At 42.7% G+C, this 121896-nt stretch overlaps 12 protein-coding genes and 1 pseudogene across 17 annotated transcripts in view; 7 read left to right on the top strand and 6 right to left on the bottom strand.

The window, feature by feature from the left end:
- On the top strand, positions 319-2703 carry LOC8060567 (putative magnesium transporter MRS2-D). Of its 3 annotated transcripts, none has more exons than XM_021464249.1 (6): positions 319-887; positions 1003-1131; positions 1423-1551; positions 1636-1778; positions 1917-2053; positions 2165-2703. In XM_021464249.1, exons 1-6 carry the CDS (start codon positions 522-524, stop codon positions 2527-2529), a joined length of 1269 nt encoding a protein of 422 aa, XP_021319924.1. In that variant the 5' UTR covers positions 319-521; the 3' UTR covers positions 2530-2703. The 3 variants fall into 3 exon arrangements, with proteins under 3 accessions (XP_021319924.1, XP_021319926.1, XP_021319925.1); XM_021464251.1 differs by having other exon boundaries at positions 320-785; XM_021464250.1 differs by having other exon boundaries at positions 321-887; positions 1917-2049.
- Positions 5644-8120, top strand: LOC8060566 (peptidyl-prolyl cis-trans isomerase FKBP16-3, chloroplastic). Its single transcript, XM_002445724.2, has 7 exons — positions 5644-5799; positions 5867-6174; positions 6388-6471; positions 6568-6617; positions 6859-6907; positions 7177-7251; positions 7640-8120. Exons 1-7 carry the CDS (start codon positions 5751-5753, stop codon positions 7751-7753), a joined length of 729 nt encoding a protein of 242 aa, XP_002445769.1. The 5' UTR covers positions 5644-5750; the 3' UTR covers positions 7754-8120.
- Positions 9937-13603, top strand: LOC8060909 (annotated as a pseudogene).
- Positions 20374-24620, bottom strand: LOC8060908 (transcription factor RF2a). Its single transcript, XM_002444611.2, has 5 exons — positions 24505-24620; positions 23693-24320; positions 21918-22050; positions 21088-21172; positions 20374-20969 (listed from the first exon to the last, which is right to left on the bottom strand). Exons 2-5 carry the CDS (start codon positions 24283-24285, stop codon positions 20632-20634), a joined length of 1149 nt encoding a protein of 382 aa, XP_002444656.1. The 5' UTR covers positions 24286-24320; positions 24505-24620; the 3' UTR covers positions 20374-20631.
- On the bottom strand, positions 28639-34412 carry LOC8060907 (mucin-19). Of its 2 annotated transcripts, XM_021465049.1 has the most exons (6): positions 33786-34412; positions 33306-33392; positions 31677-32668; positions 31126-31398; positions 30846-30937; positions 28639-29800 (listed from the first exon to the last, which is right to left on the bottom strand). In XM_021465049.1, the coding sequence occupies exons 3-6, from the start codon at positions 32637-32639 to the stop codon at positions 28897-28899; spliced, it is 2232 nt and encodes a 743-aa protein (XP_021320724.1). In that variant the 5' UTR covers positions 32640-32668; positions 33306-33392; positions 33786-34412; the 3' UTR covers positions 28639-28896. The 2 variants fall into 2 exon arrangements, with proteins under 2 accessions (XP_021320724.1, XP_002444655.1); XM_002444610.2 differs by lacking the exon at positions 33306-33392 and having other exon boundaries at positions 33786-34411.
- On the bottom strand, positions 55533-57603 carry LOC8060905 (60S ribosomal protein L38). Its single transcript, XM_002444608.2, has 3 exons — positions 57450-57603; positions 56548-56731; positions 55533-55781 (listed from the first exon to the last, which is right to left on the bottom strand). The coding sequence occupies exons 1-3, from the start codon at positions 57450-57452 to the stop codon at positions 55759-55761; spliced, it is 210 nt and encodes a 69-aa protein (XP_002444653.1). The 5' UTR covers positions 57453-57603; the 3' UTR covers positions 55533-55758.
- LOC8060565 (methionine aminopeptidase 2B) lies at positions 58891-63924 on the bottom strand. Its single transcript, XM_002444607.2, has 13 exons — positions 63725-63924; positions 62660-62763; positions 62094-62217; positions 61933-61969; positions 61739-61846; positions 61427-61526; positions 61186-61331; positions 60889-60980; positions 60706-60800; positions 60267-60363; positions 60035-60178; positions 59340-59557; positions 58891-59248 (listed from the first exon to the last, which is right to left on the bottom strand). The coding sequence occupies exons 2-13, from the start codon at positions 62726-62728 to the stop codon at positions 59138-59140; spliced, it is 1341 nt and encodes a 446-aa protein (XP_002444652.1). The 5' UTR covers positions 62729-62763; positions 63725-63924; the 3' UTR covers positions 58891-59137.
- On the top strand, positions 64139-66147 carry LOC8060904 (60S ribosomal protein L7-2). Its single transcript, XM_002445722.2, has 4 exons — positions 64139-64586; positions 64690-64827; positions 64935-65037; positions 65657-66147. Exons 1-4 carry the CDS (start codon positions 64255-64257, stop codon positions 65870-65872), a joined length of 789 nt encoding a protein of 262 aa, XP_002445767.1. The 5' UTR covers positions 64139-64254; the 3' UTR covers positions 65873-66147.
- Positions 68686-75017, bottom strand: LOC8060564 (aspartic proteinase-like protein 2). The gene is made up of 10 exons (XM_002444606.2): positions 74616-75017; positions 74375-74504; positions 74011-74258; positions 73281-73505; positions 71790-71952; positions 71630-71700; positions 70995-71085; positions 69651-69726; positions 69507-69578; positions 68686-69048 (listed from the first exon to the last, which is right to left on the bottom strand). The coding sequence occupies exons 1-10, from the start codon at positions 74870-74872 to the stop codon at positions 68900-68902; spliced, it is 1482 nt and encodes a 493-aa protein (XP_002444651.1). The 5' UTR covers positions 74873-75017; the 3' UTR covers positions 68686-68899.
- Positions 75038-78289, top strand: LOC110437002 (glycerol-3-phosphate phosphatase). Its single transcript, XM_021464927.1, has 7 exons — positions 75038-75376; positions 75668-75737; positions 75848-76007; positions 76315-76396; positions 76473-76689; positions 77317-77381; positions 77792-78289. The coding sequence occupies exons 1-7, from the start codon at positions 75173-75175 to the stop codon at positions 78044-78046; spliced, it is 1053 nt and encodes a 350-aa protein (XP_021320602.1). The 5' UTR covers positions 75038-75172; the 3' UTR covers positions 78047-78289.
- Positions 80513-85443, top strand: LOC8060903. Of its 2 annotated transcripts, none has more exons than XM_002445721.2 (9): positions 80513-80805; positions 82053-82290; positions 82396-82462; positions 82595-82652; positions 82762-82820; positions 84007-84230; positions 84331-84364; positions 84445-84573; positions 84842-85443. In XM_002445721.2, exons 2-9 carry the CDS (start codon positions 82243-82245, stop codon positions 85015-85017), a joined length of 795 nt encoding a protein of 264 aa, XP_002445766.1. In that variant the 5' UTR covers positions 80513-80805; positions 82053-82242; the 3' UTR covers positions 85018-85443. The 2 variants fall into 2 exon arrangements, with proteins under 2 accessions (XP_002445766.1, XP_021320149.1); XM_021464474.1 differs by lacking the exon at positions 80513-80805 and adding an exon at positions 80828-80977.
- On the bottom strand, positions 85830-87264 carry LOC8060563 (ubiquitin-conjugating enzyme E2 20). The gene is made up of 3 exons (XM_002444605.2): positions 86505-87264; positions 86359-86418; positions 85830-86246 (listed from the first exon to the last, which is right to left on the bottom strand). The coding sequence occupies exons 1-3, from the start codon at positions 87193-87195 to the stop codon at positions 86203-86205; spliced, it is 795 nt and encodes a 264-aa protein (XP_002444650.2). The 5' UTR covers positions 87196-87264; the 3' UTR covers positions 85830-86202.
- LOC8060562 (large proline-rich protein BAG6) overlaps positions 117458-121896 on the top strand; it is an 8489-nt gene continuing 4050 nt past the window's right edge. For both annotated transcript variants that reach the window (XM_021464831.1, XM_021464830.1), the window contains exons 1-9: positions 117458-117786; positions 118108-118237; positions 118448-118565; positions 119778-119873; positions 120198-120241; positions 120853-120921; positions 121001-121147; positions 121229-121298; positions 121381-121532. In XM_021464831.1, the coding sequence (XP_021320506.1) occupies positions 118109-118237; positions 118448-118565; positions 119778-119873; positions 120198-120241; positions 120853-120921; positions 121001-121147; positions 121229-121298; positions 121381-121532 (825 nt within the window). In that variant the 5' untranslated portion in view covers positions 117458-117786; position 118108. The remainder of the gene's footprint in view (positions 117787-118107; positions 118238-118447; positions 118566-119777; positions 119874-120197; positions 120242-120852; positions 120922-121000; positions 121148-121228; positions 121299-121380; positions 121533-121896) is intronic.

Here is a 121896-nt window from a genome sequence, read left to right as displayed (position 1 = left end):
TGTACCAATCACAGGATCACAGCTGGTTAATCTCTACAGGCGCCCAACGAGTCCCACGCATCTCCAAGCCGGGGTCCACGGTACGCTGACCAGCAATCGACCGCGCGAGACGACGGAGAACCGGCCTGATCGATGATGAGCTCCTCCACCGGCGACGGCAAGACCGAGCTCTCCCCGCCTAAGTCTAGACTCGCACGATAAATCAGTTAACAGTATTTTTTTTAAGTTTATCAGTCCGAATCTGCAAGTATTTTTCTCACGTAATAAATCAGTATTTTCTACCGTACTTAGCCAAACAATGGCCGTAAGCCCGTAACAGGGCATAATGATCCGATGACCCTAACCGTAGTTCCACCGTCGTCCTTGACTTCTTGCTCCCTCGCGGCCTCGCCCGTATGGCCACTCCCCCGCATGCTACCGCCTCCGGCAAGCCGCGCCACGGGGCAGCGCACAAGTAATTCTTGGGCCACGGGCACACCGTCCCGGATGCCACCCGCGCCAGGAAGATCTAGCCGCCCTCCATGGCCACGGCCACGGCCACGCCACCGCGGCGGAGGCACGCGGCGACGGGCGCCGCGGCGGGGGAGTGGGCGGCGCTGTCGGCCTCGGGCGAGTGGCGGGCGGAGGCCATCGGGAAGCACCAGCTGGTGCGGCGGACGGGGCTGTCGGCGCGCGACCTCCGCGCGCTGGACCCGGCGCTGTCGCACCCGTCCAGCGTCATGGCCCGGGACCGCGCCGTCGTCGTCAACCTGGACCGCGTCCGCGCCGTCATCACCGCGACCGAGGTGCTTGTCCCCGGGCCGCGTGACCCCTCCGTCGCGCCGCTCGTCGCCGAGCTCCGCACGCGTCTCGCCGCCGCCTCGCCTGCGCCGCCGCGTGCGGTCTCGGTTTGTCTCTGTCTCTTGTCTCTCTTGCTGGTGTCCGTACATCCGAATCCGATCCGTTTGGCTTTGTTAGACTGCTTTTGCTTACGCAAGATCTCATCTTTTGGTTGGGTTGAAGGACGGAGAGGTAGGGAAGGACGGGGGCGTCTCGCCGCCGAGCGGCGGCGGCGGTGGCAAGGCGCTGCCGTTCGAGTTCAGGGCGCTGGAGGTGTGCCTCGAGTACGCGTGCAAGTCACTCGAACATGAGGTCCCAATATATCTATGATCCCTGCTGGCTTTAATTTTCGATGCTCTGGTCATCGCAGCAGTGCTGCATCATGCTTAGGCCCCGTTCGTTTCACCGGGAATCACTTCCCAGGAAGAATTCTGTCCGGAATCGTTACTCAATTCATATGTGTTTTCATTAGCCGGAATAATTCTTGGTGTTGTTTTGCCCAAAACGAAAGAGCCCTTAGTAAGTAGAATATTTGACATATGGACCTTAATTTAATCTGTTCACTGTTTTTTTTTTTTGGCTTCCTACTCTGCATATCATCAGACATCGATGCTGGAGAAAGAGGCGTACCCAGCGTTAGATGCACTCACCTCAAGAATCAGCACTCTCAATCTTGAGCACGTACGGCAAATAAAATGCCGATTAGTTGCCATTGCTGGGGGAGTTCATAAGGTAACGATGTGCTATAAATTTGAGAGCATTTAGGAGTTCATAACGAAGGACGTACTGCACTTATGATTTGATTACCACCACCAGGTCAGGGATGAACTCGAACATCTGCTAGACGACGATGCTGACATGGCAGCGATGCATCTGTCGGAGAAGGCCGCATTCCAAGCAGCTAGTCAGTCGTCTAGATTCGACATCGGGACAGAACTCGTCGAAATCGATGGAGAGGGGTACTGAATTCTCAATTCCAGAAGATCAGTGAACACCTGGCTTCAGCAGAAACTACCATTTCCTAGCTTCCATCCACAAAAAACTCGATAGTGTTTTTGATATCCAAGCGACGACATTGTTTTCCATGATACGTGCAGGGATGAGGATGAAGCAGGAACAGAGCAAGAAGAGCAAGGATCCATGACCTTCATGCCGAAGATTGACGAGCTGGAGAGCTTGCTGGAGGTCTACTTCGTGCAGATCGATGGCACCCTGAACAAGCTCTCAACTGTTTGTACATTCTCCTGCCCCTCGTCTCAGATGAATCTCAATCCATGCCGTGCGCTGAAGAAACGTTTAATTTCTTGGTTCATTCATGGATTGGTTTGGATTGAAATACTTGAAGCTGCGGGAGTACGTGGACGACACGGAGGACTACATCAACATCATGCTGGACGACAAGCAGAACCAGCTGCTGCAGATGGGGGTGGTGCTGTCCACGGTCACGCTGCTGGTCACCAGCGCCGTTGTCGTCACCGCCATCTTCGGCATGAACATCCACATCGCGCTCTACAGGATCACCGACCTCAACGTCTTCTGGGAGGCCGTCGGCGGCACGCTCGCCGGCGTAGCCATGCTGTTCCTCGGTGCCATGCTCTACTACTGGAAGAACGGGATACTGCGGTGAGCTTCTTCAGCGTGAGCTGCCCGGCGTGCTGTGTTCTTGCTCCTGGCTTCGCTGCGTGCGAGGTGTTAAATTTGTGCAGATAAGTTGAGTTCTGGAGATGAGTATATTGTAAGAATGTGCGCCTTAATCGGCGGTGGCAGAATAATGTCCGATAGACCTCTCTCTTGCTTACCACTGTAAATGTTTCTATGAAATCTCAACATGTCAATGAGAAAACTTGGGCAAGCGTATCATATATGAATGAGTTCTTACTTTTTGTTTCGTTTGCGGAATAAAATGAATTAATTACACCAAATTTATGAGATATAAACTCATGCTGCACTGCCTCATATAGCATGAGGTGGTTACTCAAACCAAACACATTAATTTTTGCAATTATTTTGTTACATTTCAGGCATTCATATTTTTCTTTGAGGATTCTTTGTGCTTCAAATTTCAAATTTGCCACTAAATTTTGTGGGTGTTATTCAATCAACCCATGTGCTGCGGCACAAGAGCTAGTGATTTTAGGAGAAATGGGTGTTCAAATCTATGATATATTTATGACCACATCTAATCAAAATTGGTTGTCATTACTTTCTCATATTTACACATACTCTACCATAACACTCATGTAGAGATATACTTTCTTATTTTTTTATCCGAAGATGATAGATTTTAGTTGATAATTACACAGTATATTTCTCCATCCAAGCACATAGTTTTACTCCTTTGCATCGCATCTCCATGTGTCTTTGACATTGTTTAGTCGGAACTCTTGTGTTCATATTATAACACAACACTTACATAGCTCTAGCTATGTGTTTGACACGTAAATCAACATTCTCATGATATTCTACATACATATATACATGATTTGCATGGCAAAATACATCAACATGTAAATGGCTGCCTAGGTTTTTATATGCAAATTTAGGAGTTAATTTATGCTATTTTCAATAGAAAAATTCCAAATACTCCCTAGTTGGCCTATGTTCGGATAACTTAATAAACTAACGTTTTATTCGACTTACTCAATTCAATTATTCTAATCAATCCAATTACCTCTTAATAAGATTTATTTTTTAAAATTTCTTCATGTACAAATTTTAAATTTGTGAGGCGATAGCGGACATCATACTATGTAAAGTACATTGCAATTTTTTCATCATTATATTTCATAAATTATTGTGTTTTCTAGTTTTAATTTATCATTAGATGTTGTAACCTATTATTAAATGATAAAGAAGGTTATGAATTTATTATGCATTTTTAAAATAAATTATTATATCATCTATCATGCACAGATTTTTTTTTTGAAAATTAAATAATTTTAAATTAAAACTCAACTTGTACATAGAGACAATAAAAGAAAGCTTGTTAAGAGGCAAATGAACCAACTGAAATAATTGGAAGGTAAACCGATCCATACGTTAGTTTAGGGGGTTTGGATATATAGGCTAAACTTGGGTGAGTAATTTAGACAATTTTCCTTTTTAGTAGTAGTAGATGTACGTAATTCAAATAAGGCCTTGTTCAGTTCACCTAAAAACCCAAAATTTTTCAAGATTCCCTATCGCATCGAATCTTGCGACACATGTATAGAGCATTAAATATAAATGAAAATAAAAACTAATTACACAGTTTGCCTGTAAACCGCAAGATGAATCTTTTGAGTCTAGTTACTGTATGATTGGACAATGTTTGTCAAATAAAAACGAAAGTGCTACAGTACCCAAACCAAAAGTTTTTGCGAACTAAACAAGGCGTAACTTTAGGTAAGTTCCTCATTTCGTAATGGCATACGTGAATTATATAGAATATAGATGTAGGCTGTTACTTTAATGTTTTAATATAATTGTATAGATTCTGTTCACTTGTTTTATAAGCCATAATTTTTCTGTCAGCTAGCAGTGTTTTTCTTTCATAATAAATCAGCAAACAGTATTTTCAGCCGTGACTTTTCATATCAGCGAACAGGTATATAGGTAATTATTTAGAAACATAATATATTTAATCTGAGTCTAACGAATTAATAATAGTAGAATATTTCTGATTTATATGTAAACCGATAGAGTGTATATTTTTTCCATAGTGCATATCACGAGACTTTAGGCCCTGTTTGCATTGGTAGAGCTCCATGCGGCTCTAGGAGTTGTTTTTATTTTTTCTATCAAAATAAATTAAGAGCCAATGAAGTCACTATTTTTTTGTTTCACTAGCTTTGGCTCCTTCACGCACTATAGTAAGAAGAAGTCGGAGTTATACCAAACAGGACTTTAGTAAAAAAAAAGTTTTCAATTTTTTTAAGAAATAAGAGGGTAGAGCCCCTGCTAAATAAATTAATTAAAAGGTAAAGTGATACAAATAAATACAGAAAATAGGAAGAGCAAGAGGAGGAAAAAAGATGCAAAACAGATAGAAGAAGAGTTACAAGAAACTTTCTATCCATGAGAATAAAGACGGTTAATTTTCTCTTGACCCTATGCAACAACAGAGCCAATTTCTTGAAAAAGTTTGACTTGCACTTTGCGACGCTAGGTTGAATACATTTAAAAGATAAGATCATTTCTACTCATTTAAAGATAAAATCATTTCTTTTGGTCCAAATGCACCAGCAGAGGAGGATGAATATGTCCATGGAAAATGGTCGGTTAAGTTGTGTCTTGAGGGATTGTGGCAGCTAGAAATCTATGGCATTGCAGCAAATAGGCAGTGAACGAGGTGTTCCAGGATTTGCTCAGGGCAACAGCTGCATATGTTTTTTCTTCTAAATATATTTCTTGTGCTTAGGCTGATAAAAGGATTTCCAGAGCAAAGTAAAAACTGGGTGAACCTCAGGCCTTGATTGTTGAGAAGGGCACTAATGTATCTCCGTCTTAATTCTTGTTGTCAAACTTTCTTAAATTTACCCCTTTGTAATCTAAAAACCGTTGTTGTTTTAATAAATTTACTGCAGGGGCTACGGCCCTTCCAGTTTCGTCAAAAAAAATTATATTGAAATGTTAGCAATATTTTAAATAAAATTATTATGAAAAATATTTAGCTATTAAAAAAAATTATGTATTATAAATATTAAAAAAAATTATGTATTTAGTCAAAGTTAAAAAAATATTTTTCAGAAAGTGAAAATGAAACTTGCTGGCACTGGGACGGGCATGGACGGAGACCAACGCGAGATTCTGGTCGCCACGGTTGGCAGTTGGCAGGCAGCGAGTGGTGGAGTGGAGACCGCCAACTCTCTATCCACTTTTGAGACCTCCCCTTCCTTCCACTCTCGCCCCACCGCTTTCCTCTGTCCTCTCCTCTCCTCTCCCCGCTGTCCATGGCTGCAGCAGCGTCCTCCTCTGCCTCGCCGCTCCTCCTCCCCTCAGGTATCTTCTTTCGTTGCAATCTGAGCCCACTCCGTCCGTTGCTGATGAATGCGCTGCCTGTCCACAGGGCCGAGGCATGCGTCGGCCTCGGCGACGGCGTGGCTTCGCGGCGCCAGCGCGTTCAGGAGCAGGGCGCTGACCTCAGAGGCGCCGTGCTGCTGCAAGGCCGCCGGTGTCGGTGGAAGCGCGGCGCAATGCGGGGCGGCTGACGAGTTCTTGATCGGTGGTGGCAGCAGTACCCGGAGGGGGATGGTAGGAGTGGCCCTGGGAGCCTCTGCCTTGGGGCTGGCAGCGTTTGACGCGGTCGCCGCCGGGTTGCCGCCGGAGGAGAAGCCCAAGCTCTGCGACGCCGCCTGCGAAACCGAGCTCGAAAATGTAGGTTGACTGGTTGAGTTACAGCGTGTGTAAATTCTTGGATTTCAGTTGACTGGTTAGAAAACACAATAGCATTAATAAGGTGCTGGTTTCAGAAAATTGGATTGGATTGGATTGGATTGGATACCTGCCTTCCTGAATTAGTTAGTAATTCCTTTCATTTTGTGCAGTTTGAACGCTAAATCTGAATCCGAATTACCTAATGTTATCTAGGTGCCTATGGTAACTACAGAATCCGGTCTGCAATACAAGGATATCAAAGTGGGCGAAGGGCCAAGTCCACCCATTGGTTTCCAGGTTGCTCAAGTGATCACTTTGTTGTCACATGTCAAATGTACTCTGCTGTTTTTACTAGCCATATACTCACAGATTGTTTCACTTCTTGCCATGTAGGTTGCTGCAAATTATGTTGCTATGGTGCCAAATGGGCAGATTTTCGACAGGTGAGATTTGAAGAACTGATATGTGACCTTCAGCTAAAGGGCGGCCACAATTTTATTAGGAGAAAAAATAAAAATAAAAACAAATACTACTCAAGTTTACAAGCAATTTATTTACAAAAGACACATAAATGTACCTGGTGTCCTATTCACAGATCAGGACTTGCAAACTTAGAAATTGTTCTTTGAGCATTTTGTTTATGAAGCCATTCCAGTTTTTATTGTGCTTTGCTGCTTTGTGCAGTTCACTGGAGAAAGGTCAGCCCTACATATTCCGTGTTGGATCAGGACAGGTATTAATGTCTGCATGTTCGGTTTGATGTCCATGTTCTGAAATATATCATCATAAATTGGATCTAGTGATTCAAGAATAAATTGATTTGAATATGAAATCGATGTTGCTTGCACTTCTCAGCTTCATGTCTATCAATGCATCAGTTGACTAAGATACATTGGCAAAAACAAGAAACAAACTGGAAAGACAATTTTCAGTTCAAGTAGAAGTTTTAGTATGTGCTTTATTTTTGTTTATTACTAACTCACATCTATTTGTCAACATCAGGTGATTAAGGGGCTTGATGAAGGGATTTTGTCAATGAAGGTTGGAGGACTACGTCGGTTGTACATACCTGGTCCAGTAAGTAGTACTCCCTCCATCCCGAAAAAAGATGCAATTCCAAAATAATGCTCAGTCTGAAAATTTGACTAAATTTATGTAAAAAATATTAATGCTTATCATACTAAATAAAAACAATTAGATTTTTCATGGAATATATTTTTATCATATACCTGTTTGGAGCCTTAAATGATTATACTAGTTTCGATAAACTTAGTCAGACTTAAGTTAGTTTGACTCTGACTAAACCTAGAATTGCATCATTTCAAGGTTGTAGGTAGTAAAAAAAAGATCTCAACTATATATAGTTGAAAACGAAAGTAGACAAGGCAGCAATCTGATAAATAGTTTCTTGTTCTGAAGATTTGAACAGAACAGTGATGATTTTCCTTTTCTTGATCATGAACAGTTAGCGTTTCCTAAGGGTCTTACTTCAGCACCTGGAAGGCCAAGAGTACCTCCGAGCAGCCCTGTTGTTTTCGATGTCAATTTACTGTACATACCAGGTCTCGATGATGAGTGAAGCATTCGTGGCGACAGTCTTTTTTTTTTTGGTATACTCCAAGAGCAACATACTGTACATGTAGAGCAACAATTCTTTCCGGCTATAAAGTGTATGAAGTATCCATGTTAAGGACATAGTGAACTCTCGAAAATTGGAGTATTTTTTAGATCTAGATTTTTCTGTTCAAAATGGTTAAAAAAATACATCATCTGATTGCCCATCTCCCCTGTCGCCACCTTCAGCCGCTGCAGCTCTGGTTTCAGGGTCTTGTTCAGAGCTGCAACAGGGTAGTGTTGTTCATTCACTTGTGTCCCCAGAACAAAATCTAAGCATTGCTGCGATTTGGCAGAATGAAAGAGAACGTGTGGCAAAGCAGTTAGTGTGATGTTGAGCATTATTTTCCATCTTTTAGGTGGACTTGTTGCACTGTGTTCTGCAGACATATCTTCAGTTCGCTGTTCTCAGCTGTGAGACCAGCTGTGTCTCTCTGTTTGTATTAGCATATAGGAAGGAGCAACGATTAGCTGTATTAATGAGAAATTAACATGAACTCAAAAGAATACATGAAGGGAAAAAAATCTTATACATCGCATCCGATTCAGGCTAGGGAAAAGATTATTTGATTCTGCTATGCTGTACTTATACATCGCATCCGATTCAGGCTAGGGAAAAGATTATTTGACTCTGCTATGCTGTATGCATATGCATGAACTTCAATCTAGTGCAACTGACCTGTTTTGCTATCTCTTCATGGGTTGCAGGAACCTAAGAGCAATGTATGGTATATTCTTTCAATTGTTTTTTAGATAATATGAGATATTTGTTCATACTAGTATACTACCACTAAAATATTGATTTGGCTCGCAGTGAGGGCCAATGTTTCAGATATCTCAAACACTGGAAAAATCTACCAATCCAAATAATTCTTGTGGCTAAGATGGCCATAGGCTGGTTTGGATCACAACATAGACTAGGAGCTAGAGTGCAATTATCGCTTTCCGAATAGTTAGACAATTTAAAGTTTGATCAAATCTATACAAAAATATACTAACATTCATGATACCAAATAAGTACCACTAGATTAATTATAAAAATATAATTTCATAGTAGACCTATTTGGAGACATAAATGCTGGTATTATTTTTGATAAATTTAATTAAACTTAAAAATTGACTTGGTTCAAACATGTAATTGCACTCTTTTTATGATGGATGGAGTAAGAAAGATGGATCATGATTATAAGATCTCATCTAGTTCGTTTAGCCATCAAATCGAGCTTCCTCCTAGAAATAGAGGATTCATGTACCATTTTAAATCAATTAAGTTAGTATTAGAGATATGTATAGTCTAACACACATGTATATCATGTAACTTGTACGTCGACGACATCGTCCTCACAGGATCTTCTGTGGCGCGTCATTGACCGTCTTAGCTCCAAGTTCACCATGACGGACCTTGGGGTTCTACACCACTTCCTCAACATCTCCGTCACTTGATCCTCCAATGGTCTCCACTTGTCTTAGAGACAGTATGCCATCGACCGGCATGGCTAAGTGTCATCCCACAACAACACCGGTTGACTCCAAGTCCAAGCTGTCTACAACGATGGGCTCCACTTGCTAGCCCTTCATAGTATTGGAGTCTTGCTGGCACCTGTAGTATCTCACGCTGACTCGGTTGGACATTGCCTACGTCGTTTAGCAAGTCAAACCGCGAGAGCCGCTTCTTGCTCTGATCAAGCACATTCTGCGTTATGTGAAGGGCACCCTCGACGCCGGTCTACACCTCGGCATTGGCAGCGTGTCATCTATCATCCATCACGGTGTTTCGGTCCAGTGCGGAGACAGAGTACCGAGCTATTGCTCACGCAGTTGATTGCGCCAGTTGCTTGAGGAGCTTCATATCTCGATCCCTTCGGCGACCATTGCCTATTGTGACAATGTCAATGTAGTCTACATGACTACCAATCTAGTTCATCATCGGCGCACAAAGCATATTGACATTGACAGTCACTTTGTTCGTGAGAAGGTGGCTTTGGGGTAACTTTAGGTCCAGTCTCTACGTCCAGTTCCCTTCTGTTGTGACTGCGGGCGGGTACTAGAGATATATATAGTCTAACACATGTATATTATGTAACTTGTACCCCAAGTTGTATCTTGATTATATATATGAAATCCACCCTCCCTAATGGGTGTGAGGTGTTCCCCTAATTCTCTACAGTTAGAAGGGAAATCCTTGTATCCTAGCAGTTGCTCTCACACTTACCTGCAATTCATGTTACTGTTCATACCACCGCTCCTCTCCAACAAATCTAGTCCAACAGAAATAATACATCATAGCCCCAGTGCAATGTTTCGAAACATACTGAATGACTGTCTTAACTAACATCATAATAATTAAAAATATAGTAACAAACAACAGAAAATTCGCTTAGAACATAGTAACAAACAATTGATAATTAATTAAGAAAATAGAATAGTAACGAACAATTAAAAAATAGTAGAAACAGAAAATAAAATTTACATGACATCACCTGGACAGAATAAGAGTTCACACCTGTAGCAATGCCAGCTGGGTTGCCAATGCTATGGCTTCTCTCTGCATGAACTGCACCATCCTCTCTAGTTCAACAATACCAGCTGGGTTGCCATCTGCCGACGATGTGGCCAATTTTTATTTAAACAAAAGGGCAGTAGCTCTAAGAAAAATTGTTCACATCTAACGCCATCATTCAGATCGCATGGGTCTCAGTCATGTCATTTAACAAAAAAGTGCCTAAAAGGATCAGGCAATCCAAAGTGTCACTACGCCTAACATCAACGCGGAAAGACGTTGGAAGACTGGGACCAAGACTAGAGGTCCAAGTCTTCACCTGCACTAGCTCCATTTCCTAATCCTAACAAATAAGAGCAAGCAACAGCGAAGAAGTAGCTCCCCTATTCTAGACACTTTTTTTTCCAACAATCATGGGGCCTCTAATGGAGAGAGTGCTCACAGCACTGGCACTCTGGTGCCTGGTACTCAACACCAGGGAGACAGAAGCATGCATTGTAGCAGAGAGGGATGCTCTGGTTCTCTTCAACGTCAGCATCAAGGACCCTCATGAGCGGTTAAGTTCATGGAAAGGTGAAAATTGTTGCAACTGGAGCGGTGTCAGATGCAGTAAGAAGACTGGCCATGTCGTCCAGCTGGACCTTGGCAAATACAATCTTGAAGGTGAGATCGATCCATCTTTGGCCGGTTTGACCAACTTGGTATACCTTAACCTCAGCCGAAGTAACTTCAGCGGGGTGAATATCCCTGAATTCATGGGCTCTTTCAAGATGTTGAGGTATCTTGATCTTTCTCATGCCGGTTTCAGCGGTGCAGTCCCTCCTCAGCTTGGTAACTTATCAAGACTCACATATCTTGACCTAAGCTCATCCAGTTTTCCAGTGATAACTGTAGACAGCTTCCATTGGGTTTCAAAGCTTACTTCCCTTAGGTATCTTGATCTCAGTTGGTTATATCTTACTGCTTCCATGGATTGGCTGCAGGCTGTGAATATGCTTCCTTTGCTCGAGGTGATTCTCTTGAACGATGCATACCTTCCTGTCACCAATCTCAATTATCTTCCTCAGGTCAACTTCACGACCCTTAAAATACTTGATCTCAAGAGTAATAATCTTAGTTCTTCCTTTCCAAATTGGATTTGGAACCTATCTTCTGTTTCAGAGTTGGACCTGTCTAGTTGTGGGCTTTATGGTAGGATTCCTGATGAGCTAGGAAAACTGACATCACTTAAGTTTCTTGCACTAGCCGACAACAAGTTGACAGCTGCAATACCACAACCAGCAAGCAGTCCGTGCAACTTAGTACACATTGATTTGTCTCGAAACCTTCTATCAGGAGATATCACAAAAACAGCAAAGAAATTTTTACCTTGCATGAAGTGTTTGCAAATCCTGAACCTTTCTGACAACAAATTAAAAGGAAATATATCTGGTTGGCTTGAGCAAATGACAAGTTTAAGAGTTCTTGATCTCAGTAAGAACTCAATATCTGGAGATGTGCCAGCCAGCATGGGCAAGCTATCAAACCTAACACACTTGGATATTTCGTTTAATTCATTTGAAGGCACGTTATCAGAACTCCACTTTGTCAATTTGTCAAGATTGGATACTTTAGTTTTGTCATCAAATTCCTTCAAGATTGTAATAAAGCACGCCTGGGTGCCACCCTTTCGGCTCACAGAGCTAGGCATGCATGCTTGCTTGGTAGGGTCACAATTTCCAACCTGGCTGCAATCACAAACTAGAATCGAGATGATTGATCTAGGCAGTGCAGGCATCAGTGATGTGTTACCTGACTGGATTTGGACCTTCTCTTCATCAATTACTAGCTTAGATGTATCAACAAATAACATAAGTGGAAAGCTGCCTGCAAGCTTGGAGCAAGTGAAAATGCTGAAAACTCTGAACATGAGGTATAATCAACTTGAGGGAAGCATTCCTGATTTACCGACTGGTCTTCAAGTGTTGGATTTATCCCACAACTACTTGTCTGGATCATTGCCACAGAGCTTCAGGGACAATTTATTGTATTACTTGCTTCTCTCAAACAATTTTCTTAGTGGAGTAATCCCAACAGATCTATGCGACATGGTATGGATGTTAGTTATTGATCTCTCCAGCAACAATCTTTCAGGGGTGCTTCCTGATTGTTGGAATAAGAATTCCGACCTGTATATCATAGACTTTTCAAGCAATAAATTCTGGGGAGAAATACCATCGACATTGGGTTCTCTAAATTCTCTCAAAACATTGCACCTCGGCAAGAATGACTTATCTGGGACTTTGCCCAGCTCATTGCAGTCATTAAATAGTCTGGTGCTGCTTGATCTTGGAGAGAACAATTTGTCAGGAAACATACCAAAATGGATCGGTGTCGGCCTACAAACTCTGCAGTTTCTGAATTTAAGGTCCAATCAATTCTCTGGTGAAATACCTGAAGAACTGTCACAGCTTCATGCTCTTCAGTATTTGGATTTTGGCAACAACAAACTATCTGGCCCTGTACCATATTTCATTGGAAATTTAACAGGTTACTTGGGCGATCCAAACTTGGGGTGGGATGCATCGCCTTGAATTCATGGTTTATGGCGTTGGGGGTGCTTATTTTTCTGTCTACATGGATGCACTACCAGTAACATGGAAGGGTGCAACATACCGTTTTAGCAGAAGTTTATTCTTGCTAAACATCATTGATCTTTCACAGAATCAATTAACTGGTGAGATTCCCAGTGAACTAGGATTTTTAACTAAATTGTGTATGTTGAATCTTTCAAGAAACTGCATTGAAGGAAGTATTCCTGGCGAATTGGGAAGACTGACAAGCTTAGAGTCACTTGATCTCTCATGGAACAATCTATCAGGCCCAATTCCTCAGAGCTTGATGTCACTGATATATTTGTCCGATCTGAACTTATCCTACAACGACCTATCAGGAAAGATACCTTCCGAACGTCAATTTAAGACTTTTTCAGAGGATTCATATTTGGGAAACGTGAACCTTTGTGGGGCTCCACTATCAAGAATCTGTTTACCCAACAACAACAACAAGAAGCATTTTGATAAGCTGACATACATGTGTACATTGCTGGGTTTTGCAACTGGATTCTCCACTGTTTGCTTGACCCTTATATCTAGCGCAACTACAAGAAAGGCATATTTTCAGTTCGCCGATGCCATACTCGGTAAGTTGCACGCTGCAACTGACATGAAGGTCCATATCAACAGGATGTTAGCAGGACGAGACCTGTCCATGCCGACAGGAAGTCAGAACTCCATTACTCGGTACAACATCGGAGGGCCTTCCACTGCAATTTAGAGCATTTTGCAAAGTAAGAATATTTTTGGATAAGCCCGATGCTAATTATACAGTATAAGAAATAATTGGCTACCGTTTTTCTGTATGAAACAACTTCATGTATCCAGTTTGGGATAAAGTGTTTTGCAAGCTTCACTTACCGGTGGTAATTTACCACAGCGGCCGATCTGACTTTTACATGAAGGTTTAGCAAATTATCAGCGCTACTGCTTCACTTACCAGTGGTAAATTACGCTGGTAATTTTTCAGCGCTACTGCCTCACTTGCCAGGTAAGTTACCACAGCGGCCGATCTGACTTGTAAAATTGGGCGAAAAATCCGTCAGCGCTACTGCTGATGCTAGGGGTGACTTGCCTGCGACGGGAATACGCCGGCGGTTGTTTCGGTGGGAAGACGCGCCGAAGAGGCGAAGTCATCGCCATCCGTTTCCCGTCGCCCGCAGTGGCCGGCGACGCTCCGCCGTCTGCGCGCTGCGCGGCGGTGCGGGCAGCCGGACGCACATCGACTGCACTCGCCTGCTCAGAACGCTCCAGCGCCCATAGGGTCCTGCCGAGCGCCTTTCCTCGGCGCCCACCGCAAAGCACGCACCGACACCATCCCGACCGCCGGCCATGGCGGTGGACGGTATTCCATTCCATTTGCCGCCGTCCGAGGGGGTGGACGGCGCCCGTGAATGTCGGATGGGCCCAATTCCGGCCCAATAAGCTCAGCCCACACGTTATTGAGGCCCGATATACGAACGAAGCCTGTACATAGCCCGCGATTGCAACCTCGACGAGGACACTAGGGGTGCGTTTGCGGGGGCGGCCCAGCGGCTCGGCTGCGCCTTTGGGCTGCAACTTGCCGTGTTTGTTTCCCTGGCCCATTCTGAAGCCTGGCTTCCGGCAGCCAAAATCGCCGTCTCCGCCTGGCCCTGGGGAAACGCCGCTAGGGTTCGTTTTTTCCCAGCCTGGTCGCTCGCGGCGCGCGGCGGACGATTTCGGGGCGCAGCGTGGGCGTGGAGGGTGGCTGGCGGGAGCTCGCGCGGGAAGGTGAAACTTCCGCGCGCGCGTTCTCACCTGGTGAAATCTCCCGGCTATAAGTAGTACCCGCCCTGGCGCTTCTCCTCCTCCCCTTCCGAGCTCAAATCCCTTAACCCTACCTCGTGAGAGACCGGCGGCGGTGACCACTGCGCGGCTGCGGAGGCGGCAAGCGTCGGCTTTGTCTCCGTTCCCGGCGTTGGAACCTCTGCGCCGCCTTGGTGCTGCTTGTGCCGGGACTCCTAGTTGGTGGCTTCTTCTTCCTCCTCTCCGACTCGTCTTCGTCCACTCCCATCGGATCCGCTTCCCCTACTTCCAGATCTGCTTCCTCTCCGTTTCGCCTACCCCGAGCCCAAGGTGAAATCGAGCTGCTGCTGTTGTTTTTTCTAGGGTCATGAATGATTTAGGGTTTGGGGGGATACATGCTTCGTTTGAGATTATACTTTTCTTTTTGCTGTTGTTTGCACTGTTGTTTATGTTGTTGTTTTTATGTTGTTGTTTATCAAGGGTTTCAGATTATATTGTTGTTTATACTGTTGTTTATACTCCCATCGTATTTTTGTTTGTATGGTCAATGATGTTGTCCAATCTGTGCACCCGGAGGCCTCATTTCGATGTTGCAGCCGTGCATTTTTCTTTGAATTATTTCATCAGCAAGCTTGTTGATGCCTGGCAGGCCTTGTTTAGCTGAACAGTAATTTTTATTTCATCTGGATGTAGATGGATCCCTCTGTGAGCCATGACATGATGCGTAGACAAGCTGCTGCCTTGACAGTAGTGATGGTGTCTTTTGTGACCACCAGGCTCAAAAGAAAGATGCCTGACTCTGAAACACAGCCTGACCCTGTAGCACCTATTATTAGGGAACAAAATGAGCAACATAGACAGCGGACTTTGAGCCTCATTTACCATTCCACTGATGTAGAGTGCATTTCCATGCTTAGGATGAGTAGAGCACCTTTTTTTGCATTATGCAGTACTTTTAGAGTTAGGCAGCTGGTGACTGACAGGGAGGGTGTCTCAGTGGAGGAGCAAGTTGCCATGTTTCTCCATGTTGTTGGGCACAACCAGAGGTTTAGAGTTGTACACCATCCTTTTAGGAGATCTATTCAAACTGTCCACAAGCACTTTCATCAAGTGTTGTATGCTGTTGGTGAGCTTAGGGATGAAATCATCAAAGCACCTAGCAGTGGCACCAACCCTAAGATTCTTGGAAGTCATAGGTGGAATCCATACTTGAAGGTAAATGTTTGCCTAGGTTTCATGAATTGTTGCTAGTTACTATTATCTTTCACTCACCAATGGTTTTTAGGATTGTATTGGTGCCATTGATGGCACTCATGTGCTGGCAAGGGTGCCTAGGCACATGCAGCAAGCTTTCAGGGGTCGAAAAAAGGATCCAACACAAAATGTTATGGTTGCTGTGGACTTTGATATGAAGTTCACATATGTGTTAGCTGGTTGGGAGGGTTCTGCACATGATGCACACATTCTTTCTGATGCCATTGAAAGGGAGGATGGGTTCACTGTCCCACAAGGTAATTGCACTAGCACATCACGAAAATGAGGACATATGTCATTACCACACTAGCTCACAGTAGATATCACATTGTAGGTAAATTTTATTTGGTGGATGCCGGATACGCATGTCGCAATGGTTTCCTCCCCCCCTATAGGGGGGTCAGGTACCATTTGACCGAGTTTGGGGGCACAAACAGACCTACCAATGCCAGGGAGCTATTCAACCTCAGACATTCATCACTTAGAGTCACTGTCGAAAGGGCTATAGGTGCATTGAAGAATAGATTTCGTATCCTGTACAATAAACCCTTTCATAGGTACAAGACTCAAGTCAGGCTTGTGCTGGCATGTGCCATCCTCCACAACTGGATCATTAGCTTTGGTACTGATGAGCATGTCCCCGCAGAGGAAGGATTCACTGGCACTTTACCTGATCCTCTTGATAGTGTTAGCTTGGAACAAGATTCACTTGTCATGGCTCAGAAGAGGGATGAAATATGCAATGCTATGTGGGAAGGAAGGGGAACTTCTAGGGTGTGATGGTGCATGATGGTAAGCTTGTTGAAAGGCCATTCTGTTATGCTTCTTTGCCCTGCCATGGAACTCTTGCTTGTGTGATGAAAATGTTATCATTTCTTGGACTTGGCTGAGACCAAATGTAATTTCATGTAATTCTGGTATTCTGTTGAATTGTTTTTTTGCAATCTACGTTCTCCATTATGCCTTTGGGTGTCTAATTGCATTTTATGTTCGTACCAAATGTTAGGATGCCTGAACTCGGTGTTGATTTGGTTGGTGTGGATGGTGGTGTTGATGTTTTAGAAGAGATGATCAGGGTTGGGTCGACTGCTGCCCACCCTATTCCTGTAGGTGCTGTAGCTGCCCCAGAAGGAGCAGATCCTGCTCCTGCTCCTGCAAATGCTGGAGGTGGTAGGGTTATGAGGTGGAACAACAACACTTCAGGTTTTGTGCTTAGGAGGATGGCTCAGCTTGTTAGTGATGGTAGCAGGCCTGACAAGGTCTTCAAGGACAAGGATGTCAACTACGTGGCCAAATGCCTTAAGGAGTTTTGTGGTGAGATAGTGAGCCCAACTCAGGTCTACAACCACCTGAGGAAGTGGAGGCAGAAGTGGGCTAGGGTTGCTAAGTTGAAGGACCTTAGTGGGGCTTTATGGGATAGTGACACCAATGCTATCATGCTTGAGCAGGAGCACTACCTTGGTCACTGCAAGGTAGATGAGTTCACCTCTTTCCTATGTGTACTTACCCTCTTTTTTGTAGTGAATCAACTATAACTATATCTTTCCAACCCCTTCTTCAGGACCATCCAAAAGATTCTGAGTTCCTAAACACTCCCATTAGGTTCTACACAGAGATGGAAGCCATTTTTGGGGGTAATCTTGCCACAGGTAGGTATGCACTAGGTTCAGGTGAACCACTTGGTCAGTCTCAAGCTGACAGTGTTCCTACCAAGGTTGAGCCCCCTCCCATGACCAACAGCAGTAAGCAAACTGAGATACTCCCTGAGGGCAGCAAAACCACTTTTGTGCCTGCTTCTACTGTTTGTGGAAAGAGGAAGAGGAATTTCAGTGAGGATGAGATGCTTATGCTGACCAACATGTCTGACGCAGTGAATAATGTGGCCAATGCTCTCAGGGAGACTGGTGCTGCTTATGTGGAGGATAACTTGTACCAGGCAGTGATGGAGATGGAGGGGTACAGTGAGGACGCACTGCTGGTTGCCTATGGCCACCTCCTGGACAACAAGGCACAAGCTAGGGGCTTTGTGCTAATGAGTGGTGCACATAGGACCTTATGGCTTAGGAATTACCTAGCCAAGCACTACTTCTTGTAGTTGGACATCAATGGGTGCATGTCCATGTGGGGGTTGACTGTTGAGATGTATAGTTCTTCCACCCCCCCCCCCCCCACTCTCCCTTTCTTTTGGAGTACAGGGTACTTGTTAGGCTTTTGTGCAGGGTGGTTCTACTAACACCTAACCTTTTGGTGGTTCAGTTTAGTTGGGAGTGTGGGCAGCATTTGAGCCCTTAGTTAATTGGCCAGAACTAGTATTTGTAACATACTTTAAGCAGCCTCTGTTGGCTGTTGTTTATTTCATGCTTGAATTCTGTCTACACTGTTATTTGTCTACACTGGTTTTGTCTTTCATGTTTCCTGTGTACTATGAAGCTTTTTGGTTTCTTCTTGGCCGATGATGACAAAAATTTATGATATGGGTTTCCTGTTTTTGTTGTGTCATTCATCACATCTGAAGGAACCATAAACTTTACTCAGCAACAATTGGGTCTATGACTCAAGGTGATGGCTAGAAGTTTATGGTCCTCCAGATGCCATGGGTGCCACAAATGTTTGGATTTTCCATTACAGCTACCAATGATTACTGAGGTGGCTTTACATTTGGCCTATGATGACATACATAACAATCTGAGGTGGCTTTACACCTGTAAGGCTAGCATTCACTCATGGTTATCATCAGGACATGGGATACATCCATCCCCAATGCAACAGGTCTTGGTCTTACCACCTGATGGCTGAGGATGGATGTATCTCATGGCCCCATGGTACTCATGAAACAGTTCTTTGGGATCCACAAAGTTGCCACCAGTGAAGATTGTCTTAAGAATAAATTGTGCAAAGTCAATAAGGTCTGAGGCCCCCCCTTTATGTGCTTATGTCCTAGCCTATGATGTCACATGATGTAGTAATGAAGCAACAAATGGTTGCGGCATGGAAGAACTTCCATTTGGTTCAAACCAAACTGAAGTTCTTCAATGCCGCAGTCATAGTTGTTTCAATTTGGTTCTTTATGACTGAGGCTTATTCAGTTCCATTTCAAAGACTAGCAGAATTGAAATCTAAATTGATGTTCGGGTTTTTTTGAAGGAACATGACTTGGTATGTTGTGTACAAGGGATACAAGCCTGGAGTGTATGCAGACTGGGCTGACTGCAATGCACAGGTTGCTGGTTTTAAGAAGAACTGCTACCAGGGGTTTCCAACAAAGGAAGAGGCAGTAGCCTCTTTCTTAGAGTACCTGGGCTGTGATGAAGATGCCATGGAAACCAATCTCTTTCCCAAACAACAAGGCATCACTGAGCCCAAGCAAGTTGTTGGTACAATGAACATCTTTCTTCCTATAGCTATATCTCTAATTGTGCTCTTGGTGGCCATGGTTATGTATGTATCTAAATCTTGTTGCACTTGTCCTGCAAATAAGTAGGTCCTGCAGCTTTTCTAGCTTTCAGATTAAGTATTGTATGCTGAACTAAATTAATTCGAATGGGCAATGATGTTAAAACTGAGGCCCAATTTAAACGTTGTAACAAGGAGGATTTCTGTGTGTGTTATGTTTATTTTGCTGCATCTTTGCAAAATTCAGTTCAAAACATGTGAATTGTTGTATTCTGATCATGGGCCTGGCCGAGTTTCATATGTGCCAAACACAATCTCCATAAGGTAGTTGAGGTAGTTGTCCTGTTAGCCTGGCTCCCAACTGCTACACAAACACCAGCTACTTTGGGCCAGGCTAGTTTCATACAATGACACAAACAACAGCACTTGCTCCAAACAAGCCTGGCTTGGCTGGGCCTGGGTCTGATGGGCTAGCCAGGCTGGGCTGGTACACCCTCACAAACGCACCCTAGATTCATCCTCATCGGGTCTCTTTGGTTTTCTTGCTAAATTGAGTGACTTAAGGGATCTAAACTATTTTAGCTTTTTTTAGTCAATGTGTTTGGAACCTTAGCTACTAAAGTGACTAAAGTTGAGCTAGCTAAAATTTAGCAAGGAGAACCAAACAGGGCCATCAAGTCATCCGACCATCAACTATGCAAAGATTTTGAATTTTTATCTGAACAAAAGGAAATCAACTCTAGAGGAAAAAAATTCTTCTTATCTAACCACATCATACAGATCACCAGGTGCACCATTTCAAAATAGGAGATCAAAGTACTCCCTCTATCCCAAATTATAAGTCATTGTAAGAATTTTGGAGAGTCAAAACATTTTAAGTTTGACCAAATTTATATAGTAGGATAATAACATTTACAATACCAACTAAGTATCATTAAGTTTTTTATTAATTATATTTTTATAGTATATCTATTTGATGCCACAAAACTTTGTATTTTTTTTCTATAATTTTAGTCAAACTTAAAATATTTTGACTTTCTAAGATTATTGAAATGACTTAATGGAGGGAGTATAAACTACACAGGAATACAAGGGTTTTCTTTCTGCAACCATCGTTTTCATCCACACATAACCTGGGTATAACATCCTTTAAGGCTTAAGCAAGATGAAAAGCCAACAAAATTTATATCTACGCCTTTCAGACATATATATGTATCGCTTCTTTTACCGAATATACAGTATATCCTCAATCATCCAGACATGACATACACCCCCAACCTCTTCCAAGACAACAGCACGCAATGCAGCTAGCCTCCGTCGCCGCCGGCCGGATCATCAGCTGCTGCTGCTCTCCGACCACGCATCACCACCACCCCACTGCCACTGGCCGGGAGGAGCCACCGCAGCCGGCCCTTTCATGTTCAGGCTGAGCGCCGCCTGCTGCAGCTGCTGCTGGGTCTGCAGAGGGTGCAACGGCTGGTTCGGGTGCTGCTGCTGCTGCTGCTGCATCGCCAGGAACGGCGGCATTGCTTGGCTGGGGTGGTGGAAGACCTGCTGATTCCCACCGCCGAACGCGTGCGGCGGTCCGGCGAAGTTCATCATCATCTGGTTGCCCATCTGGCCTGTCGCCACCTTCAGCCGCTGCAGCTCCGATTTCAGGGCCTCGTTCAGAGCTGCAACAGAATTTTCGCCCAGAACAAAATCTAAGCATTGCTGCGATTTGGCAGAATGAAATAGAAAAGGCGTAGAGACTAGCAAAGCAATTAGTGTGATGTGTTGAGCTTTGATTACCATCTTGTAGGTGGACTTGTTGCTCTGTGCTCTGCAGACGTATCTTCAGTTCGCTGTTCTCGACAGTCAGCCCAGCTGTGTCTCTCTGTTTGTATTAGCATATATAGGAAGGGGGAATGATTAGCTATAGCAATGAGAAATTAACACGAACTCAGAAGAATACAAAAGGAAAAAAAAAAGCCTTGGCTGCTTCAAAGAAACTAGATAGGGAAAGATTGTTGGATCCTGCTACAGTCATACAAGTATATGCTCAGATGGATTAGAACATAGACCAGGCTAGCCTAGCTCAAATGGGCCAGCAGGCCGGCCTGTCTGTTTGAATATAGGATAAGATATAGGTTTCCCATCAAGTCCAAGTCATTATTATAAAGTCTATCTCATGTAAGCAAGATGAATCATGATTATAAGATCCCATCTATAGGTTGTTTAGCCATCAAATCGAACCTCCTCCTAGAAATAGAGGCTCCGTGTACCATTTGTAATCAATTAGGACAGAGAGGAAATCCCTATCTCCTAGCTGTTGTTGCTCTCTCCCTCTCCTGCAATTATTGTTCACAATATTGTTCGTACTACCCCTCCTCTCCAACAAATCTATGGCCAATAGCAATAATACATCATATCCCAAGTGCAATGTTTTGGAAACATCCTGGATGACTGTCTTAACTAACATCATAATTATTAAAAATGTAGTAACAAACAACTGAAAATTAGTTTAGAACAGAGTAGTAACAAATGATTGATAATTAGTCAAAAAAAAGAATAGTAATAAGCAGTAGTAACAAAAAATGGAATTTTACAGGACATCACCAACAGAGAAGAAGCGTTCGCACCTGTAGCAATGCCAGCTGGGTTGCCAATGCTGTGGCTTCTCTCTGCATGAACTGCACCTTCCGCTCAAGTTCAGCAATGTACCTCATCTTCCTTTCTTTTGATCTTGCTGCTGACTGTCTATTATTTATAATCCTATCACATGATTCACCAAGCAATAATCAGAATAGACAATTAAGCATTTCTCAAAAAAAAAGACTAAATTAGTTTTTAGAAAAGATTTGGTTTCAACCAAAGTGAGTCCTTCTGTTCTCATTATCATTGCAGATTTATTTCTGATTGTGCACTATTTTCTCAAGAAAATGACAATATGCAAGGATTATAACAACAACAAAAAGAGTCTTTTATTCCCAAGCAAATTTGATAGGCTAGAGTTGAAATTCAACATGGGCCACCACAAAGAGGGAAAAGAAAGAGAAAAACAAAATGTATATGTATAAGGCATGATAATAGTGATATTATTAGGGATCTACACCCTGTTCATGGTACAGGCACATGAATACGCTGCTGTGCTATGACAGTTTTCAAAGTATATTCCATCCTTTCATTGTTTTCCTTGATAATAATAGGCACTCTAAAAGTAGCTACATCACAACTAAGAGGACAAATTTAGGTACAGACTTCAATTTTTTATTTTACTCCACATAAGAAATGTGATTCTTCAGAATAAGAAAGAAACAAAGAATGTAAATACTGTTAGATTCTGCCACTGGTAAGTTTGCACTTGTGGTAGAAGTGCAGGAATGCAATATACAATTTCCTTTGGACTATAACTAGTTCTGAAAAAACGCATCGCTGTTAGGTTTGTTTCATGACAAAAAGACGGTATCCTTTCCATATCTATACCAAATTATACAGAATAAAACACCAGAACAGAATTATCCATCAACAGAACATGCTACTATATTATAAAGTATCCACTGCAACATGATCCCCGAAAAACAAAACTTTGAAGTTTCACCCCGTATGATCCCTGAAAAAAAACTAATCTGAAGTTTCACCCCGTGTATACCAGCTCTACTATTTACTAGCACAAAAAATTCAGCATATGTATAGAAAAGAAAATTCTCTTAGGTGTTAAGGTGCATAGCCTCCACCAGAGCAAGCGCTAGCTTGTTTGGTCAGTAGCCTAGTCGCGTGTTTGGTTAGTAGTCTATTGCGCCCGAGCCAACCCTGATTCGAGCCCAGCTTGGCACTGGATCTTCTTCTTCTTCTTCTTCTTCTTCTTCTTCTTCTTCTTCTTCTTCTTCTTCTTCTTCTTCTTAATTTATTTATTCATTTATTAATTATTATTAATATGGCTTCCCTGCCATATATCTTCTTCTCCTTATAACTTAACAATTGTCATACATTTCACTATTCTTAGTTAGGAGGGTTGTCAGAACAGTGAATCAACAAGAGAATTCCTCACTACAGTTCCTGGAAAATAGTGAAACGACAAGAGAATTCCCCTCTACAGTTCCTGACAAATAATTTTCTCCTTCCCTCCAACGACTACTTGTGTAGTTGTCTTTCATGCCATCTGCATTGCATCAATTCTTACAGACCCATGACCCATCACGTAACAACTCGAAACAGAATGATTAAGGATCTCTGCCCAAAAAAGCACCAAAATGATCTCTGCCCAAGAAAGCACCAAATTCATCTACTTGGTACGAAATAATATACTAACAAAAGTTCATTTTTATTTGATGGAGAACACATTCAGATGAATGAAACATGATCTAACAGGTGAACTTCATAAGGAACAAACAAAAGAGATCCACAAAAACAATACCTTTTTGCCTTCTTTGGATCGATGAGCGCTAGCTCGGCAAGCTTTGCGGCGGACATTGCCTTCTTCACCTCTGCCGGCGACGCCCCCTCCATCGCCGTTGTCCCAAACAGATGCTCTGCGTTGATGGAGCTCGCGGCGTCCATCGAGTGCCTGTGATGATGCCTCTGCCCCTGCCCTGCCGCAGACGTCTCCGTTGCCTCTCCCCGACCCCCGGCGGCCATGGCGCACGATGACTCCGACACCGACGCCCCGCACCGCGAATTCAGCTTATCCACGTCGAGGAACATGGAGAAGAGCTCCTCCTCGTTCTCGTCCGACAGCCCGGGCGCGTCGCCGGCGCCGGGGGCGCCGAGGTCCAGGTCCTCGGGGAGGCCGATGATCTCTGAGAGCGCGCGCCGGTGGCCGGGCTTGCGCATTGGGGAGTCCGGCATGCTGCTGATGTCGCACTCCGTGTGAGGAGTCGGCGAAGGCGCCGCCGCGTCGGACGAGGATTGCATCTCCGGGCCATTGCCAGCGCAGCCGCCTCCTCCTCCTCCTCCTCCTCCTGCATTGCCGCCGCCGCCGCCTGCGATCGGTGTCTTATCCTTGTTCATGTTATTGCCAACAAGAATCTCATCAAAGGAAACGCCTGCACGGAAATACGTTGCTCCACATTAAGCTGCGAAAGATGAAGAGGATGACGAACAGAAATTCTCGAGGAAGTAGATAACAATTTGAGGTAAAAATTAGGATTCGAAGGAACCACAAAAAATGATTAGATCCAAATTTGCTTGTGACGAAAAACTGGAATCATGCAAAGAGGAGCATATGACCTGCGATTTCAGTCTCCAAACAAAAAGAGAAGAGAAGGATGATTGGAGAGAAACTTTTTTTTTCTTGGTCTCTTTTTCTCAGACTTGGAGATTCGTGTAACTCAATTTTGGATGAAAATGGAGCGTGGAGAATCCTAGAGACTCGGGAGATTTATATAGGAAATTATTTGTTGGAAAATAAATTTGATGTGGAGTGTGGATCACGTGTGTGAAACTGTGACATGAAACAAGAAAAATGGGGAATTTTGTCAACCATAATAAAAATCACATTTTGTCATAAGATGAAGGGGTAAAAAGTTAAAAATACATTTCAGTTGCTGTAGAAACACGTTTTATAAAAAAAAAAGGTTTTAAGCAACGTTTTGCATTGCATGGATTGATTTCATCCCTCATATTACAGCGCGTATGGATGTATGTAAAAAAATGTTCTTTTGGGCCACACCAATTACTAGCATCCAAACCGCGAAAGAGCCTAGCCTAGTGGTTAGAGCACGTGAGTAGCACCAGCAGATCTGGGTTCGACTTCTGTGAGAGCGAATTTAAACAGGTCTACATTATCAAAAAAATAAAAAAATAGGCTGGGTTTCCTTGTTGACTTCGGTCAAAAAAAGTTAGCATCGAAACTAAAAATGATAACACGGTGATTTGTGGATAAGTAGTGGTTAGAATCATGAATATAATGCAGACGTGCAATTTTTTCTTAGAAATGATCATGAAAAACTGGTCAAGCACTTCCTATAGTGTGAAACCACGTTCTGTAATATTTGTTTTTTTTATATATTTTTATTCATATACCAAATCAATGCACGGAGCCATTTGTTTTGCAGTTATTAATTATATCCAAATCAATACTTAATTATTTCCCTAAAAATCATACTTAATTATTCCAATGCAATTATGAATTTACAACAGGACGAACCCTTGACCATGCGTGGCAATGCTAATCTTGCATTAGTAAACGTAGATGATTGCAGGATACTCATTTTCATGATTAGTCATACTCACTGCTATAAATACGTACACACGTCCGATAGACCTTGAAACTAAATATTGTAGTCCTCACGAGCACCTCATTGACATACACCGATACATACACGTTATGTATCGCTAAAAGAATAATATTCTTAACTATAGCCGTTTGTGTGGTTATTCAAAGAATCTGGAATGGGCAGCTTCTACAATTGCACCACAAGAGACTTAACTGACCTCACCGGCTACAGTATGTATAGTTCACAATCTTGCATCATGTATTATGTCGTCTTCGCATATCTCTATCTGTGTAAATTCTCGTTGCACCCGATGTTTTTTCTTCCTATGTGCAGGTATAGAATGTTGAATGCTTTTGATGCAATTATTCCTTCTTTACTAGATGAGTATTAATACATTTACACATTGATTTGCATAAATCTAAGCACAATTCAGGATCCATTCATCAAATCCCTTACATGTAAATTCATTGATGAATCTGATGAAGTACACAAAAGATATATATTAATGAGGTTTCCCGGACCATTGTCGGCATATTTTAATAAGAAGGTAAAATTACAATTTGGTATAATATGCATTCTAAAAAGAGATGAAGCCTAGTTTTGAACCAATTAAGGATTTATTGATTCCTAAACAGAAGTTGTTCTGTGTAATCCCGGCCCAGGGCTTAATAGTATTAATAAAATACTCATACCAATAAGTTACAAGTTTTTTCCTGAAACCTATCTCTAAAGAACTCTAAGGTTAAGCGTGCTTAGCCTGGAGCAATTTCGGGATAGGTGACCAACCAGAAAGTTCTTTTCGGGTGCCGGGTGTGCACGAGTGAGGACAAAGTGTGTAGAAAAGACTAGTGTTGGCCCTGTGGAGGCAGTCCATGTCGTAGAAAAGCTGTTAGATGCAAGCAGGTCGGGTCTCGAAGAGACGGGACGTTATATTGTGCTGCATGTTAGGCATGCCAAAGTAAGTTACGTACGTGTTTGGTTTACTACCCTAGCTTAGGGTGCCAAACAATCTTAGTCGCAACCTGGACGCTTTCTAAAGGTTTGGTTTACTACCCTAAGCTCTTAGGGTGTCAAACAATCTTAGTCGCAACCTGGACGCTTTCTAAAGCACTTCCTTATCAAAAAGTCTGGTGAATGAATCATTTACCATGACTTCGGCACAACAACAACAACAACAACAACAACAACAACAAGAGTGATATACTGTCCTTTTGATCCTAACAAAGACGCGCAATTTTGGCATGCATACACATATGAGTGGCGCGATAGTGAAACCACGACGCCTCTTCTGTTTAGATATTTCTCCACCACTCAGCCATCCTCTCCTTATTCCTTCAAATGTTGGGTGGTAAAAAAGTTTTACCCTGGGTGACATTGTCGCTTGTGTTTGCCACAAATTCTTTCATGAGATGGAACGAAGAGCTCTTCCACGGTAGTAATGCTAGTGGTTCTCTTGTCACAGATCAAGAAATATGCTTGGATGATGGTAAGGTTTGTGATGATGGTGATGATAGTGGAGGGCTTAATGACATATCTGGTTATGCACATCCAATTGACCTTTGAGGTGATGACTCTTACTCATTACCCTCACCTGAAGGTAATAAAACCAGTCCTAATTGAAAGGGTATGCGTTGTGTGACCAAGATGGTAATAGTCAGATTTCTAAAAGTGTGTTTTGGTGACCTTTTTGCACATGAAACTATGGAAGTGCTCATCATCTAAGCTTGAGGATTATTAAGGCTTTTGTCCATGATGTGTTGATCCTTTTGGACAGTGTAGATTGAAATGGTCTTCTGCAGTTGACAATTGATAGTTGTTGACGCTTTACTATAGGATAGGCTTTGAAACTGATGACCAATATACTCCCTCAGTATAGGATTTAGAAGTCGTTTAGGACAGCGACACGGTCTCTAAAAACAACTTTGACCTCTTATTTTTATAAAAATATTTAGGAAAAATAATATATGTATACTTTTATGAAAGTACTTTTTAAGACAAATCTATTTATATAATTTTCACATTTGTAAACTCAGTAATTTAAAAGTTATTAATGATTTATATTTCCAATGTTTGACCCAAATTTTATCCAAAACGACTTCTAAATCCTATACAGAGGGAGTATTTTGTTGCTGCTTTTGTATAGGACAGACCGAAGTGGTCCTCAATCATGGTTTTGTGTATACTATATGAACTCTAATGTATATCAGTATATGGCACGTTTGTCATCAATCTCATCATGTTATAAGTTAATTACTGATTAGTATGTTCATTAGTGCTGCGTACTTAACCAGAAACCACGTCAAGTCATGTTACAAATGCATGTTTAGGAACTTGATGGCCTCAAAGTTGACATCGAATCCATGAAGTAGCTAGAATCACCAGGGCGTGGAAGAACGCCACGATCTATAGCGTTGTTCTGCAACTAGGGTATGAAATCCATGTCGATGCTACAGTTGCTAGATAGGCCAAGGCGGAGCTACATGTAGATTATGGAGTGCAAAACACCCCTAAAATTGAAAAAACTATGATTATGTTTAAAATTTCACACATATGTACCTTATGAAAGATGTCTATGCACCCACAAGCTAAGTGCACCCTCCTCTAATTTGTTCTAGCTTCGCCATTGAGATAAGGTGACGGGGTCCAAGCCGGTGACACCATCCCCAAATAGATCCATGCCAGCAAGAGGAGAGACATGCTCACCAGCTTCTAGAGCATCCACGATGAGGGTGGCAAGCAAAACAGGGTGTAGCTGATGCAATATAACACAAGCAAGCCATAGATGCCACTAGATGCTGGCAGAGGGGAGTTGCACCGGCGAAACAGAGGGACCAAAATGATAATCAGTTAGGTTATTAACTATACTTGTTTAGATCCAAAAGAGCTAACTATTAGGCCTTGTTTACTTCCAAAAAATTTTGCAAAATAAGAATAGTAGCACTTTCGTTTGTATTTGACAAATATTGTCCAATTATGGACTAACTAGGCTCAAAAAATTCGTTTCGTCAATTCCGACCAAACTGTGCAATTAGTTTTTATTTTCATCTATATTTAATACTTTATACATACGTCTAAAGATTTGATATGACGAAGAATCTGAAAAATTTTGCAAAATTTTTAAGGAACTAAACAAGGCCTTAGTAGCTAACTACTAGAAGAGGTTTACTAGGCATACCATGATATATATATATATTCCCCTTTATACAATTAGCCTTTGATGTTTATATGGATCCAATCAGGCCCACCCATTTTTCTTTTCTGTAAGGAAACACCAGGGGGGGGGGGGGGAGTACCAAAACAACCACTACAATCTCAATCCAGCCCATTTTTACATTTGAATCCAGACCGGCCCATAATTTGGCCAAGTTAACGGCCCAATTAACCCTTCCTCATGTCACCACCGTCACCCCTTCTTCCCGTTCGCCACCGGTGCCGGCGCCACCTCGCCGCCGCCGAGCACGGCGGCAGCAGAGTCCACGTTGGTGAGGAGGTACTCGTAGATCTTCTTCCTCAGCCGCTCTATCGTCTCCTCCGGCACGCCGCTGGCCGCGCCGCCGTTCGCAGTGGGTGCCGCGGCCTCGCCGTCCGCTTCCGGGGGCGGATGCGGCGCCATCTCCGCCGGCTTCCCGATCTCGCTCAGCCAGTCGTTGACGCGCTTCAGCTGCGGAAGCATCCTCGCCGCGCGGTCGCGGTCCCACGGCGCGGCCGCCGCCACGTCCGCATCCAGGAACCGCTCCACGAACGCCAGGAACCATCCCCGCGCTTCCTCCCCGAGCCGCCGCGCTAGCTCGCCCCGCTCCTCCGCGCCGCCTCCCCGCTCCCACTCAGGCGGAGGCACTGCAGCCGCCGCAGCGGCGGCGGCCGCGGCCGCGGCGGCAGCGGAACCAGCCCTCAGCCTCCCCTTCGCCGGGGACAGCCGCGACTTCGCGGGCGGCGATGCCTTCGCCGCTGGCTTGGCTGACTCGTCCACGAGCACGACGGCCAGCGGGGAGATGGCACTGGCAGGGGCGGGTTTGAGGTTGTAGAGGGAGAAGGCGGAGAGATCGGTGGCGAGCCCGGCACCGACCCAGGAGGCTGCCCGGCGGCGGCGCTCCGCCGCGACGGCCAGGGTTTCCTCGTCGGCGGTTGATGCGTCGCTGGCTGCTGATTGATCTGGTGAAGTTGCGGTGGAGGCCGTGGCCGTGGCCTTGGTTAGAGACTCCGTAACGATGGTGGCTCGGGAGAGAGCTCCATGCAGAGCGAGGAACTGCTCAACGGCCTGCTGTGGGTTCTGCTCCTCCGCCGACGAGCTCACCTCCGCGTACGAGCTGATCAGAGCAATACAACGGTCAGACCAAGCTCAAATTGCATCAATGCTTCTGACAGTGAGTAAGCAAAGTAAAACCACATTCACGAAGCTTCAGGATCATAGAATTTTGCATTGCAGTTCTTGGACAACTACTGTAACATACATACAGGAGTAAATTTCACATTTTGATAAGATTTTCAGATTGTCAATTGCTGTTGGTCAGGATAGGGAGCACAGTAAGAACGGTTGGTTTCATGTTGCTTTTTTTTTCCCTAACCAGTTTCATACTATTGTTAATACAATAGGACAATAATAGTGCGGTGCCAAGTACAGTGTACAGATAGGATCACTCCCTGCTTGGCAACATTTCGACAAAAAGAGCTGGCTGGCCATCCATGCCTAGCATGGGCTAACAGGGTTCAGCCATTCAGTAAAAGTGTTCACTTCAGACTGTCGGTAGAGCAAAGGAACACAATGGCATTGTGAAGTCTGAACTCTAAACATGTGCAAATGTAATGGCAAGTCCATGCCAGGTCAAAGGGAGACCAAACAAAGATAGGAGTAGGTGATAGCATCATTGAGTCATGCATGACAGCTAGAGCAATGATATTTGAAATGTCATGCCAGCAAATTATCGGCAAAAAATATGTTAGGAGCCATGTGAGAATTCAAATAGACAACAAAAGAACCAACCATTATCCGAAATGTTGTCTAGTAGAAGCCATGTGAAGCATAGATATATGATTTTCGTAGATTTGGATTGGCATGTTCAAAATTGGATGGATAATGAAAACCTTTCAAGAGCATGTTTAACCAAATAGCAAGTCAATGGGTATGTAATGCTCAACAGTGGGCAACTGGCCGTGATTATTACTAAGAAGAACCTGGTGGAAAATCACAAGAATTTTTACAAAATTGATATGTTTTTTTCTTCATTTTTATAATTACTATAGAGTGCATCTATGAGCATAAAGTCTTCAAATGGTGGCAATTTCAGATGCCTTAAACTACAGATAAATTCTGTACTAGCAAGATCATACAAGTTATGTGCTTGGAAAAATTACCTTAAACATCGAAGAAGGCTCTCTGCCGCAGAGGCTTCTTGCATGGCTTCAACAGCAGCCATTTGTGCTGCATCCCTGTACTTCAGAAGCTCCTATGACAATAAACATCTCATTAAGCACCAAGTCAATAACTGGAAGCATTCCCTTACCATGGGCTAAACTGATATACTATACTCCCCTTCTTTTTGGGTAAAACAATTATCCCTAGGCACTATTTTCTTTGATATAATGTATATGCATAAAATGCCAACAGCAACACAGGGGCTCAGCTGGCAAATACCTTTCCTAGTTTAGCAAGTGATGGAGGAAGCGTTGTCCATGAAGCGCTAGCATCTGTCAATTTCCTGCTACTTGCAGCAACCTTAACTAGATTTGTGGTATTCGGGTTATTTAAAACCCCTGACGTCCTCCTTATAGGAGAAGAAATCTTATTCACAACTTTGTCAGAATCGTCTGCAGGAGCACTTGCTGAGCTCTTCCTGGGTGGAGTCAGAATCTTACTGTCATCCTTATGCAATGGCTTCTCTTCTGCTAGTGGTTTTCGTCTGGGGGTCTGAACATGGAAGAATCAACAAAGATTATTTACCAAACAAACTTCACGGTCATGGGTAATAATAGGATCACTGATGGGCTGAAGCAATACTATAGTCTACATGTTCCTAAAAAGAAACACATGTGTTCAGGTTCTTGAGTTATAGATCCTATATCGATGAAAGCTTCACAGATATTAACACACCACATTGTTGATCCTACACTGATGAAAACTTGACAAGTGCTAAGGCATCACATTTATATATATACCCATATATGACAAGCATTGCTGATACATACCGAAGAGCTTCGATTCTCAGACTTCTTTTCGGCTTTGGCAGGCTTTGAATCTGAATTTCCTTTGTCCTTTGTATCTGCTTTCCCTTCCCAGCTTCTTCTCAAGGCCTTCGGCCCAGATTCAAAGCTCAATAAGGTGTTACTAATTGAGTTACCCACAGAGGACTTCCTCCCTGCCGTAGTAGCCTTCAAAACAGAAGCAGCCTTTTCCAACAAGGACAGCCTTGACGGCGACGATTTCTCTGCTCCTTTGGTTTTTACTCTCTGTTTTATGTCATTCGAGAGTTTATCAAATGACGCAGGCAGAGAATGGACACTGGTCGGAGATGAAGGCGTCGACCTAGCGCTGGTTGATTTTGCCTTTGAGCTAACTACGTCCTTCTTGTCCAAAAGTCCATTGAGTGCCTGTTTTGAGAGGTTAGAATTTGACTTGGTGAGCTGGGGTTTCTTACTGTCTGTTCCATTGCTCTTGACAGAAGCATTGATCTTCTCCAACTTGCTCTGCTCTTTCTCCAGCGACAAAGCACCGGCAGCATCCTTCGAACCACCACCATTGACGGACGGTTGTGCCTTGCTGCCGCTGCCAAGAAAGCTAGAGGAGCTAGTCACCACAAGATCCTCCGGGTTGCCGACGCAGGCATGCCGGCCTGGAACCGGCCTGACTCCCCTGAGGATGGGCACGGGAGTGGCCGCCTCGAGACGGTCGACGTGGATGAACTGCCCCAGCTGGATGGTGTCGCTCAAGATGAGGTCGTGCTGCTCGTCGGGCAGGGACACGTAGGTCGCGTGCGACGAGTCAGACACCTTGAGGTAGAACCCCTGGTTGGTGAAGAGGTCGCTCCCCGCGAGGGCCGGGACGATGCTGACGACCTGGAGCAGGGACGACCGGTGCTCGCCGCCCACCTTGACGTCGCTGTTCATGTGCTGGAGCAGCTTCAGGAGGACCCCGGGTACCAGCGATGCCATTGCTGCTGTAGCTCCTAACGCACATTTACCTGCACATGCAGTGTTGAGGCTGGTTCAGAACCGTGATCACTCCACTCTCATATACTCCTGGTCATATACAGCCATACCAGGATGGGGCATTATAAGCAGTGGAGTCAGTCAAGAGAACAATGATGATGAGGTAACGGTGGACAACCTGTTAGGCTAGCCGTGGCAAAAGTGAATCTCTCCAACTACCTAATGGAAATAAAGGCTGCGGCTTTACAACCAGAGCAGCAAATCCAAATGAACATGTACATGTCTGTAGCCCAAACTGTTTTTGTTGGGACATAACAAAGAGGGGGAAAAGGAATTGCATTTGTCTCCAAATGGAGCAACAAATTCAGGCAGAACAAATAGCTGAAAACAGATTTCACCTCTTTTTTCATACTATAATAACATAAGAAAGCAAACAAACTTGTGAATGAAACCAACAAAAAAGGCAGAGCAGATGGAACCAGCGCAAAAGGGGATGATGGTAGTGAAGCTGAAGCCACGAGCAGCAGCGCCGTACGAAGCATTACACTAGCTGAATGCTGAAAGGAGTAAAGCAGGGCATAAAGAGGTGTCCTAGAAACGGTGGCTACAATGAGTAAAGGACGGCGTTGTTCGTTGCGAGGGCATTCAATTGGGTCCGGAAAGGGATACCATGAGTACGAGCGGATCCGACGAGGACCAGCCAAGTCGGATGCTCGCCCCCATCTCGTGCGTTCTAGAAATCGGCGTCAGTTGTTCCTGAAAGGAGGAGGAAACAAAATTACAGTGCACGGACATTGGCACATGGCGAGACGAGAGAACTGAAAACTCTGAACCAAATCTTGGGCAAAAGCTTGTGGCGATGAGATGAGCTTTAGAGAGGTTGCACCGAGCTCAGCAATCAAGGAGAGTGAAGAGACAATCCGGGCAAGAACTAAAAGCAATCACCCACTCTTCAGGCAGAGGAGGAATCAAAGAGAGACAGAGACAGAGGAAATCGAAATCGCTGACGGCCCCCAACCAACAACACCGCAATAAATTTCGGCGACGCTTGCATTCAATGATCGAAGACCAGAGCAAGAAGATGCGACGGAGGAATCAATCTAGAGACGAGGAGGCGATGATGGGGGAGGGAGGAGAAGCAGCACAGACCTCCTGAGTGCCGAATCTCGCGACGCTGATCCCCCTCCTTGCTCTGCTACTGAGCACTTGGTGGCGGCGGCGGCGGTGGTGGTGGTTAAGAAGAAGAAGGCGATCCTTGTTTCTTCTTCTTCTTCTTCTTCTTCTTCTTCTTCTTCTTCTTCTTCTTCTTCTTCTTCTTCTTCTTCTTCTTCTTCTTCTTCTTCTTCTTCCTCCTCTCGACACGCGCCCCGAGGCGGCGGCAGCAGCTGCTGCTGCTGCAGGGCGTGCGCGGCCTACGACCCTTGAAAAGAGCCGGAGGGCTTTCCGCTACCTTGGCCTTGTCGCATCCAGGACAGGAATGCCCGCCGGTTGGCTGCGGGAGGCGGTGACGACTGTGGACTGACGAGACGAACCAACCAGGACAGGAGGCGACGGTGTCCTTCCTCCTCCCTCCTCGTGGAGTCGTGGTCGTGGCTGCTGGTGCGTGCGCGGCGTGGTGTGCTTCTCTCTCCTCTGCGCGCGCTCGCGCTCTCTCTCCCTCTCTCTCTCTCTCTCTCTCTAAAAAAGGAGAGGAAGAGCCTGCCTGATGAGCAGCGCACGCCCCTGCCCCTGCCCCTGCTCCTGCTCCTGCGACGGCGACGGCGAGGACAGAAGGCGACTGTGCTGTGGAAAAGCTGCGTGGAAAGGAAGCGTGGGCCCGCCCACCCAGTGGCCGCGGGCGGGCCCACACGTGTTGAGGTGAGGCGTCGCTTTCGATAGCGGTGGGGGCAGAGAGAGCGGAGTTCCAGTTCCAGGGACAGGTTGAGCAAGGCGCAAAACCTTTTTTTTTTAATGCACTGATAAAAAAAAACCTTTTTTATGCACACGCACAGGCCACAGCACAGAGGCTAGGCCAGACTGATTTTTTTTCCCCCATTTCTAGTCTCAAGTTCATCTTTTGATGACCAAGAGGACTTTCATCTTTTGATGAGCGCGTGTGTGTGTTTGAGAGAGATAAGCTTATTTAAGCTCTGCTAACTAGTACGGAACTAAGGATGGGTGTGGATGATGGTACCGTGCAGACAGTCCTGCTGCCTCCGTTGTCCGTTCTAACCAAAAAAAAAAACAATTCTAGCTCTATTTAGGCCCTGTTTGTTTAGGCTTGGTTTTTTTATCACTCATAACATTGAATGTTTAAGCACGTACATTAAATACTAAATATATACTATTTACAAAACTAAAACAACAGTTAGAGGATAATTTACGAGACGAATCTGTTGAGCCTAATTAGTTCATAATTGGACACTAGTTATCAAATAAAACGAAAATGCTAGCCTGTTAAATTTTATCACCCCCACCAAACACCCACTTAATCAGGTTATGAAGAGTTTAATTGAATTTATAAATAACCATTGATATTTACACCAAGGAAATGTGTATTACAAAACTATATTATATGACAAATTCAGTGGTACTTATTTCATATCTTTTGAAGCTGGTTTTATTCAGTAGTTTGCCCTAATTACATATTTTTGGGGGAGGGGAGGAGGGAGATATAATATTTTCAACAAAATTTGTGTGCACGGTTTCTTTTCCATACTTTTTGTTTAAACCAAGCGTTTTAGATTTACTAACTACTACCTTCGTTCTTACAAAATATAACTCTAGCATGTTTATAATTGAAGATATAATATTTTCAACAAAATTTGTGTGCACGGTTTCTTTTCCATACTTTTTGTTTAAACCAAGCGTTTTAGATTTACTAACTACTACCTTCGTTCTTACAAAATATAACTCTAGCATGTTTATAATTGAAACTATATTTCTTTTTTTTTTGAAATTTATATACAAGTATAAAAACTTATAAGATCAAATAAATATCATTCATAAAATATAGTCTTATAGTTCATCCATCTAGAGTCATAAGATTTCATATTTTTTATAGTTTTGACTCAACTTAAAATAGTTTACAAAACTACAGTTGCATTGTATTCTTTTTTTTTTTGTCTGAGGTTGTATACTCTCTGTGATCTTTTTAAGTTTGACTAGAATTATACAAAGCATTTATAACATTCTTATATCTTTAAATGAGTGTATCTTATGAAAAAATATGTAATGGTCGCACACCATATATTTATACATGTATTTTGTATATATATTAAATCAAAGTTACGCATGCTTTACTTCTCGATATACATGAGAAGGACAGTTAAAAAGAAATTGAGTGAGTAGTAGTCAAATTTCACGGCCTATTCCAAATTATCTAAAACCTTGTGCCTTTGAAGTATATACACCAAGTCACCAAGTTATTGCGCCTTTGAAGTACCAAGTTAAGCTCTGGATCACTGAAGCGGTAAGAGCCCCGATGAGTAAGACTGTCAGAGCAGCTAAACTAAACGTGAGTCCAATCGAACCTTTGCTTGCCTTCAGCAGACCACAGCACGGAGTCAAACCTAGTTTGGTCAGCTCCTGCACTGCACGCATCGCTGAGTCACAAATCCGATAACCTACCGACACTTCCCAGCTCCCTCTGCAGCATTCTGACTTTATCACTTGTTTAGATGCATCTAAAAACTCAAAACTTTACAAGATTTCCCATCACATCGAATCTTGCGGCATATGCATGCAACATTAAATATACATAAAAAAGATAGCTAATTGCACAGTTTATATGTAAATCACGAGACGGATCTTTTAAACCTAGTTACTCTATGATTGGACAATGTTTGTCAAATAAAAACGAAAGTGCTACAGTGTTAAAATCTAAAAAGTTTTTGGATCTAAACAAGGCCTAAAAAACAGATAATTCACTACTGATTCTGATTGTGTTGCTGCAGCTGCTCCTCCCTTTTAATTACCACGTTAAAATGGGTAAGACATGTAATCGGGACCATGAAAACAAATAAGGGCCCGTTGGGTTAGAGGTGCTTTTGGATTGGAATCATCCCTGGTGATGTTAGTTATAGAAATTAAAGAAGAAATTCCAGTTAGAATGCTTTTAGGCCTCCAAAACCTGGTAACCGGACGTAGCCTAAGAGTGTGTTTGGTTCTCACGGATTAATTTACATAACCTTTAATGAATTGGAATGGTTTCTAGGTGAAATCCTGAATAACCGAACAAGGCGTAAATGATTTCTAGCAGTTCTAGATGGCTGCTGCCTGCATATATGATAAAAAAAATCTGATGGTTGTTAATATAAAAGGTTTCGTCTCAGGCCATTGGGTCAGCATTAGAATGATAATGCAGTCGCTGCCGATGAATAATTGAAAGGGATCTCGTAACTACTGTATAATGTATCGCCGGTTGGTAAACCAGCTGCCAGAGTATTATTCTCTTTCTTTTTTTTCGCCTTCTATCATTGCAGTAGCATCGCTCAAGAGCGAACAACGGTAGGTGCAGAGAATGCATGTTATGGATAAGAAAGTTAGGATCCCAAATAGGAGTATCTTGGTTCAGTTGACCTGGTTTCACCGGTCACCTAAATGACAGTTTAGTCCGTTTGAAACAATCCTCAAAAGATATAAACAAAGATCACTCGTATCATTTAGGCTCTAAACAATGAATATTTGTTTTTATGTACGTAAATATGTATGTTTTCAATTATATTTGACTTTTACATACGACATGAATATCTATTTTAATATTTAAAAATATTGTAACTATTTTTAGAAAATAGAAAAGGCATCTTTTGAGACTGGTTAGACAACCAAATTTGTCCGATGTCAACAGATAGAGGGTGTCTAGTATCTGATCTCATTAGTTGAAAATAGATTTTACCCTTTAGTCATGGGTAAAGTACATTTTTTAACCTCTGAGTTGTACGCACAGTCCAATTTTCAACCTTAAAACTACAAAACTAGACAAATTTGTTTCTCTGGATGGTTTCTTATGTGGTTTTCTATGTTTAAAAATAATAAAAATATCAATTGATCTCTAAAAATCAGAAACAAATTATTTTAAGTTAGAAAAATATGAAACTAGTACCCGTATTTACTTAAAAATGTTATCTGCATGTTTATGGTATATATATAGTTATTTGAAACTGGTTCTTTTCGTTCCTATTGCTTTATTGCTTGTAGTTGTGTTGCGCTCGATCAGTACTAATCCAAAACAAATAGTATCAAAATAACTCTAAATAGAACGCCAATAGATAGATAATGTATTTAGAAGAAAACTAGAACTAGTTTTATTTTAAATAAATTAATTACAAGTTTTAAAGATCAATCAAGGTTTCATTCAGTGGCGGAGGATAGGGAAGAATTAAGGTAGGGCTTTGTCACACCCATATTTTAAGAACAAAATAGGATGCATAAAAGACTCATATGTGCCCCAGGAATAGTCGCACACATAAGTAGACAAATCTCAATTGTACCATTGCAGTGTTTATTACATAGCGGAACATAATAAATCACATAGTCTTACACAAAAATGATAATAATATTAAACAACGCTCTCGACGGAAGCTCCACACAGGGACACTGTTGACTGGTTGACTCCAAACCTAGTACTCATAACGATAATCCTCATTCCAGTCACCTTCATTATCATATCCTGGGGTGTTGGGAAATTGCAAGAGTGAGCACATATCGTACTCAACAAGTATAACCAGGGGTTCATGAGGCTCAAATAGCTGACACTGGTTTGACTGCATTTAGCTTTTAATAGTTGATAACATATTTAATCATTGGATAGCAAATGTCAAGGTAGCATAATTAAATCCCATAACCACATGATCAATGTATACAAGAATTAAGAATAACACATATAAACAACATAATAAACCATCATTTATTATCATTATTCACGTTCTTCAGTGTCCGTTTATTCCGTCAGTTTTCCGGGCCGCCCGTATCCGTGGGCACGGCTAGTATACCAGATTTAACACTCTGCAGAGGTTGTACATCTTTACCCATGAGTCGTGATTTACCCTTTTGCCCGAGGCCCGTCGACCTCTTAGCTCACTTCCAAGGAAAACCGGCAGGGTTCACTATGAAGTCTTTCAAAGGTTCGTCTAACAAGTTAGGGCCGCAAGGTTTCCTTTGCGCGCAGATATAGATACCCCCCTTCCGAATGGCACAATGACGCGCAGCCTATACACATAAGGACAGGGGCTCGCACTATACCCAAAACGGTTCAGCCCCTCCGCCCTTTCGGGTAACCTCTAACAAGCTAGAAAAGCTTACTCATACTTGACTAAAGCCAGAGCCATATAGCCCTCATGGTTGTACGAGTTGTCCCAGCTTTTGCCAAGGGATAAGTCCTTATGGAGGGTCAAGATCAATCCAGCAAAAGCTAGAGTTCTTTCCACCCTTTATATTCAAGTTGCTAGAAAGCTTATTTTATTGTTTATTGTATATTCAAATATTCATGTTACAAGATCATGGATTATTAATCAAGCACTAGCAAGAACTTCCCAAATGCATATCCAAATAGGTAACAAGGAATTCAGGATAACAATCATCTATGATTTTGCTACGGTCATCAAGGTGGTAGCATGCATATGATATATATATGTAGTTATAAGTGAATAGGTAACAAGGATGGTCCCAAGTTATACTTGCCTTGCTCAAAGCTCTCCTGAGCCTGCTGGTCCTCAAAAGCTTGGTCTTGATCACCAACGTACAGCTCACCGTCTATTCCCAAACATCAATCAACAACACGCAATCCAATGGAGACAATCATACACAAAGCAAACAAGGTATAATTAGAACATTACACCAAACAGTGGTAAAACAAATATAAAAGTTTATCAAAATATTCTACGCAGCGCTACGATCACACAAACGTAAAGTTCACGAAAATCGGAATTAAAACGTGAAAGTTATGAATTTTCTAAGATTTCCTATAGAGAAATAATTAATTAAATAGTACCAGAAAATTAAAAAGTTTCAAAACAGAGAATAAATAGTTCTATCATGTAGAGCATATAATTACGAACCTAACGCAATTTGAATGGACAAAAACAGAGTTAAAATGAATATTTTATAAGCTATCTAAGTTCAGTGGCAGTTCTGTAATTAGCTGAAAACATAAACCAAGTTGAACAGACAGGAATACGCTTTCAATCAAAGGAAACGTAATCTGTGCCAGGGCGCCAGGGACCGCGGGGTAATTAACCAATCTTTCCAGGGACTCTTTATGAAAATTCCCTGCGAACAGGTATGTTCTAATCTCGGCCGTTGATCGTCGGTTGGATGGTCACGAGCTGCTCCTGGGGTCCTTGGCGGTGGCCGGCTGGCCTCTCCCTGTCCGATGCGGTGGCCGCCATGGCCAGAGAGCGAAAACTCGCCGGAGCTCCTCGGCTTCTCCTTTCCGAGCACCGTTTTTTGAAAGGAAAATACCGGGAGGGCGAGAAGCTCACCGCGAACGAAGCTGGGGGCTTGGCTCGGGCCGAGAGCTAGCAGAGGGGCGTGTCCACGCGCGGCGGCGGAAAGAGCTCCCGGCGAGATCCAGAACTCGCGAAACAAGGCACGGGGACTCGGTTTTGGCGACCTAGATGCGAAAACATGTCGAGGGAGCGATGCTAGAAGCTTTATAGTGGTCGGATTGCGCGCTTGGCAAGGAAATCGCGGGATCCGCGGATCCGATTCGGTGAGGAATCGTTTCCTGCTCGAGCACGGCAGGGAGGAAGAAGGAAAGGGCGCTGACGTGGGGGCCCCAACCGTCAGCCAAAGAAAGGAGGGAGAGGGAGAGAGTGCGCGCGCTGCTGGCCAGTTTGGGCCTCACGGCCAATTGGCCACCAAGCCGAGTCCGGCTGTTTTTTTTTTTCTTTTTTTTTTTAATTTTCCAAAGCCTTTTAAAATCAAATTTTGAGAGCAAATAAAATCCAACATATACCAGCAGCACAAATAAATAAAGATGCTCCAGCATGAATGCTCAATCAAGGTTGCTAAACCTATACTGAATTTTAATTCCCACATAATTATTTAGTTGCTAGATTTCTATGCCCACAAAAGTACTTAAATAAATTAAATTAAATCCTATTATTTGAAAATCAAATTTTGGGTGTTACAAACTCTACCCCCCTTAAAAGAATCTCGTCCTCGAGATTGAACGGTGCTTACTCGAATAGATATGAGTATGACTTCCTCAGATCATCCTCTCTTTCCCAAGTTGCCTCTGCTTCCGAATGTCGATTCCACTGTACTTTGCACATTCTGATGACCCGACTTCTGGTGACTCTCTCAGCTGTCTCCAATATTTTGACCGGATACTCCTCATAAGTGAGATCACCTTTAACAGAAAGTTCTTCCAATGGTAATTGCTCCTCAGGTACACGCAAACACTTCTTGAGTTGTGACACATGGAACACATCGTGCACGCCAGATAAACTTTCAGGCAACTCTAACTGATACGCTACTTCTCCACACCTTTGCAAAACTTTAAACGGACCAACATACCTTGGAGCTAGCTTTCCCTTCATATTAAACCTCTTCACACTCCGCATAGGTGACACTTTTAGATAGACATAATCACCTTCCTCGAAAGCTAGTTCTCTCCTACGTGTATCTGCATAACTTTTCTGACGAGACTGAGCAACTCTCAGATTATCCCGGATGGTTCGCACTTGTTGTTCTGCATGTCTAAGCACATCCGTACCAAACACCTGAGTTTCTCCTGTCTGATTCCAAAACAAAGGTGTCCTGCACTTCCGACCATATAGTGCCTCGAACGGTGCCATCTTAAGACTTTGTTGATAGCTGTTGTTGTAGGAGAATTCTGCATATGGCAAACTCTTATCCCAACTAGTCCCATACTGCAAGGCACAAGCTCTCAACATATCTTCCAATATCTGATTGATCCTCTCAGTCTGTCCATCTGTCTGTGGATGATACGCGGTGCTGAAATTCAACTTGGTTCCCAATGAGTCATGCACTGCTTTCCAAAAAATAGAGGTAAACTGGGTGCCTCTATCAGATACAATCTTCTTAGGCACTCCATGCAAACAAACTATCCGCTCCATATACAACTCTGCTAGTCGAGCTCCTGAATCAGTGGTTTTGACTGGCAAGAAGTGAGCAACTTTAGTCAATCGATCCACTATTACCCATATTGAATCATATCCTCTCTGTGTACGTGGTAAACCCACTATGAAATCCATGCCTACTTCCTCCCACTTCCACTCAGGAATCTTCATTGGTTGCAACAGTCCAGCTGGCCTCTGGTGTTCAGCCTTCACTCGCTGACAAGTATCACACAAAGCAACATATTCGGCCACATCTCTCTTTAAGCCATACCACCAGTACTTCTGTTTCAGATCTAGATACATCTTAGTACTACCAGGATGAATGGAATACGCTGACTCATGAGCCTCTCTCAGAATCATATCACGAATAGCCTTCACTTCTGGAACGCATATCCTTTGTCCAAACCATAGTACACCATTGTCATCTATTCTGAATCCTGGTGCTTTGCCTAGTACCACATTCTGTGCTATCTCCTTCAGTTTCTCATCTTCCAACTGTCCTTTCAATATCTCTTCCTCTAAAGTAGGAGTGACCTCAATCTCCATAGCATTTACTACGATCCCCAAGTTCAAATATGCAAATTCAGCACACAACTCTTCAGATTCAGGTGTCGCCCGAAGCTCATTAGCATGTTTCTTTCTGCTAAGTGCATCGGCTACGACGTTCGCCTTCCCAGGATGATAATGCACTTCCAAATCATAATCCTTTATCAGTTCCAACCATCTTCGTTGCCTCAAGTTCAAGTCGGTCTGGGTGAAGATATACTTCAAACTCTTATGATCAGTATATATGTCACTTTTATGCCCAATCAAATAGTGTCTCCAAATCTTGAGTGCATGAACCACAGCTGCTAACTCCAAATCATGAGTAGGATAATTCAGTTCATGTTTCCTCAACTGTCTGGATGCATAAGCAACAACTCTACCTTCTTGCATAAGAACACAACCCAAACCCAGACGAGAAGCATCACAATAGATAGAGAAACTCTTACTCAGATCTGGCAATACCAACACAGGTGCAGTAGTCAATCTCTTCTTAAACTCCTCAAAACTAGCTTGACACTTATCAGACCATACAAACTTAGCATTCTTCTCTAACAAAGCAGTCATAGGCTTTGCAAGTTTTGAGAACCCTTCAATGAATCTACGATAGTAACCAGCTAGACCAAGAAAACTGCGAATTTCGCTTACATCTGTAGGTGGTTTCCAATTCAACACATCTTTCACCTTACTAGGATCCACTGCAATACCACCATTAGAGACAACATGACCAAGAAAAGAAACTTCCTCCAACCAAAACTCGCATTTACTACGCTTAGCATACAGCTTATGTTCTCTAAGTTTCTGTAAGACCAATCTCAGATGTTCAGCATGTTCTTCCTTGGTTTTAGAGAATACCAGAATATCATCAATAAAGACCACCACGAACTTATCAAGATACTCCATAAATACTTTATTCATCATGTACATAAAGTAAGCTGGTGCATTGGTCAAACCAAAAGACATAACTGTATACTCATATAACCCATACCTTGTTGTGAAAGCTGTCTTTGGTATATCTGAATTCCGAATCTTCAATTGATGATAACCAGAACGCAAATCAATCTTAGAGAACACACAAGCACCTCTTAGTTGATCAAACAAGTCATCAATCCTAGGCAATGGGTATTTGTTCTTGATAGTAACCTCATTAAGTGACCGATAATCCACACACATCCGCTGACTACCATCCTTCTTATCAACAAAGATAACTGGTGCACCCCATGGTGATGAACTAGGGCGAATGAACCCTTTATCTTGCAATTCCTTAATTTGTTTCTTAAGTTCTTCTAGTTCATTAACCCCCATTCTATATGGTCTTTTAGCTATGGGTGCAGTACCAGGTAGTAATTCAATAATAAATTCAATGTCTCGGTCAGGTGGCATACCTGGCAATTCATCTGGAAAGACATCCGGAAACTCATCCACTACCAAATTCTGAGGATCAACATCTTCATTCAGTTGGTTCACCTTGGCTGTGAGTGGTGCTTGCACTGTTACATTAACACTGATTCGTTCTCCCTTTGGTGTTGTCAGAGCCACTACTCTCTCTTTGCAATTAATATTTGTTTCATGTTGCTTCATCCAATCCAAACCCAAGATCACATCTATGCCTGAAGTTCTCATAACCATGGGACTGATAGGAAAATCTACCCCCCTTAAAGAAAGACTTGCTGAGGGGCAACATAAAGAAACTGGTATAGTCCCACCCGGTGAATTAACTAGCATAGGAGTTTTCATTGCAACTAGTGGAAGGCTATGAACTCTAACAAATGCTTGTGATATGAATGTATGCGAAGCTCCAGAATCAAATAAAACTGTAGCAGGGATAGAGTTGATGCTGAACGTACCCATCATGATCTCTGGTCCCTCCTGAACTGTCTCTGTAGCCACATTATTCACTGTTGCCGCATAAGCAGTAGACTTCTGGTTGTTGTTCGGCTTGTTGAGCTTCTCCGGGCAATCATATGACATGTGTCCCTCTTCCCCACAACGGAAACACCTGGTAGGAGTGTTAGAAGCACTTCTTTTTGTGGAGTTGGCATTTGAGTTTCCTGAGCGAGGTGTCTGCTGACCATGCTGCTGTTGATTGTAGTTACGTTGTTGGAATGAAGGACGTTGGTTCCCACTCTGCGACTGATTCTGGAAACGCTGGGGTTGCTGGTTACGGTTCCACTGACTAACTGGTCCCTGGAACCTCTGCTGATGGCCTTGATGAGAACTGAAACGCTGACGGTTGTTGCTCCCAGATCCTTGTACCAGCATCCTTCTCTTCTTATCCTGACTCTTCCGCATATTATCAAGCACGATAGCACGATTCACAAGAGCTTGAAAGGTAGGATAAGTGTTTCCTGCCAACTGCAACCTGAGTTCATAGTACAAGCCTTTCATGAACAAGCGCTGCTTATCAGCATCTTCCCTGACTTCATTCGGGGCATAGCGAGCCAACTGTTCAAACGTGTCATGATATTCTGCCACTGTCATGGAGCCCATCCGGAGTGATCTGAATTCTTCCTGTTTGAGCTCCATCATTCCCTCATTTATGTGTCGAGCTCTGAAGTCCCTACAGAATTCCAGCCATGTGACAGGAGGAGCATTGTTGGGACGAGCAGCTTGATACGACTCCCACCATGTCTGAGCTGCACCTTGAAGCTGTCCAGAAGCATACAACACCTTCTCCAAGTCATTGCACTGTGCTATGTTTAGCTGCCTCTCCACAGCACGTAACCAATCATCTGCCTCCATGGGATCAGCTGAGTGTGTAAATACCGGAGGTCTCCCCTTCATAAACTCTCCACGCTTGTCCCTCACATGAACAGGTGGTGGTGTTGGTGGAGGTTGTTGCTGCAGGTGCTGCATGAAAACGTGCATCATCTGATTTTGGGTTTGCATGAGTTCCTCCACGGTGATTGGGGCATTGCCACCATTGCCATTGTCATTGCCATTGCCACGGCCTCTGCCTCTGCCTCTTCCCCTTGCTGCCATCTGCATTCCAAGGTATATAAACACATCTTAGTAATGTCCAACATGACAATTACAAGAGTTAACCGAATCTGAAATTTTCTGGGTAGCATCCAACATCAGCAGATCAGAAAATCAGTAATATCTCGAGTTCCAGAATTCAAAAGGATACATGCTGTACACCGTTGGAAAGATAAAGAAATTGTCTACAACCTTCATTTAGATCATATTACCAGATTTCAACGTGAGGTTAACCAAAAACTGGGTACAACCGAAACTGTTCCAGAATTCAGACTGCGCAGAAACCTCAACTTTAAACAGTCATAACTCACAGCTCATAATAGATAATATGGTCATTCTTGCGGCATTGGAAATATATGAAAGTCTACTTTTTCCCAGAAAAATTTGATGAACATTGCACGAGCAGAATTTGATTTATTCCAGAATCATTGCAGACTGCTCCAGAAAACAGCAAAAGACAGAAACAGGATATGACCCCAACCCACTATTTATTCATGTTCTTACTTAAGGTTCTTAACTAGGGAACTTGTGGACATGCCCACAAAGTCCCAGCACTCATTACAAAAATCCAAATCACACATATTCATAATAACAAATCAGCAAGCACCCCAAGTTCACGCCACAATAGCAAAAGACTCGAAATAACTCGTAAACTACTAACGTTCCTATTACATATGGGTTCTTTTCTATTCCTCGGGTGCAGCATCCTTCAAGATGGGTTCAACATGCAGCCTCTTATGAAGTTTGGGGCGGCCTAACTCCGCTCGAAGGTCATCCGCTTCCCTTTGCTCTTTCTCCAGCAGCTTCCTCTCACGGTGTAGTTCATTCTCCAACTCTATCACCTTGAGTGTCAGCTCATAAGTCAACTCCACTTGTGCTTGAAGCTTTGGTTGTGAAGCATCTGCAACTTCTATGGCCCAAGTCATCTTCTCTGGTACAAAGCGAGGATAGTGGTATGTTGCATTGTACTGAACATCCTCAAAGCGTCTACCACGGTAAAAGATCAAGGCCTGGTAAGCTGCATCTGCCATGCTCTCTCTCATCGTGTCCCGGCTGATTCGAGCGATGTGTTTTGATTCCACCTTTCGAATCCCCTTGGTGGCATCCAGTGTCTTGACTATCAGCTCTGCAACCCAAAGTGATCTCCTCAGCGGGTGTTTGTGCTCAGTGCAGTTATACTCCAGTGTGGCTTGCAAATCCGGGTAATGGTGTTTCAATGTTAACACCAAATTCTCATGGAAGAAGGCCTTGGGATCTGCTTCTAGAATCCACAGCTCAGTAGTCCATCCCATCCTTGCATTAGCAGACTGTGGTGGAGGTAGATCTTGCATCTCCTCATCCTCAGGTCCTTCCTCCTGAGCTTCCACCCTTGATTCCTCATCCTCCAGCTCAGGAACTCCATCCACACGTTGTCCTCCTAGGTTGAACATGGCACGGTACTCCTCAGCAGCCATGCGTGCAGCACTGCGGGTACGAGGCGGCATCTACAAAAAGTTTTTAGACATAGATCAGATGGATGCAATAATTTCACAATAGAGCAAGATAGAGAAGCATAAACTTTTAGCAAATAACAAGACCATAGTGGGAAGCATGAAGTAAGTAAAGTAAGGACCTAAATTTTTGACCCTTTGCTAACTAGGTTTGCGTCCTACAGTCAACAAAGCTTTGATACCAATTTGTCACACCCATATTTTAAGAACAAAATAGGATGCATAAAAGACTCATATGTGCCCCAGGAATAGTCGCACACATAAGTAGACAAATCTCAATTGTACCATTGCAGTGTTTATTACATAGCGGAACATAATAAATCACATAGTCTTACACAAAAATGATAATAATATTAAACAACGCTCTCGACGGAAGCTCCACACAGGGACACTGTTGACTGGTTGACTCCAAACCTAGTACTCATAACGATAATCCTCATTCCAGTCACCTTCATTATCATATCCTGGGGTGTTGGGAAATTGCAAGAGTGAGCACATATCGTACTCAACAAGTATAACCAGGGGTTCATGAGGCTCAAATAGCTGACACTGGTTTGACTGCATTTAGCTTTTAATAGTTGATAACATATTTAATCATTGGATAGCAAATGTCAAGGTAGCATAATTAAATCCCATAACCACATGATCAATGTATACAAGAATTAAGAATAACACATATAAACAACATAATAAACCATCATTTATTATCATTATTCACGTTCTTCAGTGTCCGTTTATTCCGTCAGTTTTCCGGGCCGCCCGTATCCGTGGGCACGGCTAGTATACCAGATTTAACACTCTGCAGAGGTTGTACATCTTTACCCATGAGTCGTGATTTACCCTTTTGCCCGAGGCCCGTCGACCTCTTAGCTCACTTCCAAGGAAAACCGGCAGGGTTCACTATGAAGTCTTTCAAAGGTTCGTCTAACAAGTTAGGGCCGCAAGGTTTCCTTTGCGCGCAGATATAGATACCCCCCTTCCGAATGGCACAATGACGCGCAGCCTATACACATAAGGACAGGGGCTCGCACTATACCCAAAACGGTTCAGCCCCTCCGCCCTTTCGGGTAACCTCTAACAAGCTAGAAAAGCTTACTCATACTTGACTAAAGCCAGAGCCATATAGCCCTCATGGTTGTACGAGTTGTCCCAGCTTTTGCCAAGGGATAAGTCCTTATGGAGGGTCAAGATCAATCCAGCAAAAGCTAGAGTTCTTTCCACCCTTTATATTCAAGTTGCTAGAAAGCTTATTTTATTGTTTATTGTATATTCAAATATTCATGTTACAAGATCATGGATTATTAATCAAGCACTAGCAAGAACTTCCCAAATGCATATCCAAATAGGTAACAAGGAATTCAGGATAACAATCATCTATGATTTTGCTACGGTCATCAAGGTGGTAGCATGCATATGATATATATATGTAGTTATAAGTGAATAGGTAACAAGGATGGTCCCAAGTTATACTTGCCTTGCTCAAAGCTCTCCTGAGCCTGCTGGTCCTCAAAAGCTTGGTCTTGATCACCAACGTACAGCTCACCGTCTATTCCCAAACATCAATCAACAACACGCAATCCAATGGAGACAATCATACACAAAGCAAACAAGGTATAATTAGAACATTACACCAAACAGTGGTAAAACAAATATAAAAGTTTATCAAAATATTCTACGCAGCGCTACGATCACACAAACGTAAAGTTCACGAAAATCGGAATTAAAACGTGAAAGTTATGAATTTTCTAAGATTTCCTATAGAGAAATAATTAATTAAATAGTACCAGAAAATTAAAAAGTTTCAAAACAGAGAATAAATAGTTCTATCATGTAGAGCATATAATTACGAACCTAACGCAATTTGAATGGACAAAAACAGAGTTAAAATGAATATTTTATAAGCTATCTAAGTTCAGTGGCAGTTCTGTAATTAGCTGAAAACATAAACCAAGTTGAACAGACAGGAATACGCTTTCAATCAAAGGAAACGTAATCTGTGCCAGGGCGCCAGGGACCGCGGGGTAATTAACCAATCTTTCCAGGGACTCTTTATGAAAATTCCCTGCGAACAGGTATGTTCTAATCTCGGCCGTTGATCGTCGGTTGGATGGTCACGAGCTGCTCCTGGGGTCCTTGGCGGTGGCCGGCTGGCCTCTCCCTGTCCGATGCGGTGGCCGCCATGGCCAGAGAGCGAAAACTCGCCGGAGCTCCTCGGCTTCTCCTTTCCGAGCACCGTTTTTTGAAAGGAAAATACCGGGAGGGCGAGAAGCTCACCGCGAACGAAGCTGGGGGCTTGGCTCGGGCCGAGAGCTAGCAGAGGGGCGTGTCCACGCGCGGCGGCGGAAAGAGCTCCCGGCGAGATCCAGAACTCGCGAAACAAGGCACGGGGACTCGGTTTTGGCGACCTAGATGCGAAAACATGTCGAGGGAGCGATGCTAGAAGCTTTATAGTGGTCGGATTGCGCGCTTGGCAAGGAAATCGCGGGATCCGCGGATCCGATTCGGTGAGGAATCGTTTCCTGCTCGAGCACGGCAGGGAGGAAGAAGGAAAGGGCGCTGACGTGGGGGCCCCAACCGTCAGCCAAAGAAAGGAGGGAGAGGGAGAGAGTGCGCGCGCTGCTGGCCAGTTTGGGCCTCACGGCCAATTGGCCACCAAGCCGAGTCCGGCTGTTTTTTTTTTTCTTTTTTTTTTTAATTTTCCAAAGCCTTTTAAAATCAAATTTTGAGAGCAAATAAAATCCAACATATACCAGCAGCACAAATAAATAAAGATGCTCCAGCATGAATGCTCAATCAAGGTTGCTAAACCTATACTGAATTTTAATTCCCACATAATTATTTAGTTGCTAGATTTCTATGCCCACAAAAGTACTTAAATAAATTAAATTAAATCCTATTATTTGAAAATCAAATTTTGGGTGTTACAGGCTTATATGGTCTAACAGAACAATCCACTATAGTTTATAGCATCTTTAGCGAATGAAAAAACATGCTACAGTGGGTATCAGACAAGCTCAAGGTATGGCAGTGGCCCCACCTTGCCATACCGAGAGCTCCGCCACTGGTTTCATTGTTTTTAGAAAATAGAAAACCACCTTTGAAACTAGTTTAAGGACAAAGTTTGCCTATTCAAGGACGTTCAATACCTCATTTCATAGTTCAATGTTGAAAATCGAGCTATCGTGCAAGTTAGATGTTAAAATAACTAGTATTCTACTCATATGTATAGAATGGTTCTTGCTCTCTTTCACTTCAAACTTTGTATAGTTCATTTTCTTTTCCTTTTATGTTAGGAAGCTAAGACAGATAAGCCAGCTGGTGCTTATTTGTTGTGAGAGAAAAAATATTGTACCATGCCTAATAAGCATCACTCGTCTTATTAGTTGGAAAATATTAACTCACTTATTTGTTCGCTTGAACTTATCAACACGGTTTATCAGACATGGTACAATGTTTTTTCTCACAACAAATAAGCATCGGCCGGCTTATCAGCTAAATTTCAGCGAAACAAATCCAAGACTATACATGTTTAAGTCCTTGCCAACACAAATGTAGTTAAATGCATATTTTATTTTAAACTTAATATGAATCCATCTAGCTAATTCACCTAAATTGGCCCTCTTTTAAAAAAATAGATAATGGTATAATTCCTCTAGAAAGCAGAAGGCCAAAGAGAAGTGAAGCTACATGGCACGAACCCAAATTATTTTTGTTATTAAAGAACAACAAAAGTTACCTGGAAAAGCAAGCAAGACCTCCACCTTTTTTCTCGAAATGGAAAAACAAAACCGTGTGGCCATCGACCCAAGGTCTCGAAGAGCAAATTAAAAAAGGGGTATTAAAGATGCTCTGGCTCCACTCTCGAATTGGTACTGTCGCATTCCATTTTAAGGATCTTCGTGCCTTTGCTCAATTTGCAAGGAACTGCTGTACTATACACAAGAACAAGTACAACTATTACTTTATTGTATTAACTCGCTTATAAAAGTTCAGTGTTTGGTTTATCTAATGCCATTGATGGCCTGATAATGTGATTCCCCCCTTTGAAAGTATGGAGTATTACTCTATTTATTCTAAATTATAAGTCGCTTTAACTTTTACTATGTGTAAATTAAAGCAAAAGTCATTTAGATATCTAAACGCATGTATACATGTACATACTTATATGTGACGAATAAAATGCTTGTGCCTCCGATCCATATCTCTAACTTTTTGTTATAGCCTACAGGAACACTAATTTGCGTGCCTTCCTACTAAGGCCTTGTTTACTTGCAAAATATTTTGCAAAATGTGAATAGTACCAATTTCATTTATATTTGATAAATATTGTCCAATTATGGACTAATTAGGCTCAAAAGATTCGTCTCGTCAATTCCAATCAAACTGTATAACTAGTTTTTATTTTTGTATATATTTAATACTTCATGCATACGTCTAAAGATTCGATGTGACGGAAAATCTGAAAAACTAAACAAGGCCTAACTGATTTGAATAAAATGGGAAAAGCTTCAAATGAACACTTCGTTCACCATGCCGGCACCCATCATTGTGACAGTGAGATCGAGGCCCCGGCCCCCAAAGCATTGTGATTATTAGCAATAATTAATCTACTCCAGATCTGCTGCTGCATATACTGTCAAGCGCCGCATATGGTCCACCAGACAGGTCATCACACAGAGAGAAGACCAATGCAGTGAGGCAACTGAAAAACAGTTGGTGAGCATGTGCTCTCGCACAGTCGCACTTGTGCAAAAGGAATTAATTTTGGCACTTTTCGTTTATATCTATATCTATATACAAATCGCCTCTAAGTTTCATAAATTTCCATGCGCATGTGGCAGCTGAACAGCATGTCAGGCGCGCCAACGTGGGCATGGGCAAGGCAGAGATGATGATGAGCCTCGATCATGTTCCCATCAACGATCCATCGCCATCTGCAGGCAATGGCTGACATTATGACAAAAAAGAGAATCAAAGCTTGCTAGCGCATAAAACCATTGTTTACTGATTTGTTGAGAAAGAAAAAAATATTGTTAAATGATTGATTGATTTAATAGATAAACTCAAAAGAATAGGCCGGGCAATAATTTACTTGAGCTTATCAGCCGAATCAGCCAGCATTCAATAATATTTTTTGTTACTATAAATCAACCAAAAGTACTTTCTGCCACGGCTTATCAACCAAACGAACGAGGCAGTTACCATCTTACCGCTACCACCAGTGTGTGTCGTGTTCGAGCACTATGAGATTTCTAAGAGTTTTGGATAAGGCCTTGTTTAGTTCCAAATTTTTTTGCAAAATCGACACTGTAGCACTTTCGTTTGTATTTGACAAAAATTGTCAAATTATGGACTAATTAGGCTCAAAAGATTTGTCTCGTCAATTTCGACCAAACTGTGCAATTAGTTTTTATTTTCATCTATATTTAATACTCCATGCATGCGTCTAAAGATTCGATGTGACGGAGAATCTGAAAAATTTTGCAAAATTTTTTGGAACTAAACAAGGCCTAAAAACTACATGCACATAGCCAGCCCGGGTTCCATAAAATGAAGAGAAAAAACCTTAACCATATGTATACAGTACTATACATGAATAGGATTGTATGGATCATTCATTTTTTTAGGGCAACATGGATCATTCATTTGCCAGGGGGGTACAATCCCACATGCGTGTGGGGGCCACCGGGCCGGGCCTGATCCGACTTTCTGAGCACGTACTAATAGGCTTGTTCAGTTTGCAAAAATTTTGGATTTTCGACACTGTAGCACTTTTGTTTTTATTTGACAAACATTGTCCAATCACGGAGTAATTAGGCTTAAAAGATTCATCTCGCGATTTACAAATGAACTGTGTAATTAGTTTTTGTTTTTATGTATATTTAGTGCACCATGCATGTGCCGCAAGATTCGATGTGATGGGTAATCTTGAAAATTTTTAGGAACTAAACCAGGCCTAATACATTGTATCTATCTGTAACGCCGCCGGCCGGCCCACAGGCCCATATAGAAAGCAAGGTGGACAGAGCACGTAGGCCAATTTTCAACTTTCACGAAAATTTATTTTTTTTTAATTTCAAAATCGGACAAAACATCTTTATTAACTTCTAAAACTGTTTATTTTATCTCTCTAGCCCTGTTATAAGCGATTTTAAAGATGGTTTTATCTTTTTATTTTTTATTTATTTTGGCTGAATCTTTTAAAAATCTTATTAAAGGCATAGAAAGTCATAAAATAAAATATATTTTTGTTGGATTCTACGTGAGTAGATCTATACAGTAAATATATAATATAGTATTCTTAGTACAAAGTTTTTGTTGTAGTATTAAATCTATTTTTTTTGTAATTAATTGGAATAATGCATAGATGCTTTTTCTATGGTCTAATTGTAGTGAAAATTTTATAGTGGGTTAACTATTATATGCTTGAGCTGTAGTAAGAATTTCATACATATTGGATCATGTATAACTTAGTTATAGATTTATTTATATTTAACAAGCATAAACATAAATAAATCTATAACTAAGTTATACATGTTCCAATATGTATGAAATTTTTATTATATTTCAAGCATACAATAAGTAGCCTACCATAAAAATTTCACCACTTTGCATTATAAATGAAGAGTCTTTTTCGTGTGTGTTCCTACAATGTAACTATACATATGAGAGATTGAGATGCCCATGGAACTGTGGCTGGTCACCACCAAGTTGTTTGCTCATAGTGAACTTTTGGCATGTTTGTAATTGCGCAACTACAAATTGTCATTGGGAGGGATTCCTCTGATGCCTGGCACTTAGGTTTAGTTATCCGCACAGGGATAGAATGCAACAGCCGGTCATAGAGACTGAAATGTCGTTTTCTTTTGCCATGGGCTTTTCAGCGGATTATTCCCACAGAGATTTGACATTCTGATCATGTATGATGTAGGCACCATCATCGCACTGGGACTTGATCTCAATATGGTGGTGACCTGAGAAACCCTAAAATTTTCCTCACTTTAGTCATTGGGATTCAGGGCCTCAAATGGAGTCAAAATATGTCGGGGGCGATAAGCATCGAGGTGGGGAGATGATTGACTCAAGCCTCACAGTATCCAAATGCCCAAAGCATCCTCCTCAAAGCCTTAGATCTTTTTGAGTTAATGATTTTGGAATATAAGATCATCCATTTTAGACACATGAATCATGATGAGGAAGCAATGGCTTCTGAAAGATCTACCGAAATTAGAGAAATTTGGCCCAAGATGATTTGGTTATTCAAGCCCATCTTAATCGTTCTTTCTCCTTACTCTCAAAGCCCATGTCCATATTGACCACATCTAAAGATTGGTCTGACATCTCGTTTTCTTTTGCATCACACTCTAAAGTACAAAGCATAGCTGTTGTTGGTGTTACCACATCTGTCAAAATAATTAACTTGTAGAGTTGTCATAAAGTCAAACTTTCTTAATTTTAACCAACTCATTAGAAAACAATAGTAATATATATGTGACTAAACAAGTACATTATAAAATACATTTCTTGTTGTACCTAACTATACTAATTTCATGTAAAAAGTTCTGGTGTTTTTTTGATAAATTTGATCAAACTTAAAAACAAATGACATAAGACAACTCTAAAAGTTGATTTATTTTGAAACATTTTGGTAGTTACCGAGCCTGGCAGTATACATATATGCTACGATCATGCATGGAATTTGCTGTTAAAACCAAACGTGAAATATGTAGGCAATGAGCGTCAATATCAACATAAACGTTTACCAACATGTGGTGACCCTTACCCATTTTCGAGTTGAAATATGTAGGCAATGAGCGTCAATATCAACATAAACGTTTACCAACATGTGGTGACCCTTACCCATTTTCGAGTTGAGAGAGAGAGAGAGAGAGCGCTATACATATCATTTTGTTCACTTGGGCATAATCATTGATTTACCAAATGATTTTTAAGGGAGTTTTGAGGTGTTAACATGCAAAACTCTTTGAAAGAACGATCTCATTCACATGATTCTCGGAAAGGGGGACACCTTATTCTGATTCTCATGATGTTTTCTATAAGTTTCAAAGAAAAAAAAAAAAAACAGGCCAACGACCACAAACGCAACGCTTCTACCTCTGCTTGCTTTCTCCCCCGCGTTGTTTTCACGTGAAATCTGAATCGGCCACGAACGAGCCTGGCGTCTCCCTTCGCTTCCTCCTCCCCATGTTTGTCGTCCAAGTTGCCAGCAGGCTCCACCTCTCCAAATGCTCCTTCACGACGCCGGTGGGCTCCTACTTCCTAGCTTCTAACAACTTTGATGAGCATGAACGGGTTGTACTCTTTTTTGTTTCTTTCAATTTTTTCCTTGATCTTAGGCCTTGTTTAGTTCGCAAAAATTTTCAAGATTTTCCGTTATATCGAATCTTTGGTCGCATGCACATTAAATATAGAGACAAAAATAAAAACTACATAGTTTACCCGTAATTTGTAAGATGAATCTTTTGAGCCTAATTACTCTATGATTGGACAATGTTTATCAAATAAAACGAAAGTACTACAGTAGCCCAAAACCAAAATTTTTACAAACTAAACAAGGCCTTAAAAGTATTGAGTTCTTAATTAAAAAGATTTTTCAACAGGCAAGTTCTGTGATCATCATTATAAAACAGCTCAATAATATTTAGCGTAAGTTATCAGGCCTTGCTTTTCTAGGCACATGCCAAACCGTGACGAGACGAGATTTTCCAAGAGGACAGGAAACCTGAAGCATCCCCCACAAATTTCATCATATAAAACCACAAGAATCCAGTAGCTACGTTTGCAGAGGAAACGTATGATGGAAGGGGCACAGACATAAATCTGAATTAACGTGCAGTCAAATCAGAAACAAACTTCACGGTGCATCGTTGAACGAGGTAAATTGGCATTTCTCCAAAAATTCAAGATCCACAAATCCAACACTGACAGGTCTAATAGCTTAGGTTCCAAAATTACATAGAATAACATGCTCTGCTACTGATAAAGATGCTTTGGTAGTTCATCTTGACTTTGTCATGTATCCAATCAAACCTCCTGGACGCTCAAACCTGCACCAATGGACATTGAGTAGTCAAAAAGCAGAACTTCATGGCGGATTCGTGCTTTAAATGTGAGACTTCATTCGACAGATCAAAATGAACAGGGTTGGCAACAATTAAAAGGGAATCGGTAATCACAAAACAGATGACCAAAGATACAAGCACATTTAGGACACAGATCAATAAGCGCCAGATAATCTTGTCCCTCAGATCTCATAGCTATTACCCATCATCAATGAACTTAGAATCGACTGGTTTTAACCACAAGCCTATATGCCAAAGAGTAGAGACAACAAAGGCTTGAAGCTAAAACTAATCAATCATTCATCTATGGTCAAATATTATAATCTTCAATGGGACACAGCCTCGTCAAATAGAAAACACAAACAAAAACAAAACAATGAACTTTGTTCAGAGTGAAAGCTGATGAAGAAACAGATCATACAAGTCCCTCGGATCTCATAGCTATTATTGGCCATCATGGATGGTTCTTAAAATTGGTTTTAGCCACAAGTCACCCACTAATCAAGAAGACATGTCAGATGGCTTGAAGCTAAAACCAGTCTTCAACCATCTTTGGACCGAAATTTTATCTTCACTGGGACAACTAACTGACACAGATACTTCAAACAAAGCAAATGACATCAATCCAACAGAAATAAATAACCAAATAGACGATCAGCAGTGTGGGTAATTCAAGGCAATATTACAACCAGAATGGAGTTTTCGTATACCAGAACAGAAACAATATCATGTCAATTAAAGCTGTGCTAACCTGGGGGAAGTGATTGCTTCAACTTGTTTGCCTTCTCAGCATCAAAGACGCAGAGGGTGTACAAGTACTTGGAGCAGCGAACCTTGAACTTGACAACATCCTTGCTCCTCTTGATCTTCACTGAACGGGCATCCTTCCTCCTCGCGGTGAGAAGGAAGTCCTTGATCTCGTGGATTTGCTTCGGCTGCAGATTTATTTCACAAACGATTAGACAAAGCAAAGAGATAGGTTGACACTAGACAATGAACTACAAAATACGAACAGGATGGCAAAAAAGAAAAATTCATTGCCACTACTACGAAAACAAATACCCACATACATGCTATGCTAACATACAATGTTAGTTTATATACAATTGGAGCTACAATGGTGGGTCTTTTTTACAATATCACATGTTAATACATTTCGAATTCTTATAGCTACTGTGCAGTTATAAAAAGCATAATGGCACCAAAATTATAGTAATCAGCTCAAGCATAGCATAAAAGTGATAAACTGGCATAATCACGGTGACACCAAAATACAATTCAGTAACTGGAATTATAAGCTTTCCATGCTCGCAGCAACTCAGCCTAGGATACAGCTAATACTAATCCACAACAGCATGCAACTTACACAGAGATTTTACAAAACCAGAGCAGTAACATTGCTTGGGCCCGTCAATCAACCAGGGATACAAAGACCTAATCCGACTAATCTCTTGCACAATAATAATCCACTAAAAGGTCACAGCAAGAACGCCGTCTAGAAAACTTTCATCGCCTATACAGCCGGACAAGCAACTTGCAACCCAGCAACAACTCATGACGCGGTTACAGAACATGGATGAGACGAACTGATGGGCCAGTGCCGTATCCAGGACCGAGGAGAAGGGAAGGAGAAGGGACTCGAGGGATAGTTACCATCTTCTCGCGAGACCTGGGAGTCGCCGAGCTCAGCTCTTCGTCTCGCGGCGGCGGCTGGGATCCAACGGGAAGAAGGAATGCAGGAGGCGGCGGCGGAGCGGGAGGGGAGATTATTATATAGGGCACGCAGATAAAACCCTAGACAGGGAGCCATTCCGGAAATGCCCACGTCCTCGCTCGCTGCAGGTGGGGCCTGTAGGTCGAGGGCTCTCCCACTGTGGAAGGCCGTATCGGGATGGGCCCAATTGGGCCTATTTGGGCTATATCGTCGTTGAATTTGCGCCTAGAAATATTGCTCGAGTTCCTTCCTATCTAGCAGCAAATTATTTAAGGAAAAAGTCTACTTTTCCCCCCAAATTTTACGAAAGTCCATTTTTCCTCCCTCAACTCTAAAATAGAACAAAACACCTTCCTAAGCTGGATTCTACATAAGTAGATCTATACAATAAACATATAATATGATATGCTTTAGTACAAAGATTTTGCTATAAAGGTTTTGTCTTTGTCTTTTTTATTTATTTCGGCTAAATATTTCAAAAAATCAAAGTAAATTACAGAAAAATCATAAAATATAAAATTTAATTTTGTTAGTAAATATATAATATGGTATACTTTAGTATAATTCTTTTGTTGTAGCTTTAGATCTATGTTTTTTGTAATTAATTGAAATAATTCATAGCTGCAGCTTCTATAATTATTTTGTCAGAATAAAACATACATATATTATATGTTAATTATGTATATATATACTCATGTGGAGTATAAGAAAATTATATTTTCTGTTTTATGGTTTTCTATATTTTTTTTAAAGATTCAGCCAAATAAATAAATAAAAGAAAAGGACAAAACCTTTAAAGCAAAAACTTTATACTAAAGCATATCATATTATATATTTAATATATAGATCTACTTATGTGGAGTCAAAAAAATTAGATTTTCTATTTTATGATTTTTCTACAATTTACTATGATTTTTCAAAGATTCAACCGAAATAATTTTTTTTAAAAAAAAAAGACAAAACCTTACTTACTGTAGCAAAATCACTATTGACTGTAGCAAAACCGCCTTTGAAACCGCTCCAAGAAGGTAAAATGCATGGTTTGAAAAGTTGAAAAAACTACCTTCAAAACCGCTCCAAGAAAGTAAAATGCATGGTTTGAAAAGTTGAGGGAGGTGATTTGCTTAGTTTTGGAGTTGAGAAAGGAAAAGTGAACTTTTGTAAAAGTTGGAAGAGAAAAAGTAGAGTTTTTCCATTATTTAACTTGTCGTGGTTTTTCTTTTTGGCCCCGGTTTCGTTCACACTAGTTATAATTTTTTTATAGAAGCTTCAATTAGATTGCATGGTTCGATTTTGTATCCAGATTGTTGTGGATAAACTAGCCACTTGAAGTTAGCAGTAGCACATCCAAAAGAGCAACGGGAGAACACAACCACGACAGACAAATGCTAATCATATATACTAGAGAGAGAATGCAGTACGATTCATTTTTTGCTAGGAAAAAAGAACACGCTTCCACATATTCCAAACTCAAATATCAGAGCAATAGTGCCAAATTATTTGTTGGACTATGACATATCATATGGTCCATAAAACAGATGGACATAGCCACACAGGTTGTGCAAAAAAACGGTGTGTACTCTTTAGCATAAACAACCCAGTACAGCAGGAGCCTGTTCAGCAGCAATCAGTAGTCGTCGCCTCTCGATATGACCTCTTTACAGGTCGGCCGGAGTAAGATGGTGTGCTCAAACTGCGAGACATAGCTCCCTTTCACGTCGCACAATGGAGGATACGGCTGCGAAGCACGAACAGAGCAGGAGGCAGTGAATAACGATGTCCGCAACAGGGTTCAGACAATGGGGGTCGAGATGGAGCTTTTCACATACCTGAATGATACCACTATCACAAAGATTTTTCAGAGCCAGGAGGTATTTTGTCTCGCCAAGGCGGTCCAAGTACCGGCGGCAAAATGCGAGTGTTCCAAAGTTGTTGTTGATGGTCCCAAGTAGTTGCTTAGCCTTTGCTACCCTCAAAGGCACATGCCCAACGTCGAAGTTCTTCATGTAATGGCTGCATTCCAAGTCCTCCTGGACAAATCCCCTTCCTGAAAATGTCATGAAGCTCACAAAATGTAGAAGTCACCGAGGACTCGAACTTATGTCTAAATAGGGACACCAAATTTATGCTGCACAGCCATAAGGACCATTCTAGATATAAGTGAAGTGACTAATCCTTTTTATTTTAATAAAAACTACTCCCTCCATCCCAAATTGTAAGTCATTCCAAGAATCTTGGAAAGTCAAAGCATCTCAAGTTTGACCAAATTTATATGGTAGGATAATCATTTATGATATCAACTAAGTATCATTAGGTTTTTCATTAATTATATTTTCATAGTATATCTATTTGATGCTACAAAACTTTGTAATTTTTTCTATAATTTTGGTCAAACTTGAGATGCTTTGACTCTCTAAGATTCTTGGAATGACTTACAATTTGGGATGGAGGGAGTATTCATGATGACACATTGTAGCACTACGATATTTCCATCAATCAGTCGAAGCTACAAAGACAAACATACCAGTAGATCCAAAAGTCTCAATAGCATAAAACTCCCCCTCTTCCATTTTTGTTTGTTCTCCACCTTTCACAATCGGAACTGATTTTCCACCATGTATCTGATACGGCCCAATGCTATGTCCATTGAGGTTTCGAATACTTTTTACTGTCACAAACAAAAAGGTACTTTCAATTGTCATTGACTTTTATACATTATATTGTTCTGCAGAATAGAAAAACAAAATTTGTAGCACCTTGGAAAACTTTCCCATTGATTTCAACCTCATATGATTCCATTACTTCTTGGATTGCAGCACCAACATCACCAAGCCGTGCATCTATTCCAGCTTCCTACAATGAAGTGATGAAGTCATGTTAAAGTTCAATGAATGCATGCTGCAACAGAATAAACATAATTTGAGACCACGACATATATAAAGGAGAAATTCAAATTAAGCCAGGACACAGAACTATACACAGGAGCAGTTAGAGAGAGATGCCAACACACAATAATTATCTAATGGAAATCGTTATCCCAATGAACACATGATCATGTCACGCTGTGCAAAGGATATCACTTCTGTACAATCTTGCAGAACACTACAGGAAAATGAAATCATGCACTCTTATAGCCCACTCTATGAACTTAGAAGCATGGCCTACAGAGGGTGCAAAGGAACATGTTGAAATTACCTTGATCCCTGTATTTGTGGCATCTCTTGTTGCTTGAAGCAATGGATCATACATAGGATTGAATGCAACAGTAAATGCACAATCAACAATGTACCCTGGAACAAATAAGCTAGTCATATGAAATCTACAGAGGTAGTCATAACAAAAGCTCAAACAAGATAAACAAGGCAAAGATTGGCGGACCATCTATATGTGTTCCAAAATCCAGCTTCATCACATCATCATACTGTAGCACAGTCTTGTCACCAGCATTTGGAGTCCAGTGAGCTGCGACCCTAAGAATTGGATTTCCTTATCGGTTTGTGAATGGAATGAAGATTTTTTTTAAAACGAATCAAGCAGGAGAGCTGCTAATTATATTTAAAACAAGAAGCTCAGACTGAGCGATACAACATATCAACAACAAGAATGGAATGAAGAACTGGAAACATGACAGATGTAATATTGTACCAATGGAAACGCTATAGAAGAATAACATACCAATTCAAGGAGCATCCAGTTGGAAAGGCAATGCCAGCTTGCAGTCCATTCTCCTTGATAAGTTTCCTGACCATGTTTTCCAGTGTTTCACATAGATCAATCATTAACATTCCAGGCTTAATAATGCTCCTCATGTATTTCCGCACCTAGAAAATCAGAACAAACATTGCAGAGTTGCAGCCAACAACACACAGGATTAAGTTTATGCTGCAAATTTATCAGAGACGGGTTCATGCCAAACCTGTCTATGAACTTCTGCTGCTCGGCGAACAGAGTTGTAGATTGGCTTTTGCAGTCGTTCGAGCTCCCTCTTTTCCTCGCTGGTTGTTCTCCATAAATTACTGAAGATCAATAGCGTACATATTTGTAAGCAGTTAATGGAAGTTCCTAACATCAGCTCAGAATCATCATAGTTAAAGGATGGGGGAACTAATTTTTTCCCTCGATGCATTTCAGATGTGAAGGTTTTCATATGATAAGAAATCAGCATATGCTCACATAGGATAATTTAATTCTAAAAAAATTCCACAAATGGTGATAGAGTTGCACTTACTCATCCTTATATTGCTGAATTTCACCCTCAGGAAATTCTCCTGAAGGAAAAAGCTCGTCCACAGGTATTGATGGAGGATCTGTCTGCTGAAGAGGACCCTTCTTCTTTCTACAGAAGACATGGGACATCCTGGTGAATTGAAACAGACAAAACAAAACAAAAGATGTATGGTCCAATTCAACAGCAGAACTCACTTGGATTTGTTTTTCTTCTTCTTCTTCTTTGCAGCTTCTGAAGATATCCATTTCAAAGGCAAATGTTAGACTAACCTTACCCCAAATGCTAGATGCAACAAAAGAGTTTCAGCCTTATATGAGAAATTTGGCAAATAAAACTTGCAAGGCAGAGTTGCCACCTTGTGCTCCATCTTGAGATGGATCATCAGCTTGTGCTTCATCATCATCCTCTGGTTGTGAAGACTGAGCTGCAGGAACCACACCATTGCTGTTTGCAGTTTTGCCTTCATTAATCAGATCTGCCTGCAAAAAGAAGGGGGTGTCACTATGAAAGCAAATGTACAGAAAAGCGAGGGGAATATGTCATTTAGGGTTCCTTAATCAATGTAAATAAAGAATTTGTTTAATCATTTTCAATTTCAAATTGGGTTCTGGGGAAGCTACCCATGTTATCTAGTCAAAAGTTCAATGACCACTATTAGGACAATTCTGGTCATTACTTAAAATGGTGAATTAAGATAAAGCATGATTGCAACAAGGAATGAATGACACTGCACTGAGCATGAGCATACAAGAACAATAAGCAGTCATCATGACTACAACAGGACCAACTCTGCAAACAAAATACCCATCCCTCTGTTCTCAAATAGATGCCAAAGCAAACCTGCTCTGAGTTGTGTAGAAACAGCATTTATGATTAATTCCATGGGCTATGGAAATCAAAGAAACCACTGCGGCTACCTACTTTGGTTTCTTCATTTTGTCCCACATGCAGTGCCTCCATCTCCTTGGTAGCTGTATCAACCGCGGCCATATTGTTTATTGTATATTTCTAAAGAAGGTTCAAACCTGAATGAGCAGAATAAACAAAACCGTAAGCACCAATATAGCTAAGGACAACTTACATTTATTTTATTTTCTTTTATTTTTTGAAAGAGAAGGGCAGCAGCTCTGCCCTTCAATTAAGAAAGGAAGCAAGTAAAGTTAGTTCAATGTACAAGGAGCACTACAGCTGCTGGCAAGCTGCCCACAACAGACTTACATTTCAAATTGCATCCCACTTGTAAAGCAAAAGTGTGGTATTAGTACCCCAGCTATTCAAGTGTCTAACAGAAACTCAAGATATGCATGAACAATATGCTACTTGTATGATCAGGATTGCGCTCATTCCACCCAGTAAGCAAATGGCAAGATGTAAAGTTAGGTTAAGAATGCTCATCAAACCGAAGCAACAAAGTTAGATACATCATTTAGCTATTTACATATGGGAGGGGAACTAATTGTATCATGTATGCCATGTGCATCCGGTAATCAGGTTGACCATTCATCGCAGAATGAAAATCTTCGTTGAATTTGCTTTCTTTCATTTAGCAAGTTTCGGCCAGGTCTATCTAGCGAGTTTAAGCCAATGCCCTGCAAGCTGGATGGAGACGTGAGACCGACTAGGATAGTGCTTTAGAAAAGAAAAGAAAAATAACGTTATACTTAACAACAAGAGAGCTCGCTGTTTCATCAGAAGCACCCTGTGAATGTTAATACCCATAACAAAAGTAGTATACACTCTACAGGCCATCAGGTTTGCGTCGGCAGACCATCCTTACAGAAAACTATGGTTCCAGTAATCTGTAGAAATTCCCACAAACTCCCCTGGAACAACTTGGCCGGACGGGAGTACCGGATCAGCACTACTACTATCACCTTGATGGCTTAATTTAGATAGAAACCGTATGTATGTACAAACCACTTGCTCGTGCGCTGCGCACAAAACCGAAACTAACTAGCCAGCGGCTGGAGCAGAAGCCGACAATACCTTCCTCCCGGTTCGAGGCCACGACAGCTCCGGCGATCACGACCCACGGTTTGCTATTCGCCGATGAAGGATGGGGCTGCGGCAGGAGGCTCCGCCGCGTTTCGTGCGAGGCGGCGGCGGCGGCTCGAACGCCTTGACGGCTAGGGTTGGATTTGGACCTGGACGGCGGCGACAGAAGGCTTCATACGTTTCCTTGCGGTGCGGGTGCGGCGCCACCGTTCTACGACCCAAACCGACCGCCGTTACGGCAGGTGGGACCCAGCTGCCAATCTCCGGCCCAACTGGAATTACAAAGCCCAAGCGCAGGCAGATGACCCACTTAGTGTCAGATGGGTCTTGCTGGACCCACACTGCATCGGCCCAGCCCATCTACTGTCCTTAACACCCCCAACAGGCGGCAGCAGCAGCAAAAAATCCTCACGATTCAGAAACCCTCGCCTCCCTCTTCCTTCCCGGCCGCCGCCTCCCTCCTCGTCCTCTTCCTCGCCGCCGCCGCCGCCGGCGGAACCCGCCCGCCGGAGGGAGAAGGGATGGGTGCCAATGGGGATGAAGCGTCGCGGATAATCGTACCGATGGCGGTGGAGGGGACCCCGGAGCAGCTGGCGTTCGTCCAGGAGTCGAAGCTGCAGAAGCGCAAGGAGAACGTGGACTGGGCCGTCAGGAACCGGGAGCGCAAGGCGGCCAAGCGCCAGCGCATCCGCGACGAGCACAAGGTCGTCGTCAAGCGGCCCGAGGATTTCGTCACCGCGTTCCGCAACAAGGAGCGCGACTTCCTGCGGATGAGGACCCGCCTCAAGGTCCGCAAGCAGCCGCCCGTCGAGGCGCTCAGCTCCAAGCTCGTCTTTGCGATTCGCATCCCTGGGTAGGTGGTAGTCCTGGTAGCGGAACAAACTCCCTGCTGTTTTTTTTTTTACATCAATGGCGTTAAACAGCTAGCGTTGCTTGTTTGATGCGTGTGCTTGTAGCTCCGTGGACTTGCATCCGAACATCAGGAAGGTTTTGAGGAAGCTACGACTGACGAGGGTCCTCACTGGGGTGTTCCTCAAGGCCACCGCGTTGACGCTGAAGAGGCTTCTCATTGTTGAACCCTTTGTCACCTACGGGTAACTTAACCGAATGAAAGCAACATTTTCCAAGGCTGCGATCGATTATCTTGTTGTTTTGTAGTACTGCGTTGTTGATATTCAGCTTTGTTGCTGTGTCACAATAGGTTTCCAAACTTGAAGAATGTGAAAGAGCTTATTTACAAGAAGGGTCGTGGGTTCTTGGACAAGGAGCCTTTCCCTCTTACCAGCAACGATCTAATTGAGAAGGTATGCTTTTGCACCATATATTGTAGATTTATTAAGCAAATTATTATGTACTGTGGGCTACCGGTCAGCAAGGAACTTGAGTCACCAGTTTTGAGTTCTAGTATTTATTAGGTTATAAGAAGATTGGATTATAGCAAATCGAAGTAAGTAACTACCAGGGGTTACTCATCAATAAGGAATTAAATCCCTGTCACCGGTTCTGACTTCTGAGTACTAGTATTTGTTAGGCTGAGAAGATCCCAATCAAAACAAATTGAAATGACCTCTGCTGCAGGCTATGCGTCAATAAGGAACTAGCATGTCCTCAGTTATCAATTATGGGTACTAGTATTAGTTAGGCTAAGAAGATCTGGTAATAGCTAATAACAACACTTCAATTTGGATGATCAATTCATTTTTCAGCTCATTTATCGCCAACATATTTTTTGTGAATTTGTGAATCCAGTGATCACTGAAAAGCAAATTATTCACGATTAAGCATTCTCATCATACCTACTTTTTTTTTGGCTGTGGAGTTAGAAAACAGAGAGATGGTTAAAATGGCTTATGGAGATTTTGGATTCAGTTTTAACTTGTGAATTACATTGAAAGTCTCCTTGTGTGCCTTTGCTTAAAACAGGCTCTTGGAGATCACGGCATCATATGCTTGGAAGATGTTGTGCATGAGATCGCCACTGTTGGGCCACACTTTCGAGATGCATCGAGGTTCCTCATGCCCTTTATGCTCAAGTGTCCAGAGAGGAGGCTTCAGATGAAGAGGAAACCCTACAAGGATGGTGGTGACTCTGGCAACCGTGGCGACAAAATCAACGAACTAATTGAGAAGTTGAACTAAAGTAGATCTTGACTCCGGTTGTCACTTTGTGTTGGAGTGATGGATCTGTTACCTTATCAGTTTTGTAATAGCATAGCTGGATGTACCTTTTAACTTTGAAACTTTACCTGCATTTGTGCGATCAGATCATGAAATAGCAGAAGCTTCTTTGGTCATCCCCTGCCTTCTGCTCGACATGTGCCTTCTGGTTGGTGCGACAATATATCAACTCTGTTATGCTGTAGTGTACTATTGATTGTTAAATTGAGTATATATCCTGATCCCTTTGCTGTTCACTTGCTGTTAAAAAGACAATAATGGTTCATAGTCTGCATCAGAGGCTGGTTCGTAGGCTGGTTGGCACTGCTAAGTTCAAACTTTTGGATTTCAAAATAAAGAAAATAATGTTTAACCATTTGATTAGACATGGTTTCTCTTTTGTGAATTTAACTCTTGCTCCCTTTGGAACAAAGAAAAATGGAAGAATTTTAGGTCCCATTTTGGAACACGAAAATGCAAAACCATAGCAATTTTGCAGGAATGCAGTTGCAAAATAGAGAATTAGAAAACATTAGAATTTTAAAGGGATGTTTGTTTGGATACGCTATAGGAAAAAAGTAGGAATCCTGGGCTTCTTTGGAACGTTGGAATTGCACAGGAATTTCACAAGAACCACTTCAATTTCATAGGTAACGCAGGAAGAATTTTTCGTGTTCCAAATAGGCCCTAAAAGGTTTTTAGCCATGACGAAGTTGTACTTTTCACTAGTTGATAAAATATGGCTAAACATTTCTTATATTACCAACTGACAATATGGCTAAACCCGCAAGAATCATCGTTCAAATGTACACCTAACAACCAGCTTCAGCCCTCTTTAACTCGAATTTAATTAGGTGCATATTTCTTCTTATTGAAAAACATCCGATTCCTTCTAGATTAGTATTATATTTTTCTTTAGAATTTTAGAGGAATTCTACTTTATGAGATCTCATCTCGGATGATTAGAGATAGCCCCACCTCCTCTTGGTCGGTGTTCGACCGGGGACTAAAGTTCTTAAAAGAGACTTTCGTTCGAGCCGGTAGAAGGGGCGCTAATCCATCAATTGAGGGCCCTATGACCCAAAACTCAAAACGAGACTTGCGATGAGGCGTGGACATTCCTATGTTGTGGTTCCCTTCTGTCCATTCTCAGGTTGAGGGTAGAATCATTGAGGTCTTGTTTAGTTCGTGATTTTTTTTGGGTTCAACTATTGTAGCATTTTCGTTTATATTTGATAATTATTGTCCGGTTATGGATTAACTAGGTTCAAAAGATTTGTCTCAAAAATTATAGGCAAACTGTGCAATTAGTTATTTTTTATCTATATTTAATGCTTCATGCATGCGTCCAAAGATTCGATGTGATGGAGAATCTTGAAATTTTTTAAAACTAAATACGAATGAAATTGAGTTGTGGCTAACACACAAGACAATTAAAAACATTTTCTATATTTTCCCGAGACCACTAGGCACCATCACCTAAATCATGATGAGCACACCAACTTCCTAGCGTTGATCTCTCGACCCCTGACGGCTTGTTTAGTTCACCCTAAAAACTAAAATTTTTTCAAAATTCTTTGTCACATCGAATCTTGCGGTACATGCATAGAGCATTAAATATAAATAAAAACAAAAACTAATTGCATAGTTTGTCTGTAAATCGTGAGACTAATTTTTTAAACCTAATAACTCTATAATTAGATAATGTTTGTCAAATAAAAACGAAAGTGCTAGAGTATAAAAATCCAAAAAAAATTTGGATCCTGAGAGGTTGAACCTCATGAAAAGTTTCCTTCGTGTATCAAATTCCTATGTTTTTCTATGCTAAATCCAAATGCTCGATTTATAGTTCCCTATGTTTCTTTCGATCCATAAGATTCAAGATGTTAGAGCATTCTATCCCTTAGACCTTGAATATTGTCGGATTCACCTCGATCCACATATGTTGAAGTGGATTGGGGTGAAATTTAGTTCAAGTTTCACTCCAACCCACCCAACACATGTGGATTGATGCGAAACCGAGAATATCCAAACAAGGTCTTATTGTATCCTAGTCATTCATGCATTTCCACAATCCTGGGTTGCCTTAAAATTGTTCAGAATGTAAAAATATGCAACATGAGACTTTGAGAGCTTTTCAGTGTGCAAAAAGGGTAACTGACGGAAGAATTTTTCTTTAGGTGTGGATACCAACAACTTACCGCCTTTTTCAGTGACTATTTATTAAATTAACTATTACAGATTTTTTTTCATATATACATGATGTCAGGAATTATAGAAAGGTTTGAAAAAAAAATAGAGAACTGAGTCGACGGTCATACCAGCTACACGGCGTTGTTTAGTTCCCAAAATATTTTACAAAATTTTTTACATTTCCCATCACATCGAATCTTGCAGCACATGCATGGAGCACTAAATATAGATAAAAGAAATAACTAACTACATAGTTTATCTGTAATTTGCGAGACAATCTTTTGAGCCTAGTTATTAGTCTATAATTGGACAATATTTGTCAAATACAAACGAAAGTGCTACTGTTTCTATTTTGCAAAAAAAATTGGAAGTAAACTAGGATCAAATAAAAACTTTCCAGTACCACCGTTTTTTCGACCCAGTCTTGGGTTCTCAATCACCATATATCGTTTTTTTTACTCCACAGAAATGTCAGAACGTTACTAAAAAAACGCAGAATGAAAGTTCCACCAAACAATTGATTTCCCAAAGAAATGTCAGGACATTGCCGTACTGCTACTGCAACAAAAGAGATTCTTATTTGGCACATGCAAAAAAAAAAATCACGGGAAACTCAACTCATGTGCGGCCATATATTCCTCACCTCAGCATTACACTAGTCAAACAATAGCTCAGTATAGTGTACACTGTACAGTGTTTTTGTTTTCATTGTTTTCCGTGGTCAGAGGACACAACCTAAAGCCCTACATTTCCTTTTCGTGGAAAGAATATACGAACCAAATGGATTTACATCAGTGTTCGTGTCGTACAATAGAGTTAGCCTATTAAATAACTGCACACTATTGTTACCAACAACAGAACCAGGGGCATGTGCCAGTGGAATTTCGATCCTGAGGACAAGTCATGTGAATTGACAGTAGATGTTTTGCCCGTTTTGTCGTCCTTAATTTTAATGCTCGACGAACCTGAAATTACAAGCAGATAACCAGATAGTTGTGGAAATATGGGGCAACCCATGACTTGTATGATTCAGAACAGTGCAATGCTTGTGCTAACTAACCATGGGTTTTCATTTTTCACTCTGAAAGTGTCTTTCACCAAAACAACAAGTAAATGTGGATGAACTTTTATCCCAAACTACATACTTAATGGTAATGGCAGTTAACAAGAATATAATTTATTGTATGCTAAGCTCATGGCTCCCAATTTCATGTAAAATATTTTGGAACTAGTCAAGATTTCTGGAAATAAAACAGCAAACTATGACCAGGGGCTAATGAATTGGTAATCTATCCCGCTGTATTAATTCCTCAAGTTTGATTGGTCTCCTCTCAATTTTAGTTCAAGCTCTGCCACTGACTATGACTGCAATGTATCATGAAATGAACCAAGTATGAGCAGACTAGAACGTGCTAACACTTACAGTTGTAGTCAGTCCACCCAATGACTCGATTTTCCAAGTCATAGACAACCAACTTGTTTGAAAGGACAAGATCTGAAAGAAAACAGACAGAGTGTCAAAAACACAGCGTTGAGAACAAAATTGATTTGCTAGTGCAGTGCTGACCTCCCATAAGCACAATGTCCTTTCCATCCTTTGACTGCAATGCACCATTTTGGAATCCCACACAGTATACGTCATTCTGCTCAAGGAACAAAAAAAGTAGACCATAAAAGTCATGATCACGTACTTTTTATGCACTCGGAAATGGAACTTGCATGCTAATAGCACTGCTATTTCGAACCGTTGTTGTGCTAGAATCCAAATATCAACAATGGACTTTGATTGAAAATCTACTGAAATAACTCTTAGAAGCCTACATTAATACTGTAGAATGTGAAGCATAGAGGTTTACTGATTTACTGTACAGGAGTTTCAATGTCATGTATCTACAAAGGTTATTTAAAAAAATTACTCCCGAAAACAAAGAGCATCCAGCTACAATCATATAATAAAGAGAATGTATGCATATACAGAAGTGGTAGGCTGTTTTCTCTTTGTAAGCAAAATAACGGTGCAGTCTGAAAAGGCGATGAGAACTATCAGAAACTTCAAAGGCAGACAAGGCATGTACATGTCATCCATGTTGGCAATATGAATGTTTGCTATTTTTCTTTAACCTCTCTACAGTGTGGATGAACTTTGACATTTGTAATGTAATCTTCAAGCGCACATAAATCTAGATGTGTTGTAAATGTAGTTGAGGTTTGCTTCAGTAGTACTCATGTTTACTAAGTTTGAATCAAATTAAATACTAATAGGTGATTACCATGGTCAATCATGTAATACCAGTGTTTGGGAAGTTGGCACCATACCATTAGTGAAATTGCACTTTTGCCAACATTCCATCAAGTGTATATGACATACGGGACCAGGCTACCACTATCATTGGCATAGTCACATATATTGATAGATCAATGGCATTTTGGCAACATAGATTTGACTGGGTTTTCTGGTTAATTTACTTTGACACCTTTATCCAAAAGAATATATCTCTGGAGTTCAGCAAAATTATTTCACATCAAGAGCAAACAGACAATATTAAAAGACAGATGAAAAGGGGAAAAAACGCCTGGAGGCTTGATATGGAGTGATTGAGAAATTTTTGGAGAACCAAAATCCTAACAAATAAACAATGTCACTGGAAAAGACAGCATAAGGTAGATGCATCATACATTCATATATACTAGTTTAGTTATTGTTTTTCACATTGCTTGCCAATGGCACTCATGATATTACAAATTACAAAAGTGTTTTATTTTAACCATTATCATGTAGTTTATGCAAAAGGGGAGAAAGGAAGACAAGAGCACTGAAGCCACTTTCAAGTGCTATAAGCTGGAACCATGATGAACCCATGGTAATGGGTGAATTAAGCATTACTCCACTAGGAGAGAAATGTCATGTTACCCCATTTGGGAAAAAGTACTCATGGGGATACACATGCAGCGCAAGATCATCCTCAAAATGGAAGGTGAGTGTTGGGAATCCATCATCTACACTGCAAGAGAAATGAACACAACAATTAGGATCATAGTCATAGCAAGAGAATATAATATATGGGCTGGTGATTCGTCTTTGTGCCAATTCAAATGAAAACAGAGCAAGTGTGAACTGTGAAGAGATGAGGATGTCAATTCATGAAAGAAGTATGAGAGGGCATTATCGATACCAGGATTTCAATAAATATATTTCAGCATGTATGAAATGCAGCATGGAAGGAATTGCAGGTACTCCCTCTGTCCCTGAAAGCTGCAATTTCTAAAGTTGTCCTAAGTCAAACTTTTAAAACTTTGACCAAATTTATAGAAAAAAACGCTAAGATTTATAGTACCAAATTAATATCATTAGATTTATCATAGAATATATTTTCATAAGATACTCATTTTATATCATAGATATTGATACTCTTTTCTATAAAGTTAGTCAAAGTTAAAAAATTTTGACCGACACGGATTCTAGGAGTTGAAGCTTTCAGGGATGGAGGGAGTAACAATTAGTACTCTTCCAACTGCAGCTGTATTGTGTAAACTACTAAACCATACCTTCCAGAATATTCGAAACACAAAAAATCTTGAACATCATGGAAGGTTATATCCTGATGCTTGTTAAATACCTACAATTGATTGAGAAACCTAATATGTAAAGAAAAGGCATATGGTCCAACATCATAAGGGAAGAACTAGCACGGGATCTTTGTCTTACCGCGAGCATTACTTTTTTGAAAACCAATTCTGGAAGGTATGTCAAGGTGGTACCACTGTCGATTATGGTACCCCTTTTTTCTCCTGGTTTAAAAATATCTGCCGGGAGTTCTAGTGTAGTGCCACCAACATCAATTGTCTTAAGGTTCACATTGTAGTGTGGCCTGGAAAGTAAAATCATGACAGGTTATGAGTATGGTATAAATGAAGTAAAACAGCCAGCTGCAATGCATCATATCTTTTTGACCAAAGTCATCAGGGAAACCCCAACATATTTTTTTTGTATTTTTTTATTTCAGACCTGTTTAATTCACTCCTACGGGGAGTCGAACCCAAGCCTGTTGGATGCTACTCAGGTGCTCCAACCACTAGGCTAGAGACCCTTTCGAAATGCATCATATCTTAAGTAGAACTAAAACACTATGTGACAAGAAACGTGCCTTCATATAAAGTTTGTAATAATGCCATTGATACGGGACTTTTTATCGACTCAAAACTCTCAAAAGCAATGGTATGTTCGAAGAGGCATGCGAAAAAAAGAACAAGAAGAGTTACTAGCACTGGCATCTAGCACAAGAGCATTAGTGAAACTTCTGTTTGTAGCATAGCACAAATGCCAGTGACAGAACATTTGTCCAAAGAGAAAATCTTTTAATACCTATATTTATTTTCTTCGCGCATGCTATTTTATCATATTTTTTCCACACTTCAAAAGTGTCATTTTTTCCCTTGTTAGTTGGATACTAAACAACGTGCCTAGCCTAAGCAATGGTTGTCACTTCATATGTCAAAATTAGCTCAGCAGTCAGCACCCCCCCCCCCCCCCTCAAGCTCTTGGACACCAGTTGGTCAACATTTTTAATCATAAAAACAAGCAGCGTTGCACGCTATCTTGTAAGGCTTCTGGTAAACAAGTAACATGCCAGTTGTCCACCATTTCATAGAGCAAGTACAGAAACAACAGGTTTTTATAGCTGGGAGTGGGACGGTTATTTTTTCCCATTTTGCTTGAGTTTTTATGTTGCAATAATAGTGAACTATAAAAATGGAGACTTAATGATTAATCAAAGTCAACAGCTATGAACAATTCAAAAGCGTTATATGACTAGTGAACTATAAAAATGGTGGTTCGTGGAATGCATCATTGGCATCAATCAGATTACGAAATCTTCTATAAAGTGGCATGGAAGTTCCCTATTAAATCCAACTAGAGCTTTTATTATGGAATTCATTTTGTATTACATCATGGCAGAAGTGACGATGTTATCCTACCAAAAAAACAAACATTACACATGGTGCAAATATTGTATGATCACATCTTTTTGGCCCTTAACACAGAACTATGATAGGGATTGTACCTCTCTTCCGGAAGCATGTTCTAGAAACCAAAATTTAATTAAAATTATCAACGATAGGACAGTTCCAGAGAGTTTCATCTATGAGTGTAATGCAACCAAAATGATAATTAGTATGTCAAGGTTAACATACATACTTGTCGGCTACTAATGGTGTTGTTTTTACTTTTGGCTGCACCACATCTCCAATAGCAAAAATTCCACCTCCTTTTATGGTATCCAAGCAATGAGCAAATATCTTCTTCACTTTACCAGCAGTAGCTAGTTGTGATAGCATTGATGTATTTGCCTCACCAAAACCAAGAATTCCATCAAGGGCTTGACTTGAACTTCCCAAATCCCCACCTTGTTGAGCACCACACCTACAAAGGAAAGAAGAATCATCTATCCCCACTTAAGACTTCAGCACTATCAACAAATGTTAATTAGTTGATGCTCGTTTCCTACTCAGTTCTTCTATTGCAGTATTCTAGATAAGAGCATGGGATGCATATAGTAAACCCCACAGCAGGGTTGATGCTTCCATGATGCTCATCTTTCCAATGAACTAATAGCACAAGAACATATAGCCAAGATAAAGGGCCAAGAATACAACTTCATTACCTCACAGTGGGATTAAAAAAAAAAAATCAATGTCATGCTAAAGACGGATATCTAAGTATCTTTGGGGCAATGGCCAAGGATCATGCTAACCTTTTCAGGCAGCATAATAGCCTATTACCCTCATTGTATGAATCTAAAGAAGGATTTGCGGCAATGGCCAAGGATCATGCTAATCTTTTAATAAGGAAGCATAATAGCCTATCAAATGAATGATGTCCAACGAAAAACGGTCGCTATGTGATAAACTGGAATGACCCGACTCACCCAAAAATGACGCTGGCATTGGCAGGCTGTGTCTGCCCATCCCCAGTCACCTGATCAAACTGCAGCGCATCATTCACGAAGGAACCTACTGTCGAGCTACCATCACCGTACGTGACGCTATATTCACAGGGCACATTGGCGCTGCACTTTGGCAGCCTTCCCCCAAAGGTGTCCGCACAGAATCCCTGATCGCACATCACCGTGCTCCCGGTCGAGGACGCCTTGGGGTCGTAGAGCGTCAAGTCTAACTGCACAGAGACGCCCAAACCGCATTCACATCAAAGAAAAAATGGACACAAATGAATTAATCTGCAGTTCAGACACACATAAAAAGAGAAGAAAAAAAAAGGGTGGGAAATGGTACCCCGAGCCCGCTCTTGTGGGGGCATTGATCGCAGGTGATGCAGTTGACCCAGAGGATGTCGCTGCCGGTGTCGACCTGGACGTAGAAGCGTTTGGGCGGCGTCCCGAGCCTGACCTCCGTGTAGTAGAGGCTGCGCGCGCCCGGACCGGCCCAATAATCCACCACAATCGAATTCAAATCAAGCACCCACCAGGAAATCCTTCCAAAATAAACAAGCCAGCGAGCGCCGGCACGTACGTACCCAGTGTCGGTGGGGAGGCCGAGGCCGCCAAGAGGGAGGTCAGCGGTCGCGAGGAGGCGGCCGTGGCGGGTGCCGTCGTGGGCGCGAAGGGCGCTGATGTTGGCGCCAGCAGCACCGCCTCCTACTCCCACGGGGAACTTGCGGCGCACCTGGAAGACGCCGGTTGCCGTGGCGCCGGGAGCGGACCCAGCCACCAGCAGCAGCAGCGCGGCGAGGAGGAGCGCAGCACGCCGAGGCGGAGGCGGAGACGGAGCCATGGGTTATTCGTGGGTGGGGCAGACGGCGATCCGAACCGCCCTGCGCGAAGCAACGGGCGGGAGGCCGGCTACGATTCGTGTCCTCCCCCTCCCCCGCTGGCCGTCGCTCCTCCTCCTCCCCGCGGCCTCGGAGCCTCGGCCTGTGAGGCATTTGAGCGAGGAAGGAGGGACAAGCAAGGCACCGCAAAACGGGGACGAAAGCGGGGGCGGGGCGGACAGCTCGTTGGGGACGGCCAAATCGCGGCACGCTCGAATTGGGAAGGGAATCGGGAGAAAAAGGAGCCGTCAAATTAGGATCGAATGGTCAACTTTTTTTTTACCAACTTGACTAGACACCTCACCTTGGCTTTGCCTCGCGTCGCCTCCACTCCACCCTCCGCCTCCTGCTCCTTCCTCCAGGTCCGGGCGGCGGCGGGGGAGGAGAGAATGGCCTCCGCGGCGGCGGCGCCGGTGTTTGAGAGGGTGGCCGGGATCCGAGCCATCGCCGAGTCCGGGCGCTTTAAGGCAAGCTCCTCCCCACTTCCCAGGAACCAAGCTATTACCTGCTTTAATCACAATCGCTCCGCCCCTCCTGTTGCTTGACTTCGCGGGTCACTGTAGTGTAGTTGTTGCAATGCTTGGGATTCACCTTGCGGTTATCGTTGGGCATCGATTCCGATGACTGGATCGTAGATCCTGTTGAGAAATCGCCTTATCGTTGTGTAATAAATTAGAACCTGTGGTGGTGGACTGGTGGTACATCCTATCCTTCCATTTGCTGCTGCTATGTTAGTTACACCTGAATCTGTCTCGCAGGCATGGTTCCTGGACCAGTTTGGCGTTCTTCACGACGGGAAGAAGCCGTACCCGGGCGCCATTCTGGCATGTATGTTGGCACAGAGAACGCGTAGCTACTTCTGTTAAGCGTGTATTTGTTTCCTTTTATGTTGTGATGCTGCTATTTATTTATGTGGACAATCGAGTTGATTCTTGCAGTGGAGAAGCTTGCGGGGAATGGGGCAAAGATGGTGATAATCAGCAATTCCTCTAGGCGGTCGTCTGTGACAATGGAGAAGCTCAAGAGCCTGGGGTTCGACACGTCCTGTTTCCTCGCGACCATCACCAGTGGGGAGCTCACACATCAACACCTTCAGAAGTAAGCTTCCCGGGGGCAGTTTCTTCTGCCGATAGAAGTTATGTTTGTGCTCATTGTCTCATTTAAGGATGTAAAACTTGGTAGATGTCATGAGTGTAATTACCGTAACATTTGCTGGGTTCTGAGGGTTTCATTTTTACATTGGACTGCACATATCAACCAAAATGCTTATGATACTACCAACCAGAGGAGTTCCTTTTTCTTGTATGCAATAGTATTTGGTCCCTTGATGTCGACTTACTCGGAAATTATAGAAAAAAACTTTCTACATTTTAATCCCCCTCTATGATTTAATCGATGAATATAGGAGAAACGACCCATGGTTTGCAGCCCTTGGAAGGAAGTGTATCCATATCACTTGGGGTGACAGAGGAGCAATCTCTCTGGAGGTTAGTCTCCTGCCACTTCCCCTTAGCATCAGAATGGATTTTTTCTAATCAATTTTTTTATTTCCCCATACTATAGGGACTTGGTTTGCAAGTTGTGAACAATGTTGATGATGCAGAGTTTATATTAGCCCACGGTACTGAAGCCCTTGGATCACCTTCTGGTGATCCTCTTCCCAAAAGTCTTGAGGAGCTTGAGCAGGTTCTAATGCTTGGCCTAGAAAAGCAACTTCCAATGGTGGTGGCTAATCCAGATTATGTCACTGTCGAAGCTCGAGATCTCCGTGTCATGCCTGGTATTTTTTTGGCTCAAACACGCTTGACAGATGTGTATCCTTATAGAGTATATAGAGAGAGAAAAAAGGGGAAAGAATACCATACGAAGCAACCTCTTCATCTAGGAGATAAGAGAAGGTTGCAGCAAAGCACCAAAGTTAATCACCTAATATACATGTAAACAATGAACCAACCTTACTAAAAACACACACACTACACCCTCTCCGCAACCCAAAAATAGCTCCTGGAGTTTTCAGGCACCAGAGCCTCAACTCATCTTTGAAGAAGTGTTGTGCTGATGGCAGCGATGGATTGCACCATAAAAGAAAAACTGTTCCTCATATTCCATAGGGCCCAAGCTCTCTGGATTACTGCACTGTTAGAACCCTTTCTTGTGGACTTCTCAACTTTTTTGCATGCTCTTATCCACCATTCGTGTGCTGTTTAGCTTGGAATTAATCTGCATGGCTTATGATCACGATGTTACCTATGTCGTTTAGCTTAAAATGAATCTGCATGACTGCACTACCAAATTAGATATTGCTTAATTATGACTTATGAGAGCATGATGTAAAGCTTTTGCTCCATATGTAAGCCTATGTTGCCTACATTTCTGGTTACTCACGCAAATGACTCTCTCATTTTAGGCACTCTGGCAGCTAAATATGAGAGCCTTGGTGGTGAAGTGAAATGGATGGGGAAGCCTGATAAGGTATTCTAATGACCATGGCATGTCTACTTATGTAGATTAAAGAACAATTCAACTGCATCTTTTCTGCATGTTCGAGAAATGAAAAGGAACAATTCAACTCTAGTGCATGCAGCAGCGGAGCTTAGTCGAGGGACATGGCTCGTCCTCAGTCTTCAGATTTCTCAAGAAATCACTTGATTTTATTCAACAAATTTGTTAAGCATAACTTGATTTAACTTGGCCCCCTCTACATCTGTCATCAAGCTACATCAGCGTCAGCATGATACTTAGTTGCAATGGCACTCAAAGAATGTGATGGACCGCACGCTAGTGCACCCTTTTATAGTTTTTTCCTTGCTAAAATTTTGCTTTGTGTGGTTTGATGGGGAGAACCTTTTGTGTTAGCTACTAATGTGTTATGGCTTTGTCAGATGATCTATACATCAGCGATGTCCCTACCAGGTGTTGATGCTCATGAATGTATCATGGTGGGTGATTCACTGCACCACGACATCAAAGGAGCAAATGTGTCAGGAATCGCGTCTGCGTTCATTACTGGAGGGATTCATGCAGATGAACTTGGACTTGGTGAGTTTGGAGAAACTGCTGGGAAGGATGCCATCAATTCACTGTGCAGCAAGCATGGATCATATCCTTCTTATGTTTTGCCTTCATTCACATGGTAGAAACACGATCTGTACATTTGGTTTTAGGTGCACTGGCAAGTGATTTAGGCAGATGTTTTTATGGAAATGCCACACAAGGATCAAGCCATTGGCGGTATCATTGTACTTAATGATTACTGTGGTTGTTCAATAGTCGCTGTTAATTTGATAGATAGAAGCTGGATGTACTATGCTATGGCGTTAAGAGTTTGAGTAATAAGGTATACAGGAAACAATAATCCAAATGAGGCATTGCTTATTTCAGTTCGGCACACCAATCAGTATGTGATTACTCAATAGATTTCAGGACAATCCAGCTAGGATGTCAATTTCCTTGTGATACTCTCATTTCGTTTCTCTAATCTTTCTAAAATGTGACCTAGCAGCTGAAAAAGGTGCTAATATCAATTAAACTTGTCTCGTTGCTAAACATGAGTGAACGCCCAGATTAAAAGACCAAGTTATACTTGAGCATATAAAAATACTAAAGTTGAGAAAAAAGGTGAAAAATAATGGTCATCAGAAAAGTTGTTGCTACAAAGAAGTGAACTTGGTATATGTTAAGTATTGTTCGTTGATTTGTTGTGAGAAAAACATTGTACAATGATTGATAAGCTGTGCTGATAAGTTCAGACGAACAGGGTCGGGCTAGTACCGGATATTTCCAGACTTAATAGCCTTTTTGGTATAGAATTTTCTATGTAACGATGACGATGATCAGTATGCAATCCTTGTGCCGATGAGAGGTTCGTGTGGTTTGCAGGATGATATGTCGTGACTTGTGGGACGGAGGTGACATTCCCAACTCTGACCCCCACTGTGCTCTGTTGCTCATTTACATATCATCGTGTGATTGCTACTTGCTTGAAGGTAGTTCGATTTGGAATCGTGCAGCTGGAACCGTAGATATTCATGGATTATAAGATATTTGGTTGTCATAGGAACTCAAAACTCATTTGACACCTCATGAATGTTTTAGCTTGTTCCCATCGGTCAAGGATATGTTTTGAGCAAAGGAATTCTGCGAGAATTTTGCAGAAATCATAATAATTTTGCAAGGAAAACATGGGAATTGGAAAAACTTCCCGTGATCGAAATAGAGCTTAATTAATCTTGCAGAGATTGCAAGATCAGCTTCGTATTTGCTTGATCATTTCAAACCTTTTTCTTGCTATCTTCACCCTCTCAACCAATCCTAAGACAAATAGTGATTCGAACCAACAATAATTATAAATTGAAATCATTTTCATGAAACTTGTTAAACCTTTGATACACTTCAGATCATATCTCCAAGAGTATGCAATCTAATTACACCTTGTTTAATACCTAGCGAATTTGATAGACCATTAATCATGTTGTCATTGGATCTATCAAAACCCATCAAATGGCTAGACGTATTTACAAGATGTCTCAATTGTTTCTACTTCTACTATAACTTCAGAATCTACATTTAGTCTATCTAGCATGGTGACAAAAGAGGACTAGTAGCGGTGTTTAGGTACGGAGATGGAGATGTTGTCTTGGTGAAAGACCGGGACCGGGAGCAAGGGGATGAAAAAACTCAGCATACCATGAATAATTTAAAGATTCATGAGCCTTTTGAATATTTGTATACGTTGATAATTAAACCAGAGTGTGTAATTTGTAATAATTATGAACACTTAGAGCTAGATTGTATGTACTTTTTCCCCTTGGCATCTGTGAATCAAGTTTGAACCTTTACAGTGTCTTGTCTTTGGCTATAAGCTTATTATTTTATAGTTTGAAGGCTTACGTAATTAATTTGGTATCTCTAACTGTTTATGAATTGTATGACTTGTATATACATAGTCAAATTTTCTGATGAAAAACTGAGCTGGACAACTTTTATTTATGTGGAGAATATGGTTGCACTTTTTTTTTAGAAATCGAATATGGTTGCACTTGAACCGGGCACAAACATGATGGACTCGGTGTGCCAACAAGCCAGTCACGACACGGCCCAAGTCTTATTAAACTATGCTTAGCATGAAGACACCATAGACGGGCCGGGCCGCCCATTTGGCCACCTGATGGCCCGGTATTTTGGCCCGGCCCAGGCACGGCACGGCCCGAGGCATCGGGCCGTGCCTGGGCCGTCGCCGTGGCCCGTGGCACGGCTCAGGCACGGCCCGACGGCCTGGTGTTTAATGGCCTAGTAAAAAACATAACTTTTAAATTTTTAAAAAAGAAAATATAGATTTGTTGGCTCATCCATCCATCCTAATTGGTCTGTTAAGAATGTAGCATGCTAATTCTAAAAAAAGAAAATATAGACCTACTACTGGTCTGGCCGTGCCTTGGGCCATACACCCGGCACGAGGCACGATGATGACACGGCCCGGCTGTACGACGGCACGATGCGGCCCAGGGCAGGCACGGCAGAGCACGCCGGGCCGCCGGCACGGGCCGATGGCCATCTGACGGCGTCCGAAACCCCTCCCCTCCCCTCCCGAGTCCCGAGCCATCCCGCTCCCGGCGTTCGAATTCTTCCCCACGCCATTCCTTCCCTGCTCCCACACCAACCCCCGACGACCCCGGCGGCCCCCGGCCCCGTCTCGCCTGCCCGCCGCCGCGCCGCCTGCCCTTCCCTACTCTGCTCGGTGGGCACACACGCCCCAAGCCCCATCTCGCCTGGACGCCACACCGTCCCGCAACTCCCGCGAGGTCGGCACCACGCCCCGCGCGCCCGGCCGCCACGCTGTCCCGGCGCCTGCTCGGTGGCGCATCCACCTCGGGAGCAGTTCGTTCTCCGCGGTGCCGTGAGTCCCCGTCTCCCTATTAGCCACCTCCCTCCCCTCCTCGCTGCCGCGCCGCTCCTCCCCCTGCGACACCACTGTCGAGCGGATCCAGCGCCGCACGCATGTCTCGTGCTGTCGTTCGCAAGTAGTAATCTGCACTGGCTGTACATCCGCTCTGAGCCTCTGACCCAAGGTCTGTAAAGCGTTAGTCACTGCCTACTGATTTGATTTTGGTATGTCCCTGTTGTGCAGTTGTGCTTTACTTGGGGTTGGGGACTTGATACTATATCCTGTGCTGTGTTTTGTTATGCCTTTATCAGATTCTGGACTGAACGTTGTAGGCGTATCTTCTTCATCATTGTTATGCTAATGGATTTTCTGAGCAAAAGTGAAGTGATACTTAATTGTGGAATTGACATAGCATTTTTTTTTTCTTACATAGCGGACATTTGGATAACTGACATACATCTTACAGACTTCTTAGGTAGTCTTTACAGTGCCAATGCAATTTTGCTACCAAAATTTTGTTAAAAAAGGATTCCTAATTTAATTTAATGATGTATGCTCTTTTGTCAACAAAATTCTTGTTGCAAATTCCAACTACACCAAATTATTATAAAGTTGTTTAAACTTGCTAATATTTCTTGTTTGGTTGTTTTCTGCAAGTTTTTCGTTTTTTTTTATTTTGGTTGTAGTGCCACTAATCTTACTCAAATTGTTTAAAGTTTAAACCCCTTCTGAAGTAACGCATTGTACTGTAGCTTTGCTTCTTTTTACGCCATGAAATCTTGAAAATGCTTAGCAATAGGCACGTGACAGCAGCATGCTGCAGGTGGAATATATAGACGTATGAAGTAACATCTCTAGATTCATGCATTATAATGCATGCATGGCTCTCATCTCTAGATTGGTTTTGAGCTGCTGATTGAATATATAATGCATGAATGCCAGTTGTCCTTAGCAAGTTATCGTTTGAGTTGGACCATGTTTTTTCCTACCGTACTTTTTCGCCTTTACATCAGCATCTTACTTTTTGTGTTTGTACTATCGCGACATGTTTATCAGGTATTATATATGATAGTTTTAGAATAATAATTATCTTGTTTAAGTTCTATGTGCCTTTAGCAACACACGGGCTATTGCCTAGTAGAATTAAAAGCCTTTTAAGCAAAGCCTTGCCAGCAATAGCATCAGTTGTGGTATAGTATGAAATAACTGCATTCAACCATGTATATAGCATACCTCCTTATTTGACCTCAAAATTTCAGGAAAATTCACCTCAGACTTGGAGGACTGAACGGAAGGCACAGGCTCTACATCATCTTGTTCTCCACTCCCCACAGCGTGGGGTTCAAAAAATTTTCCCCAAAACTCTCTCCTCCCTCCGCTCTCCACCCAGAACCGCCGCTCCCACTCAGACCCACGTCTAGAAGCTTCTGGATCCATTTACTGGTGCAGATGGAGCGGCTCGACTCCAAGCTCCACCAGAAGTACACCGCTCTCAAGGTACTGCAGTCCTCCCGCTTCTTCCTCATCCTGTTTCTAAAGCCAGGCCACTGTGGTTTGACACTGCCTGGAATTATTGTTTTCCGGTTCAATCCCTCGCCGCAGAAGCGGAAGTTGCTGGACGAGGGGCTGGAGCGGAAGCGGGAGGCGGAGCTCAAGGAGCTTTACGATGGTATAAGTCCTGACTGAACCTATCTCTGGGCTGGACTCGATTTGGATGGGGCTATGGGAGGGAGGGTTTTGGGAGAAACACTTGTTCTTTTTCCCCTGACTTGATTTTTTCCCTTCTGTTTTGATAATGCAGCCATGAAAGATAGGATCAGCGAACTCGAGAAAGATAATGATGAGCTCAACGAGAAGCTGTAAGATTGGGGTTTCTTTGTTTAGGGTGAAATTGGTGCCTATATCGTTGCTTATATCCATTATTATCTTTTGTTTTATTTTTTGGCTAATTTGATTTGATGAGTCTAGGGCGGACAAGGAGGATGAGCTCGACAAGGCCCGTCAGGAATTCCTTGAAGATATTAGAAGTAAGATTATCTATCCAATCTCAAAGTTTCTCTGTCTTTTTAGTTGAACCTCTTTTAGCTTACTCATGGAATAGAAATTTATAGTCTGGCACATGTATGGAACTGATACATGTCTTTGGGAAATGGGAGCAGAAATTAGTGATGTGTCCCTGTTCGAATTAGTTATTGATCGACATGCTTCACACCGCCTGTGCTTATCTGGGTTATGCTCTGCATTAGAAACACGTCAGTGTGCAGATCTAAATATCTATTTAATGATGAACAGTTCAAATGCTGTTTAAGTTTATACGTCGTAGTTTGATCAACTTTGGTTTCTTAAGCAATTTTCTTTGGTCCAAGTCTTATTACCTGTGACCATGTTTTTCCTTTTTTTCTGTCTAACTTGTCATGACAAGTAGACATGAATTGGGTTAATTCTTTTGAGCTGATTCCCCATAATTATATGATATATTTATGCTTATGATGACCATAAACAAAGGACAATGAGTCACTAACTCTAAAAAATGTCAATGAGTAATGGCTACAAAATCCCTGTTAAATGGCATTGAGGACACCAAAGGACATCTAAGTTTGATGAGTGACAACTTTACTGCTTTGCTGTACTGGATTGCTGGTTGTAGCTTATTAAGTTATTAGCATATGATAAAATTAAGAATATTTTATTCAGCGTACATTTACCAAAACAGAACTTTTTTTTGCAATATGGTCAAACAACTGGTCAATTTTGCATTCATAATTTTTCGAGTAATAGTTGGGAGACCATTGAAATGTTCTCTCTACTTATGTTCATCTGTGTCTTTGTGCTATGGTCCGAAGTATGTTTAGACATTGTTACTGAACAGTGCTACATTACCAAAAATAGTGCTACGTTACCAAGAATTTAACACTATCCCTCCATCCTATTACAGTCCTGATGTGGTAATTTAATTCATAGTTTCTCCCAACAGCCTTTTCCCTTGTCTTTATTTATTTGGTACTCCCTCCGTTCCAAATTATAAGATACTTTGGCTTTTCTAGATAAACATTGCTTTTAATATGCATCTAGACATAATATATATCTAAGTGTATAGCAAAAACTATGTATCTAGAAAGACTCAAACGTCTTATAATTTGGAATGGAGAGAGTATCAACTAAGTTGGTTTAGGTGGCACAATATTTTCTCATTTCCATTTTTGTTTCATACAGCAAGGGACGGTGAAATTCTGAGGCTGAAGCAGCTCTTAGACAAGAAGTCTGAAAAAAACAATTCTACAGCTACTGGGTCTCCCGGCCTAACACCTAGAGCTATCCTAGAAAATCCAACTCCAATGGCACCTAAAAGCAAGACACCACTATCCCACGGCAAGGTAAAGAGGGTACAGTTGATTGAAATTGCTCCTCACAGTAGCCCCACAGAGGAATCACAAGAGGTCAGCTTAGAAACCTCAGTAGCTCCTTTTCATGTACAAGTATGTGAGTGAGCTTTGTTTCCTAATCCTTCTTGTGGCTTGAATTGATCTGATACTGCAGCTAGAATGCTCTAGAAGAAATTCATGCATCTCAGGTTAGTGAAAATTTAATTTGATATGTCACTACTTTGTGTGTGGCTTGGAATTAATTTAGCCTGCGTGAATGTTGATTCAGGGAATGGGACAAATGAAATTCTGAGTGCTCGTATGTTCCATTTGCTGCTTCAATCTTTAGTTCGCATGAAGATCTCAGTAAATGATGGAACAGAAATGTTTTCGGTTTCAGTCTGTCACGAAGCTAGTGGTACTTGCTCACACTGAATCTCATGCTCTTGTTTTACTACAGCTCAGTATTAGCATAGCTGTTATGATTTAATATTTCTCGTTCTTGCGCTGTTACTATCATTGTGTGATTTTATATGTGCTTAAATTTTCATGTTTCTTCTGACGGTTACATGTTAACAAAGTAGCATCTTTCATATGGTTTCATTTCATTTCAGGATGTATTGACTCTCCAGTCATATAATATAAAGGAACTGATTATGATCCTTACAGAGTTTAAACTATTGCAGGTTACAGTTTCACCCTGACATGGTTGGAGAAACATGGTGAATGGTCATATAAGCCCTCCTCCTTGGGCACCCTGGATAGGATAGCCATCGACTGGATGAGGCAAGACATAAGGTTCAGCATGAATATGTCCCATATGTTCTTTCAGCGGATATCAAGAGTCGTAACAAAAGGATGACAGTTGACAGCATGCTCTTCGCTTCAGCTAGCTATCTCAGTCTGCCTAATAAGGAACTTGAAGATGGAAGCCTCCCGATGTAAAAATGTTTTTTGATGCACTCTCTCATTGCAGAACTGACGTGATGATACTGTAGACCTGTGTCGAGCTCGAGCGTGCTGATTCGTGGGCGACAATTCTTGCTATGGCTTTGTATTCCTGTTTCGGGCCACCTACGGCTACTGGCTACTGCCATATGCATAAAACTTGACAGGAAACGATTTTTTTTTTTTGAACGGTCACAGGAAACGTGATAGTTCCTGGTGGACTATGTAAATGAAATTGTAGAATGACGTGGAATGTACCCCCAAAACGGGACACTTTGGATGATTGCTATGGCAGCAGAGTAAGAATTTCTGCTAGTCCGTTAGTTTTGTTGTTTTCTCATACAAATTGTTTGCATAGTCTACTAATTGTTTTTATGAAACAAAATATCCCCACGGCATTCATAATTCTAAGAATCTTAAAGAGTTAAAGCATCTCAAGTTTGATTAAAATTATAGAGAAAATTGCAAAGATTTATAACATCAAATAGATATATTATGAAAATATAATAAATGAAGAATCTAACAATACTTAGTTGGTATAATAAATGTTATTATCTTATCATATAATTTTGGTCAAACTTAATATGTTTTGACTCTCTAAAATTCTTAGAATGTCTTGTAATTTGGGATGGAGGGAGTGAATGTTTGAAGAACACAATAATATCCCAACATTACTGAAAATATGAATTCGCTTTGGTGGACAGGGTCCATTTGACCCTTGGATTCTTGATGCATCAGCCGAGCAACAACACTGCGTTAGAAGAGGAACGGCAATATCAAGTACATGTGGTTTTCATCTGGGTATTAACACTGCGAATGCAGGTCATCTGAAATTTCGTTGATCGCCAAGCAGCACTGAATCTGGGCGAAAATAAGTCCTGTAAAAATGAACCTCTAAACATTCAGAACTCAAAAGAACACTCGTACTGTTTTCTTGTCTTCTGCTACACCACCAGACTGGGAAACCCAACCCAACAAAAGCATCCATCTATTTTCTTGTCTTCTCCATCGACAATTCGACATCGAGTTATCGACGCAAGCGAGATGAGTGCTTGAAGAACCCGCAGCGGGCTTGTCCTTGTCCTCCTCGGCTCCTCCCCTACGCTGCGGGCTTGTAGAGCTTCTGCACCATCTTCCTGAACTCTGAACAACGGAGGACGAGGAAACGAGAAAGCGAGATTCGTCAGAACAAGAAATATATCGATCGATCGCGGAATTCTTGATGAGACGCGAAGCGAGATGTCCAATCGCGTACCTTCCTGGTTCGCCCAGAGCGCCGCCGCCTGCGTGTTGAGCGGCGAGTCGTTGTTCGGCTCTGCATACATAAACATAACCCGTCGGCGATCAGAGACAAAACAAGGAGGATCGTACACGAGATCGCGATGGGTTACGATGCGTTACCTCCGAGCAGGCTCTGGATGGAGAGGAGGACGGTGCGGACGTCGTAGGCGGAGGACCACTTGTCCTGGAGGATGTCGAGGCAGATGTTGCCGTGGACGTCGACGTTGGGGTGGAAGCAGGGGGTATCGAACCGCACCTGCGGCGGCTTGTAGGGGTACTCGGCGGTGAAGGCCAGCGCGAGGCGGTACGAGGTGCCCTCGTAGGGCGTCCCCGCGGAGCCCGCGATGGTGCCCACCCAGTGGAGCATGCTGTCCCCGTCCGGGTCCGGGAACGCCGACACGCCCGGGTCGCCGCCCATCATCAGCGCCATCAGCTCCGACTGCAGCCGCCGCACCACCGACTGGCCCTCCAAGCCCTTCCCGGCCCCCGCCGACGATGACGACGACGCCGGTTTCGGCGCGGATGCGGATGATGCGTCGGGGACGTTCCCGCTCTGCGCCTCCTGGTTCTCTCCCCGGGCCATGGCTGACGATCGAGTCGGTGCTTTCTCGTCGGCGGCGATTGAGTGGGAGTAGGCGGCGGCGGCGGCGGCGGCGGCGAGAGATCGAGTGGAGGATAGATCGGAGCGGTGGGGCGCAGGATTTAAAGGCGAGGGGTGGGATGGGAATGCGAATCTCTCCTCGTCTCTAGTGACCGTTGTGGGCGGCGGCGCACGGCGACAGGCACAAAAGCTGTTGTTGTATGACACCATTTAACGATGAATTTACCTATAGCATCAAGCATCATATATTACTGTACTTTACTCTATAAATTTGAGTTGCTATACATGGTTAGCAACAATTCTATGAATTTCTGCCATCACGTTTGGATATGTATTTAGCTTGGAATTAGAGAATTGGAATCATATATATCTTCAGTACCACATGTTTGAATAATTTGGAATTGGATCTTGAAATTTGGCCCAGGATTCTATTCTTCCAACATGAAGCAACACACCCCCAATACTGACATGTGGAGCTCGGCATTGGCTGGAATCAATTGGGCAAAGCGGGGGATAATTATTGTGACAAGACACAAGTACTGATCTGAAGCGCTCCTGGTAAACCAGAAATTCAAATGTGATACAATACTAGTCTCAGGAGGCTAGTAACACATTTATTACATCAGATAAGTTTCAGCACAGTAGTCTCGGTAAGCGTGGACAAGGAAGGCATGCTATAATAATAAGACACCAAAATACAACATAGGTCCAAAGGACCCAAAAACAAACGATATCACAATCGAACATCTGACGAGTCCCAATGCCACAGGCTTAGTTGGGCGCAGACACGACCTTACTCGAACGCCACTTCAGGATCGAAGTCCGGATCTTCCTCTGTTTAATAAAGCAAAGGTGAGTACAAAGGGCCTGTTTAGATTGGAGATGAAAATTTTTTGGGTGTCACATCAGATATGTCGGAGGGATGTCGGGAGGTGTTTTTAGAAACTAACAAAAAAACAAATTACATAACTCGTCAGGAAACTGCAAGACGAATCTATTAAGTATAATTAATCTGTCATTAGCACATATGGGTTACTGTAGCACTTAAGGCTAATCATGGACTAACTAGGCTTAAAACATTCGTCTCGCGATTTTCAACCAAACTGTGTAATTAGTTTTTTTTATCTACATTTAATGTTTCATGCATGTGTACAAAGATTCAATGGGATAGATGAAATTTTTTTGGGTGGGAAACTAAACAGGGTCAAAGTACTCAGCAAATCCAAACTTACCCTACGGAAGGGGATAACAATATATATGTATATGGATAAATCAAGGTTGAGGCTTAGTTTTATTTGCATAAAGCTATCATTTTACACATGCAAGGTTTCATTTCACAAATACTGTTGTAAAAGACCTCTTTTTCTACATATGATAGTATTTCTAAAATGGGGGTTTGATCACAATTTTAAGTGTTGTTGAACCCTTGTTCCCACAACACAATGGCAGTCAATCATTTATTTCCAAAATCACACTCTCTCACATGTTTTCACTCATCCCAACCAATCTAGTTGTTGAAACCAAACCATAACCCGTCCGAGACCGCGGACACGGCTATCAAGATAGATTTACACTCTGCAGAGGTTGTACACTTTTCCCACAAGTAGGATACCATAACTTACACCGTCGTGCAAGCACAGATCCATCAAAGTCATTACCCTCCATAGCTAAGTAATGGCGCTCACCACGGGAACACTAAGGCCACATCTCATGATACCACAATAATTCACAAAGCTCTTTTCATATATTTCCACAATTTCACATACATCACTTAGTGTCCCGTTGCACACCTGCCTCCAGGTGATTGCCATACTAACTAGAGGGATTTAGACTAAGCCTTTCCCATGCAAGGCGAGTGGGTGTACGATAAATGAGTTAGGCAAGATGAATCATCAACTCAGTCCTTAATCGAGACAAGGCGGATATCTTCACGCTTAACCCCGCAAGGTATAAGCCACAACACCAGGGCATCTCCAAAAGAGATCCCATCCGCCCCATCTCCATAGTAATCACATCTATAACTTGTTCATTAACCCTTTCACAATACCCACAATTTATTTTCACCACTCACACCTTTTACTTTTAAAATCATTATATTTGAGAAAATATAGCGATGGGTATCCAGTATGAGTAACAAGTCCTAAGCATACTAAATAATAATATTTCTGTCATAGCATATTATTTGTTTCTAGGTTCGAACAAGACAATTACCGGGTAATATCAATTCAAGGATGGCTATTCAACAGGTTTTAACTAAGCAGCAAAAATACTTCGTACATATATCGTACATGCAATATTTAAAACGGCTTCTACGGGTTGTGTTTAAAAATAGGATCAATATGCATCAAAGGGGATCGGTTGGACTTGCCTCCGTCGGCGTCCTCAGCAAACTCCTCCTGACAGTCCGGGTCCTCGGCGTCAAACTCTCGGTACTCGTCTCCAACGTTCTCGTTTTCCGGCTCGTTCACTCCGTCAGCTAAAATACGCGACGACCGACACAAACAACAAGCACAGATAAATAATCACATAAATTCAAATAAGTTCTAAAAATCATGAAATTAATATGAGAGGTAGATCATGATTTTAGATGAATTTAGGAAAAAGAATTATTAAAATCAGAGTTAGCATATGGTATTTGTGAAATAGCCGGACTTTAATCATACGAAAAAGGCTAACGATGATTAAGGAATGGATGCTTCACGAGATGATTTTTGGCTGGTAGTGCATGGTGCATGCATGTACTATTTAGAGTTAATGCTTATGGCCCACGCATGCATGGTTAGAGAGAAATTAGCAGGGGTCATTAGAGCTCTTCTGTATGTCATGGTTCTATTCGTGGAGTTCTTGGCAGTGAATCGGTACAGACAAATACAAGAAAAAATACAGGAAAATACTACAGAATGACAGAGAAGAGCAAGGAGATGCTCATGAGCTGCTCACCTCGTCTTGCGACGACAGTCGAGCTCGGCTTGTGCGTATGGCCGTATACGGTATACGCGAAGTGAGAGTGAGTGAGCGAGTGAGTGAACGTGCTTTTCGGGTGGTGAGAGTGAGCATCCGAGGCTGGTTTTTTATAGGCCAAAGCGCTCAGCTGCGTGCCATTAAAAATGCTACTGTAGCGCATGGTCGGTGCCTAATTTGCATGCACGATGCATGCAAATGGACGGTGCCTAATCACCGTGTCCTTGCATTCAGGTGCATGCAAATGGACGGTGGCATGTCCTGCATGCATGCATGAGATATATATTCGTGTAGGTGCACTGCTATGTTTTCTTGCATGTAAGCTTGCTGGTACTCGCTGTTATTTGTGCGCGAAAAATATAAATGGATTAGATGGAGATACTAGAGTTCAAATTATTTTATAGTTTTTGAAATATATTTTGAAAATAATTTTTAATGCGAGTGATTTTTTGAATGTGAATTTTTGGGATGTTACAAACCTACCCCACTTAAAAGGAATCTCGTCCTCGAGATTCGACTGGGTTCTAAACAGGTGAGAAAACTCTTTTCTCAGGGCATCTTCTCTTTCCCATGTTGCTTCCGCTTCAGTGTGTCTACTCCATTGAACACGACAAATTCGGACTGTTGTCGTTCGAGTTTGCTTTGTGACTGTATCTAGGATTTTTATTGGCACTTCTTGATATCTTAGGTCGTCTTGTAAATCAACTGTGTCTGGCGATATTTGTTCCTCTGGTACTCTAAGATATTTCTTCAATTGGGAGACATGAAACACATTGTGTATATCTGACATTTCTTCAGGTAGCCGAACACGATAGGCTACAGCTCCAATCCTATGTAATACTTGATATGGTCCAATATACCGTGGTGCTAGCTTGCCTCTAACTTGGAACCTTCGAGTTCCTCGAATAGGAGAGACTTTGACATACACAAAATCTCCAACTACAAAACTTAACTCTCTCCTTCTTTTATCAGAATAGCTCTTTTGACGTGATTGTGCCTCTTTCAATTTTTCTCTGATTTCAGCTACACGATCTTCTGCTTCTTTTATAAGGGCTGGTCCAAGCAAGGTTCGTTCTCCAACTTCTGACCACATCAATGGGGTTCTACATTTTCTTCCATATAGAGCCTCAAAAGGTGACATGCCCAAACTAGCTTGGTAACTATTATTATAGGAGAACTCTGCATAAATTAGGCTTTTCTCTCAATCTTTACCATATGTGAGCACACATGCTCTTAGCATATCTTCCATAATCTGATTTATTCTTTCAGTCTGACCATCTGTTTGAGGATGATAAGCTGAGCTAAAATCTAGCTTGGTTCCCATAGCTTCATGCAAACTTTTCCAGAACTTAGAGGTAAATTGGGTACCTCGGTCAGATACAATCCTACTTGGCACACCATGCAATTTGACTATGTTATCCACATATAACTGGGCTAACTTGTCTCCACTATCCTTGGTGCGCACAGGTATGAAGTGAGCAACCTTGGTAAGGCGGTCCACTATTACCCATATTGAATCATTTCCTTTCAGAGTTTTGGGTAATTCATTCACAAAATCCATGCCTATCTCATCCCATTTCCAAACAGGAATAGGCAATGGCTGGAGCAAGCCTGCTGGTTTCTGATGCTCTGCTTTAACTCTTTGGCATACATCACATTGTGCAACAAATCGTGCCACATCAGCTTTCATGCCATTCCACCAATATCTTTCTTTTAGGTCCATGTACATCTTGGTGGCACCAGGGTGGATAGAATAAGCTGAGTTATGGGCTTCATCAAGGATTAATTCTTGAAACTTTCCCTCCTTGGGCACACAAATCCTGTTTTTATACCACAATACTCCTTTGTTATCCACTCTAAAGTATGGAGCTTTATTTTCTCCAGTTTGCTCACGAATCTTCATCAGATCCTTATCCTTATGTTGTGTCTGTTTGATTTCTTCCACAAGAGTTGGCTGCACCATCAGACTGCCATTTTGAGGTTGGCGTACTATATGCATGTTCAAGTGTGCTATCTCTTCTTGTAGGTGAGTGTTCTTAGGCACCAACTGTTGACCATATGACCTTCTGCTTAGGGCATCTGCTACCACGTTAGCCTTTCCTGGGTGGTAATGAATCTCAAAGTTATAGTCCTTGATTAATTCTAACCATCTTCTTTGCCTTAGGTTCAAGTCTGACTGTGTGAAGATGTACTTCAAACTCTTGTGATCAGTGTAGATTTCACACTTGTTTCCAATGAGGTAGTGCCTCTAAATCTTGAGAGCATGCACTATAGCTGCTAACTCCAAATCATGGGTAGGGTAATTTTGCTCATGAGGTCTAAGCTGACGGGATGCATAAGCAACCACTTTTCCTCCTTGCATGAGAACACATCCTAAACCTTGTCTTGAGGCATCACAGTATATGATGAAATCTTGGTGAATGTCTGGCAAAGTTAACACTGGTGCTGTTGTCAGTCTCTTCTTCAACTCTTGGAAACTCTTCTCACATGATTCTGTCCAAGTGAATTTCTTATCCTTCCTAAGAAGCTCTGTCATGGGTCTGGCTATCTTGGAAAATCCTTCTATAAACCTTCGATAATATCCAGCTAATCTAAGAAAACTTCTAACCTCACTCACATTGGTGGGTTGCTGCCATTGGGAGACAGCTTCTACTTTCTCAGGGTCAACTGCAACTCCTTCAGCTGTCAAGATATGGCCAAGAAACGCAACCTTCTCAAGCCAAAATTCACATTTGCTGAATTTAGCATACAACTTGTGTCTTCTTAGCTTTTCCAACACTACTCTCAAGTGTTGCCCATGTTCTTCAGCACTCTTAGAGTAGATAAGTATGTCATCAATGAAGACTACAACAAACTTATCTAACTCTTCCATGAATACCTTATTCATGAGGTTCATGAAATAGGCATGGGCATTGGTTAACCCAAAAGACATCACTGTAAACTCATATTGTCCATATCTGGTTACAAAGGCTGTCTTGGGGACATCACTATTCTTGATCTTGAGTTGGTGATAACCTGATCTCAAATCAATCTTAGAGAAATACTTAGCTCCTTTAAGCTGATCAAAAAGGTCATCTATCCTTGGCAGGGGATACTTATTCTTGATGGTGACTTCATTTAGGGACCTATAATCCACACACATCCTCATACTTCCATCTTTCTTCTTCACAAACAAGACTGGGGCTCCCCATGGTGAAGAACTAGGTCTAATATAACCTTTCTGCTGTAATTCTCTTAGCTGCTCTTTTAGTTCAGCTAACTCTGCCGGAGCCATTCTGTAAGGTCTCTTGGCTATGGGGGCAGTTCCGGGGATAAGATCAATGATGAACTCTATATCCCTGTCTGGTGGCATTTCAGGTAGTTCCTCAGGGAATACATCAGGGTATTCTTGCACTATTGCTACTTCCTCTATGGTCCTTGCATCCAAGTTGAGGACCATTGGATTAACTTTAGATCCTCGGGTTTGGCATTTCACTTTAATCCCTTCATGGTTAACTAATGATACTTCCTTGGTTGCACAACTAATAATTCCATTGTGTCTGGTTAACCAATCCATTCCAAGGATAACATCTATTCCTTTGGACTTGAGCACTACTAAGTCTGCTAAGAAAACTACCCCACTTAGAATGATCCTTACATTTGAACAACCTAGATGACATTTGATGTCAGACCCAGGTGTTCGGGTTATTAGGTGTAACTTTAGTAGTACTGTGGGTATTTGATGCTTCTCAACAAAACTTGATGATACTGTTGACACCGTTTTTGGGCACGTGTCTAGGATGGCAGGATAAGGTGGCGGTACGATGTTTACAAAGTGGGTTGCCGATGAGGATGGTTGCCGATGAGGGAGAAGTTGAATGTGACTAAGTCCACAGGCAGTAATATGATGCCGATGGCTAGATAAGGAAGTCTGCCGATGACTATGGCAAAGGGTCTGCCGATGATGCAAAGAGGGAGTCCGGAAGCTGCCGGTCGTTATGTGGAGGAGTTTCGGTTTGTCACGAGGGATAGTTTTGTTATTACTTTAATTATTTGCGTCGTTTTGTATGCGGATTCCGTGTAATTTGGAATTCGAATTCTAATCGTGTCTGGTTGTAGCTCTTTGAGCAGGGTATAAATATAGACCCTAGGGCCTTGTAAGAAAAAATCAATCAAGAAATCAAACACACGTTTTTACTCATATTCCAGTATTTACTTTTCGACGACTTCGTCATACCTTTTCCTTTTGTTACGAGTTCTTAGGAATTTGTCGACTTGAGCTCGGCGTATTCTCAAGTTCCGCGTGAGTACCTCTTAGCCGTGACATCCGGGCGCATCGCTGTTGTCAGGACTAAAGTATTCGAGTTATCACCTTTGCCGATAGCAAGGTCAAATCGGCTGGCACGCCTTAACGTTTGAATCGGGTATTAGCCCTTTGTGTTTGCAGACCAGTTTTGCATCAACACATCTTTTGGCACGCCCTGGTGGGACTGGATTCAAGATCAAGATCAACATGTCGATCTCTGACCTCGATCAAGAGAACGTCATCCCCGTGACGGAGGCTAACCTCAAGGATGAGCAGAAGCAAGCTATTGCCCAAGCCATGGAAGAATTCAAGCAGCAATGCCTGAGGTCTTTCAGCATGAACAGGAGCGGCGAAGTGGTCCAGAAAGATGCACTGCCGGCACCACGGCAGGTCACCTTTGACGCCAATCCTGGCAAGCTTCAAGATATGGTTGACAACGCCATCAATCGAGCGTTGATTAACCAAGCTGGTGTACTGTCTAATACGGTTTTCAATGCCGTGGCAAGAACTTTCAAGGAAGGACAAATTCCCCTAGATTATGTGGGCCCCTCCCATCATCAGCCAACGGCACCAGAGGTCACGGCTCCATCGGCTGCCTTGACGAATGCAAGTGCACAATCTGCCGTCCCTCCAAGCACATCGGGGACTACTGGTGCACTATCTATGCCGATGGCAACCAACCCACAAATTTCAGTTGGGCAGCATAAACTGACAACAGATATGTTGGCATCGGCAATGTCAGGGTTGACTCTTCCTCCCAACTGGTGGGGTTACGGTATGCCTCCAGAATTGACGCCGGGAACATCACAAATAACTGACATGAGGGGCAAAACTCCTATGACATCGGCACCTCTCAATGCGCCGGTGAACCAGAGTCCTCGGTATACCACAACTACTACTGCAGGGCCTCACACTGGAAATCCTCAAGATTCAATGTTCCAGATGCCCAACGCATCGGCAGAGTCAATGCTGATGCAACAGAGGTCTATGGCCCAGTCGGGGTATGTCAATTCAACGACGGTACCCAATTACCAATCATCGGCAGCACCTATGCCGATGAACGCTAATAATGGATGGCTTGGACAGCAAGCCTTTCCACAATCGCCCCAGCAGAGTTACCAGACTACAGGGTTCCAGCAAGGGCAGGTCTATCCCGGGTTCCAAGGTCAGGGGATTCCCAACCAGCCAATGAATTTTGGACAGCCGATCGGTGGACAGCAGTTTGGTGGTCCGCAGATTGGAGGACAGGTGATCAATACAATGTTCCGTGCAGATCATGTCCCGAACAGACACGTGGAGGTTCGCCACCAAGTGCCAGATCCGCAACCGCCTCATCGGCAAGATGCCGATGCGTATTGGGCCGATAAGATTGCTGAAGTAATGAGGGAACAATTTGGGATAAAACCCAAAGTCAACACTTACTCTTATCGGACACCGTATCCTCCCGCGTATGATTTGATCCCGCTTCCACATCGGTACAAGGTACCGGTTTTTACAAAGTTTTCCGGGCAGGACGACACGTCAACCATGGAGCATGTCAACAGGTTCATCATTCAATGTGGAGAGGCTGGTAACAGGGACGAATTGAGGGTTCGTCTATTTTCATCATCATTGTCTGGATCGGCCTTTACTTGGTTCATATCGTTACCTCCCAACTCAGTAATTACTTGGGCCGATCTAGAGAAGCAATTCCACAAATACTTCTTCTCGAGGGTTCATGAGAAGAAGATCACCGACTTGGTCAAGTTGAGGCAACGTAATGATGAGTCGGTTGAGGGATTTGTGCAGAGGATACGAGAGGTCAAGAATAAATGCTATAGCTTGGTTCTGGATGATCGGCAGCTAGCCGATTTGGCTTTCCATGGTTTGTTGCCGCATATCAGGGATAAGTATGCCTCTCAGGAGTTCGAAAGTTTAAGTCATTTAGTGCAGAGGATTTCTGATCAAGACATCAAGCCTTTCGAGCCTAAAAGAGCATGGAATAAGAAAGTGTCATTTGTCGATGAAGCAACAAGCTCAGATTCTGATGAAGAAACAATAATCGGCTTGGCAGAGTGGGTAAAAAACAAGAAGCCGATGGCTTGTCCTTTTGGGCAAAAGGAACCAGAGAAGTTTGCTTTTGACACCGCTAAGGCTGATAGGATATTTGACTTTCTACTTCAGGAAGGTCAGATCAAACTGTCACCTAATCATGTGATCCCATCGGCAGAAGAGTTGAAGAGGATGAGATATTGCAAGTGGCATAATGCAACTTCCATGACACCAACGAGTGCAAAGTATTCAGACAGCAGCTGCAATCGGCTATAGAGTCAGGGAGAATCAAGTTTGACAGTTCCAGAGCCCAGAAGCCGATGAAGATAGACCAACATCCTTTCCCAACAAACATGTTGGATGCTAAGGGGAAGGCTAAGGTCTTAACATCAGAAACAGCTGAAAAGAGTGCATCGGTAGATCCTCAGCATCAAGTTACTACTGCCGATGCAAGAAGTAAGGGCTTGGTCTAGGAAGGAACTAGCTCAGGAAGGCTTCCTCGATCTAGTATCGTCATAACTCATAGAAGGCCTCGAGAAAATTGGCAACAACGGGAAGATCGGTATCGGCGCCAGCAGGAAGATTATCGACGGGAAGAAGAAAGGCGCCGACAGGAGTGGAATCGGCACAGGGACCATTGGAATTGTCCATTCTTCATCCATTGTTGGGAGGAAAATATCAAGCTTCCTACTGTCAGAGACTGCCCTGAGTGCAACGGTTATGATCGGTACGATAGAACCGATCGGCGTTATCATGATGATGAACGGCGATTTAATGGGCCAATCAGAGGAAGGGCGTCAGTTCATGATCGGCTGGGGGGCAGGCTTAGCGTTCACGATCGACTTAGTGACCGTGGCCAGTATTTTCCCAGGAACCAAGAAGAGCTCGAGGAAATGGCTGATGCGCGGGTTCCCGATGAATTCATATTTTGCAGGGATGCTAACACGCATCGTATGGAGTCAAGGGAGAACCGACGCCCGACGGTAAGGCAAAGGCCACTTCCTCCATGGTGCCCTGGAGGATTAACCAAGACACAGAAAAGGAGATTGCAACGTGAAAGGCAAGAGGAGCTAAACAAGGGAGAGAACTCTGGAAGTCAGCAGCCGTCAGACAGTAAGAGGGAAGGTCCATCGGCAGGCGTCAACATGGTCTTCATGTTGCCGATGGAGTTTATTGCACCAGCCAGTGATGATGAGTTGGAATTTCCTGATCAGATAGCTCAGTTGGCTCTGGATCCGATGACGGCTATCTTTGAGAAACCTACCGATGACGAGAGGCAGCATCTTAGAGCTTTATTCCTCAAAGGAAGGGTTGATGGGCAGCCAATGACCAAGATCCTAGTTGATGGTGGAGCTGCTATTAATGTTATGCCGTATGCAGTATATCGGAAGCTTGGAAAAGGGGATCAAGATTTGACCAAGACCGATATGATGCTCAAAGACTTTGAAGGAAACGTGTCTCCAGTCAAGGGGGCGATATGTGCAGAGTTGACCATCGGCAGCAAGACCTTGCCGACAACTTTTTTCGTGATCAGCGGAAAAGGTGCTTACAACTTATTATTGGGAAGAGATTGGATTCATGCCAATTGTTGTATCCCATCTACAATGCATCAGTGCTTGGTTCAGTGGGTAGGTGACAAGATTGAGATTGTCCCAGGAGATTCTTCTTATGTTATCGCATCGGCAGAAGCGGATACTTACGAAAGGACCAGGTGCATTTCAGGAGAAGTTTGGGAGAAAGATTTTCTCAAAGTTGCCGATTATGAGATTCCACCGATCCAAGCAGTCGGTTCTGACGACGGTTTTTAATGGATAGATTCGCCGATGATGGAAAATTAGGCCAGGGATTCATATCGGCCGATGATTTGGTAGAAGTAGATATAGGTAGTGGTGATAAGCCTAGGCCTACTTTTATTAGTGCTAAATTAGATCCTGAGAGTAAGCGACAATTGACTAGTTTGTTAAAGGAATATAAAGATTGCTTTGCTTGTGATTATACCGAGATGCCTGGTTTAGACCGATCAATTGTTGAACATCGGTTACCCATCAAGTCTGGATTTCGGCCACATCAGCAACCAGCCCGCCGATGTAATCCTAACATTCTACCTGATATTAAGGCCGAAATCACTAAACTTATTGAAGCTAAGTTTATTCGGCAGTGTCGGTATGCCGAATGGATTTCCAATGTTGTTCCGGTTTACAAGAAGAACGGGAAGCTTCGGGTGTGCATTGATTTCAGGAATCTCAATAAAGCTACGCCGATGGATGGATACCCAATGCCTGTCGCCGATCTACTGGTCGATGCTGCGGCTGGTCATCGGGTCATCAGCTTCATGGATGGTAATGCAGGTTACAATCAAATATTCATGGCGGAGGAGGATATTCCAAAAACCGCATTCAGGTGTCCTGGTCATGTTGGGCTATTTGAATGGATAGTCATGACTTTTGGGTTGAAGAATGCTGGTGCTACTTACCAAAGGGCTATGAATTTTATATTTCATGAGTTCATCGGCAAGCTCGTAGAGATTTATATTGATGATGTGGTGGTTAAGTCTGGAGATTTCTCGAAGCATCTTGCCGATTTACAAAAAGTGTTAGAGTGCACAAGGAAGCATGGATTGAAGATGAATCCCAACAAGTGTGCATTTGGTGTATCGGCAGGGCAGTTTCTTGGTTTCATGGTACATCAGAGGGGTATTGAAATTAGTCGAAGATCTATTGATGCAATCAATAAAATAGTGGCCCCTACTAACAAAACCGAGCTCCAATCCTTGATCGGCAAGGTAAATTTTATCAGGAGATTTATATCGAATTTGTCTCGTAGGATTCGTGCTTTCAGTCCTCTTCTTAAATTGAAAGCCGATCAAGAGTTTATTTGGGGTGAAGAACAACAGTTGGCTCTGGATGAAATCAAGAAGTATCTAGTAAATCCTCCAGTTCTAGTTCCACCCCAACAAGGGAAGCCCTTCAGATTGTATTTATCTACCGATGGATCGGTTATCGGTTCAGCTTTAGTTCAAGAATTTGAAGGGAAAGAAAGGGTAATTTATTATTTGAGTAGGAGGTTGATTGATGCTGAAACCAGGTATTCGGCCATTGAGAAACTATGCTTATGCTTATATTTTTCATGTATCAAGCTGAGACATTACCTGTTATCGGCCGAATGCACTGTTGTTTGCAAAGATGACATGGTCTGATACATGCTATCTATGCCGATTATGAGTGGTAGGATCGGTAAATGGATTTTAGCGCTGTCGGAGTTCGATTTGCGTTACGAATCGGCTAAGGCAGTCAAAGGGCAGATTATGGCCGATTTTGTGACTCAGCATTGCGGTCTAGTGGAAACCTTGGAAATTGTACCCTGGACGCTCTTCTTTGATGGATCTACCTGTGACCGGGGGGCAGGGATCGGCATTGTATTAGTTTCCCCTAAGGGGAGGAAGTATGAGTTTTCCTTGCCGATTGTTGCCACATCGACAAATAATCAGGCTGAGTATCAGGCTCTGATCAAGGGATTGGAGTTGTTAAGAGAAGTTCGTGCTGATGCTGTTGAAATATTCGGAGATTCTATGTTGGTTATAAATCAATTGGCCGGAAGCTATGAATGCCGAAGTGAAGTTCTCACAACTTATTTCGAGAGAAGTATGCAACTGTTAAAGGAATTTAAGGATTTCCGATTGGAGCATGTTCCCCGATTGCATAATGAAGACGCTAATCGGTTAGCTCAGCATGCCTCGGGATATCAGCCAATGATTAATGCGACATCGGCAGTCGGTGCCGGTGATTGGAGGAAAGAAATTATTGATTATCTAAAAGATCCATCCAAAAAGGTTGAAAGACGGGTTCGATTTCAAGCAACTAAGTATGTGCTCCTTGAAAATGAATTGTATTATCGAACTATCGACGGAATTCTTCTCCGATGCTTGGGAGATGATGAAGCTAAAAGTTTGATGGGGGAAATCCATGAAGGAGTGTGTGGAGCGCATCAGTCAGCTTTTAAGATGAAGTGGATGATTCGAAGGAATGGATATTTTTGGCCAACCATACTTGAAGATTGTTTTAAATATTTCAAGGGATGTCAAGGTTGTCAAAAGTTTGGTAATATCCAGAGAGCACCCGCATCGGCTATGAATCCTATAATAAAGCCTTGGCCGTTCCGGGGATGGGCCATCGATCTGATCGGCCAGATTTATCCACCATCTAGCAAAGGGCATAAGTTCATTCTAGTTGCCACTGACTATTTCACTAAGTGGGTTGAAGCTATTCCTTTGAAGAAAGTCACATCGGCCAATATGATTGATTTTGTGAAGGAGCATATTATTTACCGATTTGGGATTCCCCAAACGATTACTACCGATCAGGGCACCATGTTCACATCGGGGGAGTTCGATGAATTCGCAATCGGTATGGGAATTAAAGTGTTGAATTCTTCTCCTTATTATGCTCAAGCCAATGGGCAGGCCGAAGCGTCTAACAAAGGAATTATCAAGCTTATTAAACGAAAGATTGAAGAAAATCCTAAGCGGTGGCATACATTATTAAATGAAGCATTGTGGTCTTATCGGATGGCTTGTCATGGATCGACCAAGGTGTCACCCTATCAATTGGTGTATGGACATGATGCAGTGTTGCCTTGGGAAATTAAGGTTGGATCTAGGCGATTATCTTTTCAGGATCAATTAACTTCCGATGGTTATGCCACTTTGATGACCGATGAATTGGACGATCTAGCAGGGCATCGGTTAAAAGCTTTAATGAGTATAGAAGAAAATAAGAAGAGAGTTGCTAGATGGTATGATAAGAAAGTGAAGGCTAAAGAGTTTGCCGATGGGGATTTGGTATGGAAATTAATTTTACCAATTGGGACCAAAAGTTCGAAGTTTGGAAAGTGGTCTCCTAATTGGGAGGGTCCTTATCGGATAAGTCGATCGGCTCCTGGTAATGCCTACATTCTAGAAACCCTCGAAGGAATTGAATTTCCCAGAGCATTAAACGACAAATATTTAAAGAAGTACTACCCTAGTATATGGGTCGATGCATAGAAGTTTAGGTGCCGATAACACTCCTATCGGCTGGATCCAAATGCTTGGGGACAAGGCATGGTGTTTCAAAAGTTTAGGCGCCGATAACAGTCCTATCGGCTAGACTAAAAGTTGAGGAAGCAGGGAAGCGCGGATACAATGCCGATGGAAACTCTATGTGTTAAGCAGCGTCTGGATTGCCGATATAGCGCGTAGCCGAATTTGGTTGGCTGCTTCTATCTCCTTGAGGTCATCATCGGCAGAACCTTCTATCGGCTTCAGCTTCTTCTTCAGTTGGAGTGCTTTGCGACCATGAGCATTCCGCTCGCACTCAAGAAGCCTGATGGTCTCTGGCAATTGGCTCTCTTCCTGTTGGGCTTGGGACAGAGCGCTCTCTACTTCCTTGAGCTCCGCCAACAGGGACTCTTTTCTTGCCGATAGATCGGATATCTTCTGCTTCAGCGCGTCTCCAGAAGATCTCAGGATACCGATGTTCTTGTGCTTCTCATCGGTCAAAAGCTTCTCTCTCATCATTTCATCGGAGAGTTGAGTCTGAGCGGCTCTATCGGCAAGCCGCCGAGAAGCTCTTTGGTACTGCAGCTGGCGACTCTCCAGATGAGCGGCTTGGAACAGGATTTCTTCAACATCGGCTGGGATTTGGCCTCTGAGAGTTCTGAACAGGGTCTTGGTGGGGTCGGAATCATCAACCAATTGCGCTGTGTCCTGGTGAAGGAGAGCTGACAATTCTTCCAGCCTAACCCTGATCTCTGCCGATGTGATGCCGACCGTCTGAGAAGAGCTTGCTTCTTCACCTTCTTCTTCAGAGAGATCGATGGCGAAGGAGAACAGGCTGTCGGGAGAATCTTGTTCCTGGGAAGGAAAGCAAGATTAGCTCATACTCAGAGAATCGGCAAATAGTACTAACGGTAAACGGTGACTTACTTGCTTCAAGGCGATCTCTTGCCTTTGACTGAGAAGTGCCGATGGAGCTACAGGTTGGTCGGCTGAGATTGCCGATGGAACGATATCAACTGAAAGAAGACAAAAGGAGTTGTGAGACTAAATAAGAATAAGTTCATCGGTAGCGAAGATGTTAAAGTATGTTACCTGGAGGAGGGACAACGGTTGTCTGAATCGGGAGAACTGCCGATGGTATAACTGGATCCGTCGGGCCAGCTATTTGTTCACCCATGTCAGCTGATGTATCTTCTGTTTGAGATCCTTCCTGTTGGGGTTCTTCTATCTGTGGTGCTTCCTGCATAGGTGGGGGAGATGGTGCTTGCTGTGGCTGGGCTTCTGGAGAAGAAGGAGAAGACTCCACCGGAATTGGAGATACCGGAGGAGGAGGGGGAGTTGCTACCTTCTGGCGCTTTGTTCCAGTCTTAGCGCCCGTGGTGCCCTTTCTCTTTGGTTGGCTAGACTGGGGGGCATCGGCACTCTCATGCCTGGCTTTCGCCGATATGCCGGTTTGCTGCAATAATGAACAAGAGTTTATAAGCATAAATGTAGCCGATATAAAGATAGTCAGCATAAGGGAAAAGATTTGACAAATTGCCTTGAAAGCCCGCGCCAGAGTGGGAGCAGCTACCGTTGGTGATGTCTGGGTTCTTCTGGTAGTGACTTTCCTGAGGCGTACGCCCCGATGCACGATGGAAGCTAGAGTGGGAGCATTGTGGCCGATTGAGGAAATCGGGCCTGATGGAAACAAGTCAATCGGCCTGCCACTCCTGCTAACCAGTGGAGGAATACTGTCGACCTGCAGAAGGAATACAAGGGTAAGCTGCCGATAGAAGTAATATTGAGAAAATGAAACATCGGTTTGAGTTACTTACAGTGTCATCGGGAACTTCGTATTCGGAGTCAATCATGCCGCGGTATGAAAGTGCCGATTTGCAGAATAGATGCTCTTTCCATTCTGCCCACCATAACTTGTATGCCTGAGTGATAAAAGCAGCCGGAACCCATTCTGACAGATCTACATCTGTATCGACGTTTGGTGGTAGTTGGGCTACTCGAGTCCACTCAAGAAGGTTGTTGATAGTCTCTCTGGGTTTTATCACATCGGCATAAGGAAGTGCAATCGGCAACTGGCCGAAAGCTAACTGGCGAGCTAATGCCGATGGATTGTAAAATTCGTAAGTTTGAGGGGAGGTTTTTGTGCTACCAAAGAAATTCACTGGAATGATTCTGGGAGTCACAATTGCCATCATCACCTCATTGTCCCTGTCGAGAGCTTCATCAAACGGATTGAAGGTCAGAGGGAGCATGCTATCTGGGTCATCATAAGCCAACCATGGTCGTTCGTCTCTGGTCAAACCCTCATACAGAGTCTGGAAGAATCGGCCGAACTGATCTGGACTACCCCCTGAACCAGGCAGAACTATGACAGCTTCGCCAAAGTTCAAGGGGGCGCGTGTTGCCGATTCCTCTTCACCCAATACGTGGTCTTCAGTTATATCTCTTGGGAAACGCTGTGTGAACAGGTTGAAGTTGAGACGCTTGTGCAGATGCAGATTGAGCCACATGTTGACAAACCACCAGGAGCCTCCCAAGTTACCAATGGATTGGCCGAGCAAAAGTTTCTGGGTTACTTGATGGAGAAGGTGGTAAGCAGCGCCAAGCAAGTATCGGCCGAGAGGGAATCGGCCACCGTTAGCCAGTCTTTCTGCTGCCGATAGGTAGACAGAAGTCGGTCCTGCCGATCGACCACAGAATACAAACTTGTCCAGCCACATGTTCAGAAAGGTGGTTTGTTCCTTTACGGTGACAGATCCTTTCCCACGGTACTTTTGAATGTACCCCGACCAACCGCCGATAGCGCGAGTCTCCACTTTGGCACTAGGGGCAGTATCAAAAAAGTGGGTGCTATCGGCAGAAGATATATCAAGACCAGTAAGCATGGCTACATCGGCAAGAGTAGGAGAAGCAGGGCCGTGGCCAAAGGCAAAAGCATTGAGGGTGTCTGACCAAAAGTAGGATGCAGCTATCAGCAGTGACTCGTTCCTATGCATATCGGCAATTGACAATCTAATGCATTGGGCTAGATTCCTTTCACCCCACTGAACTTCATTAGAGTTGCTGACCCTCAAGAACCAGTCTTTCCACCCTACAGTTGGGCTGGGCCAAGAGCGGAAGGTGTCCTTCCACAGATCTAAGGAAAAATTTTCGGCTCTGAAGGGGATCCTGTTGGTTTCTGCGTTGATAAGGTTAGTTGGATCTGGGTCCCCTAGAGGGCCAAGGCACTGAAGGTGTGGCTGATCGGTGGGAATGACAATTTTGTTGGACAATTCCTAATGATTTTGGGCGTAAAAAGAAATACAAAAAGGAAAGAAAAGGAAGATGTTCAGCAAAATGAATTGCGAATGAACAGGAATATGAAGAAAAATACAGAAGATGGGGTGGAGATTTGACCTCAGGGACGACGAACCCGACGGCCATCTTGCTGCGAAGGAAGCGTGTGAAGGCGCCGGAGTAGGAGAAGAGGGGTGCTTGTCGAAGACCTTAGGAGTTTTTGGTGGCGCCGCCGCTGGAAAAGTAAAGTTGGGTAGTAGAATGGTGTGATAGAGAAGGAGTACCCAAGAAGGAACTATTTATAGGACAAAATGGGCAAGGGCAAATCCGACTTATCTCCTTGCCGCATCCGAGAAGTCCGAGGGTACTCAGGTGGATATGGTAACTGTTCGCACGGTAATCCAGGGATTGTGCAGGTGATTTGACGGGAAGCGGTCATTATCTGAAGATATTTTACTATGCGAGATCTCCTGGTCGGTCCATCGGCAATATTCTACAACGGTCATATTGCCGATGGGCGGATAGAAGGGAAGTAACCGTTTGTGCGAATATCCTGGTCAGAACATCGGCAGATCTTTGTAACGGTATTGTTGCCGATGTGCGACTAAAAAAAATGCCCGTTTAGGAGGTTGGGGATTTCAAGGAATCTGCGGAGGAGTAGGATCAGAGTTGTTCAGATTGAGGTTGTCGGTTACCAGATTAGGAGCATTAATTGCGGGAAAAGGCATCATTACTGCAGAGAATTTCGGAGCATTAATAGTTTTATACTCCGAAATTGGGGGGCATGTGTTGACACCGTTTTTGGGCACGTGTCTAGGATGGCAGGATAAGGTGGCGGTACGATGTTTACAAAGTGGGTTGCCGATGAGGATGGTTGCCGATGAGGGAGAAGTTGAATGTGACTAAGTCCACAGGCAGTAATATGATGCCGATGGCTAGATAAGGAAGTCTGCCGATGACTATGGCAAAGGGTCTGCCGATGATGCAAAGAGGGAGTCCGGAAGCTGCCGGTCGTTATGTGGAGGAGTTTCGGTTTGTCACGAGGGATAGTTTTGTTATTACTTTAATTATTTGCGTCGTTTTGTATGCGGATTCCGTGTAATTTGGAATTCGAATTCTAATCGTGTCTGGTTGTAGCTCTTTGAGCAGGGTATAAATATAGACCCTAGGGCCTTGTAAGAAAAAATCAATCAAGAAATCAAACACACGTTTTTACTCATATTCCAGTATTTACTTTTCGACGACTTCGTCATACCTTTTCCTTTTGTTACGAGTTCTTAGGAATTTGTCGACTTGAGCTCGGCGTATTCTCAAGTTCCGCGTGAGTACCTCTTAGCCGTGACATCCGGGCGCATCGCTGTTGTCAGGACTAAAGTATTCGAGTTATCACCTTTGCCGATAGCAAGGTCAAATCGGCTGGCACGCCTTAACGTTTGAATCGGGTATTAGCCCTTTGTGTTTGCAGACCAGTTTTGCATCAACAGATACGAATGAATGTGATGCTCCAGAATCAAATAATACTGTTGCAAGTACTGAATCGACTAAGAACTCACCAAGTACCACTCCTGAAGCAGTCTGAGCATCCTAAGCATGAATATGGTTGACACGGGCTCTACCATAGGATTGTTGAGGTTGCTTCATCATCTGGCTATTATTGTTGGTGTTGCTATTGTTGCGAGGGAAACCACGGTTGACTCCAGACACTGCAGGTCTTGGTCCATTAACGGTGTGGGACTGAGTGGACACTGCTGGTGGGTTGTTCTTGTAGGGACAATTGGCGATGTAGTGTCCAGTCTCATGGCAATTAAAGCAAGTCCTAACATTGTTTGTGACTTGACCAGTGCTGTTTTGTTGAGTCTTGCCATAAGTTTGATTCTGATAGGTTGTCTTAGGCTGATATGATGACTGCATTTGGTTATTGGAGACACTAGCAGGAGAGCGAAACTGCATTGGGGCTTGAGTCCGCTCGCTTGGTTGGCTAAAGGTTTTTTCAGCCTTTGGGATCTAGCACCATCTTGAACCTTGCGCTCTAGAAACTTGCGCTTGTTCTCTTTCCTTTCTTCAGTCTTGGCCACATCAGTCAGAATGGTCATGTTCATCAAAGTGTTGAAGTCTGGATAGATCTGTGGAGTCATGAGGGTTCTGAGCTCACATGTCAATCCTTCTATGAACTTTGTCTGTTTCTTGGCATCAGTGTTGACCAATTCTGGGGCATAGCGAGACAACTCAGTGAATTGGAAGATGTATTCACTCAGAGTTTTATTTCCTTGCTTCAAGTTGCGAAATTCATCAGCCTTCAGCTTCATGATCCCATCGGGAATGTGGTACCGGTGGAATTCGTCCACAAATTCTTCCCATGTGATCGTGTTGGCATTGTCCACAGCTCCACTATAGGCTTCCCACCAAGAAAGGGCAATTCCTGTCAGCTGATGAGATGCTAGCAGAACTCTATCCCTTCCATCGCAGTGGATTGTGTCCAACTTCCTTTCAATCACCTTAGGCCAATCATCTGCTTCCATGGGGTTGTCAGATCCAGTAAAGGTGGGTGGCTTAAGCCTCATGAACTCAGTCATCTTGTCTTGGACTCTGGCTCCACGGTTGTTCCTGGGGCGGTTCATGCCTTGAGCCAAGGTCTCCAGAAGGCGAGTCTGAGTTGCCATGACTTGTGCTAAGTCAATTGCTGGTGGAGGGGGCAAGTTATCTCCTTCATTATGGTTCCTAGTCTGACTCACTTCATCTTCATGAATACCATCAACATTTGCATTGGCTTGACTTCCATTTGGATTTTGGCTTTGTCTACTAGCTGCACGACCACTTGGTTGAGAGCGGGTAGCTGGTTTGGGAGGCATCTGTTGGTTAAGATGAGAAAGCATTAGATAAGGGTTAGATCTATTGAGTGATGTTGTTCTTTTTTTGTTAAGGCGTTATATTTTAAAAAGGTGCAAGTTTTAAGACTTGCTATCCCGTAAGGGAACAACATAGAGCACTCAATTATTTAGCACAACCAACAAGCACAAATATATATTTTGAATAAGAGGGCGGTTTACAACATATTAATGGAGGAAATAAGCTTACTACAACACGGTTCATCTACTTTGGGGTTAAACAAAAGTGAAGTAACTTCACTTCCCCAAAACAAAAAGGAGGAACTAGGTGATACTAATCTTCAACTTCTTCGGACGGAACGGCTTCATTCCCTTGGTGTTGAGGTGGATCATGCTTCTGGCATCTGTGGTTCTTCTTTTGGACTAAGAGGTGGGTCACCGTCTTCTTTTGGTGGTGGCTGGTGAGGAGGGTGAAGGGTCGAGATGGCGGACTAGAGGGGGGTGAATAGTCCTTTCTAAAACTTATTGCGCCGGCTAACCGAAACAAAAGCGGAATTAAAACTATCGGTCTAGCCAAGACTGCACCCCTCTATCTAAGTTCTCTAGCACCTTGAAAAGATCCTAAACAAGCAAGCAAGGTGCTACCTTAGCAAGAGCTCACCTAACCAATTCTAGGAGCAAGGTCACACAAACCTATGCAACTAGTACTTTGCAAACCGGGGAGCTCCTACACAACTAGTAAGCAAAAGCACAAAGCTCCTAAGCTCACTAGCAATGCTCAATAACAAGGCAACCAATGCCAAATTAGAGAGCGCAAAATACTTAGCTACACAAACTAAGCAATGTGACTAACAAGGTTACACAAACCAAATTAGTCACGCAAGGGGAACTACTTCTAGCTACACAAGCAAGAAGGTAACTAGCAAGCTACACAAGCTAACTAATTACAAGAGCAACTACACAAGCACAAGTATATGAACATAAGAACAAGCTTGTGTTAGGGACTTGCAAACCAACGGGAAGAACAATGTTGACACGATGATTTTCTCCCGAGGTTCACTTGGTTGCCACCAAGATACGTCCCCGTTGAGACAAGCTCTAAGGTTGTCGCCGGTCCTCTTGCTAGTGGTGACCCGCAAGTCACACTCTCCCACGTGGAGTGCTTACCACAAGCTCTAGCACTTGACCCGGCCGGACCACTTGTCGCTCTTCACGTCTCGCTCAACTAGAGTTGCTCTTCGCGATCCCCGCGGGGTGAGCACCGTACCCCTCACAATCTCTTCTCCGGAGCACCGCACAATCTCCTTGCGTGCTTCGACGGAGTCACAAGCCACCAAGCCGTCTAGGAGGTGGCAACCTCCAAGAGTAACAAGCACCACCGGCTTGCAACACGAATACCTAGTGCCACTCGATGCAATCTCTCAATGCAACGCACTAGAATCGCTCACTCACACAATCGAATGATCACTATCAAGCATATGTGAGTTAGAGGCTTCACTAGCACTGTCCAAGCATGGACACTAAGTCCCAAGGGTGCTCAGCACCGGCCAAGGCCGGCCACCACTTCTATTTATAGCCCCAAGGGCTAAACTAGCCGTTGCCCCTTCACTGGGCAAAACACGTGAGCACCGGACGCTCACAGGGAGCCACCGGACGCTCAACACCCAGCGTCCGGTGCTCAGCTAACCGCCATGTGTCACTAGCCGTTTGAAGTCGACCGTTGCCGCCAACGGCTACTGCGCACGCGCGCCTGCACAGCACCACCGGACGATGGGCACCGGACGGTCCGGTGCTCACCGGACTCATGCGCAGAGAGTTTGTCAAACTCGCGACCTCACCGGACGCTAGGCACCGGACGGTCCGGTGCTCACCGGACTCGTGCGCAGAGAGGGTCGCCAAACAGCCCGCACACCGGACGCTGAGCACCGGACTCACTCTGGTGCGTCCGGTGCACTCTGCTGCACCCGACAGCACACCGGACGCTAAAGGCCAGCGTCCGGTGCCTCCGCGCTGAGCGTCCGATGAGTGTTTCCAACTGAGAAACACTCCCGCGACTTCTCCAAAAATTCCCACCGGCGCAATAGAAAATATGCACTTAATTTTCTCAAAAAGCGCCGAATCCCGCCTCGCAAGCTCGGCGGAAGGGAGAGAGAAACCCACACCTCTCTCAACCCTAGGAACACCACCTCCTTTGTAAAGTGTGCCAACACCAACAAGTGTACACCACCATGTGCATGTGTGTTAGCATTTTCACAAACATTTTCCCAAAGGAGTTAGCCTCTCAAACTTGCCACGCCACTCGATCCTAACACGTATGCAAAGTTAGATCGCTCAAGTGGCACTAGATGACCGATATGCAAACAAGTTTGCCCCTTTTGATAGTACGGCCATCTATCCTAAATCCGGTCATGAACTTCTCTACACACCTATGACCGGTGAAATGGAAATGCCCTAGGTTATACCTTTGCCTTGCGCTTTCCATTCCATCTCCTCCAATGTTGATGCAACACATGCACCAACCAATCACCAAATGATATGATCCACTTCATATCATCACATGACCGTATTGGTTCATCGATCTTGACCTCACTTGCTCTTCACCGTTGCCTCGGTCCATCGGCGCCAAGTCTTGCTCAAGCTTCACCGTCACACGCGGTCCCTCGCTTCAAAGCCTCCGACTTGCCCTTCACTCTTGCAACCAGTCCATCGAGCCAAGCCTCATCTTGATCTTCTCCACCTTGGTCACATGACTCCATGTCATGTCTCATATGCAATGAGCTCCTCCATCATCACCTGTGGACTAATTTCCTGTGTATCTCACATAAACACTATTAGTCCACCTAAGTTGTCACTCAATTACCAAAACTAAACAAGGACCTTTCAGAGGGGAAATCCTTCTTCCTTAGTGGACTCCAAGTCTAAAGCTTCATGAGAGGTTTCTGTGGGTGGGGGAGCTGATGGCCCTTCTATGTCCATCTTTCTTTTGGTTTTTAGGGACATGATTGGGATTCCTTTTAGGACTATGGGCTCTTGGTCTTCTACTGCTAACATTCTTCTTTTGATCCTGGTGATAACGTAGGCAGCATGGCGGTCTTCAGCTGCCTTCAAGACTTTAGCAATGGCAGTTTCACGACTCTCGGCTGCAGCTGCTTGGGCCTGAGCTTCCGCAAGCTGCACATGGAGCTTTCTAACTATGATCTCGGCTTCCTCCGCACGATGGATGCACTTCCTTAACTCTGAGGCCTGCTCATCATATTGCTTATCTAGAGCAAGAAGGTATGTGGTCATGAATACCACAGTTGGGTCATCTTCAAGTGAGTAACATCATTGCAAGAGCTCCATGCGGGTCCTCCAAACTGGTCGGTCTTTTTCGTCGGGTGGAAAGAACCTCATGGGTGTACGGGTGATGGGCTTCTCGTAGATCTGGCATAGGTACCTCAAGCCTTTGCGGGCGACGGCTTGATATGTATCTGCAAACCGAAACCCGGTCGCAGTCATGCTCCAAGCTTCAGCTATATTAGGGAAGTCCTCACTTTTCCCAATATAGACGGTAACTTCACACCGCTCAGTCTCATGCTCTTCATATTCTCTACCTTCATATTCTGGACGATCCTTGATTCCAAGTTTCTCCATGGTAGCATACAAGAGCTTGGGAAAGCCTTCTACACTTAGACAGTAACTGCTGGTCCAAACTCCTTCTGCCATCTGAGAGACATAGATGAGACTAAATATTTTTTTCAAATAGAGGGAAGAGGGTAAGAACTTTTGTAAATTACGTTTATTTAGTAAAATACTGGTCCAGAAAAGCCTAAGGTCGCGTCCTACAGCCAACTACAGCTCTGATACCACCTGAAGCGCCCCTAGTAAACCAGGAACTCAAATGTGATACAATACTAGTCCCACGAGGCTAGTAACACATTTATTACATCAGATAAGTTTCAGCGCAGTAGTCTCGGTAAGCGTGGACAAGGAAGGCATGCTATAATAATAAGACACCAAAATACAACATAGGTCCAAAGGACCCAGAAACAAACGATATCACAATCGCGAACATCTGACGAGTCCCAATGCGACAGGCTTAGTTGGGTGCAGACACGACCTTACTCGAACGCCACTTCAGGATCGAAGTCCGGATCTTCCTCTGTTTAATAAAGCAAGGGTGAGTACAAAGTACTCAGCAAATCCAACCTTACCCTACGGAAGGGGATAACAATATATATGCATATGGATAAATCAAGGTTGAGGCTTAGTTTTATTTGCATAAAGCTATCATTTTACACATGCAAGGTTTCATTTCACAAATACTGTTGTAAAAGACCTCTTTTTCCACATATGATAGTATTTCTAAAAATGGGGGTTTGATCACAATTTTAAGTGTTGTTGAACCCTTGTTCCCACAACACAATGGCAGTCAACCATTTATTTCCAAAATCACACTCTCTCACATGTTTTCACTCATCCCAACCAATCTAGTTGTTGAAACCAAACCATAACCCGTCCGAGACCGCGGACACGGCTATCCAGATAGATTTACACTCTGCAGAGGTTGTACACTTTTCTCACAAGTAGGATACCATAACTTACACCGTCGTGCAAGCACAGATCCATCAAAGTCATTACCCTCCATAGCTAAGTAATGGCGCTCACCACGGGAACACTAAGGCCACATCTCATGATACCACAATAATTCACAAAGCTCTTTTCATATATTTCCACAATTTCACATACATCACTTAGTGTCCCGTTGCACACCTGCCTCCAGGTGATTGCCATACTAACTAGAGGGATTTAGACTAAGCCTTTCCCATGCAAAGCGAGTGGTTGTACGATAAATGAGTTAGGCAAGATGAATCATCAACTCAGTCCTTAATCGAGACAAGGCGGATATCTTCACGCTTAACCCCGCAAGGTATAAGCCACAACACCAGGGCATCTCCAAAAGAGATCCCATCCGCCCCATCTCCATAGTAATCACATCTATAACTTGTTCATTAACCCTTTCACAATACCCACAATTTATTTTCACCACTCACACCTTTTACTTTTAAAATCATTATATTTGAGAAAATATAGCGATGGGTATCCAGTATGAGTAACAAGTCCTAAGCATACTAAATAATAATATTTCTGTCATAGCATATTATTTGTTTCTAGGTTCGAACAAGACAATTACCGGGTAATATCAATTCAAGGATGGCTATTCAACAGGTTTTAACTAAGCAGCAAAAAATACTTCGTACATATATCGTACATGCAATATTTAAAACGGCTTCTACGGGTTGTGTTTAAAAATAGGATCAATATGCATCAAAGGGGATCGGTTGGACTTGCCTCCGTCGGCGTCCTCGGCAAACTCCTCCTGACAGTCCGGGTCCTCGGCGTCAAACTCTCGGTACTCGTCTCCAACGTTCTCGTTTTCCGGCTCGTTCACTCCGTCAGCTAAAATACGCGACGACCGACACAAACAACAAGCACAGATAAATAATCACATAAATTCAAATAAGTTCTAAAAATCATGAAATTAATATGAGAGGTAGATCATGATTTTAGATGAATTTAGGAAAAAAAATTATTAAAATCAGAGTTAGCATATGGTATTTGTGAAATAGCCGGACTTTAATCATACGAAAAAGGCTAACGATGATTAAGGAATGGATGCTTCACGAGATGATTTTTGGCTGGTAGTGCATGGTGCATGCATGTACTATTTGGAGTTAATGCTTATGGCCCACGCATGCATGGTTAGAGAGAAATTAGCAGGGGTCATTAGAGCTCTTCTGTATGTCATGGTTCTATTCGTGGAGTTCTTGGCAGTGAATCGGTACAGACAAATACAAGAAAAAATACAGGAAAATACTACAGAATGACAGAGAAGAGCAAGGAGATGCTCATGAGCTGCTCACCTCGTCTTGCGACGACAGTCGAGCTCGGCTTGTGCGTATGGCCGTATACGGTATACGCGAAGTGAGAGTGAGTGAGCGAGTGAGTGAACGTGCTTTTCGGGTGGTGAGAGTGAGCATCCGAGGCTGGTTTTTTATAGGCCAAAGCGCTCAGCTGCGTGCCATTAAAAATGCTACTGTAGCGCATGGTCGGTGCCTAATTTGCATGCACGATGCATGCAAATGGACGGTGCCTAATCACCGTGTCCTTGCATGCAGGTGCATGCAAATGGACGGTGGCATGTCCTGCATGCATGCATGAGATATATATTCGTGTAGGTGCACTGCTATGTTTTCTTGCATGTAAGCTTGCTGGTACTCGCTGTTATTTGTGCGCGAAAAATATAAATGGATTAGATGGAGATACTAGAGTTCAAATTATTTTATAGTTTTTGAAATATATTTTGAAAATAATTTTTAATGCGAGTGATTTTTTGAATGTGAATTTTTGGGATGTTACATGATCGGTCAAGTAAAATTTTAGATTTAACTAATATAGTACTTTCGTTTGTATTTGATAATTATTAGAGTATCTCCAACGGTTTTGTAATTTTTGTTTTGCAAAACAAGCAGTTTGCTAAGTCTTAAATCAATATGCCAAGTCACAAAATTGAGTGTCTTCAATGGTTTTGGCAAAATTGAGTTGGCAAAACCAAATGGTGGACTCGGTCGTTATTTTTTCACGCGCTTTTTCTCTTCGCGCTGTCCACTCCGTTGGCGGTGTGTGTGGAGATGTTTCTGTCACGAGGCGGATGGCGGCACGTGCTGACTTTGTGTCACGATCGGGACGGCGACGCGTGTGGAGGGGTTTCTTCGCGAGGCGGACGGCAGCGCGTGGTGAGACTTTGTGTCGCGAAGAGGAGTCGGAGGCCGATCGGGACTTTGTGTCGCGATATGTTGTGATGGAAGTTTCCCCTATATGGCGCGAAGAGGAGTCGGAGACGCGCGGGAGACCGGAAACCGCGCAGGAGGAGATATCGATCGGCCTTTGCCAAGTCGTCCAGAGTTTGGCAAAAATGCCAAGTTTCCTCCCTCATTTGCCAACTTTGCCAAAATGCAAAACTCAAATGCAAAACCATTGGATACCTTAATTTGAGCTTTTTGGTAAATTAGTCAAATGCAAACTTCAATTGCAAAACCGTTGGAGATGCTCTTATTTAACTATGGACTAACTAGCCTTAAAAGATTCGTTTTGTAAATTACAAATAAATTATACAATTAGTTATTTTTTATCTATATTTAATGCTTCATACATGTACCGCAAAAATTAATATGACGCAGAATCTTAAAAAAATGAGAACTAAACAAAGCCTAATGTCCACTGGCACAATCCCTTCCAAAACATGTACGAAGTGGCAATCATAATTATAGACTTCTTTAAATATCAACTGTTTTATGGCTGCAATTATATCATACCCAAAGCAAGTAAAAAAACAAGTAGGCAGCAGCCACACAAGCAAATTCATGTTTGATTAAATCATTCCTTTATTTTTTTTAAAAAAATCTCTTCTTGCTTGACAATCAATTGCATCTATTTTGCTTAAAAAAATTCCCTTTTTTCTTCACAATATTTCAAAGCGAGGCATCCACTCTTCCACGTTTGCTCATTCCGTTTATGTTCTTTTGTATGAATCAATTCACTATTCTATTTTGTATATGAATCTTGCTTCATTTTGTTAGTGCTAGCTTCCATGTTGGTTCATCCTCGATGCATGTGTGGATTATTGTGTTTGCTCATATGACTTGTGTGAGACTAACAAATTTCAACTATTATTTTTCTTTTGTATGGTTAATTGCATAGTATGTCATTCCTGACATCGTACAGCTCTATAAATTCCATTTTAATTTTAAGGTTCATCTTTAATGCATATGTGGATTGTGAGACTAATAAATTTTAGCCATTGTTTTCCTTTTATATGGTTAATTATATGTCCTTCCCGATATTTTATAGCTCTATAAATTCTATTTTAATGTTTATTTAGTGAAACCATTTTTCTACTACTAAAAATGTTTGAACGATCAAATTGAGCGATTTCAACTAAGATGGATGGCTACGTAGCCATGGAGGCGCGGAAGTGTGTAATGTATATGTGGAATCCTTGATGTTGAACACACAATTTTCGCTAGAGTGATCGTGAAGAAGATTATCGACGCGTGCAATCGATATAGGCTTAACAGTAGGTAGAGCTCGGCAAGTGAGGGTGGATCTCAAACATTATACAATACTCCTTTCATTCCTAAATACTTGTGCTTATGCTTCCCGAGGAAACAACTTTAATTAAATATATATTTAAAAATATTAATATTTATGGTACGTAATTAGTATTGTTAGATAGATCTTTGAATCTAGTTTTTTTAATAAATTATTTGAAGATACAAATGTTGCACATATTTTTTATAAATAGAGTCAAATTTGTGTCACACACACAACAACGACAGTTAAATAGGGACGAAGGGAGTATGTCGCAAGACTAACGGGGCAGAGCAGCCATCGGCGCGAAGGGCACTCCTCACACCAGTCTAAGGTGAGCTATTAAGTATGAGGCGGTGATCTACAACCACCGATATGGGGAGGACTAGGCACAACAGAGGACTAGATGGCAATGAGACAAGGGAGAGCCATGATTGTAGACGCAAATAACACAGAGCAGGACCAACAGAGAGAGTCACGACTTTAAGAGTGAACAGTGGCAAAGACATAGAGTAATTTGTCAACATGAGATGAGCGGGATCGATCATGTACGACTGAAGCGATAGGATAAGAGACAAAAGAAGAGTGATTAATTAAAAAATATTAACATACATGCACAATGTGATATCATTTTTTGTTAGGTAAGTTATTTATACTATTTAGTATATCATATGTGGCTACTTTTCTAAAGAGCAAGCTATTTATATTGTTGTGGATGCCCTAAATCGTTTTTTACATTTGACACTACTGACAATATACTCAATTTTAGTTACACATGGAAAATATAATACAAGAATATCTTTACCATACAAGAATATCTATACCTAAAATATCTTAGCTTTTGCTACGAAACATAATAAACATGTCTAATGTATACTCATTATTTATCTAAAAAGTTCCAAAAATATGCATCGATACACATGATGCTCCTTTGGATATAGCTGATGCTCAGATTTGTTAACAAAAATATGAGATGACACACTTAACATGTAGATCCTTTCTTCTCTCTCTTTGGTCGATTCTTCCTACTCATCTCGATCTATTCGCAGAGGGCGGCTGCCTCTCCTCCCCTCGCGGCCAGTCTCACTCTAATGTTGCACAGGGTGCTCGCCTAGCACGCTTATATGCTAGTCGGAGGGCACTGTTGCCTAAGGGGGTAGACGGAGAATAGACAGTGTGCCCCAGATCCAAGGCCGTGTTTCTTGAGAAGGGATGATATGTAGCGGCAGAGGTGACACACGCGCCTGTAAGAGGCTGGCGGCAGGTTCGACAAGAAGAAAAGACACACTATGGGTGCAACTGGAGGCAGCAGGCGGATGGTGGGAGGAGGACGGGTAGAGACGACGGACACGAGGTTGTATAGACAACAATCATAGCTTGAAGGAGATAGAGACAGCGTCGTCAGGTGAGAGGTATGACATGTACTGTAAGAGATCGATAAATAAGGTTAGATGGAGTGTTGATTTATGTTAGTAAGGATAACATGCAATAGTTAAGGCGGACTAGACATTTTTTAATATTTCTATTTTTATATAACTTTAAATCTATACTTTCTTGTTTTTATTTATTCATTAAAATAATAATGTATGTAGATATATAGGACACTAGAGAATGTCTAGGCGTGTACCTATGAATTTCGCCTAATATTTTTTTAGGATTAATTGGATACATACTATTTAGATTATCATGGTTCGGAAAGATATACCATTACTGTGGATGATATCAAAAACATGTCAATATAATTTCACATATCTACAAATTATATCACTGCATTTATCATAATTTCTAAATTAAATTAGCTTCGAGTCTATTTATTTGTCCGAAAAATTATGACTAAAAAATTAATTTATGGTAAAAGAAAAACACAACCGATTAATTCGGCAAATAAGCTTTCTCATCATCTTCTTCTCTTTCCCACAGCGGCGGCACGCTGGCCGGCGTGTGCTGTCCCCGCGAGTTGGCCACAAGAAGCTGAAAGAGAGGTAAGGTGGACTAAATTGCCCTCGTCTCGCCCACCCGCCCCTTGGCCCACCGCCTGGACTCGTCTCGCCCGCGGCCGATCTCCTCCATCCGCTCGCCGCGCCGCAACCCGGAGAGGAGACTGCGCTCGGTCCAGCACCACCTGGGGCCCAGCATCCTCGCGACCATCTCCGGCACGGCGTCCGCCCTCTGCAGCCCCGGTGTCCCTGCGACCGTCGCTGCTGTCCTACTTCGTCACTGGGCACTTTGCCCGGCGACGAGCACCACCAGGACACTAGGTATTCCCTCCCCTTGGTCCTCCCTTCCTGCTGTGCGAAACCGTGCGCCCAAACCTTAAACCTAATTCATAGGTAAAAAAATCGTGCGCCCAAACCCTAACATACTATTTGTAATCCGATCTGAATCTAATTACAGGTGTATATGCATGTATATGCCTACTAACTTCGATTGCTTTGCAAAAATTATTGGGTGTACATTTGTACACTCATGTCCTTTACTGGGTCCGCCCCTGCTTGTTCATAGGCGCATAAGCATTTGGGTTGTCTGTAGGGAGGTCTATGGCACCTGATCCGCGTATTTATTGTCTTCCTCCTGTGCAGGATGGCTGACGATGCTTCTCACGGGGCCAGCAGCTCGACTGTGAAACCTGCTGATGATCCAGAGTCTACCATCGAGATCAACATCAAGACCCTGGATTCACAAGTCCACAAACTTCGCGTGGAGAAGAATGTGAGAATTTTCCTGCCTCCTTGGCATTTTTGGCGTGTGTCTATCTGCTTATTTGTTGCTGAACTCTGTGTGGAGTGCTAGAAACTCTATCCATGGCTCTGTGTTGATTTGTGACCCTTTTTGTTAGCATTAGCCGTTAGGTGTGCAAATGTTAATATGTGCGTTATGCAATGCTTTGGGAGAGCTAAGTGCTAACCGCCTCATTTTTAGGCACCTGTTTCCGTTCTAAAAGAGAAGGTTGTTGAAGCGACTGGGGTTCCATTGGATCAGCAGCGCTTGATTTTTAGAGGAAGAGTCTTGAAGGATGATCACCTCCTATCAGAATACCGTATCCTTTCTGTTTCTGCATCTTGTGTCATGGTTATGAACTGTATACTTGATCCATCTCCATGTTTGTTTCACCTATCATTTTGGTGAGTCATACTGGGAAATAATACTCCCTCCAGCCAAGTTTGAGAGACGCATGAGGTCTGAAAAAGTATCCAAGATTTATGGGCGCATGAGCTGTTGGACGCAGTTTTCTCTAGGGCTGACACACTCATCTTGTCGTTTCTTGCACAGAGTAATAAATGCATACGATACTTGGCATACTTCCTAACTGTGCTTGCTCTAGTTTCTCACGGTTAGGACATGTGGCAAGCAGTGGGGAAACGGAAAGATCTTTTCTGCTGAGAGTTAACAGATTAAGGGGAGTTATAAGGATGTGTGGTGACTGGTAAGCAGTGGGGAAACGGAAAGATCTTTTCTGCTGAGAGTTAATGGATTAAGGGGAGTTATAAGGATGTGTGGTGACTGGTAAGCAGTGGGGAAACGGAAAGATCTTTTCTGCTGAGAGTTAATGGATTAAGGGGAGTTATAAGGATGTGTGGTGACTGGTAAGCAGTGGGGAAACGGAAAGATCTTTTCTGCTGAGAGTTAATGGATTAAGGGGATTAGGGGAGTTATTAAGGATGTGTGGCAAGCAGCGGGAAACATAAAGATCTTTTCTGCTGACAGTTAACGGATTAACGGGAGTTATTAAGGATCCCTTGGTCTCGGTTGAAATTACTTATATGCTTGTGCAACTTGGATGGAGGGAGTATTTGATTGCCTATTCCTTGTTAGCTTTTTTGCACCTATTTACTTAGTTATGTTCTGTGTTCAGTTAGTAATGGCATAATTTGTTTTTCTGCACTGTAGGGACTAAGGTTATGGCAATTTGATGACTTTGAGAAACAGAATATTTTCTTTTAAGTTGGTCCATAGGTTGGTTTTAATGCCTCTCTAAGGGGACAATCAGTTAATGTTACAGTGTCACATGCAACCATTTACATTCTGTGGCTGTGCTAGATTAATGGTTTCCATCAGTAGGTGTCTGGATATGCCATTTTCCAAAGGAACTTACCGTCACATTAATTTCTATTCAGAATTTTCATTTTTTTGTATTTTTCCATTTCCCCACCTGTATGCTTTTGAAATGCATTGTTGTGTCATTTACCTTCCCAATGTGTTTGTTTCTCTCCATCCAAATTCTGTCACCTGTATCCTTAACAACCACAAGATTTGGAGGATGGATATACATTGCATCTGGTTGCTCGGCGTGCAGCAGAGGGCCAGAATTCTTCTGGGGCTCCTGAAGGAAATACACATGCTAATGGTAAGTCATACTGTTGTTTTTGTGACAACTGGCAACATGATCTATCCTGAACCACCAAGTGTATCTGTATATGCTTCCATGATTTGTTGCCTACTTGACGCCTTATTCCGCATAGCTATCATCGGAAAATTAAATAGACTTTGTTGTTTCAGCCTAAGGGCTGCGAAAATTTGCTAGTTAAGTATAAGTAGTGTTAAAATAGTGAGTGCCTAGGTTGGTGCTAAATCTAATTGATCCTAAATTCCTAACATGTGCTTAGGTTATTAGTTATTACTCGAAGACATGGGCCTGAAAAAGGATTTTATACTTTTCTTTTCTGTGCAGTAAACGTTACTGGAAATGAAGGATTGTTGGATGATATTTCCAGGGTATGCTTCTCTCATTGTTGATATTTCTCCATGAAGTTATCTGATCGCATGGCTCTAGACTATTTTGACATCTTTATACCTTTTTTTACAAAAATATTTTTTGAAATCATCTTTGAAGAAACTACATATGTGACATGTCAAGGGGTTTGTGCTTTGTTCCACCAGACTTCTAATGTTTTGTACGTTGTTGACATAAATACCAATTAATTGAGTACTCAATCCATCCCAAATTATAAGACGTTTGACTTTTTAACACAAGTTTGACCACTCGTCTTATTCAAAAATTTGTGCAAAAATATCACTTCTTTTGCCGTGGCTTCGTTTAGCAATAAAACTTTTTCAAGAATGACTTAAATTTGACTATGTTTGCACATATTTTTTGAATAAGATGAGTTGTCAAGCTTGGGTTCAAAAAAGTCAAACGCCTTATAATTTGGGATGGAGTAGAGAATTAGGAGAACCTCACGCCCAATTAGGGAGGGGGGGGGGTGACTTTCATATATATAGTCAAGGTACAACTTGGGGTACAAGTAACATGATATACATGTGTTAGACTATACATATCTCTAATACATATGGTACATGCCATCTAAGTCTTCTACTATTTGCAGAGTGTTCGGGATCTTCTGGGTTCCTTAGGTGTTGCAATGTCTGGTGGTGTCACTAACACTGCATTTTCGGTAACATGGCAGTTCTTCTCAAGATCTAGAGGGGGTACCTGAGACCTAAGAATTAATTGTTTTATGTATGCTTTATCAGGTTCCTTTGACTACCGCGCCAGAAGGACCCAATAATGTGCCCGGAAGAACTCAGCCAATGAACCCAGCGCAACCAGGATTCTCAGTTCTAAATCATCAAATACAAGTAACACAACTTCAGCCGCCAGGAGCTATTCCTCGCAACATGGTAGATATTTTGTGCCTTTTTGTTTCTCCTCATGTATTTCAGTTTGTACAGCATTATCTTAACTTTAACCAATGGTAACAGATTATTCCAGATTCTTTGACAACTCTTTCGGAGTACATGGATCGCATTGACCAAGTACTACAGAATAATGGTACCATTTTTTTGTCTTATAGTTGGTTCATCCATTGCTTGGAACCAAAGATTTTTATATTCATTGTATGCTATAAATGAAGGTGCTCCACCATCCAGGGATTCAGAAAGCCAGCAACAACCGACAGTGGATGATGCTAATGTCAACCCAAGATACCCAAGTCCTGATGTTTTGGCTTCAGTTATTGAGAGAGCCCAACAACTTCTTGGCGGCAGTGCAGCTTCTGCTCTTTCGGTATGTTACTTATCTTCTGTGGTTATGGTCTGTACCATTTACCCCTGACTGTTTGAGAGTGATATCTTGTTCATAAAAAATGTGTGCCTCCCTGGTTATGTTCTGCTAAATTTTCCACTTATGTTCTGGTGGTCACTGTAAACACATTTAGTACCATGTTCATGTCATTATGGGTTGTCATCTTTTGTGCAATTCTGTGAGAATCTAGATAAGATAAGCTGAAGGATTAGTGAATCCTTGACCACCCTTAAACAGCAACCCTGGTGTATAGTCAGGGCATAAACTATGTTCTGGCTCCAAGGTGAAATTATCAATCCTCAAGCAACTTTTATAATATATAACATCAGCTCACTGTTTATTATTG

The sequence above is a fragment of the Sorghum bicolor genome, chromosome 7, assembly GCF_000003195.3.
Source record: "Sorghum bicolor cultivar BTx623 chromosome 7, Sorghum_bicolor_NCBIv3, whole genome shotgun sequence".
NCBI lineage: Eukaryota > Viridiplantae > Streptophyta > Magnoliopsida > Poales > Poaceae > Sorghum > Sorghum bicolor.
Note: the sequence above shows the minus strand (reverse complement) of the source record. Positions and strands in the feature narration are given on the sequence as shown.

Excerpts from the sequence above, each read along its gene's own strand:
- LOC8060567 (XM_021464249.1), top strand. The coding sequence starts at position 522 with ATGGCCACGGCCACGGCCACGCCACCGCGGCGGAGGCACGCGGCGACG. Across the intron at positions 888-1,002 it reads CGCCGCCGCGTGCGGTCTCG|GACGGAGAGGTAGGGAAGGA; the intron begins GTTTGTCTCTGT and ends GTTGGGTTGAAG. Across the intron at positions 1,552-1,635 it reads TTGCTGGGGGAGTTCATAAG|GTCAGGGATGAACTCGAACA; the intron begins GTAACGATGTGC and ends TACCACCACCAG.
- LOC8060566 (XM_002445724.2), top strand. The coding sequence starts at position 5,751 with ATGGCTGCAGCAGCGTCCTCCTCTGCCTCGCCGCTCCTCCTCCCCTCA. Across the intron at positions 6,618-6,858 it reads AATGGGCAGATTTTCGACAG|TTCACTGGAGAAAGGTCAGC; the intron begins GTGAGATTTGAA and ends TGCTTTGTGCAG. Across the intron at positions 7,252-7,639 it reads GGTTGTACATACCTGGTCCA|TTAGCGTTTCCTAAGGGTCT; the intron begins GTAAGTAGTACT and ends GATCATGAACAG.
- LOC8060908 (XM_002444611.2), bottom strand. The coding sequence starts at position 24,285 with ATGAACAAGGATAAGACACCGATCGCAGGCGGCGGCGGCGGCAATGCA. Across the intron at positions 21,173-21,917 it reads CCCAGCTGGCATTGCTACAG|AGAGACACAGCTGGGCTGAC; the intron begins GTGCGAACGCTT and ends TAATACAAACAG. Across the intron at positions 20,970-21,087 it reads ACAAGTCCACCTACAAGATG|CTCTGAACGAGGCCCTGAAA; the intron begins GTAATCAAAGCT and ends ATTCTGTTGCAG.
- LOC8060907 (XM_021465049.1), bottom strand. The coding sequence starts at position 32,639 with ATGGCATCGCTGGTACCCGGGGTCCTCCTGAAGCTGCTCCAGCACATG. Across the intron at positions 31,399-31,676 it reads CTGAGAATCGAAGCTCTTCG|ACCCCCAGACGAAAACCACT; the intron begins GTATGTATCAGC and ends TTCCATGTTCAG. Across the intron at positions 29,801-30,845 it reads AGCCTTCTTCGATGTTTAAG|CTCGTACGCGGAGGTGAGCT; the intron begins GTAATTTTTCCA and ends TGCTCTGATCAG.
- LOC8060905 (XM_002444608.2), bottom strand. Across the intron at positions 55,782-56,547 it reads GAAGCAATCACTTCCCCCAG|GTTTGAGCGTCCAGGAGGTT; the intron begins GTTAGCACAGCT and ends CCATTGGTGCAG.
- LOC8060565 (XM_002444607.2), bottom strand. The coding sequence starts at position 62,728 with ATGGCCGCGGTTGATACAGCTACCAAGGAGATGGAGGCACTGCATGTG. Across the intron at positions 62,218-62,659 it reads GACAAAATGAAGAAACCAAA|GCAGATCTGATTAATGAAGG; the intron begins GTAGGTAGCCGC and ends TTCTTTTTGCAG. Across the intron at positions 60,179-60,266 it reads CAATGGGAAAGTTTTCCAAG|TAAAAAGTATTCGAAACCTC; the intron begins GTGCTACAAATT and ends TGTTTGTGACAG.
- LOC8060904 (XM_002445722.2), top strand. The coding sequence starts at position 64,255 with ATGGGTGCCAATGGGGATGAAGCGTCGCGGATAATCGTACCGATGGCG. Across the intron at positions 64,587-64,689 it reads TTTGCGATTCGCATCCCTGG|CTCCGTGGACTTGCATCCGA; the intron begins GTAGGTGGTAGT and ends GTGTGCTTGTAG. Across the intron at positions 65,038-65,656 it reads GCAACGATCTAATTGAGAAG|GCTCTTGGAGATCACGGCAT; the intron begins GTATGCTTTTGC and ends TGCTTAAAACAG.
- LOC8060564 (XM_002444606.2), bottom strand. The coding sequence starts at position 74,872 with ATGGCTCCGTCTCCGCCTCCGCCTCGGCGTGCTGCGCTCCTCCTCGCC. Across the intron at positions 71,701-71,789 it reads TCAAAAAAGTAATGCTCGCG|GTATTTAACAAGCATCAGGA; the intron begins GTAAGACAAAGA and ends AATCAATTGTAG. Across the intron at positions 71,086-71,629 it reads TGTTTCGAATATTCTGGAAG|TGTAGATGATGGATTCCCAA; the intron begins GTATGGTTTAGT and ends TTTCTCTTGCAG.
- LOC110437002 (XM_021464927.1), top strand. The coding sequence starts at position 75,173 with ATGGTCAACTTTTTTTTTACCAACTTGACTAGACACCTCACCTTGGCT. Across the intron at positions 75,377-75,667 it reads CCGAGTCCGGGCGCTTTAAG|GCATGGTTCCTGGACCAGTT; the intron begins GCAAGCTCCTCC and ends TCTGTCTCGCAG. Across the intron at positions 77,382-77,791 it reads GGATGGGGAAGCCTGATAAG|ATGATCTATACATCAGCGAT; the intron begins GTATTCTAATGA and ends TGGCTTTGTCAG.
- LOC8060903 (XM_002445721.2), top strand. The coding sequence starts at position 82,243 with ATGGAGCGGCTCGACTCCAAGCTCCACCAGAAGTACACCGCTCTCAAG. Across the intron at positions 82,463-82,594 it reads GCTCAAGGAGCTTTACGATG|CCATGAAAGATAGGATCAGC; the intron begins GTATAAGTCCTG and ends TTGATAATGCAG. Across the intron at positions 82,653-82,761 it reads GATGAGCTCAACGAGAAGCT|GGCGGACAAGGAGGATGAGC; the intron begins GTAAGATTGGGG and ends TGATGAGTCTAG.
- LOC8060563 (XM_002444605.2), bottom strand. The coding sequence starts at position 87,195 with ATGGTGTCATACAACAACAGCTTTTGTGCCTGTCGCCGTGCGCCGCCG. Across the intron at positions 86,419-86,504 it reads CATCCAGAGCCTGCTCGGAG|AGCCGAACAACGACTCGCCG; the intron begins GTAACGCATCGT and ends TTATGTATGCAG. Across the intron at positions 86,247-86,358 it reads GCTCTGGGCGAACCAGGAAG|AGTTCAGGAAGATGGTGCAG; the intron begins GTACGCGATTGG and ends TCCGTTGTTCAG.